The 121,896-nt window shown below is 53.2% G+C and overlaps 4 protein-coding genes across 9 annotated transcripts in view; 1 reads left to right on the top strand and 3 right to left on the bottom strand.

Annotated features, from left to right (window-relative positions):
• The first annotated feature begins 2,265 nt into the window (after positions 1-2,265).
• megf6b (multiple EGF-like-domains 6b) lies at positions 2,266-36,236 on the top strand. Its single transcript, XM_086149634.1, has 38 exons — positions 2,266-2,691; positions 3,048-3,182; positions 4,349-4,458; positions 10,950-11,054; positions 19,673-19,795; positions 22,680-22,802; positions 23,669-23,794; positions 23,913-24,035; positions 24,663-24,785; positions 24,860-24,997; positions 25,237-25,359; positions 25,458-25,580; positions 26,677-26,847; positions 27,037-27,168; positions 27,280-27,408; positions 27,500-27,628; positions 27,954-28,088; positions 28,171-28,305; positions 28,822-28,947; positions 29,030-29,161; positions 29,254-29,382; positions 29,455-29,586; positions 30,203-30,331; positions 30,453-30,581; positions 30,728-30,856; positions 30,925-31,053; positions 31,304-31,432; positions 31,515-31,643; positions 32,141-32,269; positions 32,372-32,503; positions 32,579-32,707; positions 32,777-32,905; positions 33,976-34,104; positions 34,189-34,317; positions 34,614-34,742; positions 34,826-34,954; positions 35,032-35,160; positions 35,525-36,236. The coding sequence occupies exons 1-38, from the start codon at positions 2,615-2,617 to the stop codon at positions 35,584-35,586; spliced, it is 4,779 nt and encodes a 1,592-aa protein (XP_086005760.1). The 5' UTR covers positions 2,266-2,614; the 3' UTR covers positions 35,587-36,236.
• On the bottom strand, positions 36,126-94,668 carry kcnab2a (potassium voltage-gated channel subfamily A regulatory beta subunit 2a). 6 transcript variants are annotated; one of them, XM_086149639.1, is made up of 17 exons: positions 94,577-94,668; positions 90,189-90,305; positions 72,339-72,504; positions 69,472-69,513; positions 50,961-51,004; positions 50,630-50,667; positions 50,437-50,516; positions 47,083-47,127; positions 45,648-45,692; positions 45,432-45,475; positions 45,195-45,281; positions 42,574-42,659; positions 42,371-42,491; positions 41,930-42,024; positions 40,933-41,053; positions 39,723-39,811; positions 36,126-38,115 (listed from the first exon to the last, which is right to left on the bottom strand). In XM_086149639.1, exons 3-17 carry the CDS (start codon positions 72,413-72,415, stop codon positions 38,026-38,028), a joined length of 1,104 nt encoding a protein of 367 aa, XP_086005765.1. In that variant the 5' UTR covers positions 72,416-72,504; positions 90,189-90,305; positions 94,577-94,668; the 3' UTR covers positions 36,126-38,025. The 6 variants fall into 6 exon arrangements, with proteins under 6 accessions (XP_086005765.1, XP_086005764.1, XP_086005762.1 ...); XM_086149638.1 differs by lacking the exon at positions 90,189-90,305 and having other exon boundaries at positions 72,339-72,506; positions 94,577-94,616; XM_086149636.1 differs by lacking the exons at positions 90,189-90,305; positions 94,577-94,668 and adding an exon at positions 66,156-66,442 and having other exon boundaries at positions 72,339-72,412.
• Positions 94,669-94,937: 269 nt separating this feature from the next.
• park7 (parkinson protein 7) lies at positions 94,938-100,377 on the bottom strand. Its single transcript, XM_086149624.1, has 6 exons — positions 100,197-100,377; positions 99,176-99,277; positions 99,006-99,065; positions 97,190-97,259; positions 95,696-95,782; positions 94,938-95,333 (listed from the first exon to the last, which is right to left on the bottom strand). Exons 1-6 carry the CDS (start codon positions 100,284-100,286, stop codon positions 95,173-95,175), a joined length of 570 nt encoding a protein of 189 aa, XP_086005750.1. The 5' UTR covers positions 100,287-100,377; the 3' UTR covers positions 94,938-95,172.
• Positions 100,378-119,597: 19,220 nt separating this feature from the next.
• Positions 119,598-121,896, bottom strand: part of pax7a (paired box 7a) — a 38,000-nt gene continuing 35,701 nt past the window's right edge. The window contains 5 exon segments of the mRNA XM_086149623.1: positions 119,598-119,794; positions 119,796-119,854; positions 120,914-120,989; positions 120,991-121,021; positions 121,023-121,165. Of these exon segments, the coding sequence (XP_086005749.1) occupies positions 119,738-119,794; positions 119,796-119,854; positions 120,914-120,989; positions 120,991-121,021; positions 121,023-121,165 (366 nt within the window). The 3' untranslated portion in view covers positions 119,598-119,737.

The raw sequence follows: 121,896 nt of genomic DNA, 5'->3' as shown, positions 1-121,896 counted from the left end.
CACCAAGTGTCCTTATCCACTATCCTTCCAGATGATATACCAAGTACTCTCCTACCTGTCTCCCTGATAATATCAGCCTGCAGTTGTCCAGTCATCTGGAAGCTCTCCCTGACCACCCAGAGCCTCTCACAACTCCTCCCTGAAAACCATACAACCCTCCTCCCATTTCAGCTTCCACCACTTTGTCCTCTGCTCTGCCTTTGTCCTCTTCATCTTCTTTGTCACCAGAGTCATCCTACAAACCGCCATCCTATGCTGTCTGGCTACACTCTCACTTACAACTACTTTGCAGTCGCTGATCTCTTTCAGGTCACCTCGTCTATACAAGATGTAGTCTACCTGCGGGCTCCTACCTCCGCTCTTAGAAGTTACCCTATGTTACTGTCTTTTCTGGAAAACAGTGTTCACCGCAGCCATTTCCATCCTTTTTGCAAAGTCTACCACCATCTGTTCCTCCGCATTCCTATCCTGTATACCAAATCTGTCCATCACTTCTTCATCCCCTCTATTGCCTTCACCAACATGTCCATTGAAGTCTGCACCAATTACCACTTTCACATCTCTGGGGATATTCTGCATCACTTCATCTAACTCATTCCAGAACTTCTCCTTATCCTCTAACTCACATCGCACCTGTGGGGCAAAGCCACTAACAACATTGAGCATCACACCCTCAATTTCCAGTTTCAGACTCATAAATCTATCTGACATTCTTTTTCACCTCCAGAACATTCCTGACAAACTCCTTCACGATAACTCCTACCCCGTCTTCCCCCTCTCCCTCTTCTTCTTCTATTTTTTTAAATTAAAAAAAATACAATCAAGCACAATTTTTTCGAACTTCACAATTTTGTGCCACCTTGCCTCTCAAATAAAATTCCAACAAAATATATTCATGTTTGTTGTTGTACTGTTGCAAAATGTGGAAAGGTTCTAGGAGTACTTTTGCAAAAAACTGTATGTCTGTATATGTATGTGTGTGCATGTGTGGTAATACTACTACTACTACTACTACTACTACTAATAATAATAATAATTTAATAATAATAATAAAAATAACAATAAATGTTGTTTAAGCACCTTAATTGACACTCAAGGACACTGTAGAGATTTTTACCAAAAACACTGATTTAAAAAAAAATGAAAATAAAAACTATAAAAGTGACAAAAAGACAAATATATAAATAAATACAAACTAAATCCATTAGTGCTATTTACGTGGGGATCTGTTAACTCAAATTTACTTATTCATTTATGTTTTTATATGAATGTGATGTTATTCATGCATAATAACGTCTGTGTCACGTGACGCGGAGCGGAACCACTGCCACCCACGCGCGGTCTGACGTTCGCGCGGACTTCCGGTCCATCCAGCGCCGCCCACGAGGGGGCGCTGACGTCACGGGCACGAGAGGAGCGAAGCTGCGACCCGGGACCCCGCAGGGTCACAGACGTGCATGTGCGCGGGGACGCGCACCATCAGCTGTTGGCCATCACACACCCAGACACACACACACACACACACACACACACACCCAGACACACACACACATTTAGACACACACGAAAACGCGTATTACCAAGTGAAAAGAGTGAAAGAATGCAGTCCGAGAGAAGAGGGGGAACTGAAAGAGAGAGAGGAAGGAAGTGAGAGAGAAAGAGAACACACACACACACACACACACACACACACACACACACACACACACACATACACACACACACACACATACACACACACACACACAGAAGCACACAAGCATAGGTATAGAGAGAAAATAAACAGAAACAGACACACATATAAATAGAAAAATAGACACACGGGTAGAGAGAGTGAGAAAACACACACGCACACAGGAAAACACACACAGACACACAAAACACACACTGGGGGAGAGAGAGTGAGAAAACACACAAACAGAAAAACACACACACAGAAAAAACACACACACGGGTAGAGAGAGTGAGAAAACACTGTAAGAAGACACACACAGGTAGAGGGAGAAAACACACACACACAGAGGCGGAGAGAGAGTTAGCCCTCCTCCCACACACACACACACACACACACACACACACACATACACACACACACACACAGAGGAGAGAGAGGGAAAACACACTAAGAGAAAAAACACACACAGGTAGAGAGAGAGAGAGAGAGAGAGAGCGAAAAAAACAGAGGTAGACACGCACACCCAAACACACACACGCACACACTCGCGCGCGTATAAAGAGAGAGAGACACACACGCACGCACACGCACGCGCAGAGGCGGGGAGCCGGCGTGTCGCTGCTGTCACGCAAAGTTCCGCTCGGTTCCTCCGGAGCTTCTTGAGGAACTTTAAGAAAGTTTGTACGCGTTCGACGCTCCGCCCGGTCAGCCGGACGGTCTGGGGGTTAGTTAGCGGGTTAGCGGGTTAGTTAGTTGGTTAGTGAGTTGATTTGCAAGTCTGACGCGATGCAAAGGCTCGCGCTGATGGTCGTCTGCGCGAGCCTTTCACGTGGTTAGTCTGAAGCTGAAGGAAGGAGGAGGGGGAGGAGAAGAAGAAGAGAAGAAGAGGAGGAGAAGAAGGACAAGAAGAGGAGGAGGCGGTGAAGAGGCGAGGAGGAGATGGCTGTCGCAGCTCTCTATCTTTTCTTCATGGCCATCCAGGTCTCTCAGGCTTCCAGCAGCCTGCAGCCTCACATGTGAGTCCACCTTCCGCCTTCTGCTCCGTCTCCATCGCTTTCTGAGTTTCCCCGTCCTCCTCCTGTCCGTCCTGCCGTCCGACAGGAGGACAAAAACCCCGGGTTCGACCCATTTAAACCCGCGGGGGGCGGAAATATTGACCTCCGTCACTCGCCCGCCTGTCTCCGTGCATAAAATTTGTAACTTCACGCAGGGTGAAGTGCAGGTAGTATCTTGCGCTGGTGTGTGGAATGAGCCCCGTTTCAACCCTCCCGACCCCCTGGCTCGCCCTGACAGGCTGTAAACATTCAAACTCACGCCACCTTTCTGGCGCCGGACCTCCTGCTTACGCTCTTCCTCCTGGTTTTCTCTGCAGGCCCAACGTTTGCGCGGAGCGTGAGGTTCTTCTGGTGGCCCGGAGGCAGCCGTGCGTGCAGGCCTTCACGCGCATGGTGAAGGTGTGGAAGCAGGGCTGCGCCGCGCAGCCGTGGTGCGTCGGGTACGAGCGCAGGTGAGTCGATGGGGGGGAAAACCGTAAAAAAACCCCCGCGCAGATGACCGGTTTCGCGATGCCACCCTGAGTCATGCGTATCGGAGATGTTTACCTCCACCCTCCGCCTCCCAGCTAATGACAGCCTTCAGCTTCCCCCGTTCAAACGCGAGGTGCAGCCCGGTTCACTGCCAGGTGTCTCTGCAGTCCACATTCCTGGGCAGGAAGGTCCTCCTCGGGCCTCCTCGGGCCTCCCGCACCTCGGTCAGAAGTGGTTCCCCGAGCCAACGGAAGGAATAAGGTGCTTCCGCGGCGCCTAATAACGCGGCGGCGAGGCAATGAGAGGGGTCCCAAAATACAGGGCCGGGCGCTTCCCTCTGATGTGGTCTTCAGAGTGCTGGGAAGGGTCGGTACGGTTCCTCCACCAGGACACACAGCTTCTAATCCACACGCAGCCACATCCAGTGTGTCTACACACACACACACACACACCCTGGCACCTCGTGACCTCTTGGTGTCATGAACAAGTAAACAGTGTTTAGTAGAAACGTCAGAATGATGAACTTCCAACCTTCTGGACTCATTTCAAACGTCAACGTTCTCGACCCGAGAGGTCAAACATCAGGTGTCTGACCGGACGCCGTCACCTCCAGTGGCTGCTCTACTGATCCATTGGGTTCTCGCTGTGCGTTCTTTCTATGTTCTCCTGACTGTATGGGTTCTCAATCTTCTCCTCCCTGGATCCATTTTCTCCACCTTCCTCCCACTGTCCAAAAATGTCAAGTCCACTAAATGGTCCTTAATTGTTCTAAATTGGCCCTGTGAATGACAGGTTACCTGTCCAAGTTAAAACCCGCCTCTCTCATCTCAGCTTACTAACACACACACACACACACACACACACACACACGCACAAACACGCACACACACACACACACACACACACACACACACACCATTATTAGTTGATCAGTGGAAACCATAAACAAGCTCAGGAGTTTGTTCACCATGACATCATAGAGTCATGGTTGTCTTCCAGCCATCACCATCAGATGTGCTGCTCCACCTTCTCCAACCTCACCTTCATCTCCTCCAACCTCACCTGTTCCCGTCCAAACATCTGCCGATCCCTCAGGTTTTGTCTTGAAGGTCCTAACTCGGCTCCTTTTCTTTCCCGCCCCCGACAGAACCGCGTACTACACGGCATACCGGCAGGTGTACAGGCAGGACTACCAGACGGTGCACAAGTGCTGCCCCGGATGGTCTCAGCTGAACGGAGAGGCCGGCTGTCTCTACCGTAAGTATCTCCACCTGCTTCCTGGTTGAACCCGTGAACCCCAGAGTCATGGGGAGGGAGTTTCGGACAGAGGTCAGTGGGGTCAAGGGCTTTTCTCTGGCCGTTTGGGAAGTGTTAGCAGATTTTATCAGCTGCCAAGCAGGATCGAGACAGGGTGAGGTCTGGGATGGGGGTTGCTCAAGTGTCGACACCCAAATTGGATTGCGGAAAACAGGCCCTTCATCCCAAGAGATGACCGGTCACCTTCTCCGTCTTACGGAGGCGCCTCGTCTGACAGGAAGGTCTTCCCCCGGGCATTCGCGTCGGCCAATCACAGCCTTTGCCGAAATAAAAGACGAACGAGGCGCACGGATTTGTGGGTCCATGTATGGAAGAGCGGTTGTGCTTCTCGCTTGGGGTTGGATGCGGAGGGTTCCGCCCGCCGCCAGTCTCCTTGTGGATCAGCTTAACTTCACGCCGTTGAAACCCCGGAGGCCTCCTTTGATGGGATTTTGCAGCCAGCGATCCAGATCGCATAGCCTGCATACCGTAGACGGGCCCTTGGCAAAGACCTCCCGTAAACACTCTGTCCCCGGCCTGTTGGGAAACATCCCGAGCTCCTCAAGCCTTGTCCTCACACCCCCTCCCGGGGCAGATGGGCTTTTGGGACGGTGGTCTTGGGGGGGGAGCAGAAGGCAGAAGGAGAAGATCTCCTGGACGTGCCTGTCGTCGGCGTCTTATTACGGCATCCCTTCAAAGAGCCCTTTGTTTCCGGGGGAGAAGGTCCCCGTATTAAATTATACAAGAATGTGTTTCTTGCTCTCTGGGTCTTCTTCCAGGAGAGCCGGGCTTGTTTTATACATAAAAAAAAAAAACAAAAAAAACAGCTAGACGTTGCGAGGAGGCATTCCTGAGGGCCGGACAGTGTCTCCCATCATCTCGGCGAATGAGGAAGGGGTGACGGTGGTGGGATGGGGGTTTGTTCCCCGCCTTTCTTCTACCGCGACAATGGCTGCTCTTTTCGACAAGAGCCAGGGCTTTTATCTATGTAACCAAAGACGTGACAGCACTTTGAGACGGGTCAAACTAATCACCCTTCTACTTTGAGCTGCTGAACCGGGATGAAAGCAAACTCACACCGCCGTCGCCCCCCCCACTCCCCGCGCACTCGGCTACAAGCTAGCCGCGCAGTAACTCACCGGGAGATGCTTTTCTTTTTTCTTTTTTTGTCCCAGCAGCAACTCTTGGATGGATCCTGCTTCAGATCAAGAAACCGGCAATTCAGCAATTCAATGTCTGCCCTTTTTCTATTGTTGTGTGTTTGTGTGTGTGTGTGTGTGTGTGTGTGTGCGCGCGCACCCTCATAAACCATTAGTGTGAGGTAATTAAGCAAATGATCCGTGGTCATTGTGAGCCGGCTTAGGGTCTAATCATGTTTCAGTTGACGCGCACAAAGGCCCGGGAAGTGACGACGGCGACCATCATTGGAGCCCTCGTAGCTCTGTCACCAGCCCCTTTCTCACTGCAAGAACCTTTTGGAGTTCCCTGAAGCTTTTCTGGAACTGGGCCTGTTTTTTGGTGCCTTGGGACAGCAGCGGGCCCAGGGACAGTGGACTTCCAGGATCGGTTTGGCTCTTATTCCGAGGACGGGTCGTTTACAGTTTCATTGGAACTCATAGCCTATTGGTGATTAGTGGAACTCATAAGCCACACCCACTACCAGGCATTCCTTGTAGACCGCGGTTAGCATCTGTAAAACTTATCCTGGTCACTGATCAGATATTTTCTTGGAACAAAATGGACAGAAGCGAGAAATAGAGTGACAAAGAGGTCCTTGCTCTTCTGGCCTGCTACGCCTCAGAGGGGTTTCCAAGCCTTGCAGAGGAACGTCTACATTTTGGAACAGAATTAGTGCAGAGTTAGCTAATGGCTAACGGTTTCTTGATACGGCGAAGCAGCGCAGGGAGAAGATAACAATATTCCAACCATCTGATAGTCCATGGTTATTATTCCATGAACACTGTGGCAACTCCACCTCCATGTTGTCCGTGTCGTCTTCTTCTTCTTCTGTGGTTTGTGTTGGTGCATGTTGCAGATACTCCCGTGGTCCCTTAGAGCCTGTAGGAACTCACAACTCAAAGTTTACCCATGAGGAGGCTACGTCCTGGAACCAAATTTGAGCAGGACACTTCTTAGAAGCGTGTTCTTAGAACGTTTCTGTCCCAAAGCAGCCATTTAGCAGAGGGCTGAATGAATCGTCTGCCCTATGAAAAGTCGAATGTCTTCACAGCTCAGGAAAACAGCTAATCTGGATGGAGGATTTGTTTGACATCTGCTCGGAGAGCTGAAGACAAACTCCATCCCCGGTCAGAATGTGCTCTGATTAATGGCAGCTGTTCCACAGGGGAGTCGCACCTTCCCGGGGCTTTTTACAAGCTGTCTGCGTTGTTGGTTGGAGGGAAGTTCTGTGGAGACGCAGTCTGGTGTCTGCGACCCAGGCGACTGTCTGCTCCGTTGAAAAGACGCCAATTGGCTCGGTGACTATCCGTCCCTCCCGAAGGTGAAGAGCTCTTGACTTTCTGAGGGTGACTTCCTCCGCTTAAAAAAGTTTGGAGGACCTTTTAGCTTCAGCCCGTGGCTGCTGGATGGGGATGGGGGTTGTGGTGTGGGTCGGGGTTGGGGTGGCCAGGGTCAGCCCTGAGTGGAAGCAAGCACTTAAATTGATTGACGGCAACAATGAGCTTTGTGACGGGGCCCGAAGGACGGGGACAATGGCTCCTCCGGCACGTTGTCCTGGTTTGGGCCTGAATGGGAGCTGGCGCCTCCTTTTGTGGCTGGAGGGAGCTGGCGGTGGTGGATCCATGTGAAACGGCCCGGCAGCTCGGATCGGGGAACCTGACCGGAGTCTGACCCTGGGTGGTCTTCATGCATGCGTGTGACGGGACGGACCGGCAGACCATGCACCTTGATCACCTGATCAGCAGAATCTTCTGGCGGGTTTCGCGCCACCTTCGCCGGCGTGCACCACCGACAGACTGGCAAACCAGAGCAATGAGACCAGTGAGACGTTCGCTGAAGGTGCAGCGGGTCGTATTCAACTAAATGGTATTGAATGTTTGTCCGCAAAGGCTCCGACGAAGGCAGGCTTGGTGACCGGAACTCAAGAAAGTGCGGTTCTGCAGCCTCACACTTCTCCGGGGCACCTGCCTCCCTTCAGGAAAGTGCAGAGCACTTGATGAAGAGCTGTTGTTTTTCCCAAATCTAAACTTGGAGAATCTCAAAGTCCAGAAAAGTCGCCAGCGTTCTTTGACTTAGCTTACATTCCTTGGCGGAGTCAGGTGTGTAATTTGGTTTGAAGTTCGACTTTCAAAACACCCCGGACTGGCTGAAACAGGAGAAGCAAAGGCTGAGCAGAGCAGGGGACAATTACCGCATTCTAGTAACAGGGTCTGTTGGTGCAGCGCCGCAGACGTACGGCGTGATGCATGTCAGGCCCAGAAAACGCTCGATATCCTAATTACAGGGTCTCGCACCCTTCTCGCTGAGCGCTAATGTGCCTGCCTCGGAACACCGAAACTCGTCTGCTGCCTAAACGGTATTTAGAGGCTTTCAAAGAGAGCTGTCAGAGGGGTCTTGATGTCTTGCGCCCTGTTTTTTTTTTTTGTTTTGCCGGAGGGAACCTTTGAAATGGCGCATTCCTTTGAGCGGCAAAACATGATTTGTTGCCTTAAAATACAGCGCTAAGCCGCGTGCTCCTATTATGGGACCAAGGCACCAAACAGAACCAAATGTAGTTTCCCCCCCCGGGGGTCAAGCAGCTCGACAGACATACACCGCGGCCACTCGTAAGGTTAGCGCCTCCTGGGTTCCCCGGCGTCCTCATTTGCTGGGAGCCGTTAATCTTCCCGTCCGTGTAACTTGGATGTGGACATGTAGCTCTGATGGACAAGAGCGAGTTTCAAGCCACGCTGCACGCCACATTAAGGAATGACTCCCGGGGGGCTCAGGATGTTGGGGGCGGTCAGAAGGAACCTCGAGTTGCCAAGAATTCTGCCCCCGCGCATCTTAGAAGAACGGAAGTTCATACCCCTTCTGAGCTGCTGACTTCATACTGTGCTGACCTGTTTCTGTGACCTCTGACCTTCGGGTTGAAGGTTCTCTGCAGCTTCTCACTTTAATTCAAGGAGGTCCCGTCGGTTTGGCGGTGTCATCACTGCGCTGAAGATGATGGTTCTGGTTCCTGCCGGGTTCTATCTGACCAATGTGCAGGATTTGTCTAGTGTCCAACGTGCACTGATGGCTGTTCATCTGATCATCTGGCTCCTTCGCTGCATTGGTGTCCCAGCCAGTGGACAATGTTGGCGTCGGTTACGGTTCCACGTCCAAACGTAGAAGCTCAGCGGTGCATCACCGAGACTCTGGGAATAAATGGTGATTATGAATCAGATTAGCGGTGGCGCGGTGGTCTCCCTGCAGGGGTCGGGTTTCGTTGACCTCACAAATCGTGCAAAAGGCTGGGAGATGACACAGATACGAGAGCGTGGACGAGAGCGTTTGACGGTGTGACTGTGTTCGGAAAACCTCTGTGAGAATCTACAACAATCTCAGATTCAGTTTGGCAACAGAAGTGGTTTTAATATCCCTCCGGGTGTGTGTGTGTGTGTGTGTGTGTCAGAGGTTGTCTGAGGATTGAATGGTGTGGAACGGCGGATATGAAGGCTAAGCTTTAGCTCTCAGAGGAGTTTCCTGAATGTGACTCCTCTGATTGCTGAAGATCTCTCACAGGTCACCCCCCTTTCCCCCGCTGGTTGCACGACGGTGCAGTTCAGATTACTGAAACACCGTGAAAAATTTGTACGAAATATAAAGTAAAAGCACAAAAAAATGCGGGAAGTGGAGTATTGGCTTAGCATTTGTCATTTTAGCCTTCTTTTAACACTTTCTCCAACCCCTGATGATTGTCAATCACCTAGCTAAAAATTGAGTCATGGATCTGTTTAGCCAATCCCAGCTGACCTTTGGACGAGAGGCGGAGCTTAATCCGCTCACCTGTCAATCACACGGAGACGTCCAACCCTCTCATTCACACCTGTGGACAATGTAGAGCCTTCAATGAACCTGCTGACTGGTTTTGGACCGTGGGAGGAAGATGGAGAACCTGGGTAGAAGAATGTTGAGGGAACCCAACCAGAAGAATCTTGAGAAATTCCAAGTAGGACTACATGGAGAGAACTCAGGCAGGAGAACCTGGAAAGAACCCTGGCCGTTTCCAGGAGAACACGAGGCTCTCTGTGAACCCAGATCCTCCAGCTCGGAGGCCAGAGTGCACCGCTGTGGTTGGACTGATTGCCAACAGATGAACGAGTTCTTCAGCCAGGTATTTGTTTTCAGCGTTGGATCTTCACCGCGTCTCCATCGGCGTGGGGTCAGCAGAGGCCACGCCGCAGCGCCATGATGTCATCATCACGACCATATATGGGCACGACGCCACGCCAGAGACAGCGGCGCCTGATGTGGTGATTGGTCACGCGGACTCTCGGCGGATGAGACACGCGGAAAAATGCTTGTCTGGCAGAAGATGCCAGGAGAGTCTGGCTGGCTCTGGGACAACTTCTTCTCCAGCATCCCAGGGAGGATCGGCGGTGGAATTCCAGCTAAGGTCTTTTTGCACGCTGATTGGTCGACCCTGGACGCCAGTTGTCATCATCTCCCTGTTCTTGGATTTTTGGACATGTGAGGGAACGTCAGGTGAAGAACGGCGGTGATTGACGTGCAGCGCCGGTGCCAGGAATGTGATGGTCCACCTCCAAGCTGGTAGCTCACGTAGCCTCCTCTCACCTCTAAGCTGCTTGACCGGCGGGGGATTTATGGATTGGGGGCGGGAGATGGATGAGCTGGAGTCACCTTGCAGCTTCCTGATGTCACCTTCTGCTATGTTCTTGCAGTTGTTTGTGACAAAATCATTCTCAGGTAAACAAGGGTTTCCTTGGTAGCTGCAGTGGTTAGCGCTTCCTCCTACCAGCCAGAAGGCTTGATACCAAAGGGACACACACACAACTTTTTGTGTGGAGTCTCCATGTTCTCCCCGTGTCTACGTGGGGTTCCTCAGGGTTCTCCAGGTTCCTCCCATAGTCCAAACACATGGAGGAGTTTCACTGGGGACCCTAAACTGTGCAGATGTGTCAATGAGAGGGTGAACGTTTGTCTCCAATTGTATGCTGAGATAGACTTTTGACTGAAAATGAGTGATTGAAGAAATTCACTAATTATTCATTATTATTATGAATCGTTCACTAATTGATAACAAAACTACATGTACTGCGAAGTCCAGGAACAACCTTCCCACCGGTGTGCAATTACACCGGTTCTTATTATCAGCCCTTCTGGTAAAAATTGACGCTATTGTTGCTACGACGTTGCTATGTATGTTGCTTTTACATCGATTGTTCAACCCCACTCACCTTCGCCGTCTCTGTCTCCCTTCCCAACGCACCTGATCCGTCGTTGAGCAGCGGTATGCAGCTACGGCGTGTGTTTCAACGGGGGCCGGTGCCGGGAGGGTTCGGCCCAGCTCTGCGAGTGTCCCGCCGGCTTCTCCGGGCCAAGCTGCCAGTACGGTGAGTAGAACATCAGGCGTTTGCGCGCTCATCCTGTCTTCTGGTGTTAGTCAGTGGATTCTGAAATGTCCCGGAAATGTCTCGCGCCCCCGTCCGTCTGTACCGCTCTCGTCAGCGTTCCTGCGCCCGCGGGGAGCCGGAGCATGTGTTCGCTCGACCCGCGAGTTCTAGCGCTCAAAGAGTTCACGCTCAAAGGTCAGAGACTCACGGCACGTATTCCTGGGCCGGAGGAGTCTCGCGCGGAGCTCCAGACCTCCTGGAGGACCGACATGAAGGTCGGCTTTGGGGTGACATCATGCAGAAGGAGCCGCATGCGGTATCAGCCAGGAACAGCATCCCCTCCGAGCCGTCACGTCTGGTAAAGACGACAAGCATGATGGAGCCTACCGAGTCATTCATTCATTCACCCTGGATCCATCACAACCCACACTGACATACAGCCATTCACCCTCTTATCGGCATGTCGTATAGAGACATACAACTCGTTCATTCATTCACATGCCATGGCAGTTTGAGGTCTCCTGTGAACCTCCATGCGTGTTTTTGGACTGTTTGTTACTCTAACAGCATGGAGTCTTCATGTTCTCCTGCCTGGCTTCTCCAGGTTCTCCGTCTTCACCATCTGAAACAGATTGAGCAGGTTCATGGAACAGGTGTGAATGAGAGGGTGAACGCTTGGATGTCTCCAAGACTGGGATTGACAGCCTCCTCTTCCAGGTGGAACTCTGGTTAGCCAGATTAGCTCTTGCTCTGGCCTCACCTGAGCACAAGCTTAGCATGCTAGCCAACGAATGAATGAATGAATCAATTGATTCATTAGTATTACAGATCGCATTCACCGTGTTGGAATGGCCGCTCTGTGAGGACTTGATGTTTCTCCCATGTCTCGTGTATGGTTTCCCGTCACTGTCCGCTGATGCAGTAAGCGCTTCTGACCTCTGACCTGACTGACCCCACCTCCACCTCCACCACTCGCACCCTGAACCAGCGTCTCTGACAGTATTATCAGCAGAGCCCATTGTCGAGCGGGAGCCGTTGCGGTGAAGCAGCGGAGGTTTGTTGTGCTTCTGATAACACCGCGCCGCAGGAAATTCCTCTCGTGTCAACGCTTCAGTAGAACTCCAGTACCCCGATTGCAGATCAGTCTGTCCGGGACCCTGCGGACCATTCTGCTGCTTGAATCAAGGTCAATCTGCGGTGGTTCCTCGCTCTGGATCTCTGCAGAGCCTTTTAGTTTCCTCGTGTTTAGCGTTATGTAAGAACCGAGCCCTTAGTGTGCTCATCAGTCACCCCGATCTGAGCTGCCCTCCCGCGAGGTGGCGTCAACCCCCCGGTCACCCTGCGGGTGTGTTGCGTAACACCCCCTGCCCTCCCGATGCCCCTACGAACCGATCGCGAGGAGGCGGGAAATATAAGAAATAGTGCTGCAGCTGAATTTCATCCTCACCAGTTTGCAGACGGCGCGCACCATCTTGGATGTTTGGGGGGGGTGCTGCTCATGCAAGGGTAGCTGGGGTGTGTGTGTGTGTGTGTGGGGGGGGGGATTCACCCCTTCATTCCCCTGATCAGAGGTGAAATGATTTAATCTCGCAGCTGCTCGAATTCTTATTTAAACAAATAGAATTTCATCCCCGAGATGAAATGATGAAAGCGGGACAATTCATTTAAGAGGAGGGGGGAGGAGGGGGGAGGAGGGGGTCGTGATCATCCGTTTTCACAGCTGCGGGTCAAATTACACGCCAAGCCCCCCCCTGTCCTCCCTCGTCCTTTGGAACAGCCCGGTGCTCCCCAATTACACTCCAGCGCAATTAAATGCATTCACTGGACTGGGATTCGAGCGTTCACTTCCAAACCCAACCATCAAATCAAAATATGATGGGCGGGTCTAGGAATAATCATAAATAATGGTATATTTCATGAATATTCATGCATTCATAAATGGTATTTCCACATCGCTTTAACCCCCAAAGCCCGACGGCTGCAACCATTGGACCTAATGGGGTTAATGAGTGGACTCATGGGGGAGTCCATCGTATAAACAGGGCGGGGGGGACCGGGGGGTTCCATTTGTTTGGGTGAGGCGGCAGCATCTTCCATTTTCTCCCAGAGGACATTTGTATGATCAAAAGCTCTGCCCCGGCGGTGGATGACCGCCATTTTGTCTAAATACATCCACCTTTCTGCCGGGGCGTGAAGGGACCCCACCTTCTGTCCCCCAGCCGCCACATTGGAATCTTCTGGCATTGTTCCACTGTGTGAATGACAGCTGTCATCATCGGTGTAAACATGCAGCCATGGGAGCCTCTGATTGGCTGCAGGTGGGGGAGGGGTGGCCGGGTTACAATTTTGGGGGGTTATTTGCAGGACGGGTGACGGAGCGATGCGCTCCCAGCTGTCGCGTTACCTCGGGTCCTGCTGGGGTCGAGGCCGGGTCGCTGCCCGGCCAGGAGGGCGAAGAGGCGACGGCGGACCGGCTCATTCCGGTGGGGGTGGTGGTCACTTCACTTCACTTCCTGGTTAGGATGGGGGTCTCTCTGCGGCAGTCTCGCTCATACCACTCCGCTGTAACCCTCACATTCTTGTGGCGATGAGTAACATCTGTGCCCCCCCCCTTCAGTCACATGGCATGGTCTGCAGGCCGTCAGCTCACTGCTCATGTTGTCGCTTGTTTACGTTCAGAGGAAGGATGTGGCCGACAGCGAGGAGGAACGCGCGATCGTAGATTCACTCGTCGTTTAATGGCTGACCCCCCCCCCCCCGCGTCTTTTCTCCCAGTTGCTTTTTGAAGTGGTTCATCCCTGTTTGTGTTCGCTGGTCGGTGCACACGTGTGTGCCGCTGCCGCCGCCGCCGCCGCCGCAACCGCTCCGGGGGCCAATTAGTCTGCCGTCAGCTGTTTGTCTTTTTAACGGCGCCCTTGTCTCCGAGGCCGCAGTAATTACAGCTTTGGAGGAAGACGCCACGCCCCCTCTGCCCCCGGACAAAACCACTTCACAAACACGGGGGAATGTTGGCCTGGTTTGCTTGGACTCAACAGGTGCAGAATGACAGAATGAACAAATGAACAGACACATGAATGAATGAATGCGTTCAATTGACGGAGATGAGGGGGGCACTTTGCTCGAACCTGATTGGTCCCTCCAAAAAGGATGTTGGGGGGTGGCTTAGAGGCGGAGTCTAACCTGGGACCACCTGTCAATCACGCCAGTTTAGTCTGGAAGAAGAAGGAGGACCCAGACAGGAGAACGCGGAGAACCTCAGAAGGTTCTCGGAAATGCAAAAGGTTCCTACAGTGTGAAAGAACTTGGCAAATGATCCCATAGATGGTGTTGAGATGGACCAGATGTTCTATTAACCCACGGCCAGGAAACTGGTGGGGGGCACGGAGGTCAAAGGTCAATCTCTGTGGTCCCGAGAGGCCTCAGAAACCGATGCGGAGACGATCCTGCACCGGATGGCGAGGTGATCCCAGGCACGCAGCTCACTGTGGACCTCCTGGTTCTCCTCAAACACGAGATCTGTGTTCCTCCTGCACGTCCAGGAGGAATGCAGTGGGCGGAGCTGGAACTGGAGGTGGAAGAGCTCCTTCTCCGCCGTCCCTGCTGTAAAAATAAACCCCTGAACTCCGAGAGCGAGCTGCTCTGGGAATGACATGCAGATGTTCATGAGAAGAAGGTGAGACGTAGAGGAGCTCCTGGCTGACGGGCAGGTGGAGGTCCAGCACCTTCAGCCTGCAGGCTCCAGTCGACGAGGAGCTACTCAGAGCAGGTCTGGGCTCCCAGCAGTCCTCCAGGAGGTGGAACCAGGTCCACTGTCCTGGAGAGAACTTTGTCTTTGTCTTCCTTGTCTCCTCAATTCCTCAGTTCGTCGGCTCCTCTGCTCCACATTTCCTCACCTCCTAGTTTCCTTGACTGCTTGTCTCCTCATTTCCTCGTTTTTCTCTTCTTCTCATTTCCCCGCCTCCTATTCACCTCGGCCCCTTGTCTCCTCGGTTCCTCGGCCCCTTTTGTCCATGGTTCCTTGTCTCCTCACCTCAGAAAAGGAGCTGATTGTTAAAGATCTTCCAAAGGTTATAATGGTTTCCCTCAGCCGGAGGAGGCTGACCCCTGTGGGGGGGGGGGGGGGGGGGGGGGGGGTGCTGCCACCGTGTCGTCTTCTTTTAGCATCCTAATCTCCTGTAATTGTGCTGAGTCACCCCTCCTGCCCCCCCCATCTCATTAGGCTTTTTACAGCATTCCTGATTAAAGGTCGCTGGCAGTCTCTCGTGGGGGTAAATGAGAAGTGACAAGAGTTAGGAAACTACAATTACAGCAATAATCCTGGTCCTGGTGGGAAAAGCTCTGGTTCCCATCCTTCAGGATGCAGAGGGACCTCTGGGCGGGGCCTCTCACCTGAGGCGCTCTTCACGCACGGGTAGTCGACGCTCTTCTGATACGAAGCCGAGCGGACGGGTCGGACGGGCCCGGTTTTCACGATCTGCTCGGCGTCGCGGCGTCCACGTGAGAAGGTCCGAGGAGGCCGTCCTGGACTCCAGGGGATCGCGGCGGTGAGGGGGGGTCCGGGTCACGTGGTACGAGGCGACCGCCGCTCTCTCTTCAAGGTCGACGTGACCAGAAGGAAGCCCAAAACACGCCGAAGAGCTGCGTTTCTGCTCGATCTGGAGGCCTTCATGTATCTGCCACCTTCTGCAGCATACCTAGGAAGCGCAGTTTGCATTCCTGCCACCGGGGGCGCTCTAAGGGCGGGGAGAAGAATCAAAACATCTTTGGATTCCTCCTGGCCGCCATGTGTCGGCCCCGCCACGGCGAATACCCGCAGGTTCGAACAGGACGGGTGCGGATAGAGCGCACGCACAGGGGTCGAGGGTCGTCCCCCCCCCCAGGGTCGGAGAGGTGCCCCCCCTCCCTTTTGTACATGGGTCGTAAAATGTTCCTCCAGCGACAAAGACACACAGCTGGGCATGTTTCTGGGCCTGTAACTTTGACTGACAGTAAAGATGAGTGATGGGACCCCCCCTCGCCACCAGCCCCCCCCAAACGATTTTTCAAACGATTACAGTCGGCGCTGCCGTGGGAGCGTCAAGGGATCTTACATTCCTTTTTCCATTTGAGCGATCTGATCGGAGGAGAGGAATAAAGGGGGCGACCTGGAGAAAAGCAGGGGGGGTGGAAGATTACGTGCACGAGGCGGCGGCGGCGGCGGCAGTGGCGGCGGCGGTCACCGAGCATGCTGGTTTTCCCAGTGCCTCCGATGTGTGCGTGTGGCGAGACGGGGTGATGCTGCAGCCGTTCCCCGCGTGGTCAAACATGGTGCCCAAGCGGCGTTTCCACGGGGGGGAGCAAAGGATCCATGTCAGGGTACCATTTAAGGGGGGTGTTTTACCCCCCCCCAAGCCATCCAGATGTAGGTCAAAGGTCAAAGGTTAAGATGCACTTCCTGCTCGGCAGCTCCTCGGTCCTAGCTAACCCGCAGCCCGGGAGTCAGCCTGTGACCCGGCTTCTGCTCACACGACCCACCTCCACCTCCACGTCCCGTCTCCACAGCACCTGGTAAATGAAAGCAGCTGTGCAGAGCGGACGCTCAGCTACCCCAGCAGGCTGTCAGATCAGCCCGCTAAAAGGAAACAGGTCAGGTTATCCGTACACCCCCCCGGCACCGACCCCTCCACCTCCCTCCTGATCCTTGATGAACGCTGCAATTTTCCAGCTCATGACCCTCTGAGATAATATCGGAGGCCTGTTGGTTTACGTTGGCCCCCGGCCCCGAGCTCCGAGCCGCTCTGTTGGGACCCGGGAGAGGTGGCGTTCTGTCCTTATCGCAGGAAGTCACACAATCCAGCATTGGAATGTAAATGGCGGCGTCCTCGCCGTCCAAGGCCTATCCCCCTGGGGGTCCTCGCCGTGGCCCCCCCTTCTCCGAGTTTCTCCCCAGGAAACTGTTTATCCGACGCCGCCAGCAACCCAGAACCCGATGGCATCAGGCAGACCAGAGCGCCGCTTTCCCACGTTAGCTTAAATCCATGAAGTCTCGAGAAAAACAGCAGCCAGAACGAAAATGATGATGAAAATAAGGGTGATGAAGATGATGATCATCCTCAATGAAGAGTCGTCAGTCACACCCCCGCCAGATCCAACACCTCTGTGACGCGCTAAACCGAGAAGCTAGGCTACTTTATGATGCAAAATAAAGCACCAATTAAAGAAAGATTAAGGTGTGCAGTGTCTGAGGGTGTGCACGTGACCCCCCCCCCCCCCCCCCCCCCATTGGCCGTGATGCAAAGCCCGTGGACTGGAATGACCCGGCAGCACCTGGACCTCTTGGGATTCACCCCGAGTTCGACCCTGAGCCTTGACCTTTGACCCCCGGCAGGCCTGAATAGATCTGCAGACGCTCTGGTGGCGGCATCTGGTGTCTCATTTTGGGAGTGGGGAGGGGGGGGGGGGGTCTGAGAACAGGCTCCTCTTTGACAGAGCTCCGGTTTCACTTCTTTTGACAGACGGGAGCTAAAGACCCTCGAACAGGAAGTCTCACCGTCGCCCCCTGGAGCCCGGAGGAAAAACTGCTTCCGTCCCCAGGGGGAGGAGGGGGGTCATCGGGTTCAAGGAGGCCCACCTGCAGCACCGAGCCAATCGGTGGCGGTAAAATCACACGCGCTCTGGAACGATCTGATCTGACGTAATGGATCGGGGTCTCCTCGCGGCGGCGGCGGTGTTTCTGCATGCCGGAGTGTGATGAGCGTGACAGTGACCCTGGACGGACCCCTGATTGGCCTGCGGCACGGGTGTATGTGGACGCCCTACAAACACAAACAGGGGAGGAATGTGCATGCAGGAACCCTCCAGGGGTCTCTGAGGTGACCATCACCTGTCTGGGAGTTTGAACCCTCTGACTCGTCTCACCAGGAAGTGCAAAAACGTGGAGAGAAAAAAAAAAAGGCGCCTGGGAGTCGCATTCTTGACCGCAGCGGTGTGATGACGAAGAAAGGGATGTTCGAGTTCGGACGGCTAGGGTTCCAGGTGTGAACATTTCCAGACGTTGTAAACACTGAGTGTGTTTGTGTGTGTGTGTGTGTGTGTGTGTGTTGGGGGTTGGGGGGTGTAACTGGCTGCTGGGATGGGGGAAAGCAATGGCATCAGTTAAGACGTTATTCTTTGCGATCACGCACTTCCTGTTGTAATCCCACTTTAGCTTTACGAGCTAATTAGCGCAGAGTGAAAGTAGCCTCCTAATTTCCTCCCCTGGCTTTTGAGGTTCGAGCGCAAGATTCCAGAACAGAGAGAGCAGAGATCTGCACGTAAAAAAAAAAAAAATCTCATCTTGGGTTTGGATCCACAGACTGTTGGCTAATTAGCTAGCTGCGAGGCTAAGCGGCGTTCTTCCGTCTGTTAATGTTTTTCCTTCCTCTCTCCGGGAACCGCTGGCCGCGGCCACAAAGCCGAGGCCTGTTTTCAGAAGTAATCTCATTTAAAGTGCTGGATTTCTTGCGGATCCTCACACGAGATCGCCGCGCTGGAACGGGGCTTTCTTTTTCTGGCGGAGGGATCCAAATTTAGCGACCGCACGTGCAGTGCCAGGTGACCCGCGGCTGGCACCGCCAGAAATCGTACCTCGACACTTATCGTGCATGTTTTGGAAATGTATCCTGGAGGCGCGGGGCTCTGCTGATTTGCATATGAGAGGGTTCGGGCTTTGGCAGAGGACGCGGGGCTCTCCTGTTGCACGTCTCTAACCTCGTCTCGTCACGCCGGGCGTTCTGCGGCTGAGATTATGGCTTGTTCTCGACCGACGGCGGCTGAATCTGACCCGGGTCATCATGTGTTGTCTGGGAGCTTGAGGGGAAGACTCTGTCTGGCATTCCAGACGACAGCTTTAATGAAAAAAAAATGGAAATGGAATTTGAGCTTGACTCCGACCTGCTGCTCGTGCTGCACGTCCAGGAAAAGTTAGGGGGTTGTAGATGTCAGGGGGGCGTTCAATGTCGGCGGGATGTTCAACGTGTGGGGCGCATTTTTAACGTAACCGGTATGTTCCACGCACCCGGGATATTCAGTCTCTCCGAGGCCTTAAATGTAATTCGGTTTTCAATGTCACCTGGTTGTTTAATGTCACCGGGATTTTAAACGTCACTGCACTGTTCAATGTCAGAGCGTTCAACGTCACCAGATGCTCAACATCGCTGGTGCATTCAGGGTTTTTTTCATGCCAACTGGTTATCGAATGTCACCGGGATTTTCAACGTCATCGGGATGTTCAATGTCAGCGGCGTGTTCAGTGGCCGCGTTATTCCTTCAGCTCCTCTCAACTCACCGCTGTGTTTTTCCATCCCATGCTGGCTCTCCGTGGTTGCAGCTGCTCCTTCTCCCCCTGGTCGGGCTGGAAGGAGGATCTCCCCGGCTTCCTGTCCTCCTCGCTCACTGCTTTTTTTCCGAACGTCCCGTTTTTCCACGACATCCGAACGACATTTGAAAGCGGCTCCGAACCCAAACGCTGATTTGGGTCCATGTGTGCGTTTTTGTGGTTGCTCACGAACACAACGGGGGCTTTGTTTCATCCCATCGCTGACTTGTCCTCCTCTTCCTCCCCTTCCTCCTCCGCTGCTTCTCCTCCTCCTCCTCGTCAGATGTCAACGAATGCGAGGAGACCAACGGCGGCTGCGAGGCCGTCTGCTGCAACACCATCGGCAGCTTCTACTGCCGCTGCCCCGCCGGACTGCAGCTCCGCGACGACGGCAGAACCTGCCAAGGTGAGCCCCTGCTAGCTGGTGTGGTTGCCATGGCGACATTATGAAAACAATGTCACAAGGACCTTCTGGTGCGCCGGTTCTCGCACCTCCGGGTTCTCAATATCATCCAGGAGTCTTCCTAGGGTGTCCTTGGGTGGGCGGAGTCAATCAAATCCGGGTCACCTGGTTTCACACTCACACACACACACACACACACACACTAACATACACACACACTCAGTAGGGTTTGCCATGAAGCTGAATAGCAGTGTCAACCCACCCTTTAATACGACATGCTAGTTTTTGTAGCATTCCGGGAACTGCGTACGGCGGTTCCACAAGGTTCTTCTGTAGAACCTCCAGCTGCAGATGTTCTGGCAGCAGAGGACTCCGGTGTCTTGCGGTAACCGTGGCAACAGAAAGTGCGCTTCTTCCCAGCCCAAACATCAAACCTCCTTCTCCGCTTTGCGGTGGATTGATGTTCCTGATTCTGAAATCTCAGGAAACGGTTGGTTTAATCAAAATAATGACTCCGTTGTGCTGACGCCAAGGGCCGGGGGGTTGGTGGTGGTGGTGGTGGTGGGGGGGGGTTTACCGCCGGCGGAGGAACTGGGGGAGGAACGGGGGATGAGGGGGGGGGATTGGACCAGAGCTGAGGAGCTGCTGGGAAAAGGCTTTCAGCTGAAGCGCAGAGGTTCCTGTTAGCCGTTACATGACTGACAGACTGTTAGGGAAGGAAAGGAGGAGAGGAAAGGTGGCGAGCAGAGGAAGGAGTAGAGGAGAGGAAAGGAGGGGAGGTTGTTTGCAGACATTCAAGAGGTTAATATTCTTAGGTTAACAGCTCAGCGCCCAACACTTAGTGTGGGGAACTTTGGAGAACCTTCAGTCACCTGCTGCTGCATGTTCACATGCAGGGGGAAGCAACCGGTCTGCATGCAACTGAAGGGGGAAGCAAGAAAGGCCAGTTTCAGTTGGATGTTCATACCTCCTCCATCAGCGCTGGGGGACCTACAGGACAGGAAGCGGTCGTGTTGATTTGCAAAATAAAACCTCACCAGAGGAGCTGGGGGTAAATAAGCCCCGCCCCCTTCCCCCTCCAACCGGGAGCATCTCCCTTTGGATTTATAGCACCTGGAAGAAGATCCCGGTACTTTGATGGCGGTACTGTGGTGCTGTGGAGACCATGAAGTACCGCAGATGCAGGCTGTGGGCCTGTAAAGGTGAATTATAGCCGCGCTCAATGAAAGGGACGCGCATGGCTGGGCTGCAGGCGCGGCGGGGGGGGAGATGGAGCCAGGAGGAGGAGGAGGAGGATGGAGCCAGGAGGAGGAGGAGGAAGAGAAGAAGAAGGAGGAGGATATCAGGCAGGCTGGATGAGAAGTAGTGACCGGCGCTTCCGTCAAGAGTGAACACAATCGTGAGAAGAAGACCAGGAGGACGAAGAGGCAGAGGAGGAGGAGGAGGAGGTCTGCGTTCCCGCCATGGTCCTGGGGGGGGTCTGGCTGCTGCTGGTCCTCCGAGGGACGCTCCTGGCGTCCGGGGCCAACTATCCACTGGGGTTCTACCGGAGGGGCTGCTTCAGGGCCCTCTGTTTCCATGGGAACGGGGGTCTCGGCACCGGGTTCCTGGCTGCAGGTAGGGGGGGGGGGTTCATGTTATTTATTTATGCATATATATATATTTATGTAGTATTTAGGTCTCACCATCCGAACCACTCTCCGTGAAAACCAACAGCTGCTGTAGCTTTGTCTCCGAGCGGCGTGTGTGTGTGTGTGCGTGTGTGTGTGTGTGTGTGTGTGTGTGTGCGCTTGCGGTCCACAAGACCGGATTCCCGTCCAGGGAAAGCGAAACAGGAGGAAACATGGAAAAATGAATGACGGGCTCCTGCCAGCTCCCCTGGATGGATGGAGGGGGGGGGCTGGTGGAGAAGGTCTGGCGCCCCCCCACTCCAGAGCATGCCGTGGGATTTTACGGGTGGGAGGCGTGGGGGGGGTCTGCTCTTCAACCTTCCCTGCCAAGTTCTTCTGGATCTGCATCCTGCATTCTTTCCTTCTTCTCTTCTTCCGCCTGCCCCCCCCCCCCCCCCCCGGTATAATGTCACAAAAGTGGGGGGGGGCGTTAAGACCTGATTCAGGGAGGTCACGTGGACCCACCGCCCCCGTCTGCTCCTCGGCCACCTGGGGTATGAGTCCATCCACGGTTTTATTATTGATATATCAGGTGGAGGGGCAGCATGTTTATAAAATCTCCAATTGGAAGAAATTTAATTTGCATTTCAGGATTTTTCATTTTTTTACAGCAGCTTTCCAGACGCTTATTGATGCTTTATTATAGCACTTTTAGATGAGGGAGTATTTCTTCGTCTCTGACCCATAAAATAATGTGTGTTGTAGGGGGGAGGGTTCCTCTGGAGGTGGTCGTGCTTCAGAAACCACTTCTTTTTATTTGTTTATAGTGTCCACACTTGGCCTGGAGTGTGTGTGTGTGTGTGTGTGTGTGTGTTTTGCACCCCCCCCCCCCGACCGCTTTAATTTTCCACATGTTGTCTTGGCCCAGGGGGACGCCAACCAGAAGCGGAGGAATTTAAATTTGGTTTTAAATGTTCAGTAGTTGTTACCACATGGGAGGATTGGTGTGTGTGTGTGTCGGTGTGTGTGTGTGTGTGTGTGTGTCGGGTTCTTGTGGGACTCTCTTCCTTGCACATCCATCATCTCATCTCCTCCTCCTGTGCACCTTTATCCCAAAGCCTGCAGCTTGGCAGCTCATCTGGGCTTTGCCGCCACCGCCATGTTTTTTTTCCTCTTCGTAATGAGAGGATTTATTCAAATAGCCGTAAGTTCCCCTCTTTCTCTCTCTCTCTCTCTCTCTCTCTCTCTTCATCCCTCCATCCGTCCTCCCCCCCCAGATATTGATGAATGCCAGGTCCATAATGGCGGCTGCCAGCACAGATGCATCAACACCAGAGGTTCCTTCTACTGTGAATGTCACCCGGGGTCTCGCCTGCACGTGGACGGACGCACCTGCCTCGGTAACATCTGCCCGTCTGTCCATCCATCTGATTGTCCATCTGTCCATCCATCTGATTGTCCATCTGTCCACCCGTCTCTCCATCAGCCCATCTGTCTGTTATATATCTGTCTGTCCATCCACTGGACCGTCTTGATGTTTCTCCCCAAACTCATACAGACTCCACCTCTGGAGTCCAGAGTCAAAGGTCACTCCTTCACCCCTCCTCCATCCCTCCGTCATTGGACCAAACAACCGGTTTGTTAAGGCTACGAGGGAGAAACCGCAGCATGGCGACATCGCCATGTTAGCTAAACTGCTAACGGCTAATGTGAGCCCACTCGTGGATCCATGCAAGGACCAGTAACTGGACCTACCCTGATATCCTATAATAATCCCTTCACCCAGGAGGTGAAGTGCAACGGAAAGCGACCTTTGCGTCCGGGATGACCACCAAAACCAACCGCCAAAGTCTAAGTTGGCAGAAGGTCACGAGTGATAATCGTGATCACGCCCTCATTTAAGCTGGAAGATGAAGCGGCGCCTCCTTTGACCCGGACGCTCTGGAACATCCGTCCAAGCCCGGGACGCCGTCCCATCAGCCCGCCCGGATGGCTCCGGCTTGGCTCGCCATGTTGCGTGTGATTCTCCAGTGGCGGTTGGCCATATCCCACACGCCGCGGCGGCCGCGGCAGAGAAATATTTTGCCTGGAACGTAGGTCTGGGGTTTGATGGATGTTCTGGACCGCTGCCCTCCAGGAGGAAAACACCGGGTGGCGGCGTGTGCTTTGTCCTCTTCCGCGGCCGGCAAACACCTGCGGAGGGTCTGACGTAGATGAACGTGTGATGGGAGTCCAATAACCCCTTCTTCTTCTTCTTTTCCTGCAGCTGTCCTCTCCTGCGCCGTGGGGAACGGCGGCTGCGAGCACCAGTGCCTGCAGCAGACCGTCGCCCACTTCAGCTGCCGCTGCCGGCCGGGCTTCCAACTGGCGGAGGACGGCAAGCACTGCACACGTGAGCAGATGGCGAGGACCAGAACTTCTTGGCGTCCTTTTTATCCCAGAATGTTTATCTTAAATGAAGGTCCTCCAGATGATGATTTCTAAAGCCGCCGCCTCTCTGTCCATTACAGTGCAGAACCCCTGCTCGCGCCGCAACGGTGGCTGCATGCATGAGTGCAGGTCCGACGGCGCCGGGGTGCACTGCGACTGCAGGCCCGGCTTCGTGCTGCTCGAGGACGGGCGGAGCTGCCAGGGTGAGATCGCCGCCGCTACCGTCGCCACTGCCGCCGCCAGGCCATCAGAACATCACCTGGCTATTCTGTTCTCCTGTGGTAGATCACATGATCAGCCCCGCAGGAGCTAATTAATATTAATGCTAGTTCCTGATTCCTGCTAGCTAGCTTACCCTGCTAGCCACCCCGATGCGGGGGTGTCAACAAAGACGAACAGCTATGGCAACACAGTTATTATTAACCCTTGTGTTGTCTTGCGGGTCAAAAGTGACCAACTACCATGTTTAGCTGTAGAAAAAACACCTTAACCTATTTTTTTCCAACTTGAAATTTTATGACTTTTCCTAAAGAGACCCCATAATTGGAAAAAGATATACTTCTTTTTTGTTTATGTGTCCACATGGGCTGTACACCACTAGGGAACAAAGATTGTCTTATGGGTCATTTTTGACCCGTAGGACAAGGGGAGTAAACACAATGTTAAGATTGCACGAGGGTTAATATTGATAGATTTTATTTTAACTCCATATTTGTTGTCTCTATTAGCTAATTCAATTTAAACCTAAATACCGTTGTGCTAATACACAGTTGTTTCAGGTTGTTCTCCCGCTCAAGTCTCCTTCAAACGTCTATTTTTTTTTGTCCCAGATGTTGATGAATGCAGCAGCGAGGCATCCCTCTGCGCCCACGGCTGCCGCAACACCCCGGGCTCCTTCGCCTGCGTCTGCGACGCCGCCTACGAGCTGGGATCCGACGGGAGGCAGTGTTACAGTGAGTTGCCGTCGGCCGAGCGGCGCGGCGGCGACGGCGTCCCCCTGGTTCTGACGTGGCCTTTCCCCCGGCAGGGATCGAGATGGAGATCGTCAACAGCTGCGAGAACAACAACGGAGGCTGCTCGCACCTGTGCCGGCATTCCACCGGAGGCCCCGTCTGCTCCTGTAACCATGGTTACACGCTGGATGACGACCTGAAGACCTGCGTCGGTAGGAGACCAGGCGAACCCGCATTCTTATTATTAATTCAAGCGGCCTCCCAGCCAGAAGATCCCTAGTTGGATTCCCGCAAGGTTCCTTCCTGTGCGGAGTCTCCATGTTTGTCTGTGTGGGTTCCTCAGGGTTCTCCGGTTCCTCCCAAGGTTCACTGGAGAGCCTATCTTTAGCCCTGTGGACATACAGGGAAGCCCTCGGTGTTGACATGTCGACGTCCTCCCTGTCTCCTGCAGACGTGGATGAGTGTGCAGAGCGGAGCTCCTGCTGCCAGCAGGACTGCGCCAACTACCCCGGGGGCTACGAGTGCTACTGCTCGGCGGGCTACAGGCTCAGCGCCGACGGTTGCAGCTGCGACGGTACGTCCCGGACGCAAAGGTTGCTTCCTGCTTACCTTCACCTGCTGGGAGAAGGTGTCCTGACTGCGGTGTCTCCGCTGCGCGTCGGCGGCGTTCAGACGTGGACGAGTGCCTGGCGGGGAACGGCGGCTGCGATCACACTTGTCAGAACAACGCCGGCTCCTTCCAGTGCTTCTGCAGGAGGGGCTTCCGCCTGGAGGAGGACCGGCTCTCCTGTGTCCGTGAGTACAAGGAACATCAGTAAGGAGCTCCGGGAGCAAATCCGAACCAGATTTACAGCGATCGGACTTCGAATAGCAGCAATAATAAACGGTCTAGTCCAGGGGTCGGCAACCCCCGGCGCCGGAGCCGCATGCGGCTCTTTCATCTTTACACTGCGGCTCCGAGCGGCTTGGGTAAATAAATTATAAATATTTAACCCTCATATTATGTTTAGGGTCAATGGGTGAAATGGGTCAAATTGACCCTAAACATAATATGAGGGTTAATTGAAGTGTGTTCATTCCTTTTTTTTTACTTTTAGTTCTAAGTTGCAAGATTATTGTGATCTTGAAATATGAAATAAAATTATATTTATTATTTTTCGCCGCTCAAAATAACGTCACACTCGCGGAAGCCGGTAGACCCGCCAGCCGGTAAAGTCCCGATCTGCAGATGCTGTGCGCAGAAGTTCAGGAGCAGAAGTCCCATAAACCAGGTAAAATAAATATCTATGAAGATATTTTGCAAATATTTATTTTTTTATTGTTTACTGACACAGCGATTTTTTTCCCGATTTATTCTTAAAATTCAGGTCAAGGCTCTGCTACACGCTCTGAAAGCCCAAAGCTCAAAATGAGTTCATTACATAAATAAAATTTAATTTTCTCCGTGTGAATGTCTGAAGCAACACAGTACACACTTGTTTATACAAAGTGTAAAGGTAATAAAAAGCAAGTTATACCGTGGCGCCTTTATTTTAGACGTCAAAAAGTAATTGGGGCCCCCGGTGTTTTCTTTTCCGAGGAACCCGGGTCCAAATGGCTCTTTGGGTGTTATGGGTTGCCGACCCCTGGTCCAGCCGCATAAATGGTTGGATGTCGCTATATGCGCACCTGCGATTGGTCCGTGGTGAACCCCGCTTCTCGCCCGTCAACAGCTGGGATCCCAGCACCCCTGCAACCCTGACTGCAGAATTAGCGATGTATAGAATGCATGAATGAATGATTCAAGCACTGATAAAGGACCGATTCTGAGCCCAGCAGTTAGTTTTTGGCTCACCGAAGTAGAAGGTAGCCCTCCTCCAGGGTGCCTTCCTCACCGCTCTCCTCCCCGCAGCCCTGGAAGACGCAGTGGAGGCTCTCACCAGCGGGGGCGCCGTTGAGCTGCCCCTCCCCCGCCCGCAACTCACCCTGCTGCAGGACTACAGCCAGCAGCTGGAGCGCTACGACGACTACGAGGACGACGAAGGCGAGCTGAGGGCCGAGAGCAACCTGGAGGAGAAGTTCGGTAGGTTCTCAGCTGATCGCCGGGCAGGAAGTGACCATAAATGGCAGGGGGCGTGCAGGGTCAGCAGCTGCAGGTTCACATATAACACAGTTATAACACTGTTAGTACCATATTATCATGATGCATTTGTTTTTTTTTGATGCTTTAAAGTCCTTTTATCCCCTGTTATTTCTCTTTTTCTGCCTCCAGTCTGTTTGGACGACACCTTTGGACACGATTGCAGTCTCAGCTGCGACGACTGCTCCAGCGGGGGCAAATGCAACCTCTGGAAGAGCGGCTGCGACTGTCCGGACGGATGGACGGGCCTCATCTGCAACCAGAGTGAGACCTGGCTACACGAACACACACACACACACACACACACACACATACAGACACACACACACACGTGCAGAGATCAGCAGTGACCCCCCCCTTCATTGTTTCCCACAGCTTGCCCTGCCGCATATTTCGGGAAGAACTGCTCCTTCCCCTGCAAGTGTAAGAACGGCGCCAGCTGCGACCCCGTCAGCGGTGGGTGCCGCTGCCCGCCCGGTGTCAGCGGGGAGTTGTGCCAGGACGGTGAGTCACCCCCCCCCCATCCCCATCCCCATCAGTGAGGGAACATTCTGACCCACACTCCTCGATTTTGTGTCACCCGTCCTTCCTCCAGGCTGCCCTAAGGGCTTCTACGGGAAACAGTGCAATAAGAAGTGCAATTGTGCCAACAACGGGCGCTGCCACCGCACGTACGGCGCCTGCCTGTGCGACCCCGGCCTCTACGGGCGCTTCTGCCACCTACGTAAGTACCCCTTCCAACCCTCCCATATGCCCCCCGCAACTTTCCCACCAGCCCATCACTTACTTCATCCAAGCATACAGCGCAAAAGAGCAGAGTACCAGAAGTTGGACCCACACAGAAAGTGCAATCTTTACTCATATGGTACATGGTTTTGGGTTGTGGTAGTTGGTGGCGGAGCCTAGCCATTGGTAGCATTATAATCCGACTGTCTGAGGTGGATAACGCACCTGATTTCTGGTCAGAACTCAGAGCATACCGGTTCAGGTGCTCTTTAAGTTTTGTAAGCACTCCGCGCGCAATCAAAATATATACCGTCCTTTCTCAGCCTGTCCAAAGTGGACCTTTGGGGCCGGTTGTTCCGAGGAGTGCCTGTGCGTCCAGAGGAACACCCTGGAGTGCCACCGTCGCCACGGCACCTGCGTCTGTAAGCCGGGTTACCAGGGCGACACCTGCAAGGAAGGTGAGCGCAACCTAGCGGCGGCCGGCTCGGCTCCTTCTTGCCACCGCTGGTCACTCACGCTTCCGTCCCGATCCGTCCCTAGAGTGCAGCCCGGGCTCCTTCGGGTCCGGCTGCGAGAGGACCTGTTCCTGTCCACCAGGGGTGTCATGTGACCACGTGACCGGCAAGTGCCAGAGGAAGTGCCCCGCCGGGCGCCACGGCGAGAACTGCGATCAGGGTAAGCGGCTGCATTTCCTCGATGTAACGAGTCCAGTCCGGTTGGCTTCACTCCCTCGTACCAGGCAGAAGGCTAGCTCGACGTGGGAGGCCTTCTGCCTCAACCAGAGAGAGAGAGGAGGATGTGGAGGCACGAATGACTATTAATACCGGTCCTGCTAACAGCTACATGCTAGTAGCTGAAATGATACAATTGCTTGAATATTTATGGAAGAAATAATCTGGAAAGACGGCGCAGTAGATCAATGAGAGTCCGAGGACTCGGGAGAAGATCGTCAGCTCGTGTGCTAATGAAGGGGCAGGAGTGCAGACGAGATAGGACGCAGAGAGGGCGCATCACTTCAGTAGCGTGAGCCTATCGCTGGACGCTAGGCTAATGCTAACGTAACTAAAGGAAAGTTTAAGGCCTTTTCTTAAGCATAGCATAGCATAAAAATGATAAATAGCACCGGCTTACAGGGGGTGCTGGCCGCTGTCGCTGATGAGGTAGTGTTCTGTCCTCCACTTTGTGCGTCAGACTGTCCTGAGGGGAGGTTCGGCCCAGGTTGCGTCCATCCTTGCAACTGCTCTGGAGCCCCGTGTGACATCGCAACAGGTCGTTGCACGTGTCCGGCCGGCACGGCGGGGAGGCACTGCGAGGACGGTGAGTGAGTCCTGCCGCTTCTGTCGCCGCCGCCGTCGACTCGACCTCCGACCCCAAACCCCTCCTCCTCCCTGTGACGCAGTGTGTCCGGAGGGGCTCTGGGGCACCAGCTGCACCAAGGCTTGTCCCCCCTGCCAGAACGGCGGCGTGTGCGACAAACACAACGGGTCGTGCAGCTGCACGCCGGGCTTCACGGGGCAGCTCTGCCAGAACCGTGAGTACCGGCGGCACCGCAGAATCAGGAAGTGCCGTCTTTTCCGATATCACAAGAAGTTTGTCTCTGAAACCCTGGTGTGGTCGCTCCAGCGTGCCCGGGCGGGCGCTTCGGCCAGGAATGCCGGATGAAGTGCGTGTGCGAGAACGGCGCCCGGTGCGACGCCGCCAGCGGCCGCTGCTCCTGCGCTCCGGGATGGACGGGGCCGGCCTGCGGGAAAGGTGAGGCCACACCGACCTGACCTCAGGTCCGCCTTCTTTCTCTACTGCATCTTCTTCTTCTCCTCGCCGCAGTGTGCGACAGCGGGCGCTGGGGTCCGGACTGCGCCCGGAGCTGCGACTGCCAGAACGGAGACGGCGGCTGCGACGCAGCGACGGGCCGCTGCAGCTGCGAGGCCGGTTCCACCGGAGAACGCTGCCACCACAGTACGTCCTCCCTCTGTTTATGAGTCGGAGAACCGCGGCGGAAATGAAACCGCGGTTGCGTTAACAAGCGGCGGTAAGGCGGAGCGGCTGCCATCAAAGGGAACCCCGGAGCCTTTCGGCGCGCGCGGAGTTTATTAAAAATGTCCCCCCGCCAAAACGGAGGCCATTAAATGAAAAGGATGTGTGTTTTAACCCTTTAGAGTCCGGGCACGATGGAAGCAGCTGGATTTAACCCTTTCAGACGACCAGAGGGTGAACGGTTGTAAAGGGTGTGTGAATGAGTGAGTGAATGGATGGACGTGACAATGAGTAACTGAATGGTTTTATATGATTGAATAAGTTGCGACTGAGAGGGTGAATACTTGCATATTTCTATGTGAGGTGTGAATGATTGAAGGGTTAGTGATATTTCATTTATATTGTGTATATTTCATGAATGAATGAATGAATGAATGAATGAACGGCTCCTCACCTGCTGGATGTGGCTCTGCGAGTTGCTAGCTGCTAACTGTTAGCATATGGGGACGCAACAGGGCAGCCTGGTCTGTCAAAATGAGTTAAGTTACCAGCAGTTGTGTGTGTTTGTGTGTGTGTGTTTGTCTGTGACCCACCTCAGAGTGTCCATCCGGTACGTTCGGCCTCGGCTGCCGCCGCCGCTGCCAGTGTGCCAACCAGGCCCTGTGCGACCACGTGAGCGGCGCCTGCACGTGCCAGGTCGGCTGGACGGGAACCTTCTGCGAGAAGCGTGAGGGACAAGTTCAGGTTCATCTCATTCATATTCTTGCCAGACGGTGTTGTAATGTATGTGTGTGTGTGTATGTGTGTGTGTGTGTGTGTGTGTGTGTGTGTGTGTGTGTGTGTGTCAGCCTGCCCACAGGGCTTCTACGGTCTGGACTGTCAGAAGAAGTGCTCGTGTGAAAATGGCGGGCGCTGTGACCCGGTGGGCGGGCTCTGTTCGTGCCCCGCCGGCTGGACCGGCCCGTCCTGCAACCTGAGTGAGTCGGGGGCGCCGCCGCCGCCCGTTACCGCGGTAACCGGCAGGCTCGGATAGATCAGAGAACGGTCCGGGACGTTCTCCGGACCTCCAGGTGAGGTCCGGGGTCGGCAGGAGGTGACCGCATTGTCCTCCCTCTCATGGCAGCGTGCCCGAACGGTTTCCATGGAGACGGCTGCAATCGGACCTGCGGCTGCCACAACGGCGCCGCTTGCCATCATGTCAGTGGGCTGTGCGCGTGCACGGCAGGCTGGACCGGACCCGCATGCACGGAGGGTAAGTGGACACGCGGCGGCCACGGCGGCTCGCCTCACCGATCACCTAATTGCCCCCCCAACCCCTAGAATGCCCCCCCGGGCTCCACGGGCCGGACTGCCGCCATCGCTGCCTGTGTCAGAACGGCGGCGTCTGCAACCGCACCGACGGGATGTGCACGTGTGCCAGCGGCTGGACGGGCGCCGCCTGCGAACTCGGTAGGAAACCCGGGGGACTCGCACGGTGTGTTGGGAAAGAATCTCAAATTGTCCCGCCGATCGGAACCTCTCATCCGCCCTATGGTTTCCATGGTTACGGCTGTCGCCTCGGCAACAAGCGACAACACGAGATGCCGGGAGGGAGGCGACGTGTGGGTTTGAACTTTTTTTAACAATTTTTAACTCCTACTCCCCCCTCCTCTTTGTCTCCCTCTTCTTCCTCTTCCTTTTCCTCTCCTCCTCTTCCCAGAGTGTGTTCCAGGTGTGTTTGGCTCCGGCTGCAATCAGAGTTGTGAATGTCAGAACGGAGGTCGGTGCGACAGACGGAGCGGCCGCTGCAGCTGCGGCGCCGGCTGGATCGGGGAGCTCTGCGAGAGAGGTGGGGGCTCCGGCCGGGCGCTCGGAGACGAGTCCGGACTAGCATCTCTGTGGAAGCTGACCCCCGCTTTCCCTCCATGCAGCCTGCGAGGCGGGCTGGTTCGGCGTGGGCTGCCGGGAGCGGTGCCGGTGCGCCCGGGGCGAGGGGTGCCACCACGTCAGCGGGGAGTGCCAGTGCCCCCCCGGCTGGAGGGGGAGGACCTGCGACAAAGGTAGGGTCGCAACGGCGCCGGGGGCGGGGCTTAGTTGCCGGGCGCCGCTTCCTAGTGCCCCCTGATAACTATTTCAAGGAAGAAGGAAAGTTGATTTTTAAAAAGTTGGTTCCTGGTCCAGGAACAGACCAGTTCTTCAGCGTGCTCCTCTTCCTCTTCCTCCTTTGTCCATCCCATTCTTTCTCCTGTCCTCCCTCTAACAGTGCAGAGGAGAAAACACAGAAAAATCACTTTCTGAGGCTTTGATTCGGGGTTCAGGGTGTTTGTGTGTGTTCGTCATTTGAAGTACGTGGTTGTGCACTTGTTAGAGTGTTTGTGCATGTGTGTGTTTGTGCACATGTGTCTAAGTGTGTGTGTGTGTGTGTATATACGGGGGGGATTTAGTCTCTTATGGAGATTGGGGCCTCTGTTGCTTGTTTGTGTTTGTGTTTTGGTGTACCTGCATCCAAACCTGTGTGTGTGTGTGTGTGTGTGTGTGTGTGTGTGTGTGTGTGCAGCGTGCCTGCCGGGCTCGTTCGGGGTTGGCTGCCTGCAGCGCTGCATTTGTCCCGAGGGCTCTTCCTGCCACCACGTCAGCGGGGAGTGCGTCTGCCCCCCCGGCCTCACCGGCAACGGCTGCGAGCAGAGTGAGCGACCGACGCCCAAACACACCCTTTCTGAAAACCCCGGTTATCTTCTGTCCCGCTCACTTTGAACACACACACACACACACACCCTCCCCCCCACAGCCTGTCTCCCGGGCACCTTCGGCCAGGACTGTAACCAGGTGTGCCAGTGTTCGGCCGCCAACCAACTCTGCCACCCGGTGTCCGGATCCTGCTACTGCGCCTCGGGTTTCCACGGGCCCGACTGCGACCAAGGTACCTGAAGGCACCACATCAAACCAATATTTAATATCCAAGTATGATTTCTTGACACACTCCCCGTCCCCACAGTGTGTGCGGAGGGTCTCTACGGTCCAGGCTGCCGGGAGGTTTGTGCCTGTGAGAACGGCGGCAGCTGTGACCCGGCCACCGGGGCTTGCGAGTGTCCGCCGGGATTCATGGGTGCTCGCTGCAACGTGGGTGAGTGTGTGTGTGTGTGTTCACGTGCATGTACATGCGCACAAACCCAAGTGTCCATCTCCATGGCAGCGTGTCCCGACGGACGATACGGCGTCCACTGCGCGGGGGTGGCCCGGTGTGGAGACGGCGGGCGCGGTGACCCGGTGAGCGGGCGCTGTGTTTGCGGACCTGGACGGCGTGGAGAAGACTGCTCGCATGGTGAGAACATCCATTAAAGATCCGGTTCCTTCCGATAAACTTCTTCTGCTTTGGGCTGCTGCCTTCAGAGCAGGAGATCCGACTCCCTCTCACCCTCCTCCCACCTCCGTTCATAAACCTCCTCTCTGGTCTTCCTCTAGATCAGGGGTCTCAGAGTCGCGGCCCTCGGAACAATATTTTGTGGACCCCAAATGTTTATGTCACATGCATCTGGGGGTTTTATACAGTGGGTTTAAAAAAAAAAAAAAAAAATGGGTAGGAAAAAATGGGAAAGTAACTTTGCAATGTATTTTCTGCTTCAAAATTTGAAAATGAAATGACTTTTTGATGAAAAAATGTCTGGTGAACGATCTTTTCTTTTCTTATTTCTATAAAAACCATAAAAATCAAAATTAAAAAGATTGATTTAATGACCAAAATAGCCATCATTAACCTTTCAAACATTATACCTTCTCTCATAGACGCTACCAATCAATTTTCTAATAAATTCTAGCTGCAAATTTTCCCACAGTGACAAGATTTTCTCTTTTAGCGCAAGAATATTTTTAGGGTGTAATTTGATTCTTTTTTAATATTCCTTTTTAATATGAATTTGTCATGTATTCTTTTATCGGAACACTTCTTACATATAAATTTTACAATTTACATGTTTACCTCCTTTACACTAAAACAAAGGAAAACTTTGGACTTCTAGGTAATGATTTTACTGTTCCGGACATCAGTTTTAAAAAAACTGATCAAATTAGGCCTCCTCCAACCTCAGCATTCTTCTACCCAGATCTTCTCCACACGTCCTCTATCCATGTCCAAACCATCTCAGTCCGACTTTATCTCCAAAACATCTAACATGCACTGTCCCTCTGATCCTCTGCATCTTCTGCTCGGTACCTCCAAAGCAGAAGCCATGGCCGCCCCCAACTCGGTCTCCTCCTCCTCCTCCTATCTTCTTGACCGTCACTGATCTCTGCCTGCGTTGTTTGAAACACGCCGTGGCGGCGTGGAGCCAGCGGGTTCTGGAGGGGCAAAGGTCAGTTTAATGTGTGTGTGTGTGTGTGTGTGTGTGTGTCCAGGCTGCCCTTCCGGCTGGTTCGGGCCCGGCTGTGTCGGCCGCTGCGCCTGCGGCGACGGCGGCGTGTGCGACCCGGCCTCCGGCAACTGCACCTGCGGCCTGGGCCGGACGGGCGAGCGCTGCGACAGAGGTGACGGCACGCCGCCTCTCACGGGCGTCCCTTTATGGTCGCCGTGACGACCCCCCCTCCCCACCAGCTTCTTTGTTTTCCCAGAATGCCCCGCGGGGAGATTCGGCGCCGACTGCCGGCTGAACTGCTCGTGTCTAAACAACAGCACCTGTGACGGGGCGACGGGGACGTGCGACTGCCGGCCGGGGTTCTTCGGGCATCTTTGCGAGCACGGTGAGGACGGCGGAGGCTGCAGTTCTGGGATCCGCCATCTGATGTCGCTTTTGGCTCCTGTAAAAAATCTTGAAACGGGCTTGTATTTCTTCACTCGAAGACATTTCCGCCCCTCATCCGAGAGGCTTCTTCAGCTCTGAACTGAAGAAGGGGGAAACGTCTTCTAAGTGAAGAAATTCAAGATTTCGACGAGCCCCGGATGACCGAGAAGCTCCGCAGACATGTAAAAATCAAACTTGTTTTGGCCGCAAACTGACCCATACGTGCACACTTTTACCCCCCGCCGGCCCTCCCAGCTTGCCCCGCCGGCTTCCACGGCCCGCGTTGCCAGCTGCGGTGCGACTGCGCCAATGCCGCCCCCTGCCACCCCTCCACCGGCAGCTGCATCTGCCCCCCGGGGTTCCACGGAGCTCGGTGCCACAGAGGTGAGTCCGACACTTGCGTCTTCACCGGACCCTCCTCGGACCGTCTGACCCCGCCCCCTTTGCCCCCCCCCCCCCCCCCCCAGTCTGCAAACAGGGCACTTTCGGTCAGGACTGTTCCAAGACCTGCGACTGCGAAGACGGCGCCCCCTGCGACCCCGAGACGGGACGTTGCTTCTGCCCCCCCGGGAGGACGGGACCCAGATGCGACACAGGTAACCTTCACGGTTTTTGGGGGCGGGGCTAAGGATGAGCTCCTCCCCTCACACCCGCATTATTTATCCGGTGTCAGACTGCAGGGGGGGCCGCTTCGGGCCCGACTGCCAGGGGAGCTGCGAGTGCCAGAACGGCGGGCGGTGCGACCAACGCAGCGGCCGCTGCATTTGCCGGCCCGGCTGGAGCGGACAAGTCTGCCACCACGGTAGAGCGGGGAAGAGGGGGGGGGGGGGGCGTGTTCGCTTATTTGTGTACATGTGGGACTTTGCGGGTACATGGATGCGATTGTGTTCATGCATGTATATCTGCATGTTTATATTTGTGCGCATGAATGCATGTGTGAACATGTGTTGTGTCTACCTGTATTAAGCGTGTGTGACATGACTTTATGTACATTTGCGTGTGCATGTTTTTGTGCACATTTGTGTGTGTATTCTCGTCCATGTGTTTACATGTTTCCTTATGAGTGCGTGCGTTTGTGAGCGCGTCCTTGCTTGCGTGCATGTATTTGTGGATGTTTGTGTCAGATGAGTGACGTACTGGAGGTAAATGTCCCATGCCCCCCCCAGGAACCCCCCCGGTCGATGCGGCCCCCAGTGCGCCCCCGCCGCCCCCGCAGGGCCTCCTGTAGCTCCGGGTCGGCCCTTCGCCTGAGCTGGAGTGACGCCGGAGCAGCGGCTGAAGATCTTCACGGGGAAACGGACTCTGGATGGGATCCGGGACTCGGGACTCGGGTGGGGCGGCGCTGACACTGGGCCCTCCTCCTTGTGGGATGGGGTGAGGTGCCTCAGCGGCAGGGGGCCGGGGAGCGCCTGCAAGCACTTCCAGAAACGTTCCGCACCCGGGAGAGGGAAAAGACGGCACCTCAAACTCTATAATCCCAGCATCACGAGATTATCCCCCGTATTTCATGTGTAATATTTTCTTATCTTTTCCAGAAGTACTCGGAGCGGGTACTTGTACATAAGTTATTCTGGTTTTGTACCGCGCTCGGTGGCAATGCTAGCTATGCTACGTCGCCGCTTGCCATATGAAGAATCGCAGGCGGGTCACCGTCGGGACGCCCGGTCGCTCCCCGCCAGCAGGGGGCGGCGGCGGCGAGCGCCCGACGCTGGAGGACGCGGCCTGTGGATGGAAATAAAAAGACAGGACGCCGGCTGTCGTGTTCGTCATTCGTAATATTTTATCATGATTTCATTTTGTCACGGAGGACTGAAGCTGTACATCCGCTCTACATCTCAGGTCAAGCACAGTGCAGATAGCAACGCCTGCGGGGGGAGGAAGGGGGGGGGTTGCAGCAGACCCTCCGCCGGGGGGGGGTGGGGGTCGGCCGGGGGGGGGCGGGGGTCTCGGCGACGAGAACCTACTTCTTCTGTCCCGAGCGGATCAAACGCAGATAGGAAAACTGCAGCATGATGGAGACTTAAATAAATAATAATTTTTTTTTTTAAAAAAAAAGGTCTGTTTCTCGTCGCCGATGCAAACGTAAAAATATATTCTCTCTGTGGAACCTCGGGGGCCGGAAGCTCTCACTCCGAGGGTCGGCTTCCGCCCGTCAGCGGGTTCTCGGCGCTTTCTGAAGGACGCAAACGCAAACTGATGGAGGACCGGACGACCTTTGCTCCTCGGAAACTAAACTGCACCGGCAAGCGTCGGTTCCCGCCGGGTCCAGTCGCTCCGGAGTAAAAGACACGGCAAAACCAACATACAGGGGGGGTCGACTGACACGACAGGCCAACACACACACACACACGCACACGCACACACAAAGGTCTTTGCTCTGTTAGCCGCTAACGTCCCCGAAGGGCCACAGCGACTCCACATGTGCGAGGACTTGCGCCCAACTCGACATTCGCGCTGGTTTTTCACAGTAATCCCAAGTTATCCGCGGGAATCAGAAGTAATCTGGAATAATCTGTACTCTTTACCAGGTTAAAATCATTTGTGTTATTGGCCCTGTTAGCAAAGACTGGTTATCTGCGCCTGCTGGCTAACCTTCATAGCGCGGCGCTGCTTTGGTTGCTGGTTGGAAACGGTGCGGCGTCTTCAAGCCCCCTCCCCCCACCAGACCCAGCCCCGAACACCCGTTCAGCTGGACACAAAGGACTAGTTAGTTAACTGGTACGAGGTGACGGGCGGATGAAGATACACGACGGGGGATCTAATCCGGGACCGGGAACCGGCGGGAGGGGGGGGGGGGGGGGGGGGTGCGTCATTGCGTCGATCTTTGGCTCGAGCCGCGTCACCGACCAGGAAGTACCGCCCCTCCACTTCCTGCCATGACCCCCCCCTTCCATCGACGGAAGCCGGCAAAATAAGGCAGAACACCAAGATCGGGGAGGAATTTCAGGACGCCAAGGGGCAGAAGCGGGAAACACAGTGATGAAGGGCGCAGCGACTCCGCCCCCCTCGGCTCGGCCCCGCCCCCTCGCCGGCGGGACGGGATTCTGTGTGAAGCATCGGAGGGCAAAAAGGGACTCTTGACAGGAGGCGATATGTTTCTCTAGTGCAACGGCTGTGAGCTAAGAATATGACCCTTCCACCCCGAAGCTACCCTCTGACACCGACAGTCCTAAAGTGCAGATTGTTAAAACCCAGCGGGGGGAGCGAGGACGCCGCCGCCGCCGCTCCCCCCTTCGGAGGGGGGGTCTTGGGGAGCAGATGCATGGGGGCGGGGGGTTCACAGGCCGACGCCTCCTTCTCTTGCAGTGTATTTTTTTTTTAAGAAAACAAAAACATGGAGGGAAATCCGGCTGCCAAAGCGAGCGTGTGCTTATTCTTAATATTTCTTCTTCTATGGTTTTGAAATAGAATCGTGAACGAGCCCCCCCCTCCCCCAACTCTTCTCGTCCCAGCGACTCCGGGCGACCCCCCCTCCCCCTCCCCCTCCCCCACGTCGGCCTCGGTGCGGCCGAACTCATGCGTCGGGGTGTTGCTCGGTAAAAGCTCAAGCAAACGGAGGATCAGGCAAAGGTTTGGGGCCGCGGCCCCTGCCGGGGGAGGGGGTCGGTAGTGGGGAGGGGAGGGGTGGCGGATGGGGAGGCGGGGCTTGGCGTGGTGGCGCCGCGCGTTAGGAGCGGTAGTCCTTTTTACTGTACGGCTTGTTCCCCAGGATGCTGTCCACCTCGTGTGTGATCGACGACGACAGCTTGGGCAGGACCTGCGGCAGAGGAGAGGCAAACGTCAGCGCGGCATCAGAAACCTCCAGGAAACAGGAAGCGGGCGTGTTTACGGTGAATACCGAACTTCCTGTCCACACGCAGCTACTCACACCGTCAGACTGGAGCACTCAGAGCGTCAAAATACTTTTAACATCCGCAGCCGTCGCTCTGACGGAGCAGCCGGTTTCCCCGGGATGGTCCCGACACTTCGGAGAACTTCCAAGTAGTAACTGCTTCATCTCGACGCGGTGATATCATAATAATAGACTTATTTGTGTGGTGCCGGTGGGTTCCAGAGCCACCGACGGCTCCCAATACCATAATACCAAGGCGGGTAGAGGCCACAACAAGTGACTGGTGGATGAAGATCCATGTAGATGCCTATGGAGGAAACTACAGGTGAGGAGCTGGATCTTGAAGGGAATCCCAGCCGAAGAACTCTGGAGGAACTGGGGTTTGTGGATACGAGATAGAATGGAGCTGTAGTGATGATGGAGACGTATCTAGGAGGTAGTAAAGCCAGGAAGGGGGGGAGCCTATTTATGCCAGAGCTAGAAATAGGACCAGGAGGTGAGATGGGACTGGAGATGACAACCAGACTCTTCACCCGGCTGCAGGGAAGGATGGTGGAGGCCGTACAGACAAGAACATCAGTTTGCTGCTGCTAAGTTTGAAGAAGTTGGAGGACCATGATGTGATCTCAGGGAGGAAGGTGAAGCTGGAGAGCGGGGCGTCATCCGCATAGCGACAGAAGTTGATGTTGTCCATGGAATATTTGGCTGAGAGGGAACGAGGCGTTCCACCCTTCGTCTCCACGCCGACCAAGGGACGGAGGAGGACTCTCGACTCGGAGGTCACCTCCATCCAGAGTCTCTGACCTTTCCTTGTCCACAATAAAATACAAGTCATCCTCTGAGCCCACACTTTAGATCCTGCCTGGTTTTCAATGAAAACGTCTGGAGGTCCTTCAAAAGGTCCCGGGGTGGAAACTCTTCACACGTGCGTGAACAAAAGAGGCCTCGGGAAGCCTCAGGACACCCAGCGTCAAATAAACCGCAACGCCGGCCTGCATTCCGGCCGCGGCTCCCATCCAGAGGAGCATTCCTGTGGGGGCCCTCGGGAAATATGAGCTTAGCATTTGGAAATGGAAATATCAAACGTAGAGAGGGAGAGTACGGAGACACACACACACACACACACACACACACACACACAAACACAGAATAAGAAGTTGGAATATCTATCTTTGACTGCAGGCCAAACATAATGAAGGGAGGACATGCCCCCCCATTTCAAAAACCCATTAAAAGAATGCATCTTATCGGGGGTGGTGGTGGTGGAGGAGGGTGTGTGTGTGTGTGTGTGTGTGGGGGGGGGGCTGGTGCTGCCTCCAATCCCCGTGGCAACTGATACTCCGCTGACCTTATTAACTGCTACAGTAAAGCAGCCAAGCATGCAGCGGAAAAAGTGCCCGAGAGGCCGAGCTGCTCTCAGGAGAGGAAGCTGCAGAAGTGGACCGCCATCCCCACCGCCCCCCGAGCCCGGAGGACACGGGTCGGTCCTGTCGTGCCTTCAGAACCGGGCCGGGCTCTCCGGGCCGTCTCACCTGGATGGCTCCGATGTTCTCCATCAGCTGGTTGGTGTTGGACGCCCCGAGCAGGACGGAGCTCACCCCCTCGTTCCGTAGGCACCAGGCTGCAGGAGACCAGCACACAGCAGTGACACCTCCGCCACATGTAACACACGCACACACACGCACACACACACCTAACCTCCCACCCTGCAGCGTCCCTCAGACCATGCTTCCTGCTCTGCCCTGACATCCTTGTAAAGTAGTACGAGAGGCACCACGTTTACTTTGACGGATTACCGAGTACTACTTCCTGTTAAACAGTGAAATACAGACGTAGATAAACTTCTACATGAGCTACATGGTACACACACACACTCACACACACACACACACACACACACATTCACCCTTGCTGTCACTGTGCACTATAATGATGAAGGTGTGTGGACTGGAGCTGGGTCTCCGTGTGATGGGACGTTGAGGCGTGCAGCGCTGCCTCCCAGAACTGGCGTGGAACCCGTGGAACCAGGGAGAACCTGCATCTGCACTGTTCAACACACAGCTTGAGGAACCAAGGATGATAGGCAGAAGGTGCTGGGGTGAGGGGTATAGGAAGGGGGCAACTCCCAACATCCAGGGGTTTTAAGAAGACATACTTGCAGCAGAGCCGTCTACGGCGCCCGTGACTTCCCCCTTGTAGATGCTCCTCTTATTAGCCGGGCGCCGACACTCAGAACCTGCGATCTATCTGGACGGATCGCCTGCCCCTTTGGCAGGCGGCTTATATCTTGTACTGGGGTGTGGACGGCTACACGAGGATTTATGGTCGTCGAGCGAGATGAGGCTGAGCTCTAATGGGCCGTGAAAGCTAATCTATGGCGCCGCGGCGCGGGAGAGTCCGCCGTGATCTATGGCGAGACGGAGCTCCCCGTACATGACGCTTTTACAGCCTCGGCAGGAAGGGGCGGAGCTCGGGCGTTTCCATTTTTCCAAACAATCAATATGGCCGCCGAACGGATTTACGGTCGGGGCCTCCACGGGAAAACCGCCTATCTCAGCGCACCCTGCCGACGGTGTCCCTCCAGAAGCTCCAGCAGCTCAAACACAGACACACAGGGGACAACACAACATGGCGACAGTCGGGGCGGACGGCCGTGGGGTGGTGTTGACCTCCGCCTGTCTGAGGCAGAGGGGACGGACAGACAGACAGAAAGAGAGAGAGCGGCAGAATGTATCTGCGTACCGATGGCGAGTTGGGGCAGCGTGCAGCCCAGCCGCTCCGCGATCGCCTGCAGCTCTTTCAACTTCGCCTGCTGACGCCGGCCCTCCTCGCTCAAGATCTTGTCCTTCAACCACTGGTAACCCTGTCGAAAACACGGCACACACCTGCTCAAAAACCGCCCCCCCCCCCCCTCCTCTCCGGGGCCCGTTTTCGAACACGTGCAGGCGACCGACTGCGTTCGGGACCGCGTCGCTCGGCGCCGTCCCACGGGAGAACTGCACATTCGATGCGAAGAGTCAACGAATCCAGGGTTCCCACGACTTTAAGTAAAGTGAAGAGCTGAGAGGACGCCTGGCCGCTGATCGCACGAAAACACACTTTTTGCATTAATTTGAAGCCTCGGACCCGTGGGAACCCTGAGGGAGTCTGACTCGCTCAGTCAGAGAGCCACGGCAACAGACAACACGATGGAAGGGTTTCACACAGGAGGTCACAAGGTGCGGCACAACACGGAGGAAGTTCTCAGGTGGACGGGCAACACGCCGTGACCTGCGGTCAGGTGACGCGGAGATTCAGAGTCGCCTGAATGCTATTTAGAAATAACGGAAAATCTGCTTCTCCCACTCGGGATCTTCAGTGCAGGAACCACCGTTCCCTCGGAGCGGCCTGGAACGGAACTCTGACACGGGCCTCCCGGTTTCATTTGGGTCTGACGGCCTCTGAAATCTACAGCGTTTATTCAAAGAGCAGACAAACAGCAGATTGGTTAACAAACTCGACGGGTGCTAGCGGTCACGTCGCGGCTGCGCGGTCCAGATTGGCGGGCGCCAGCTGGCAAACATCAAAAGACGGCGGCTGGTTGCGAGGCGGCTTGGAAAACATGGCGCTGAAAACAAAGCGGGACATGTTGTGTACACAGAGAGACATAAACACACACTGTGACGGCCGGGAAACCGGCGGGGGGAGCAGATGGTCGCAGACGGGAACCACGGAAAACAGCAGGCGGGGACTGGGCTACCTTCAGAGACGCCCGGGAGTAGGGCGGCACCCTGCCGTCGTATTTCCCTGAGATGATCCCACAGGCCAGCGGCGACCACGTCATGGCGCCCACACCTGGACAACACAGGCAGGTGAGAGGCAGCTCAGCAGGCAGACAGGCATCCGCACCAAACGTCTCCAGAAAACACAGTTGAGGCCGGACGCCATCTTGGACGGGTCTGAAGATCCAGTCCCTCGCGCAGCTTTTGCGTTCACGATTTGATTTTGCCCCCGCAGTTCCACTTTGCTCCACAAGGGGGCGCTGTGAATCAGGGCGGTGCAACTACACCCACCCGACCGCCTGCCCGCCCGCCCGCAGGTGCAGGAAATTTGGCGGTTCCACAGCAGCTTGTTTCCACGGCGGCGAGCTCACCTTTGCGCTAATTACAGAGAAGGTTGCAGCAGTGACGAGAGCGCTCACCTATCTTATGGAAGAGCTCAGGGAGCTGCACCTCCACCTTCTCCCTCTGAAACATGTGATACTCGGCCTGCTCGCAGATGGGAGGAATCTGATTGAACTGGCGGGCTACGGAGTAGGCCTCCTGGAGACGCAGGAGAAACACCGTGAGAACCAAAGCGCGGACGGTTTCTCGTACCTTCCTAAGCGTCACCGGGTGGCCTCACCATGATTTCCATGGGACTCCAGCGGGACGTTCCCCAGTACATGGCCATGCCCTGGTTGATCACGTGAGTCATCGCTCGCACCGTCTCTGTGGGAAAACGGCACGGGAACCGGCGTCAGGACCGGAGTTCACAACGTTAGATCCCGAGGCGGCTTCCCCGGCGACACGAGGAGCCGAATAAGCCGAGAGGGGTGTTTGTGGACCACCGGAGACTTCGCTCGTTTCCTGATTTTGAGGAGCCAAGTTTATATAAAAAAAAAAAAAAAAAAAGACAATCCCCACTTTGCCGGAGACGCCGAAGGGGGCGGAGCATGGAAGCGTAGGCAGACGGATGAACCCTGACCAGCTCCGCCTCGGAGGGGAACTCTGACCCGGGAGCAGATGGACGCGGTGTGACCAGCTGAGCCCCGCGCCGCTCGCACTCTGCCATTTAAAGGTCTCCGGCATTGGCATCCACCTCCCCACTGTGGAGGTGGAGGCACCGAGACAACATTTAAAAATAGACGTTTCATTTACGAGGGCCCCCGTGCGCATCCGAGTCTCTGCGCCGCAGTAGCCATAGAAACAGAAACGGGCTTTTTTTTTCCGCGCTTAAAAAAAAAAACACGGGGCGTCGAACGCCCAGCTCGACGTCCACCCGGGAAACCGGGTCACGGAGACGGCGGCGGCGGCCCAGGAGGGGGCGCGTCCACCGCTCCTGGTCAGAGCTCCTTGTCAGGATGAAGCCCCAGATGATATTCGGTGAGTAAAACGACGTGACCCCTACCCGTTGCACATTTTCCCTTCGGACAGAGCAGCGCTCCTCCCCAGGCCCGGGGGAAGATGACTGCTATCCCGGGCGGAGGCCTGAATCATGGAGCGCAGCAGGATGTTTTGGTTTGTTGCACTATCGCTAACAGGATTATCTCCAAATCAACAGGGTCTTTAAGTCTTGTTTGTGCGGCGTCACATTAACTAGGCTTCACCGATGGCGGGGCTCTCATTGGTCCGGGGATTGAACGTTTATATTCACACCAACACCACGCTTGTGTCTCTCCAACGTGCAGTTGGAATTTTACACAAACACACACACGCACACACACACACACACACACACACTGCCCCACAGCAGGAAGGTCCCTCGTCCGATTATCATAGGAACATGGAGACTGTTGGGCGTCTCCATGTTCTCCTCTGTGCCTGCAGCTCAAAGAACACCAAGTGAATAAGTGAGTAAATGTATGTCTTTAAGCAGGGGTCGGGAACCTTTTTGACTGGGAGAGCCATAAAAGCCAAATATTTCTAAATAGATTTCATCGAGAGCCATATAGTATTTTTAACACCTAATCAATTAAATATGTCTTACTTTTAATGCGACCTCTGGTACTGCATGGATTTGTTCATTTTTTATCATAACATATAAGACATACCGCAGATCCAAATGCAAATTTCTCTGTCCACGTAGCCTGGAATGCACAATAATCATTGCCTTTTTTTTCCTTTTCGCCATCTTTTCCGTTCCGAGGGTTGACGCGCATAAACTATTTGGCTATCTGATAAAATTAATTTCTTCAGCTTTACAATGACCCGGACGTGCTCGGAAGCCAATGGTTCCCGACCCGGCCGACGGGTGAACCGTGAAATTTATCCTCAAGACTAATTTCTGTTTACTTTAAAATGACACAGTATTATGAAGAAATATCACAAGTATTTTAAAATCAGTTACAAACTGATTTTTACTTTTTCAATCCAAAATTGTCTGGGGGCCATATGCCTTCACCGGAAGAGCCGTATATGGCTCGCGAGCCATAGGTTCCCTCCCGCTGTCTTTAATTGACCTGTGAATACTTGTATGTCTCTGAATAAAGTGTGAATGAGAGAGCAAGTACCGTCATTTCCGGACGATAAGCCGCGACCTTTTTCACGTAAACAACGATGCGGCTAATATATGGATTTTTTGGGTGGGGGTGGGGGCGCTAAACATTTATCCTCGTCACATCGCACCGATGAAATGACTGGGAAATTCTGAGTCTGTTCAACTCCGAGACCGAAGACGACGACTTGGACGGTTCTAGTGTGCAGGAGGAAGACTGAGATAGCGATCGGCTAGCCGGTGCGGCTCAATAGTCCGGAAAATTACGGTAATGGTATAACTATATGATGTGAATGAGAGGGTGAATTGTATGTATGACTAGTTGAACACCTATCAGAAGCGTGAATGCTCGTATGTCTCCGTGTGACATGTGAATGAGAAGGTGAAGAGTCTATATATGGCATGTGACTGAAATGTGAAGATTCACTTAGGACAAGTGAATGGGTGGGTGAATGATTGTACGCCTCTTCATGGTTCCAGGGCGAACCCTTCAATGTAAGCTGGGCGACCCTGAAAATGGATGAAAATACACAAATGGCGCAGTGTTCATCACACAGCAAGACCAGAGAGAAAACAGGAAACGGTTTTTGCTGCCGAGATGAAAAGAGCACGGGTTCTAAGAATGAGAGGGTGATCGTTGAGGACAAACATACATCGGCAGCGCTCCTCATCGGTCTCCTACGCAGACGGGAATAGGCGAACATTTGTTTCGTGCAACGAAACCTAAGGTAAACAGTTAGCATTAGCAGTGAAGACGGCAAACGGCTCACCTTCCATGGGTGTGTTCGGGTCCGGCCTGTTCGCGAAAACCACGTCCACATAGTCTAACTGCAATCTTTCTAAGGAGGCTTTTAAACCTGGTGAGCACAGAATCGCATTTGAGTCTCCGGCAGCAGCGCCGTGTGAAGATGACAAGTGCAAGCACCGTGACAATGCAGGACCTCACAGCTCCGCTCTCCGCCCACAGCTCGCCTCGCGCCTCGGCTGCTGGCAGGACCGGTTCTTACCTTCTATAATGTGTTTTCGAGATAAACCTCTCTCGGTCTCCGCTCTGCAAAGAACAGCCAAAGTGACGATGGTTATTGAGCTGGACCCGCTGCTTCGGGGAAATAAGGTCCGATCGATTCATCAAAGTACGGGTCCGGGTGAGACGTTAGCATGTTAGCCGTAGCATCAGACATTAGTAATAACACCAACCGGGAGTGAGCCGGACAGAAACTCACTTTCCACCCCAGAAGATCTTTGTCGTGATCACCAGGCTCGAGCGTCTGTAAGCGGAAAAGGACAGCGCATCGGTTACCGCGCCTGCAGCCGGGATGAAGGTCTCCGTTCACGTTACCCCCTCCACCCCCAGCGGCCTTCGCACCCCAGGAAGCCTAGAGCGCAGTCACTTATTTCTATCTCCACTTCTTGCTCCTCACATTTAGATTAGTGTGTAAACATCAGGACCAGAGTAGGTTCAAGCTGGCTCTGGTGGATGAAGAGCAGCGAGACGGTGAGCTCAGTTTGGTCTGAATGCCCGAAGGAGCAACGGAGACAGAGAACGTGGAGTTCCATGGAGAACCTTTTCAGGAACTGGACTGCTCCTTCATACTTTTGGACAGCAGGGGAACCACGGACTTCAGTTCCTCGCACCATATTTAGACAGGGAAGTTTGAAGAACTCAGTTCTAGAACTTTCAATGGCTTAGTGGCCTCCTCCGGGGGGAACTTATTAATTTTGCGATGGACCACGCGAGGGATCGGTGTGACCCAACGTCTGCAATGAGCACCTGAAGCTCCGCACTGTAAAACAGGGTTGAAGTGTAATTATCTTCCCTCTGCACTGAACAACTCCGTTTGCCGTTTGCTAACTCTGCACTTATTCCTGTCTAAACATAGATGTTTCTCTGCCAGTCCTGGAACCCTCTCTGAGCTTTAGCAGGCCAGAGGAGCGTGGACCTCTTCAACGCTCGATTTCAGTATCTACTAATAGGGCGTGGCTTATGAGTTCGACCAATCACCTCAAACCTGAGCTTTTATGGCGCTGTAAAAACACCCTGCCTCGGAGTTGGAGCTCAGACGGTTCTAGGAGCTGAGGTCCCTGGACCCTGGATCCTCTGCTGTCCCATTGCACCGAGAAACTAATTCCTGAAAAGGTTCTAGGACTGCAGAAGGTTCCTTATCAGTTACTTCAGGAGATCTGACCAGTGCACCAGCACAACTCCAGCTTCTTCTTCTCGGTTGAGCCTTCGGGCCAGAAACGGCCTACTTGCTGCAAAGGTTTCAGGAACTGTAAAAAGTTCCTGCAGTGGCAGACCTGCATCATAATCAAACAGCAACATTTCTTCCATCCTGACCTCCTGCCATGCACATACACCGTCCATGTTCATCCACCTGGACCTGCAGCAGACCAGGCAATCCAAACGTGGGTCTGTAGCCCTTCATCTATTATTCAGTATCTTTTTGGACACAGGAGCGTGGCGTTGCTGCGGCAACCGCATCCGACTCCGCCCCCCCCCCCCCCCCCCAACCTCCCCGTTCCAGCTCGCGGTGCAGGGCCTCCCGTTATGAGCATGGGAGATGGCAGATTAGCAATCCTGCTGGGACGGAAATTAAAAAAAAAAAAAAAAAAAAAAAAAAAAGAAACGCTCCCAAACTTAATTAAAGTGTGCCGTACCTCCATCCTTTCTTCTTGATGATGTTGCCGAGCACCACCTCGGCCCTGTGGAGCACACCGGGAGAGGACGTTATTGGATGGGGGTTCTACGCCAGCCGCTCTGCAGCGTGATATCAGATGACACACCCGAGCCAAGCGACAGACACACACATACTGATAGCACACTTGATATAGCACCTACCCATCATTTTGTCTGTGTGTGTGTGTGTGTGTGTGTGTGTGTGTGTGTGTGTGTGTGAGCTGGCGGGTTGAGTGCCCAGTCCCCGGTGGTACCGTGGAGCCTCTACCATGTCATTCTTAGGTAGCTACACAGGCGCTGCTGATGAGTGACATGTTCAACATGGGACTCATTATGGGATGTTCTCCCTCCTGGGCTCTCTCCATTATCTCCAGCCAGTGTTCTCTATGTGTTCTCTCCACATGTTCTCCCGCTTGGCTTCTCTCCAGATTCCCCGTCTTCTTCAAACAGTCCAAAACGCAGTGTGCCGGTTCATCGAAGGCTCCAAACCCTATCGGTGTGTATGAGAAGGTGAGCGGTTGGATGATTGACAGCCGACAAAACGAAGACTGTCACTTTTAACATTTGCAGACCCCTCCAGCGTTCCTCCTGGGCCAAACTCTGTCTGGTGGTCCTGTAGAAGCGAATCCTCGGGATGGAATGGTCCCATCACCATTCGTCTCCTCGCCTCCCATTGATTTTCCGGCGGAGGCAGATTTGATTTTCACTAACCACTTGCCGCGGGCCGACACATTAGGCCCCGGATCTAATGTCATTTGGCTGATTCTCCGGCCGCGGTACCGCCCGGATCAATGGCTGCCTTCGCCCGGAAGCCTCCATCTTGTCGCGGCGCCAGACGCAATCAGTCAAGTTAGGCGGGCGAAATATACCAGAAACATCACCGTGCGTTTGCTCGATTGGAGTGACCAGAACCTGAATTTAATAGTTCCAAGGTCAGGGACGGACGGGAGTTTGGGGCGCCGCTCGCCGAGACGAAACCAAAGGATGGCCGGAGATGACGGGGGTTACCTGAGGTCCCGCCTACACCGGCTTCTGATACGCCCGCTTTGTTTCTATGCAAAGGCGGCGCTTTAACACGGCTCTGGAGATTATTCCAGGAAGTAGTCGGCGGTAATCCAGCTGGCGTGGCAGACACTAATGTATTCCTTCTTTACCTCCTTCTTCTCCCGGCTCTGACATTCTGTACTTCCTGCTCATTTTGAGATTATTTCTTGCTGACTTTCAGGATTTTCTTTTTTTTTTTTTTTTGACAGGATTATCATTCTGACGGGCACGGCGATTGGTGCTTCCTCCTCACAGCTAGAAGGTCGGTTGGATTCCCACAGGGGGCCTTCCTGTGTGGATTCTCATGTTCTCCCCGCGGCTGTGTGGGGTTCCTCAGTGTTCTCCGGGTTCCTCCCGCCCATGTGGAGACCCCGCATTGTCCAGATGAGAAGGTGAACGGTTGCATGTCTCTATAAGAGGCCCTGTGATTGGTCCAGGGTGAACCCCACCTCTCGCCCAATCACAGCTGGGATAGGCTCCCCGTGATCCTGACGGTGGGATAAGCAGTGGAGATGAATGAAGCATTTTCATTTGCTGTTTTGCCAGTTTCTAGCAGCTTCTTTGCTCATCTCTTATGAGCATTTTTTAAAAGACGGGGCTTGTTTCTTGTGATCTGGCGGTTTCCTACGAGCTTAATCTTGGTAAATGTTTTGCAGCACACCGGAACCCTGTGAGAACCTCCCACGTAATTCTGTGTGTGAGTGTCTGTGTGTTAAGTGTGTGTGTGTGTGTGTGTGTGTGTGATCTAATCAGATGATCTGAGGCGCGCTGCGAGGACCGTAGGCCCTGTTCCACTGCCGGCTGCTGTGAATTCGCCAGCTGGACCGACACCATTTCAAACAACGAGCCCACCAGCATTCTGCCAGAGCCACACGCTCTGTGTGTGTGTGTGTGTGTGCGTGTGTGTGTGTTCCCTCCGTGAGTAATCAGGAAGCCCCGACAGAAGGTACGAGGAGCCCGGAGCAGGTCCACTGTCTCCACCCGTGCATCAAACCTGGCCTCGGTGGATTGGTTCACGTTAGGCGTTTTCCAGATCAGAAGTGCGTGACCAACGCGGCGTTTGCTTTCATGCCATTAGCACGCATCTGGAGCAGAACGTCTGGGCCCGGGAGAGACGAGGAACCGGGACGGGGGGAGGGAGGGGTGGCCCCGGCTGGAGGGCGAGAAGTTTTTGACACTCAGGGTCGTTATCCACACCTCAGAGAAGACGTCGGGTTCGAGGCAAGATTGGTTTCACTGCATCTTCTGCAGCCCGGCTGCCGAGGAGAGGGGAAGGGGGAGGAACCTGCGTGTCGGGAGCCCCCCGCCGTGAGGCCGGCTCGGCGCCGCTAAGCCACAGCGCACAGATTTCACATGAAAGCCTTTTCAACCCCCCCCTCCTCTGTTCTGATGTGCAAAGTGTATGATTTGTTCTACCCATGTGGAGATATACAGTATGCTTGTGTGTGTGTGTGTGTGTGTGTAACATAAGCCCCTCTCTCTGACGCTTTGCAAAGCAAGCCGTCAGGATTAACACCTGTGCAGCGTCGCACGCTGAGCTTTGTGGCAAGCCGCCTCAAACACGTGCACGTGACTGACGGCCCTTTGTGTCAAATGGGGGAAGTTCTCAGACGCCCATTTCCAGGACCAAACAAGGAGAAGTCTCCGACGGCCGATGTGACACCGAGGGGAGAACATCCAGACCACCTGTCTCCTCTCCTTCTGACCCCCCCGCCCCAAACACAATGGTCACACTGGAGGGGATATTAAGGGGGGAAAAAAAGGGGGAGATACTCATTGTAAAGGATAATCCCGTAGATTATTTCAAAGCACCCAAGTCACTATAAATCCAGATTAATCCATGCTGGGATTCAAACCGTCACCACGCTCCGGCGAGGAGGCGAGACAGAGACGCTTACCGAGGTTGGAGAAAGTAATCTTCGCTTTTATGTAAAATTGGACCAGGATTTGTGCAGATCCAAGCCTTCCCTAATATCACATTGTGCCTCGAAAAACAAAAAAAAACAAAAAAAAAAAAAAAAAAAAAAAGATACCCGGCGAGGATTTACAAACACTTCCAAACGGTCGCCAAACCACTCTTATCTGCCATCTCTCCGCTTCCGCTGCAGATGAGAGATGGGTTTATCATGAAGAGCCGGCTCTTCGCCACCAAACATCTCCTCATTGGGAGCGGAGATCAGAACAAAATAAAAACAATCACACCTGGGCCCCAGGGGGCCCCGACCCCTGGCGATTAGCCCGTCAGCGCCGACTGCTAATCCATCACACGACAAGACGGCGGCACTACTCACTTCCCAGCAGCATAGACCTCCGCCGTGTCAAACAGATTGATGCCGTTTTCATAGGCCAGAGTCATCAGCTGCTCCGCCATCTGTCAGGAGGAAGCAAACGGGGGGCCGCTGTTACGAAGCGAGGTGTTTTATTAACTTTGTGAACTTGCTCCGCTGCACCAAACACCTTCATGCGACTTCACCCCGCCCTTACCTCGTCCGTTATCTGGCCGCCGAAGGTCACCCATGTTCCTGCAGGGGGAGGACAGAGCGGGCTTTGAACAAGGTGGACCAGACAGAGTCTTGAGAGGCGCTGATTCAATTTGGGTTGATTTGCCTGATTTCTGCCCGGAAGGTGGGACTGAATCTCAACGCGAGACTCACTACGCCGCAGGAGGAGAACCGGAAGGTTCCTAAAGAGTCCTCCTGATACGGCTCTAACCGGCTACCGACCTCCTCCGTCACCTGAAAGGACTCCGTCGTCGCCTCTCCTCATGCATCTTTTAAAAGCTGGAGGAAAAAAAAATGTAAAAGCGGCAGCTTACCTAGTCCCAGACAGGACACGCGCAGGCCTGACTTCCCAAGGTTTCTGTCAAAACACAACAACAGAAACATTAATGAGGCCTGGAGGCGGCAGGTTCAGCCCTGAGAGCCCCAACTAGAGCCCTTAACTCCATCACTCCTGGAATTTAAACGACGGCCGTGAATATGTGATGGACGAGGTGGCTTTGCCCGCAAAGCTCACGGCCATGGATGTGGAGCTCTGACACATGCAGGATGGATGAACTTGAACACTCCAGCCAACAATGATATGTGTGTGTGTGTGTGTGTGTGAGAAAGGACCTGGCGGGGGGAGGGAGGTCTTAAGCAGACCCACCATGATGTCCACTGAAAATTCAAACAGCGCATTGAGGATCTTCTGAATCCCTCCGCCTCGGTCTGACTGAAATCCCCCCGCAGCGATGTGGAGGCTTTATGACGGGCAGAGCCGGAGTGTGTGAGTCTATCACGGCACCCACACACACACACGCACGACAATCACCTACTCGGTTGGGTCTTACACTCGTCCCTGACAGCACTGAGTCTTCATCCAAAAGGGGCTTCTTCGTATCAGCGCTTCGGCTTGTATTTGAAAATAAAAGCTGCGTGATGTGGAATTCTGACGTGATTCTGGGGGTTGCAAAGCAAACGCACCTCACACGACAACGACGGCGTGAGGCGTTCAGGAACCAAAGTGAGCGAATGGGAGATTTATCTACTCCCGTCTTCATAAGACTTTCCATGAGGAGACGGTGGAGCTGGAAAGGATAGTGGGGGAGGGGTGGTGGTGGTGGGTTGGGGGGGGGTGGGTTGAAGTGTAAGTGCGTGCACGTGCAGCGAGCTTCGTGCTGCACGGCCGCGCTTGTGGCTCCGTGCGTGGGTGTGTTCTCGTGCCGAACGTCCGCGGCGATGAGCTCGCTCCTCCTCTGACGTACGAGAAGTGACTGCGCTCCTCCGTCAAGCAGGAGAATAAAACGATTTTAAAAACAAACAAACAAACAAAAAAAAAAGGAAACAGAAGCATAACATTCTCGTTTCTTGCGTGTTTGCTAGAATCAAACACCGGAGCAACACGGATCTTGTGTGTTTACATGCGCTTGTTTTTTTTTTTTTTTTTTAAAAAACTCATTAAAGCGTTTTCAAAAACACCCCGGAGTCAGAAATCATCCGGTTTGCCCCCCCCCCCCCCTCCTCGCCGTCATGCCGCCGCGGCGAGGCGAGGGAGCGGGGGGACAAAGAGCGGAGTCTGTGGATTATCTAATAAAGTATTGAGGTCAAAGTTCTGCTCGGCAAAAGGACCCTCATTAAAAAGATCTGGACTGCTCGCTGAGGTCTGTAATCCGTAGCCCTACCACATCTCCTGGAGGAGCCTTCAAACTTACATGGGGGAGGGTGGGGGGTCCGTGGGGACCTCCACCCCCTCCACCTCCTTACGGTGGATTGTGACAAGGTTAACATCCCCTCTGGCAGGCTACGGCTAATCTATAATTAGCTGCCTTTTATTTGTACGAGTGCCCCCCGGGGTTTGACGTGGGGTGAGATAACCGAAGCCGACGAACGGTCTCCTGATCCGACGCCAGTCGCAGCTGTCTTGACGGCGTCAACGGCAAAGACCCCGACCCCCCCGGTCCGGACGCTTCCCAGATATCGTCTGCTGATGTGATTAAAGCAAACTGCGCCGGCCGATGTGTTGACGCGTGTTGATGAAATGGGAGCGGAGTAAACCCCCCCCCCACCCCCCCTTTTAATTAGATAAACACCGAGCCGGCATGTCGACAGGCTTCTCCAGTTGCACTGCGGGGGCTTAGCGTTAGCGTGCAAGTGTTGCGGAAGAACGCTTCGGCGGCGGGAAACGCACACACGGCGCGTTAGGCTCGTCCTCATCTTAACTCCACACTTGTCTTTACGAGGACACGCCTTTTATTTAGCGCCGTGGGCACTCGATATTTTGCGTTGGTCCTGAACGCCTCCGACAGAGACAGAGGGTCGGGAGGAACAGGCACCAATGATCTGCTTCTGCTAATATCAGTAGCGCTAACAGCTACGCGCTAGTAGCAAACATGACAGAACAATAATGCCATTATTGCAGAAATCTCCCGGTTAATCACCCAACTGGTTGGACCAGCTAGGACTGCGGGTTAAGTAATTCAGTTCTGGAGGACTTCCCAGTCTTCTGTCCCCCCAAAAGAGCGAGAATCACACCGGAAACCCCTGTTTTCATCCTGGACTTCAATGACTGACAACATGGAATCAGCTTGGACGCCACCCGACGCTTGTTTACAGGTTCTTCTGATAAGGAAACGAGACGAAAACATGTGGGAGGTGCGAGGCAGCGTGAGAGCCAGGTGTCAAGTGTTGGACGTTTCTGCTGAACGCAGAGGAGCCGAGAAGCTGCCCTCAACCCTTTACAATCTGTCAGCGTTTTAGTGCCGGTTATGACTGCCACTTCCTAAAGAAGCGCTGGGGCGGTGAAATTGAACCCGGCAGGCCGGAGGATGTAGAATCAGCCTGAAATGGGCGTCCAGAGGGAGTCGGCTCCATGAATGAGAGAAGAAGGTCACCTCAGGGAGGTGTTGAGAGCTTCTCTGGCAGAGTCAGACTATTAATACAAGCTCGGCCCTCGGCCGCGGCTCAAAGACATGCTGGGAATGCCTTCCCGCTCGCGCCGGCCGCAGGTGGCTTCCCCTCCTCGGCCGACTTTATGTAACCGTTGCCCCGCCGAGGAGAGCTACGGCCAACTTAAACCGAGAAGTAAGAAGGCCCGGCAAAACCCACTTTGGATACAACTCGGATCGGATTAGCGGTGACCGCAGGGAGGCTGCGTGGCCAAAGATCGGCGCCAAACTGCAGACCCTCCTCTTCCTCACGTTTGAATAAACATGACGGCGGAGCAGAGAGGGAGAGACCCCTCCTCCCCGAGGGCTCCCAGCGATGACCGGATTAATTAACGCAGACGAATAATGAAAATAATTCGGGAGGAAGGCTCTGGCGAGACAATTATTCTTATTTGCACGGACGGCGGCGAGAGGATGTCAGGAGTGATTGGGCTGAAGGCGGCGACTCGCTTACATAACAGGGCCACCAACGCCGCCGCCGAGCCACGGGGCTCTCGGGCTCCTGAGCCAGCGGTTTGTTTTTGGCCTTACAGAGATGTTTCCCCTCCGAGGGGTCTTCTCTGGGACGGTGCAATGGAGGAGCGAAAAGGGGGGGGGCATGGTGAACCCGGAGTGTACCAACAATCCTGCTGATGGGGTGACGCAGGGCGCCGTATCGGTACAACAAAAATTCGGCGCCATCTGGCTGATGAGAAAACTGCTGAGGTTAAATATTCATGATTCACATGACTAAGCATGATTCCGGGGGGGGGGGGGGGGGGGGCTCAGTCAGCGAAACACAAACCCCCCCCCCTCCACACACACACACACACACACACACACACACACACACACACACACACACAAAAACTTCAAAACCTCATTTCGTGGAAACCAGCCTGATGATTCAGGGTTCGTCTGCAGGCCGGAGCTCATCTCTTCACTCCGGAGCACAGACGGGCGCTTGTGGGAATAAAACACTATTCATTTAGTCACTGGGGGCGAGAGCGGCGAAAGTACACGCCAGTACTGGCGAGTACACGCGAGTACAGGCGAGTACTCGCCAGTACTCCCCAGTACTTGAAGTAGCAGAGAGTAAAACAGAATCCCTCTCCTCCGCGCCGGAAGCTAATCCTTATCTGGGCTACTTTTACAGTGTTTATGAAAACAGCATTCAGAGACGTGAGCTGGGATGACACACAGACACACACAAACACACACACACACACACACACACACACACACACACACACGCAGACATACACACAAACACACACACTGAGCTCTAATTAAACTATCAGTGAGGCAAAGAAAGAACAGCTGTCTTTATTTTCTTCAGCAACATATCCCATCTTAGCTTCTCCCATGTGGTTGCTCCTATAGGACACACACACACACACACACCTCGTGCTTCCATACACCAATGTAGACCAAACCGTGAAGCGGGCTGTACGTCAATAAATGGACCGTCGGGGGCGGACAGATGGTGCGTGTCGAGTGCACGTGGACGCCGTTGCCAAAGTGGCCGCCGCCTGGAATGTGCACCGAGGGGGGGTGTGGGGGTGTGGGGGGGGGTGGCAGCGAGGGCTGGCAGCGCAGCTGATCCCGCGCTGCAGTCGTGATTCATATTTCCGTGGAAGGCTGCCTCCCTGATAAAAAGCCCTGACAATCCCCGGCTCGCACCCACACTCGCGGCGCCCCAAATCGCACACCCACAGCTTTTGTCGCCCCGGCCCCGAGCGCACAAACACAGGACGGATTCCTCCAGGAGGATAAACGCACTCCGACACACACAGGAGGGAATTCAACCTCCGCCCGCTTTCCGGGTTCACCTTATCCTTCTCACCGCAGAACAAACCTCGCATTGTCGACCGATACCGTATTTAAAGACCCCAAGAGCACTGGGGAGGTGGGGGTGCCCTCCTCCGGCTGGAGGATTTACACCGCCAGGGAAGAGGAAGAGCCAGCTCAGCTTCACGCCGGCAGAGCCGTAAAAATGACGCCGGTCGTGCTCCGCAATCGATACGGCGCTTTGAGAAAAGACAAACGTCCTCCTCGCAAACACGCTGCGGTAAATCTGCCGGCAGGCCCATCCGCGGGGCCGGAGGTCAGACCCCTTTATTTCCTTCCAGCAGGCCTTCAAATGACCCCTTTTAGACCAACCGAGACCTCGAGAGCCTCCTGCCCGATCTGAGATCTTCTGCTTTACATAAACACCGGGCCTGTTCTGCCCTCCGTTAATCCCGAGCCGTCTGGAGCATCTAATCCTCCTCTAGAGGCGGTGCAGGTTCCTCTGCCGAGGCCTGACGGCGGCACCTCACATTTGAGGTGAGGACGACCCCTTCGCCGTCTCCGTCCTGCCTGGAGACGGCGTCTAACAGCCCTTCAGGCTCAAGGACGCAGAACGGCCCTCATGCAAATGAGGATGATCTGAATTTCACGGCTCGGTCGTCGGCGCGGAAATCGGGGGGACGTTATCCTTGTCGCCGAGGAGAGGTTTTGCCCGATGAGAAATGATGGGATGTAAAAAGGGGCCGACGGAAGCTTCGTCGGCGAGGAGCGGTGGACGAAACGCTCGCTGCTGCAGCGTCAGCACTCCTCCGTCCTCCACACTCACTCACGGCTCAGATCCGCCAACACCTCGTCGTGCACGTTGTGCACGCCGCGCACCCCCACGCTTTGGATTTGCACTGCGGATGCGAGGAACACAAACAGCCGCCGTCGCCGCCGCCGCCCCCCCCGGAGCTGAGGATGATTTTCCTCATTCAAAATGATTAGCTTCAATAATGACAGAGTGGCTGCGTGAGCAGAGGACCGGAACGTTCCCGGGGCCCGGCAAGTCGGAGCGATGGCGCGGGACCCGAGGGACGTCGAAAGGCCCCGTGAAGAATCGAAAAAAAAAAAAAGAAGGTAAAGCGTCGCTGTCGGCCATTAATCTCCATGGTGACGGGCCAAACCGAACAAACGGCCTCAGGCCAAACCTTGGGGTGGAAATATAAAGCCCCCGCCGCAGAAACGGCGAGAGGAGGCTCCAGACGGGATTAGGAGACGTCCTACCAGCCCCGCAGATCCACGGGTGGAATTCAGGATCTGGATGTGGGTTCATGTGGAGGAAACAAGAGGAGGAGGAGAACGAGGAAGAAGGTCTGAGGTTTCACATTCAAGAAGAAGAAGCAGCAGCAGCAGCAGCAGCAGCAGCCTATATAGGGGGATTGTGTGGGATCTTCTGTTTTTCTCATTTCAGCGTTAATCCCCGATGAACGCGCTGTTAAAACCCAAAACCGTGTTCATCTGCCGATGCTTTGCTCCTTAACCCCCGCTCCCCTGGCCCAGGACAAACAACATACTGGAGTCCACGTCATAGAACTGAGGCGTATGAATACGCAAACCAACGTTTCCGATTCACGTTTAAATCATTAACCGATACTAAAGTCGGGTCCCTCGACCGAGACCTTCTGCTCCGAGCTGCTCGGCGGGTCCGCCCTCCTCCGCGCGTTCCTACCTATACTTCATCCCGGTCTTCATGCTCTGCTCGCTGGACGAGGGCACGCTCTGGACGGACAGCTGCCCCAGACTGCGGGCCACCATGGCCACCGCTCTGAACTTGCTGCGGGTGCCGGTGCCGGGGCTGTTGGCGTTCTGCCGATTGAGCCGGTCCTCGGTGTTACGGCTGACGCCGCCGCGGTGGTCGGTGCAGACCAGGGACACCTGCATGCCGGCGGTCCTCGCTCAGAGGCTGGAACAGGTGGAGGAACTCCCGGAGGTGTCGGCGGTGAGGGTCGGGCTTCAGAGGGACACGGTGGCGAGACTCATCCTGGGTATGTGCGGGATCAGACCCGTCTCACGGGTCAGAGCGGGACCGGCAGTCAGAATCACTAAAAAGGAAAATCGAGTGTGCGGCTCCTCCTCGGCGCCGCGCTTCAAGAGCGGAAACGAAAGGATCCGGAGCCCGAGACGGGGAGGCTGAAACGCCAGGCGCCGCTCATCGCCCGACCCCCGTGTGCCGGGGCACTTCCTGTCCGGCTGGGGATCCCGGCCACCGCCGCTGCTGCATGCCGGCGACGCCGCTGCCTCCGTTTTCGCTCCTCTCCTCTGACCGCCCGCCGCCTGGATTAAAACTTACATCTGTGAGCAGAGCGGCGCGATGCACACAGACAGGAGATGGGAGGAGGGAGTGCGAGAGAGAGAGAGAGAGAGAGGGAATGTGGTGGGAGGGCTGCGAAGAGGAGCTGCCGAGGAGGGATATTCAGGGAGCAAATGGCAGCAGGGGAGAGCAAGTGAGTGGCGTTCACAGGGAGAAGAAAGGGAAAGCCACTTTTTGTTGACCCCCTTTGTGCTGCAGAGGTTCACTCTGTTCGAAGAGAAGAGGGAGGACAAAAAAAAAAAAAAAAAAAAAAAAAAAAAAATGCCGTGCACTTTTCTGGACGCCGCCACCGCCCGCGGCCCCCGAAGGAACGGGACTCTCATGTGGGCCCGTCCACCCGTCCGTCCGTCCGTCCGTCCGTCCGTCCGTGAAATATTCATTATGTAACGTTAGCTGTTTGTGGTGCGCGGCGAGCGCGGGAGAGTCCCGGGCCCGGAGGAGCCCCTGCGCGGAGGTGAAAGAGAAGCGGCCCACGTGACTGACGCGCTCGGGTCGGCTGGACGGCGGCCATCACAACCCGATCCGCTAGATGAACCCCAAACAGCGAGCGGGGGCCGTGATAATGAGCGTGAACTGAAAGTAAACACCATCGCCAGCGGAGCGGACCTCGCTAGGGTTCTCCACGCATTGAAGGTGGACAATGGCTGAGGCACGCGCTCGCGGTAACACGAGCCGGGCCGTGAAAGGGAGATGATTAAAAAAAAAAAAAAAAGAGACGCCATCGGCGGGCGGCACATGAAGGGAAGGCGCTCGCAGGAACATCCGCCATGGAGCAGCTAACAAACGGGCCTATTCTAGGACCTGACCTTCTGGTGGACCGGAAATAAATAGAAGCCCGGGGTGGGCTGGGGAAGGTGGGTCGCTTCAGTTTGGTGCTTCTTTGGAAATATCGAAAGAGACGTCTTCCTAAACAGTCAAAATACATCGACATCGATTGACACGAGCTCTCCTTCTGAGGCCCTCCCTCCTTCAAACGCACATTCCAACCAATCACTTTGGTTCCTTTTCAATATTTCTGGTGCGTTTATTGGAATTTAAAGTGATTTCATTCTTCGCTAAGGTTTATTTGTGGTTCCTTCAATGCTACATAATCCTGTTATTCATGAAAAAGCTTGATTGGTGTTTTTTTTTTTTTTTTTTCCATATGGCTCTTATTTCACCCCCCCCCTCCCCAGGTTGCGAGCAGCCTGGAAGGAAGGTTTTGGCGGGGGTTCGACAGGGTCCTGACTCTCCGCCGGCGCCCATCACTACTTGGAGGATGAATCTCCATCCCTTTACGGCTCGCGTGACGCCCCGGGAGCCGTCACATTGGGAAGTTACTGCGTGGGCGAAAGGGCGGCAGCAGCGCTTGGCCTGTGACTCACGCCGGGGCCCGACATAAAACCCCCACGGTCTCGGGCCGTGCGTCACGGCGAGGTGCTGGAATCAAATCAAACGCCACGGGACTGATTTCTTGTCACGGCGAGCGTCTCTCTGATTTATCTCCGTCCGAGAGCGCCGAAGCGGCGCCGATCGATACGGAGCGGCGATCCGTCGGCCGAGCTAATCAAAAGAAACGACGGATTTTAACGCGGCCCGGATGGATTTCCCTTTTTTTTTTTCTCCCCCCGCCAACAGACAGGCTTACGGAAGCGCTGGGTTAGCAACAAATAAATGGCAGCGACGCGGACAAAACTGTAGTAATGGGGGAGGTGGTGGTGGTGGAGGGGTGAAACCCTGCCTGTCACTTCTGGGCCGTTAAATAATTCAAAACACAAACATCTGCCAATGCTCGGCTGACTGACAGCCCGCATTGAAATGGATAAACAGAGGAGACGATGATGACGGATGACTGACATCTACCCGCTGCCCCCACGCACCCCCTCCACCAATAATTAGCCAGACCTTCATGCCACTTCTGCTGCAACCCTGCAACGTACCCGGCCTCCTCGGTGCACGCTCACAGGCTGGCATACTTTACGCACCAGGACAGAGTAAGAAAAACAAAGTATTCCAAGCAGTCGACGGCGTGGAAACTTGAGAGCACACAGTGTGTATGTGTGTGTGTGTGTGTGTGTATATGAGTGTGTGATAAGTCTGTAAACTGATCACCCTCCTTACAAATCCAGACACAGGATCTCCAGCATGGTGGAGTACTGGCTGCTGTCTCAAGAGGGACATTGGTGTGTGTGTGTGTGTGTGTGTGTGTGTGTGTGTGTGTGTGTGTGTGTGTGTGTGTGTGTGTGTGTGTGAGAGAGAGAGAGAAAGAAACAGAGAGAGTAGGGTTGGTAAGACAGCAATGCAGAGCAGGTCACAATTAAAGCTATGGATCGTGAGGTTGCGAAATGGATCAGAAAAGGAGATGCCAGATCCATCGATTGGTGGATGGGTCGATAGACTGTCGCCTCCTGGAGATGAACGTCTTTCAGCTTCATGTCTGGTTCACTGGTCTTTACGCAAATAAACCTTCTCTTCTTATGGGCTGCTCCTCCATCTCTCCATATAACCATCTCCTCTCACGCAAACTCACTTCCAGCCCTCTTTCCCTCCTTCCTTTCCCTCTGGTCTACCTCCAGCCTCAGCATCCTTCTACCCAGATCTTCACCAATTGTCCTCTGACTGTGTCCAAACCATCTCAGTCTGACTTAATCTTCTGCACCCTCTCGATTACTCTGGGCTGTTGACCATCAATACTCAAAACCCACCACCTTCTCTGGAAGTTCCTCACCTGTTTCCTGCTCCCATGACAGATCACGATGTCATCTGCAACATCATTGTCCGTGGTCCTGTGGAGAACCTCCAGACATCATGGTCCATGGAGATTCCCGTCTGACCTCATCAGTCAGCCTGTCCATCACCAATGCAAACAGGAAGGTGTTCATAGCTGACCCCTGATGTATTCCCACTACCACCCTGAACTTTTCTGTCACAGCTACAGCACACCTGACCACCACCTCAAAGCTAGCATACATGTCTTGCACCTGTCTGCACAGTACTGTAGTTCCTTTCTCTGCACCCTGTTGTATCCTTTTTCCCAGGTCAGCAAAGGCAGAACATAGCTCCTTCTGACCTTCTCTGTACTTCTGTATCAGCATTCTTAAAGCAAATACTGCATCTGCAGTACTGTTTCTGGACATGAAGCCATTGTGACAATCACAAATGTTGATTTTATCCTCCCAATCTGGTTACCACTACACTTTTCCCATAACTTCATTATTTGGCTCATCAACTTTATTCCTCTATACCACATCTCCCTCTGAAAATAGGTTACCATCACACTTCTCCATTCCTCAGGCATATTCCCACGCTCTAAGATTCAGAGGGATAATCTAAACAGGAACTCAACTGCTGCGTCTATTGATTAATAACTATTAGGACATATCAAGGATCTAAGAGGCGAGGACCGCCGTGGATCCTGAGCGGATCGCTTTCGCAACGTTCCTTTTATTCACCAGTATTGGAGAACACGTGTCGCCCTCGGTGCTCGCCGCACATCGTCCAAAACAAATCGCAGAATATCTGGAACGACAAGTGAGTCGGCCATCTTGGACAACGAGTGCCGAGGAACAGGGGGACCCGGTCCTTACGTAACGCTTTGGCGCCCCGGTATTGGAGGGGCTGTGACTCAGCACCTCCGGGCGGGTCTGAGCAGACATCAATATAATGATACCGTCGTCCTCGCTCTGCTCGTCCCTGCGGCCCTGAGCTGCACGCCGTCGCTGAGACCTCGCCGCGATGAAGCGGCGGGGGGGGACGGCGAGCGGGAGCCATTACTCAGACGGCTGACCTCTCCCAAACTCCAGCCCACGCACCGAGGCGGCGAGAAAAAGGAAGGGCGGGGGGGGGACTTTATGCCAGATCAACAGCACGTTCGAAACCGCGACTGCAGGGGCCTGACAGGAGCGGGGATCCTTTGGCGCCGCCGCCGTGGCGTTATCTCTAAAATTAGAAGCCGTCAGACACCCTGAGCCCCGGTGGGGTGCAGGAGGGTCCAAGGCATCTTAATGGCGACAGAAATCTGATGCTCGTCACTCCGGTCGGTGTCCCGGAGGGTCCCGTCACCCGAATCCAGGTACGACTCAACATGCATTGGGAAACACCAAAGACCGCTGGAGGTTTAAGTTAAACTCGTTTCGAAACTCGTTTAACTTAAGAGTTTAATTGCCACGATCTCCGGAACCAAGAATCCCTGGAGGGGGCCGGGAGGGGGCGGGGCTTAAGAGAGGCCAGGCAGATTGACACCATTGATGGACAGATGTGCTAATGCTTATCGAGGAAAAGCTTAACGCGACCTCAGGCCACGTCTGCAACCACAGCGTCGCTCACAAATTCGACGGAGGCTTAATTAACTGAAGCGCGTGCGCGCACACACACACACACACAAAAATGGAATGACTTATGAAGACCCGGCTGATGGTGTGTGTGTGTGTGTGTGTGTGCTGGCTCTCTGAGCGATTCTGGGAATTCCTGAGGACGGAGGTCTCATCTGTGAGCCACCGCTGTGCCGCTTAATTCTCCAACGAGCGTGACAGATTCCCCGTAGACAGCGGGGCTCAGGAGGAGCCGCCGCTCCTGCTGACGCGTCCGACACGGCGGCGGGAGCTGAGACGGCGAGAAAATAAAATGCGTTTTCGACACAAAAAAAAAAAAAAAAAAAAAAGAGGGAACCCCTGCTCTTATGTAAGGACGTTATGTAATCCCTGCTCTTATCTGCCCGTTGGGGTTTTATCCCATTAAATAACAACAGACACATTTCAGCCGAAGGACCGGCGTGACTGGAGCCACTCGTCACGAGTCACCGCCAGCCAGCAAAGTCCTCCAATCTGGCGAGGGGAATAACACCGACTCTGCTGTGGCGGCTGCAGGGGGGGATCCTGGGGAACATGGGAGGTTAGTGGACTTCCTCCTTTACTGCAGGTATGTTCACTGAACCAGGGGAATTGCAGGTTATGGCTGAAGGTCCTACAGGCAAACATGCGCGGTTTAAAGTTCAGCTGGAGTTCAGAGAAGATGGGGAGGTAAAAAAAAAAAAAAAACTCCAGAAAAAATGTCAAAGCCCGAGGACGCTGTCAGTGCCCAGACAGGAAAAAACCGGGGGGGGGCAAAAAGATCGCAGCGAGCTCCGGTGTCTCCGGAGACGGCAGGTGAGGCAGGCCGCTCTGAATGGCAGCAAAGCACACGGACAGCCGGTGACCACAGCACCCCCTACAGGCTCCCTCCCGGCCACCATCTTGAATCGTCTGTCGACTCAGGGCTTGTTTCAACTTTTGATAAGAGGAAAAACACTGGGAGGAAAACGGATGCGAATAATTTTACAGCTCGGGTTGGAGGCAAGTTGCAGAGCCGGCTGTTGGACAGGCGGGCGAGGCCACCCAGGCCCCGCTCCCACCGCCAGGACATTTCAACAAAAACCTGACAGTTATGAAGATCCATGGTGAACGTTGTTGGGTAACAGTTTGTTACACGAAGTGAAATGCCAGTGAAGCAATTCCGTGGGCTGCGTGTCTCAAAGGCTGCTGTCACTAGTGGGGATTCACAGAGTATGGAACACACCCCCACAGCGTATACACACACACACACACACACACACACGCACGTACAAAAAATGTTTCTGCGGAAGGCTGTAAGCTCACAGTGAAGGAGACCTGACGTGACGATTCCGTGCTCTGGTGCGAGCAGGAGGGTCGCGTCACGTTCACTCAGGAGGAACGGACGGAAATGAACACACGCCCTTGGCCTCGCAGGTCAACGGCTGTTACGTTGATTCCCGCGGCCGTTCAGGTGAAGAGCATGGTCAAAGAGCATGGAGGGGCAACTCATTCAGATGTTTGACCCAGTGGTCACGGGGACTGCTGTGTGGAGCGATTCCTCAGAAGGTCAGGTTGATGCAGGCTCAGCTTCTTCAGAATCAACCCGCAGTGTAGGTCACATCTGGCCCGAAGACCAACCTTTCTTGGGTGCAAAGTACAGCTGAGCTGATACCTGATACTAGTCTGCACCACGCCAGGTATTAAAACAGCCCAGCCCTCAGCTGTGTGACAGAGGAGAATGCGGCTGTTGAGTTAATGCGCGCGCACACACACACACACACACACACACACACACACACACACACACACACACAAATCTCATACTCGCCAAATACAGAGATGAAGACGTGGAGGTTTCTCCTTGGGAGTGAGGAGGATGGAGAGGATCAGGACAGAGTCCATCCTGCTGTCCAGAGGGTCAGCAGGATGTGTCAGATGTTGCAGAGATGAAGTCACACTGAGATGGAGATCTTGGTAGAAGGATGCCAAGGTTGGAGGAGGTCTCCAGGAGGACCAGAGAGGGGGGTTATGGATGGAGGTGAGTTGGTGTGAGGAGGGGATGCAGAGGAGAGGGCTGGATGGAGGAGGCCGATTCTCTGAAGGGAGCAGCCGATAGATGAAGAAGGTGTGTGCGATCGATAATTTTTACAAATATAATTTGTGAAGCATCTACTACAAAACTACACCTGCATCACGTAGAACATAAGTAGATGTTTACATTGATGCAACGAGACAGGCGGCCCAGGTCACTGCAGTGGGACATTTGCACCATCTAGTGGTAGCAACAAAGAACTGCCCTGTGTTTACACAGGTTTACCCTGAATTTAATAAATTAACACTAAACTGGATGGAATGAAGATGTGTCCTGCCGGACGGAGACGGTCTAACCAGTATTCATGTGTTTTGTCCGGAAGACCCTTGAAGAAAAAGATGACTGGAGATTTCAGAGCCCATCTCTGTCAAAGTCAGCTTAGAACATCATAAATGAGAACCTCTACCTTCTAAAGCTCCGACATTGGCTTCGACATGATGTGACACACAGGAGGGAACAACAAGAAACCAGGTGTGGGGTCTTCATCTGCTCTGCTGCTTTGAATGGCCTGCAGTTCCATGGGGTGCTTTACAGACACACAGCTTGAGCTTCAGGTTCTTGGCCTTGGACACTTCGGCCAGCAGACAGAAAGAGAATCGAACCGCCGACCTTCACAATGAACGAGCGCCGGCTCGAGAACCTGAAGCACAGATACCCCAATGCAACGCCTGCCCTCTAGTGGTAGATCAATGTACTCACACCATACCCCTATCAAACATGTCCACACACACACGTTTGATACACACGTCCTGTGTGTGAGAGAGTGTATGGGGGGGGGGGGATAAACCACCTCCATTAGTACTGAGTAGTTTTACAAATCCATACTCCTTAGAGCTTGGGGAGACTCTCCGCCGCCTGTCTGGACTCCTCAGCAGCCGCCCGGCTGGCCCGGCTGGCCCGGCCCGGGCCGAGGGGCACCAGGAGGGGGGGTCCGTTTATCGACCACAGCTCGGATTCAAGCGAAGACACAAATCGCTTCCTTATTTCCTAACGCCGTCCTGCTGCCCGCCAAATATCTCCATCTAAACCTCTCAGGGCATGCTTTGACTTTCCCTGTTCGTGCAACGGCCGAGGAACACGAGGTTAAAGGGGACCGAGACAATAAACCCTGAGTAGGGCCCCTGACCCCCCGACCTCCTGAACCTGCACCTGAAATAGTAATGAGCCTGTCAGATGCTGCTCGTGCACGTGGGCCCCCTCGCCACAGCAGTAATTACAGAATGTCCAAGTGTTCATGACACAAGACGCAGTAGGTCACGTCACGGTTCCTCTTTGTCAGCTGAGCCGGAGGGGCGGCGGTAAACCAACACCACGCGCACGCGCACGCGCACACGCACGCGCACACACACACGCACACACACACGCACACACACACACACACACACACACACACACACACACACACACCTGAAATGAGACAACCGCAGAGAAGTTGGGATGAAAGCAGTTTCAGCAGCTCCTGGAGGATCTCCTGATCCAGATCCAGAACCAAGAGAGACCCCCCAAACCTGCCGCACACTGCTGAGTGATCTTGTGTGTGAACACACACACACACACAAACACAAAGACACACACACACACACAGTGACAGCAGTCAACCAGAGCGGTATCTTCATCAAGCTTCAGCCGCGTCTGAGGATAAAGGACATCTCCCCTGGACCTCCCCGGTCCAGGCGAGAAGCTACAGACCAGTAATGTCCTCTCAAAACAAAAGCTTCCAGCAGGATCGGCGTCGTGTTGTTCTCACACCCCGGAGGAGGCCGTCTGACCGTCTCCCCGGCGAACGACCGATAGGGAGCGTTCCCAAAGCAGGGGGAGAAAAGCTGAGCGTCGGAGAGCTTACGGGGCCAAATGACTCCTGGCGGAGCAGCGTGTCCTTGCCCGGGAACCGACCTAGATGATGAAAATAAAACCGGAGCCCCGGCACCTGAGTGCGGCAGGACGGAAGACGGACACGGGCTTCAGCAGACGTCGAGAAGTTTAAGTCTAAATACGAGTCGCCGGGTCCTCCCCGACCGCCATCCTCCGCCGGACCCCTGTCCGTCCTTCCGCGCTGGTTCTCCGACGCGCCTCCCTCTTACCTGTACTTCATCCCTGTCTGATAGGACACGCACTCCTCCAGGGCCAGGCCGTTCATCTTCAGGAAGTCCTCCATGTTCTTAATCTGAGCGGCCACCCTCTGCTCCCGGAGCCTCTGCAGCTCGGCCTGGTCCGCGGGCCGGGCCGGGGGCTGGTTCAGCCCCTGGTCCGAGTGGTAGCGGTTGATGCCGCTGCGGATGCTCTCGCTGTACGACATAGACAGCATCTTGCCGCTGCCGCTGCTGCTGCTCTTCCGAACGCCGCCGCCTGGCGCTGCCGGTTTGGGGATCTGCAGGTGTTCAGGAGGACAGTAACTACTGGACTGCCTGCCGGGAACCCCCTGGGGACCCCCAGCGTACCCCCCCGCAAACATGCCGTCCCCCCGCCCCCCACCCCGGCTCCTGCTTGCGTCGCGAAGGCAGAGAAGAGGCAGAATGCGGCGGGGACGGGGACGGACGGAGCCGACGGGGCGCAGCCTCCTCAAATAGCACCTGCTCCCATTAAAAACGAGCTCTCCCGCTCGGGGCCATGCGTCTTGTAATCAGAGTCGACGACCCCCCCCCCCCCCCCCGACAGGTACACAATGCCTGGGTTGCACCGGTGGGGATCCTGAGGAGGGTGCATGCTGTCTAGGGGGAGGGGGAGGGGGGGGGGGGCAGGCATTCAAACATGCACCGAGCAACAGGAGCTTTCACCTCCAGCCGGACCTGGACGACAACAACGGGGAGATGAAGGTTCCTTCTGGGGCACAAGGGACGAGCGGGTTCTGACAGACTACATGTAGTCGCTCCCCCTCTGGACTCAATTTCCTCAATGGGTTTTTTGATTTTGAAAAGATCTCGCATCTGAAATCCACTTTCCTGCGGTCCCCTCTCTGCGCACCGTGTCTCGCTCGTTAGCATGAATAAATACATAGAAATATCGATAAAATAATGAGATTAATACCTTTAGTACCTCCGTTGGTGATTCAAAGGATCGCCGGCGTCTGACCCAGAGCCAAACTTCCCCTGCATTAATATCCAGAGCGAGGCATTCGTGCAGCACGGCAGCAACCCCGCCAACATAAAATTTCCAGGCTGGAACTCCTCGATGATTACACGATAAAAAAGATAAATAAATAGATAGATAAATAAAAATGGCGGTCCCGAATGGTCTTGACTGAACTCGGGGCCAGGAACATTCTGGGGGGCGGTCAAGCCTGGTGTCCCGGTGCAGAGCCGGAGGAGGAAGCAGCATGCACCCATGCTTGCCCGCTCCCTCTCACACACACACACACACACACACACACACACACACACACACACACACACACACACACACACACACACACACACACACACACACACACACACACACACTGACCCTCCGGCGAGGCCGTCCCTCAAACTCACCCGGTTTCTGGGGGGTCGGCTCATGAGCAAGGTGGCAGGGCGGCAGCTGGCTCTTATACACACGTGCGCACGCGCGCACACTCACACACACACACTGCAGTGCAGGCGGCGGCGGCGTGGTGGGTCCACCCAAACTGGGAGTGTCCTACTAGGAAACGTTTAAATCAATTAGTAAATAAGAGAGCGCATCCCTTCCCTGGCCTGGCCGCCCAGACCATAATCTATCACCACAACCGGCACCCCCCCTCCCGGGGAGATCTTTCGGACAGATCCATTTGAGGCGTTTAGGGGCCGGCCTTGTTTTCTGCAAACCACAGCACACGGTATCAACGCTGAATTATTCACCAAAAGCTTTTTGCACTAAAAGCCTCTGATTGTTGTTCCACAGGAAACGGCGCTGAGAGCCGGGGTGGTAATGAACGCGCCCGACGAGCAGCGCGGAGCCAAACCGGTCCGGCACGCCGGCGGGGGAGGGAAGGGGGCAAATAAAAAATGATCGGGTGTAGGATGACAGCGGCAGCGGTGGAGAAACACACCAACGCACCGAGCGCATTTCAAATATCACCTTCACAGGGATCCATGGTTCGGGTGTGTGTGTGTGTGTGTGTGTGTTTGGTATATATTCTCCAAAAACTACTTGGGGGGTGAGAGGTTGAGAGAGGGAGCGAAAGAGAGTGAGGAAGAGAGAGAAAGAACCAGGAAAATTCAGACCCCTGAAAAGGCGCTACCGTGTTGTGGTCGTCGCCCTGTACCGCTTCGAAAACGAACACCGTGGCTCCCCACATCCCTCTCCATCCGACCAATCGCCGCCTCATTGGTGTGGCAGTGAAAGGCCTTGCTGGTCCGCCTGAAGAGCAGGTGGGGAACAGATACGGCGCCACGCTAGAAGTCAAAGTGAGCTCATCGTGGCGGGGGTGGGGGTTGCAGGGTTTACTGAATCAGCAGAGCGAGGCCTCACAGGACCGTAAGTATGATCCTCCACCGCAGAGGACGGAGGAAAACAGTGCGACTGCCGTCCCACGGAGGGGGCGTGAGAGAACAGTATCTCAGAAGGTTCCCGATAAGTCCTTGTTTTTTAAAGACGAAACCCCAGGTTCGCCCCAATCATGGCATTCAAGCATATTCTGTCCATGCGAGGTGAACACGTAGCTAGTTAACCTGAACTACTCCGGGAACAAAATCAAACCATTCACAGGGCCTGCTGTGACAGAGTGGTTCCTCTGCTGGTTATCTGAGGAGGCTTTTCCTAGTTACTGCAAGTCTGCCAGTCTTTACATTGACACAAAACAATCAACAAGCAACGGATGAACTCGGAAACAGGAAACAATCTCCAGAGCGCTATCGGCAACAGAGACGGTATTTGTTGGCAGTCCGGATGAACGGGAGCAGAGAAGGACGTCCTGATCAGCGTGGAGCGGATGGTGGAGCTGTGGGCTGAACAGCCTGGCTCGGACCGTGCCAACTCTCTGACGTATCACCGCCGGGTGGAGAAGGAAAAGCAACGGAGTGAAATAGCAGAGGCTTTGCAGATACAGGGGGGAAAACATTGCACGGTGGGGGAAAAAAACTGCTGAAAGAAGCTACTTGTCGTTTTGTAAATAGCAACCTTGGAAGTTCACAGTTTGTAAAATCTCAGTCTGAGACTGAAAACTCTAAAAACATGTGAGCAGGTGTAAGACGATGCTTTCCATGACACTTCCAAATCTTCTGATGTATGGGTATATTAAGCTACAGAAACAGATTCTAGTCTGCGCCGCTTCAGGTGTGAAGCCAGCCCAGCCCTCAGCCAGATGATGGTGTGTTAATAAGCGTCGCAGCAGGGGATAGGCCAGGCAACCACACACACACACACACACATATGAGGGGAAAGGTGATGTGTGCCTGGATGTGCTGTGTTTGAAGGAGCAGAGAGAGCGAGAGGAAGTACCTGTAGAACTGCAGCTGCCGTTTGGGGCTCCCATAACGAGCGCTGGAGACATGGAGGGGGAGAGAAGAGCTTCAGTTAACGAACGGGGAGAAGGCAGAAAAGTTAGTGACAGCGACAAACGGTGAGCCTGCGGGTGGAAGGAGGTCCGAGGAGGACCTGCTGACAGCAGCACACGGCAGATGCTGACTTCAGCGGCCCCTCCGGATAATCGGCCATCGGACGACGGGCTTCGTCGCAACGCAACGACAGCACGTGAAATAAGGAAATAATGACGACAGGACAAATGGATTCCAGCTATCTGGATGCTCTGCAGACTGAAATGCTACGCTGACATCGTGAACCTCTCCTCCTCCTCCTATTGGCTGCTGCCTCTCACACCCGCTAACTTTCTGTTCTCTTCCCCTCCATCCATGAAGCTCCTCCCTGGTCATCATCTAGACCTCCTGCCTGGCAGCTCCAACCTCAGCATCCTTCTACCCAGATCTTCTCCATCCCTCCTCGGTCCATGTCCAAACTATCTCAGTACGAGTCCCTCTGACGAACTCTTTCCTGATCCTCTCCATCCTACTTACTCCCGAAGAGGAACCTCCACATCTTCGTCGGTGCCTCCTGTATTCTCCACATTTCCCTTCTCTCTGATGCTCTTTCTAATCATGCCGCCGTCGTGAACCTGCAGCTCGGAGGACTCTCCATGAAGGTTTGGACGGCGGCCTGACGGAGCGTTCTGCGGCCCGGTTCGGATTCTCAAACCATCCACCGATCCGCGGTAAACCAATCAGGCGCCTTCACTGCGCTCCCTGGATCCCACGTGACTTCCCGTTTCCAGAGCGACGACCCTCGCGACCGCAGGTGGATCCGAAGTGCTGACCTCGGGGGGCCGGAGGGAGGGAGAACTCCGCTCTCGGGGTAAAAGCTTAGATTGCGCCCGAGCCTCCTCATTCCTGCCGCCGTCATCAGAAAGCGGAGATGGATCGGCTTCCGGAAACACGATACCGTCCGGCTAAGTCCGATAAGTTCGTCCGCGGGAACGGAACGCAGAGACCGCTCGGGATGATGTTATGGCAGACGTCGGGCCGCAGTGCCCCGTCTGTCCAGGAGGGGGCGGACACACCCGCCTGACAGACCGGGGTCTGGTGCCACCTGCTGCCGAGAAACTGGGATTGCAGGGCCGGACAGAGAGACACTTTATTGACCCCAGAGGGGGAAATTGCTCTTCATTGAAGCAGAAACTCCTCAAAGATTACAGGTGAAAATATTAGCGTAAATAGGGGGGAAAAAAAGAAAATGTAAAATTAAAATAAAGTATCTAAAATATATACGCTATAACTGCATGCCAACTGGAGGGAGGGCTGAGCTCAACCTCCAGGTCCCTTTGAGGTGATAAGGTACTAAACTAAATAAAAGTGTGTGAATTTGAGTGATTGACAGCATCAATCTCATGACACGCAGTCTAGTTTGAACAGACTGAAAGCGTCCTCCGCAACCAAGTTTAGATTAACGTCCTTTATTAAAGTATTGCCAAGGTACGACCTGGGAAAGCGCAGTGATCGGCACCTCAGCAACCCACAGCCAGAAGGTCCGTGCTTCCATTCCGCAGGTTCCTCACACAGTCCAAACACATGCAGGAGGTTCACAGGACACCCAGTTGTTCAGGTAGTGAATGAATGAAAGGGTGAGTGGTTTTGTCTCTATAGGATGCGAGAATGAGACAGTTATTGGTTATGGCTGTATGATGTGTGAGTGGAGGTTAAACGGTGTACGTCTCTCTACGAGCTGTGAATGAGAGGGTGAAGGGTTAGATGTGTCTATATCAGAGTTTCCCAACCTTTTTTGAGCCACGGCACATAATTTACATTAGAAAAGTCACACGGCACACCACCAAATAAATATGTCAAAAACATTTTTTAACGAATTAGAATGAAACTGTAGTCTCAATTTGCTTGGTGTGAAATCTAATATCTGTAGATTCGTCAAGTTGCAATGCAAATTTCCCACTAATGTGCAACTTTTCCTGAACACTTTTTTCAATGTCTGAAGACATGTCATCAATATGTCTGAAAATTGTATTATTTGAGAGAACTCTGGCTATTTCTTTATCAACGCCAGAGCCTAGCATTTCTTCTACAATGATTTTGCCGGCCGGTAGTATTAATGTTTTGCTACGCTGTGTGGCTGTTTGGATTTAGAGATGAGTTCAGCAACTTTGGAGCAGCTTTCACTGCTTTCTTGGTAGTTTTCAACAACGCTGCCTGTTCGTTTACGCAGATTTTAACAATGTATCACTGCAAAGCGTCACTAATCACTCTGATACACAGATGCACAGGTTCATTCACTACCCGTTGCCATGGAATGGGCGCGCTGCCCTCACAGACATAGGAAAACACATTATTTGCGTTGGATAAATAATTTTCGGACCAATCAGGTGAAAGTGGGCATTTTTCCACGGCACACCTGATGATCTCTCACGGCACACTAATGTGCCGCGGCACAGTGGTTGGGAAACACTGGTCTATATGAGGTGTGAAAGGTTGGATGTCTTTCTGACATGTGAGTGAGAGGGTGAATGGCTGTATGTCTCTAAGAATATGGGAATGACAGAGCTGTACGTCGCTATGTGTGGCCCAGCGAGCAACTGGTCCACTGACAGCTGGATAGGATCCAGCCCCTACCCAGCAGGGTAGCGGTATAGATATGAATGATTCACTGAATGAATTCGTCACCCCGACCCCTGACAAGCCAATATTTGTTTAGTGGAATCGGACATGAACACGCGCTCAGCAAATGGGTGAACAGCATCGGGTCAAAAAAAAAAAAAAAAGACAGGATGACTGAGGACTGAGGATGTCCGCGCACCCATGTGGACTCACCTGTAGATCATGCCCGGGGAGCCGGTCTGTCGGAGGGAGAGGCGAGCGGGGGAGTCCGTGGTGGATTCAGGATACATGGAGGCGGGAGGGAGGGGGCGCGGCCAGCCTGCCAGAGGGGGTGCTCTTTCACTGCGACCGCAGGGTAAAGCCCGTCACCAGCCTGGGCCTCTGGAGGAAACACACACACACACACACACACACACTCTCTAAGTTTGGACTTCTACAAATACAGATTTCAGTGTTGTGAAAAAGTCTGATCGCACTTCAGTCCCATTTTGAAAATGTCCCGTTCTCACACCCGCCTGTGTGAAGACCCAATTAATGATAACCGGAAGTCAAGTTCGGGCTGTTGTCATGGAAGCAGACGCAGACTTCGTGAACGGCGGAGACACATCTTCGCCATTAGATGGCGGTGTGTCCCCATGCTTGGGTCTGCTGGGTTTGAACGAGGGTCTCACAAACAGCGAGGAAGGACATTTTCACCTGAGAAGGCTGGGGATGCTTCGGATGTCGATTTCTCGTTGGGCTTGTCACATGACAAAGGAGCGACACATGCACACACACACACACACACACACACACACACACAAGAGACATTGCATCTACACACCACGGCCCCGCCATTCCTTCATAAATATTTCAAACTGTCGTCCCACCAAGCGGACTAGGACGGCAGGGCGCTGTTGAGGGATGGGACTGGATGTGTGTGTGTGTGTGTACGTATGTGTGTGCGCAGGGCCAGACACAGTTTAAGGTCAAAGGCCGGGCTGAGGTGCCGGTTTGTTCCCGGCCGTCGCAGTGGGCAGCGATGAAGCCGGTGCCACCCGGACCCTCAGTTGCCCGGTTCCACGGCAGCAACGCTCACGTGAGTCACAGCTCATAAGGAGCAGCTCAAGGCTAGCTTGAAGGGGACTCTCCACCCCTATCAATTTCAAAAACAGGGAATAAAAGTGCTTCCCCCTTCCCAAAGACTCATTTCAATGCCCCCTTTCCATTCATTTCCCTGGTGTCATACGTGGGGGGGCCCCCGACACCCGCCGATGATTCACTGTGGTCCCACCTGAGTGACCTGGACCGGCAGGATGGCTCCCAACCACCAATTGGAACCTGGGAAGGTTCTGGTCCGTGTGACTCAGCGGGAACCCAACGGGCCCGAGAACCCAAAGAACCATTTGTTGGATGACCGCGAACGGAATGGCAGGACCACTGACCCACTGAGTACACCTGTGTGGGCGGAGCTACAGCTGGGATGAATGCGAGCAGAACCACAGGAACGCCAACGTTGACCCCGGTGCAGGAACGAGGACGTTCCCCAGAACCTGGATGAAGGACGCACCGACTCCCGATTCCGGAGGGAGAGGATCGAAGAGGTACCGTCAGGTACCGACCGTCACCGGACGCGTGGCCCCTGCCGCTGATGCTGCACGGAGCGCTCCGTGCTCAATGGTGCCCGCTGGGGTTGTCGAGCCAGGCGCCGGGTTCTCAGACGCCAGCTGGGAGCTGCAGTCAGACGGATGCTGCTGCTGCTGCTGCTGCTGCTGCTGACTGCGGCACTGCGGTAAGACTCCGGACCCAGGCGGGCTCCGGTTAGAGGGCTCAGATTTACCGCACTAATGGGCCAAGGTGCACTTTAGAGATTAAATCTGCAGTTAGAGCACCGGAGACGGAGAGCGGGGGAGAAAACGGGAGACGGGATTGATGCCGGGGCGCAGCTGCCCTAATTCTTTTCCCCATCCGGCCATTTTGAAGTTTTAAGTGGAGCGTGGCGGATTTATTGGCCTCTAATAGATAAACTGGTATCAGCAAATGTCATCGCTGCCCAGCGCAAACCATCAACGTTCATATCAAAGGGAATACAGGGTAGGAAGCGGGGGGTCTTGTCACAGCCGTGGAGGACAGGCGCACCACTGGACAGTAACATCTTCACATTCACTCCCCCGAGTGCTTTCATAGCTGGTTGTCTATAGGAACGCCATGAGGATGCAGCATGTGTGTGTGTGTGTGTGTGTGTGTGTGTGTGTGTGTGGGTGGGGTGGAGGGTCAGTGCTGCCCTGGGATCCATTCATTCATTATCTACAATGCCTATCCTGCACTCAGGGTTGGGGTTTCTCAGCCGTCATCGGCAGAGAGGCGGGACTCACCCTGGACCGGTTGCCAGTCAATCACACGGGCGCATAAAATCACAAGGGGCATAAAATCATTCACACGTCTCCAGTGAACCTCCTGAATTCGTTTGGACTGTGTGAGGAACCCGGAGAACCCTGAGGAACCCCACGCAAACATGGGGAGAACATGGAGACTCCATACAAAAAGGCCCCCTGTGGGAATCCGACCAGGGACCTTTTGGCTAGGAAACGGAAGTGCTAATGATTGCCGCCACTGTGCCGCCCTGTGATTGACAGGTTAAACCCCACCTCTCGCCCCTATGATGGCCGATAGGCTCTGCCTTGCAACATCTTTGATTATTTCTACTTCACGGAAGGTGAATCTGAGTAACCTTCTTTGTGGAGAGCTCAGTCACCCGACCAGGCTTCAGATGGCCTGGTCGGGTTCCTCTTCTTCTCTCGACTACCCTGTAGCAAGTAACAGCACGCCCACACCAGCAAAGCTCCTCGTGTTTTTTTTTTCTCCCTTCTCCTTGTTGTTGTTTTTGCGTTGCCGTCGCTGATCTGAGCGCAGCTCGAGTCATCTGCCTCCATCATTGTCTTCTGGAAGGCTGCCTCTCCACATCCGGAGAGCAGGCTACGAATGTCAGAGGGGGGTGGAAGTGGACTGGCCCGCACCCTCTGAGGGATTGCCGTGTTTGTCCTTTTACATTTATTTAATATATTTCAACTGTAACGCCGGAACCCACGTTCAGATATAATCTAACAATAGCAAACAGCATGGTTGACATTTTTAAAGAGGATGAAGGGGTGATGGAGATGTGGCGAAGCTAGAAGACACCGGATCCACAGGAAACATGCGTCTCTGTGAAGCTCATCTCATCTCATTCGCCCCTCCCGTCTGCCTCCCTCTCCTCAAACAAAATGCAAAAAAAAAAAAAAGAAAAATAATTGAGTCACAAAAGGCTGCTCTTCATGCTTACCATCCCCAAATCCACCTACACCCAGCCTGAGTGAATTCCCTCTTGAGACAGGGCTTACGTGAGCGAGGCGGGCGGCGCTGGCCTGAAAAGCTCTGCTCGGCGCTGAGCGGCGTGCTGGCAGCTGCGGAAAACACACGCCGTACCCGAGCAGATGGCTGCGGAAGAGGGAGGCAGGCCGACAGACGACAACTGCCGGGGATCTCCTGCACGGGGAGTTTCGGCCGGGCCGCGGAGAAGATCCGCAGAACCCCCGTTCGCTCCGCGTTCTCTCTCCGGGCTGGAAAGGGCCTTCGATAACCGGAACAGTGCGGGTCACTGCTCGCACACACAAGTCAGAATCGCCAGTCGGTGTCGTCAGAAAACTGCAGCTACTTCGCGAGGGCCCCCCCTGCCCGTTCAGGATCAGACCTGCAGCCTCGGCCCAGGACGCCCGGCTCCTTTTTTTTTTTTTTTTTTTTTATAGAAACAATCACAGTTATGCTGCAGCCGCAGAAACCCAACCCGGCCGGCCGTTGAAAAAAAAAAAGGAACATAACAAGAAAATGCAGGTTTAAGGCATTTCCGCATTGGCCTATATCAGATCGGGCAGTGCCGTCTATTCCACTTACGGCAGCACTGCGAAATCCCTGCATGGACCCGCGTCGCCCTCGCCTATGTGCACGTCAATCGCCCCAACTCACTTCTGCGAGAAGATGCTGAGCAAAGCCTGCTGACGTTACAGATTCGGGGAAGTGTAAGCCCTTTCCTCGCGGGCAGGAGTGCACCGGAGGAGGATGCCGAGAGCGTGAACGCAGGGTGAGGCCTGCCGTCTCTCTGCGACTAGAAACGGGGCTCATTTACTTTTGGGGTGGACGGAGGGTAACTCATGAGGGGTTAAGTCGGGGTGCTAAAGTCTTTCTGTGGTGGTGCAGAGCAGGCCAGGACTATCCCCGCTAGGTCGAGTAAACCTCTTGCAGGGAGGAGGACGTGGGGCGCACACGGTCCCAGGTTGCCCGTATCGCTGACAGCACCGAGATGAATCAGCACTCTGCGTGTCCTTGCTTGACATTTCTCCGCCGCGCAGTCATCACCGACCCCTAACGTTGCAACCCGGTGCTCCCGGAGCGCCGACCCACAACACGGCACAACACAACACAACACAACACAACACAACACAACCCCCCTCACCCCCCCGGGCAGGTGCGTCGGGTTCAACGGGCGGAAATACAAAAAAAAAAAAAGCTGTCGAGCAGAAGGTTCCGGGTGACTCCGCGAAGGAGTGCCTGGCTAATGCGGAGCCGAGGAGGAGCGTTAGCTGGCGCTGCAGGGAGGAGAGAGAACGCTGCAGTGGACCAGGAGTATAGACCAGGACACTGCAGCAGAAATATGAAACCATCTCTCCCCTTCCTCCTCTGCAAAGCGGAGACAAATGGGAGGCTGAAAGGAGGCCGGCGTCGATGAATGTGATTTTAGGAGGCTTCATGTTAAATCCAAGGCGACAGGACACAGACAAAGGGGTTTTGAGTGAGCCTGTGCGGCGGCGGACCTTCTTACCATCCTCTTATTCTCTCAGAGAAGGTGGGATTTCGGACAAAAACATTAGAACATCAGTGTCCTCATCTACCTAGCGGCTCCTCACGCTTGTTTATACCACTGTTGTAACTAAGTGCATATTAAAACACAAAGGCCCCTCCAATACTCAAGGGCATCTGAGAGTACTTCAGGTACTGAGGCCGGGCATATTGACACTCCATTAGTCACGGAGCTCATAACACCGCTCTGGCAGAAAAGTGGGAATCGGATCGCGCTGGGATTCATGCTGTCAGAGACATGATATTATGAGGGAGTGAGGGAGGCGGAGTCTGCATTTCTTCTTTTTTGTGTGGTCTCGTCAAAACGATTCCAGGTTCTCTATCGCCCGCTAACAGAAACCCAAAATGAGGCACAGAAACTAAGTCCGGCTGAATATAGGGCACGTGCTGACCCTCGGGAAAGGCCAATAAAACCAGACGCCTGGTTTTTATTCATCCGCATCACACACAGTCCACCGGGATAACAATCATCACAACGGAAAACTCCGAGCAGCTATAGCATCTCGTATTTCCACTGCCAGTAACCGGCAGAAAACAGCTCATCCGGGTCATCGAGTGTGTGTGTCTGTGTGTGTGTGAGTGATTGAATGAGTGCGTGAATAAAGCCATGGCTCATTGTTTCCTTATTGGCCTTATTTGGCAGATACAAAGGGTGTCGTCATGTGTACTTCAACCATGGTCGTTGCCGAGGCAGCGTCATGGTAGAACCGGTACCCGGTGCAGTGCTTTCCCGTGAACTATGAGATTGTCTAGCATTGCCAGTAAAGAGGGATGAATAATAAAGTGCTTCCAGGCTAACCCGTGGTGCTAGAGGAGAACCATGATGGTTCTGTAATGACAGCGTGCAGCAGGGAGTGGAGTGAGAGTACGATTACCGACCCTCTGTGAGGGACGGATGCTCCTCAGATCACTGGATTGCTGAGCTGCATTCCACCTGGGCTAAAGTACCACTGCAAAACTACTGCTGGTCACATTTTAGAATATTATTTTGAAAACAAAGGTGCTGGCCTCTACGTCCTCCACAAGAGGCAAGAACTTTTGTTCTGTCTCTTGGGGCTGCGACAACCGCAACACTGTTCTTTCCAGCCATGACAGTTCATAGTTCTCGAGAAAATAAGGTGCAGAACTCCCACGGAAGTCCTCAGAGCCCCCCCCGATGGTACGTCGCACCCGCTAAGCATCATGGGAATCGGACAGAAACAACAGTAGAGACAGCCAGCGGTCGTTTCACGGCGGTCGATGTGAGCCTGGAGCCACTGCAGCGAGGTGGACAGTGCTGAGATCCACTTCCTCCTGCTGCTCTTCTTCAGCTCTACACACTACATGTTTGGCCTTGGCCGATTGGTCTGGGAGGTCTGGACGTCTTTTGCAACAGACGCCCTCCTCTGTGTACAACATTTAGGTTCGTCCTTCCAAGAATTACTGACCGCCTGCGTGTTTTTACACGCCTCACTAGACGTGTTACATAGAGTTTCATACTTCAACGCCCCGGCCAGCAGGTCCTCAAGACTATCCATCACCGTACAACCTATCGCACCAGCTGAAAAACAAGAATGAAGACACTTCTGACTTCCAACATAAACCGCAACTATTTCAGAGTTTTGATCAATCAAAATATTCTCAGAAAATCTGCGAGAAAAAAAAAAAAAAGTTTTGTCCAGACGATGTGTCGAGGACAGAAATACAACGTTTTTTCTGAAAAACCTGGGAGCCTGAGTGTTTCTGATGAAGGATGCACAGGCCTTCCACTGGGCTTTTAATACAGTGCGTTTGCAAAATAAACCAGCTGACATCTGGCAACCACTTCATGCACCTTGACTCGTTTCAAACATCAGTCTTTTCATGCAAAGGACATGATCCTCCACGCTGCGCCTGTTTGAAAATGAAACCGGTTTGTCCAAAGACTTTGCTGCCCATCTCAACCATACGGTCAATATAAGGGGCTGGGTCTCCAAACAGATCAATTGGTGATACAAGAGGACTATGCAAACATCTGGATCTACTGAACTTAAGTGAAGAATCTACAGGGTGACAGTGTTCAAACCTCAGAACGCCAGAGAAACTTGCCAGGATGCCAGGGACATTGATACTTATAGTTCTGCAAAGGTGAGCAGAAAGGATTAAGTTTGTACAAAAATAATAGTTGCCCGGGAGGCAGTGGTAATCAATATTTCTAAAACAAGGGTGTGATAGAGGGGATCAAATGGAGGAGCTGCAGATTAGCACTTCTACTCACATCTGTTGAAGTCTCCAACTACAGCATGAATAAATATTAAACAAGATTCATAATTTGTGAGCTTATGGGACAAATTCTACTTACTGGTGTCCACTGCTGGAATACTTGATAGTTAAAAAAAAAAAAAAAAAAAAAGATAAGCCTCTGACGGAAGCTAATTGGTCAGCTTGGCGCTAAGCAGTATTCTCCACTGACACCCCAGCGGGTAGCTGGTGACTTCCACCAACAATCCAGCGAGCGAAATTATCATGGCGTCTACAGTTTGTTCTCGGTGTTGTGACCCCTGTCGGACATCAGTAAACCCGGGCATTGACTGTCTTGACTGCTGCCATATTTAAGCTGCCGTGCCACCGGTGCATTGTAATAAATACCCCGATGATCTGCAACGAAGGCGAAGCACTTCATCTCTGCCTCTTCCTCTTACTGACACATGAGTCAATTTGATAAGTAGCGCTCCAGGTGCTATTTGTGACAACAAAACAAAGGTGGATCTGTTGCGGGGATGATGGGGAAGCTTGAAGCTCAAGATCTTCAACGTTCCACATCTTCTGAGTAGCACGGTGAGGGAGGAACATTCGACTGGAATGAAACCGGGTCACTGATGTTTAATGAACACGCTCCTGCTGATGGACTGCCTGCTCAGATAGAGTAAAACATTAAATGTCAACCAGACGCATTATCTCTGTCTGCTGTTTCGGCCCAGGAACAGGGAGCAGCTCCAGGAACGCCTGTCCACCATGTGTCCCCATCCATGGGCACTCACGCAACGCAAAGGGCTTTCCTGAGAACGCTACTATTTTAGTCTCTTTACCTTGAAATTGAGGCCTGCGCATGAAAGTGGCTTTAACTCCTACGAAGTGGATTTAAGGTGAACGTTGTCACATCTTCATTGCCTGGTTTTAAATTAGTAAGTTCTCTGATGTATCAGTGGCCACGGCTGGATAAGACTACGGGGACTACATTTAGCCTCATGGCTGCTGAGGGCCCATTGAATGCCTTCTTGTAAAACTCATGTTTTAAGGCGCTTCTTTTTGGTGATTTATGCAAACGTCTCTTGTGACATTGTCAACATTCCTCAGATACATTGCTCGTAAGGAACTTCTGATGCAGCTGAAGACACTGTACTCTCCGTTTGAGACCCCAGCTATCTCATTCTCCTCCCAATTTTCGGCCAGGGATGGAAGACTGGATGATCGGTAGGTACCATCTGCGGCAGTTCTGCTTGGAAGTGCTGGATAAAACTCATTTCAATCCAACAGATCATGGTGTAATAATAACCACAAACTACACAAGAGGTAAAAATGGGCAACAAATGAAATGTGTCGCAGATGGGACAACCCATATCGGATGCCCTCCTCAGCGGAGTACCAAAAAAAAAAAAAAAAAAAAACCAACACAAAATGCAGATATGTCACAGCTGCTACCTGAGCTCACCTTTCCACACCCAGCCAATAAACTGTGACTTCCACCGGAACACACCAACAGCCTCCTGCTCCGTCTACCAGTGTGTCACTGTACCCAAAGTATTAACAGGCAAATTACACACACGCACGCAAACACACGCACACACACACACACCCTATAACCACCCACTCACACTCCTCACTCACAGTCCAAGCTACTTTGCCTACTCAATGTGGCAATTTTGACAGGACTGACCAACACACTCACTTACACACACATACACACACACACACACTTGAAGCGAAGAGCCTGGACTACTAATGCCCGGAAGTGAAATATTTTCTGTGCGGGTCGGAACCAGCTTTGGACTCAGTACTGGTGTTGGAAATATTTAACGCGACACAAGCCTCTCCAAGAATGCAACGCGAGAATTCTTTCTGTGATAAGTTGTTCTAAACAGGAAATGAAAGGAAAGCAAAGGCCGTCAGTTTCTAGGCTCTCCCCTTCTTCTCGGAGCACTCGGACGCTGAAGATTTGTTGAGTACGGACACATCGGCTTAAGCGTGGAAGGGAAGGTCACAGCCTCCGGTGAAGTCAGCAGCTTCAGGATGGCGATGTTCTGCAACGTCGTCCGTCAGCTATTATGAGCTGATCTTATCACGTCGGCTCAGCGATCTTAATCCAAAGTCGGGCTCAGATCAGATCCGTCCGGAGGCATAAGTCGCATGTTCCATCTCTGTGGACACGCATGTGGCCGGACCTGAGGCGCTTGTGATGTCTGACAAGTATGTTTCACAAATGGGAGTTATCTAAGAGGAGAAATCTACTGGTTCCAAGTCCACACACCTCTGACTCTCACAGCCCTTTCAGCCTTTTTATCTTATCTTCTACAGACAGTCTGGCCCAGGGTAGGCTTGTTAGGAAATAATAAATAATCCCTAAGCTTGTTTTGTAGGGAACCAACCGACTCAAAGTGTTATAATAAAGACGTCGTTCAATTGGAAAGTTGAAACTTTTCGAGCACTGCCGTTAGCAAAAAATGCACAAGGCTCACGAGTCCCGATTATTGTTTGGTATTAGAATAAGCACATTTATATAATATTACGGTTGTCAGTGTAACACCTACACTGAGCACACCTGGTTATGTCTGAGCTTAGATGTTAGCGGCGGATGCTAAGTCGGGCATCATCTCTCTGACCTTCACACTAATTCTGCTGCGGTTTCTCCAAGCCTACCCTTCTCCTTCTGATGGCCTAATGGTGTAAACATTGCTCCCAACGTCATCTTTGTGACGCTGCCTTTGGCTCCGGAGGGCAGTGCCGCTAATTGCTAAATAAAGTAGCCCTACGTGGAATATTAGCGTATGGACAACATTAACCGGCCGTCTCTATCCCGCACAGCCAGTGACTGCTTGTATTTTCGTGTTATGGAAGTGGAAAATATGGCCTCAAAGCGAACCGGGGAGCCGACGAGGCAGCTGCAGTGCAGCAGGCGCATAATAAACACCGAGCCGTCCGTGGGTTGCGGGACAAACTTAATGGCCACATGAAAGTGCCCACACAATGGCGTGGTAGTGTATGAATCCATTTAAGCATGCTGTAGCATCCACGTGGTTGAAGATTCTATAGGATGATAGTAGGAAGATAGACGCTCATTGTCTGACGCCTTGCATTTTCCTGTGCAAACAAACACACCCACATTGCATCGGAGTACCTACACAACCCCTTAGTGCTTGTGCAGTTAAGCATAAGAATGGTGCCAGGTTTCCTGAGGCATAAAGGGTTAACTTCACCCTGTTTATTCATGACCACATATATATATATATATATATATATATATATATATATATATGTATTTGTGTTTGTGCCGTCGGCCTGCCCATAGTCTACGTCAGAAACAATCATCGTGCAAATTCAAGCGTTTGTTTACGGATTTCTGTGTCCCCGAGGCAGCAGCAGTTACACTCGGCAAAGACGGGGAGGTGGGGGGGGGGGGCTTCTGCGTGGATCAGGTTCACGCCACTTACTTGGATCCTGTGAGTCAGGGCCACGTGTCCAGGTGTTAGCATGAATCAGTCAGCCATCTGCACTATTACATTAACCTGGGTAAACTGTGAAACTCAAATCAGGACACCTATCGGGCTGTGTTGGTGTGAAATGCCTCGGGGGGGGGGGGTATTACTATTCACCAGCACGTTTTTTTTTTTTTTTTGTAGTATGATTTCACAAAATATCAGGCAGCAGATGTCCAGCTGCACTAAAAGAAACCATTAAAAGTAGCTGGGAGTTTAGAGCAATGACAGTTCATGATGTGACAGAACTTAATGATGCCACGGTGACACTGACCTACATGCCGACATCCACTCACTTCATCCATTCAGACATTAAGGTGGAGCACCATGGAATGACTAACCTCCACTGGCCCAAAACACGCTGTGCAAAAGTCACAATGACGTTCACCTTCAACCAGCCCACAGGTTCTCGGATGTCACGTTCGGAGGAGGGTGGGGGGACTCGGGGGCGGTGCGGACGAAGAGCCGACGGGAAACATAACGAGGGTGTCCCCGGCTGTCAGCGCCACAGGAATGCAAACACATCACCAGCTGGCGGTCTGACAGGGACGCTGACTTGGTGACACAGGACTGGATCCGTCCAGGAGCTTAATGGCCGAACATGAGATTCAGGCTTTGCTCAAGTGTGAGGCAAGACGCCGACTCTAATTACCTATATGTACCGAGGCCTCGCCCTCTCACTGGTGACCAGGGATCAGAAACTTTTCCTCTTTTCGCCACCATTTGTCCCCCGGAGTCCTTTGGGATCCACTAGCCTACCAGGCGTTGGTAGCGGAACAAAGACTTGAAACTTTAAGGACGTAATTTCCGGATGATAAGCCGCAATTTTTTTCACGTAAACAACGATGCGGCTAATATATGGACTTTTTTGGGTGGGGGACGCTAACGAGCTCCACGCCGCTAAAATGTTTATCCTCGTCACATCAGACCGATGAAATGACCGGGAAATTCTGAGTCCGTTCAACTCCGACACCGAAGGAGACGACTGACGGTTTTAGTGCGCAGGAGGAAGCCCGAGATAGCGATCGGCTCGCCGGAGTGGCTTATATTGAGGTGCGCTCAATAGTCCGGAAATTACGGTAATTATTTTAGAAACCCTCTACGCCACACTGCAGTCAGACCTGCTTTTGATAGGCGGGTCACGTGAAAAAGACAAAACTGAACATTTCGCGTTCAGGACAAAGATGACTGGAGTTAAAAGGGTATTTTGAGAACTCCAGGAACCACGAAGGTCAAAGATTTAAACCAATCCATCACTGGTGCAACACGGAGATAAAACAGCTCAGATGGCGACAAAGTGTGGCTTCTGTGTTGACCATTCCGGCTCTAATTCTGTGATTTCAGAGAAAATGACACATCTCGGAAACTCCTGGAAAATCCCGTCTGGAGTTTCCAGGACGTGTGTGAGAAATGTTGTCAGCGGTACGTTCGTCTTCTGCCTTACTTTCGCCAAGGCTGCTGGAGACGACAGGAATATATTCCCGTCAAAAACAGAAGTGGATCTTTGATACTGAAAATTGTCAAGATAGCGAGGTATCTCCACCGGCAACAAGCTGAGCCAGGCATAGGCTGTAGGCCAGAGATATTACTGACCCTCCAGCTGCAAACAGCTGCAAAACTCTGGAGGTTCCAGCTTCAAAAAAAAGCAATAAAACCAAAATTGACAGATACTTGATCCGACAGATACTTGATCTTTGCCGTGATGATAAATGTTAATACTACAAATCATCACGATATGGACTTAAAAGCTCTTTGTCCAGGTTTGAGCATTCTTCAAACCGTTTGCCAGGACAAGACACCTCAGAAGAAGATCTGAACGGAGTGTGATATCCATCAGCTTCTTGGTTGACACAAGGAGAACGACAGCCTGTGACATCAGGGACATCTGCTCTCTTAACATCTATGACCAGACCTCACACGCACACACACATGCACACACAAATCTCACCATATCCTTTAAATCAACATGTCAGCCACAGCAGTGAGCGCTAAGTTCTTATTTCACACCGGTTGGGAGTTGAAATACGAAATATTTAAAAAAAAAAGATGTTAACATGAATCATTGGAGCATAAATAATGTTGATATAAACAGCGACATCCTCAGATTAGAAATAGCTTTGGTTCTTCAGGTGGGGAGGAACCACTGGGCTGGACGAGGACTCTGGAGAAGTTTCAACACCTGTGAAAGAGCGTTGCGGAAAACTCCTTTCAGGAATGTGTAGGTGTGAATGACAGTTATTAAAATACACTTGAACTCGATCCGTTTTCAGCATGAGTAATTAATGATGCCCGGGACATACTGAGCAAACCCTTCATTCAGTCATTCGTTCATTATCTACACCACTTACACTGCACTCAGGGTCATGGGACTGTGTATCTCAGCTGTGATTGGCCGAATGGCGGGGTTCACCCTAGATCACAGGGTCACATATAGGTATACAACCTTTCACCCTGTCATTCCCACTTCATATCAGAGCACACAAGCGTTCACCTTCTCTTTCACACACCTGGACAATTCAGGGTCTGTAATGAACCTCCTCCATGTGTTTGGACAGTGGGAAGAAGCCCTTGCAGACACAGGGAGAACATGGTGACTCCACACAGAAAGGCCCCCGGTGGGAATCCAACCAGGGCCCTTCTGGCTGTGAGGGGGAGATTCTAGCCTCTGTAGCAGCGTGCCGCCTGAGACGCCTCTTCCACAGCAGTAAACACATTCACACTAAAGCAGGAAGTTGCATTCACGCACACATTTTCTGGTCCCCCGATTGGTTTTTCACCTGTACCCCTTGCGTTCCCAGACAGTGGAACCAGTTGATCTCACTGGCGAGAAAGAGAAAAAAAAAACTGTCGAGCCACAGAGGAAAAAATTAGATAAAAATCTATTCGCCATATTGGCTCAGGAGGTTAACAGAAAGTGGTACATTCAGCAGACTGTAATTCCACCTGACAGTTAAAACTTTTTTTTTATATGAATGTTAAGAACTATTAAGGTGGAGACGTTCAGCGTTCCTTGTATCAGCAGTAACTAATCACATAATATAACAGAACACACTCGAGAATATAAAGTGATATCGTTAGTGTAAACTGATGTCTCAGTAAATCTGATATCCAAATTAAAACAAAAAAAAAAAAAATAATGGCGGTCCAGTCAAAGTATGTGACTACGCTCCGCTTGGAAAAGGAGAAGGAAATACTTGATGGACATTAAAACCCATTCAACATTTACCTTGGAATATTAGACATCTGCAGCTCAAAATACGATACCTCTGTGACGCTAATTCCCTCAAATACAGACGGGTCATCCCCTGTTCGGGGCCGTACGACACCGGGACTACCAGCGCGTTCAAAAATGCCTTCCATTCAGAGATTAAATACAGATATTTGTGGAATAGAGATCCCCTCAGCTGGTAAACAGACATGTGATAATTTTAGTAGCTGTGTGCCAGCCCACTATGCTAGTGAGTGAGAGTCTGACGCAGCTCGGGAACTCAAAACCAGGCTAATGAAGCTCGAGTGACAGCTAAGTCTTAACCGCAGAATGATTACCAAGCTCAGTTTAGCAACCATCCCAACCCCCCCCCCAGCCAGAGCACCCGACCGCCAGAGTCAAAACGTTAAAACGATACCGGTGGCCAGTGTTAGCACGTCAGCCGGTGATTGCAGAGCTTAAGCATCCGCATTGGTATTTCAGTTACGCTTGTCACTCACCCATCCGACAGAGCCTCAACAACTTCTCTTCGCCTCTGCGTGGTATTTAAAAACGCCCGTTTCACTTCGAACTTTGGCCAAAGCGCAAAAAGTGCTACAGTCCCGCAATCATACCCGAACAAGAAAAAAAAAAAAAAAATGAATATGCTGTTTCCTGGAGATGTATAAGATCAATCTCCTGTAAAAGTAAGACGTACAAGAGAATGACAAACTGCTGCAGCCCACACCGCTTCAGTCTATCTTGATATGACATGGCAAAGTTTCATTTGGCATCAGACGCCTTCCGTTGGTGTTACTTTCAGATGGTGCATCTACTCAGCATTCATCACCTCATTTGCTTGTTTCGAAATGAGAACATCCCCCATCGCTAGACTAACACTCCCACCACCACCACCACCACCACCACCACCTTCAACTGTCTCCTTCATTTTCTTGATTTTCAAGCGTGGCGTCGGTTTTGGACGCTGAAGTTTAAAACCCAATCCAGAACGCCACCATCACATCTCAAAGTTCCCCGTCAGTGTCTGCTTCTGGCCTCTCCCAGTGCAGCTTTCGCAGAGCCACAACAAAACACAGCACGGTGAGGGTAAGGAAGATGCTTGAAAGTGAAACAAGGCAAATCTGTGGGCGCAGCAACAGTCAAGAAGGCTATTTCAAGAAAGGGGGCTTTCCGAGGGATGGGAAAACGCTCACCTCAACAAAGCTTTCCACATGCAATGACAGCATGTTCTCAATTCTAGGGGAAACAGGTCTGCAGCTGTGACCCATACATGAACACTTGGTTCCCTGAACAAAGAGTCAACTTAACTTATTTTATTAAGAGAAAACTTTTAAAAAAGAAAAACAAATGTCATCATTATAACTGGAAGCCTTAAAATGGGCAATTTAGGAACAAAGACCCAGCGGTCCACTGTGGTCAGCACAAAGGGGTTTATATGCCATTGGGAGATCAGGAGGGGTCACAGTGGATCCAACCTGGGCAAAAGCAACACCACTTTCCATGCACACCGACATTTCCACTCCCTGTTTCACCAGGATCCACTGCTGTATGTCAGCTGCAGTCCGGGGGGTAACCACTCGTCCTAGACAAACCAATCACCTTTGTTTTTGAAATGATCCACCGTGGCTTGTCGCCACAAAGTGAAAGGACAGGCAGGGAGTTCTACTATGAACTCCACGCAGGTGGCCAGGCAGGGAAGCCCAAGTTATATTGCTTATTTTGACCCTGCCCAGTGGTAGTGTGCGTTTCCACTGTGAACCCTGTCTTTATTAGAAAATCCACCGGCCTTCCTACTGTGTGTGTTTGTCTGACAACAAGGTGTGTTTACGCAGATGAGCGGTGTAATGCTGGTTCGTACGGCCTATTTTAGACTGGAGCGCTACCAATTAGGTCCCTGCCAGAGCCGGTCAAAACATACCAAGAAGATGTAATTCGCAGCCATGACATATGTGACCTATATAAAAATGATATCACACAAGGGGATTGGATTGGGCCACATCTCCACACCACTGGAAGGCACTCCACTTCCGTGAGAGACAGAGACTCACAGCAGCTATTTTAAATCCAGTGTAAATGTTGAAGCATCAGTTGCCAGTGTCCTTTGGTCAAGGGTCGCAGTTCATTACTTTTCAAACTTCTAAAGTAGGCTAACTTATCATTTCCAACAATTTGAGAGTGAGGGCCATCTGTTTGTTGAAGTCGTGGCCACGTTTTTCAAGCCCAATGTGGGAGGTAGTGGGCTCTGGGGACCCTAACGAAGAAAACCACTACTTGTGCATCTGAGTGTGTATAAAAGCATTGATTCAGCATGATTCAGATCAAATTTCCATTAGTTTTCATTCATTTATTCATTATCTGTGCCACATATCCTGCACTAAGGGTTGTCTGCGTCCATCCCAGCAGTCGTGAGGCTGGGTTCACCCTGGACCTGTCCATCACAGGGCCACACATAGACACAAGCAAGCATTCTCCCTCTCACTCACACGTCATATAGAAACACTCTGGATAAATTCAGGTTCTCCGATGAACCTTCTGCATGTTTTTGAACTGCGGGAGGAACCCGCAGAAGATGGAGGAAATCCATGCAGGCACGAGGAAGGACATGGGAGAGTCCGCACAGAAAAGACCCACCCTGTGGGAATCCGACAGGGGACGTTCTTGCACTGAGGTAACCTCTGCACCAACACGCTAGCCTTCTATTAGCTTTGTCATATGAAAAATATATATGGCAGAAAAGTGTGGCTATTTTTTCCTGACCCTCAAAGTTTATTTCAGGAACAAAAAAAAAACATCCCTCACAGAACAGAGATGTAAAAATAATTAAATAACTGCAAAACTTTGGAAGTCAAAAAGTACAGAGTCATCAGAAAACAAGAGCCGCCTTTGTTTCCAGCAGAACAATTATCAGAGGTGACACTCGACAAGAGGCCTTTTTATGAAGTGAATTCCAGGTTGGGCTTCACCCTGAGCGTCCCCGCGGTGCTCCTCTGAAGATGGGGATTTGAAGCTGATGAAGCACTTGTGAGATAATCTGTTGATGCTGCACATCTATGAATAAAAACCTCATCGAAGCAACCGAGGCCACGACGGGAGATCCCCTTGTTTTCATTGTTTTCTGACCGAGGACATTTGGACATGAGGATATTTGCTGCGCCGCACCGGCGTCTCCATGAATTGACAAGGAAACCTATTCCAGCACCGTGAAGCCCATCTTCTAAAACCCCAAGTTCTGAAAAAGGAGAAATCCAAGTCCGAGCGGAGCGCAGAGACGCGGCAGGGCTGAGCCTGCGTCTCGCTACGGAGCATTCAACAGCTTACTGCACCAAACCGAACCCCTGCAGCCTGCCGCTCTCGTGCCTCCTCTCTGGACCGGAGCCCACAGGCAGGCAGAGTGGAGGCGCGGCGTCGCCCAGAGACGTCGGCCCACGACAGCCGCCCTCGGCGCCGTTGCCCCGCACGCAAACACGCGTGAACGACATGCTAGTACCATTCCGGGCGACTGTCACTGCCTCTTGGCATCACACACACACTCACACACACACACACACACACAGTGCAGCACGAGGAGTACAGTTGGAGCCTGGCTCCGGGGTGTTGCTGGCTGAGGCAACAGCAACAGATAGAGCTGCAGCCGCAGCAGGGCAGCTGAGGTGAGAGGAAACAGAAGCTCCTCTGCAGAGGCACATATGCAAGTGTGTGTCAACCAGTGACGGCGCACGCCTTTGTCTTTCTTTTTGGAATTTTTTTTTTTTTTTTTGCAGCGCTTTACAAATCTTACTGCACCGCCAAGTCTCTGGCAGGAATTTAAAAGGGCAGAACATGCATAAATCATGACGGGCATTCAGACAGCAGAGAGTAATGGCGTAAAGAGGGACAAAAGGGAGTGAAGTAAATAATAAGGTATGCAAAGACAGTTTTCAATGCAGCAGCGGCGGCGGCGGCGGCTCCATCGAGCGCACGGAGCACTGAGGAGAACCAGAGAGGTCTGGGGAGGTAGATAAAAACGCAACCATGCTAGCACGCCGGCTGACAGCGGCACAGAGATGCCGCATACGGATAGCTGGGGATTTGCCTCCCCTCGGTGCGAACAGACGAGCGTGATCGTTCCGACTCACATGCAGGGACCAAAGTGAGAAGAGCAGCGGCAGCAGAGAGAGAGGTGTGTGTGAGAGAGAGAGAGAGAGGGAAAAGAGAGAGAGAAAGAGAGAGAGAGCGAGAGAGGCCAGCGACATGTAGCCTCAGACCTAGCAATGATGCTTTTAAAACACCCACCTCAGTCTGCAGCCGATTCCTGACGCAGTGAGCAGGATCACGGGAGTAAATGTAAAAACACAGTTGCCGTGATGGAGGTGCACCCGCCGCAAAATTCCAAATTTCCTGAGAGGATGACTGTTGAGGGATGGGGGGGAGAGGGAAAAAAAAGAAGGGGGGGTGGAATGACACAACTCTAGTGAATATATGATGCTGTGCGAGAGGGATTATCAGCCTGAGTGACACACGCATGTGTGTCCGACATGAGAAAGACAAAAACGCAGAGCACGGAGGGGAGCGGGGGGTAGGGGGCGGAAGAAGAAGTGATGAGAAACGAAACAAGCAGAGAGACGGGAGCAGAAAAGAAAAAGACAAGAGAGGAGAGACAGAACAAATGTGTGAGCTTGAATGGAGAGCCAGTGAGGAGAGGAGATGCATTAAAGGAAACGCCCCTCCCTCTTTACACACACACACACACACACACACACCTCCCTTTGCGCACTCAGCATCAGAGTAAACATGATGAATTTGTAGAATTAAGGCAAAGTCTAAATGATTGAAGTGGTGAGGGGGCTGGGGAGGGCGTGTGTTTCCTTTTGCATTCAATGACAGGGCACTTTCTATTTCAGCCGCACATTAAAGAGTTCGTCCCCGAGTCGTCCGGTTCGTAAAAGGCAAATCGAACCGCCCAGCCATTTCCTGGAACTGTCCATCCTGCAGCCAGAGCCTGGATCTGATCAAACTTTTAGGGAATCTAAGCCCCACACTGCTCCCTCACGGTGATGGATAACTGAATGGTTGGGGAGGTTGTGGTCAGAGCTCTTGCTGTAATGTAGTACTTAAAGAACGCTGCTTAAGCCGACCACACAGCTACAACGGGCTGAAAGCAGGGGAAGGGTTAATAGATTGACGATATGAACGGACAGAGAAAATGCTCTTTTTTTAGATTCTATCAAACCAAAAACGCATATCTGTATGTCAGTGATACAAGTGGGAGGAAGCCAGTGTGGCTGATATGCACTTTGCTGGTAGACCAGGTAGGTGGACAGGTGGTCGAAGGCAGGTCGCTGGGCCTCCAGCTCCGGGCTGGAACTCAGCCCGTGTTCCACCGGTGGGGGTTTCTTGGTCTCTAAGACCTGCAGGAAATATCAGCGGAACCACGAAATGTGTTTCCGCAGCTTAGCGGATGCGATATAAGCCTTGGCCCTTTTGGCACGTATCAGGTCCTTGGACCAGTGTTGGCCGGGAATGGAAAACAGACGGAAAATATATACGTATACACATATATTTATCTCATATGGGGCTGGTAATTCAGTTTGAGACTGCTTATTGATCCGCTCTCTCTGTGCGATCATTGTTTTGTTGAGGTTATTGTTAAAGCTGTCTTGTAATTTCTCCTGGTCCAGACAAAGCCCTTGAGACAGAACACTGGTGTGCAGTGAAATATAAGTTGTAACAATACAGACCCTCCCCACACACACACATGGCCAAATATTCAAAGCATACAATGTGAAATGATCTGATTGCTCTGTTTCCTTATGTGAATTAAACAAGGTTGGTTTTTTTTTCCCAGGCGCCATTTCAAAACAGTAATAAAATAAGACACATAAACTCATAGTGGGGTGGCCTGGTTGTGCGGGACATCTGATGCAGGCAGAGATGATTTGTTGAGCTTTGGGATCGCGGGGCGCCTGAAGAAAATACACTCGCGGACACGATAACATCGGCCCCCACCTAAGAGCACAGATTGAACCCTGCAGTCAAACAAACACTTTCAGAAAACCCTGGAGGAAAGAGCTCAACGTCTCAACCTCATCAGCCACTCATCCACTCACTGGGCCGGTGTTCGTCTGCAGTCGGGGAGGAAATGCAGCGTCCTGGTTCACGTCACTGTGCGGCGCAAGGCTTTGAGGCGACGAGTAGAAGCAGCCCGATCACCTGCCTGATGATCGATACTGACAACTTTAATACTTCGATTCTTCTGTAACTGTGTAATCTAACTTTGCAGTGTTCTTTAAACCGAACAGCTGATTTCTGACATTTTGTGTATCATCTAACACGGGCAGTGTAGGGGGACCCATCCGGAGAAAACTGATTTCCTGATCTGATGGCACTCGACTGACAATCTAATCTCCAAACATGACTATCTGTAATGTAATCTTTAAAAAGGAAATCCTGCAAGGGGAGAGTTCTGACTCAGCCTTCATCCAGAGGACATACGCACCACTGTTACTCATATTTTTAGAATTAATCATTTTAAATGGTCAAACGGGGTTGCGTCACAAAAAAAGGTCATCTACAGTGAGCTGCATGTTACAAGACGGAATAAAGACAGTTCTCCCGGTCCAGTTGCAGCCATGTGTGGGCATTCTTCCACAACCGTCTGAAAGACGCAGCACCACTTCCGCATCTTTACAGCGAAAGTACATGTAATCACTACTGAATACTTCAATGGTAAATAAATAACCAACTCTGATGCGTCCTCGCATCCAGGATGTAAATATTGCATCAATACCCTCACCTGCTCCACAGCAGGCTTCATGTTGCAGGACAAGCGTCCCGCTGAGACAAGAGACACCCCCCTTTGAGATGGAGACAACCCTGGGGTGACCCCGGAGTTACCTCGCCAAACTGGCTCATCCTCCACCGGTTTCCTTGAAATGAACGCGTGGGTGTTTTGAACAGAATGACACGTCACGTCATCGTCTCCTCGTGCGCAAAAAACAGATGCCGATCAGAGCCATCAAACCACAACGTGCAACTGGAAAAGTTACAACTGGCGGAGGTTACGACTTCACACTCAGCCCGTACGTGTATGTTCAACCGCACGATGTCTTGGAAACCCCCCCCCTCCCAAAAGATCAGAAGATTCTCATTATGTCCATTGCATTTTACACTGTATTTGCTAACGGGGCAAGCAAACCCAGCCTTCTGCGTTTTCTTCCGGACCAACAAGGGTGGGTGTGGGGCAGGGGGTGGGGGTCTAATCAGAGGATGCTTAAGTGTAGCAGTCTAATTGCATCATTAGCTAAACCAATGACTCAGTCAAAGCGACTTCTGCTCCCCATCCCCCACCCCTCCGCTCGCTGCCCCATCCAGAAATAGGGAGTCAGGCCTGGAGCTCTTTACTGTACAGCTGCTCAGGCAGAATAATTCTAACATGCTATGTGCAACAGCGCAAAATGTTAGCGTTCCAGAAATATCCGACTGAATATCATAGCATTAATGAGAAGGAGCAACGCAACTGTCATCTCGACACTATGGGGCAATCATGCTCCGACTGCCCGGCGGAGGGCGACTCAAACATTTTGCTCTTTGTTTCTGCAGAAGCACAAAACAGCGGGTAGCTCCGAAAGGGTATTTCGGCGGAGCGCCCTCGGGATGGAGATCTAGTGGGGTTTTCAAAGTAAACAAAGCTTACTGCAATGACGGGGGTCTTTGGTTGGTCTGTGTGTGTGTGTGTGCCACTTTTGTTGGTTGCACAACAGTGATTTAAAAAAAAAAAATCCACTCGAGTTGCCCTCCTCTCCGGGTGACCCCTGACTGTTATGGTTCTGCATGCTTTGCTAAAAATAAGTGGTTTCCCAGCATCTCCGGAGATCAGTACCTTTCAACGCAACATGAACGTCCACCGCGCTTCCTGTAGTGTTCAAAAGGGAAAAATGTTCAAATGTCAGCTGTGAGAGCCGCAGTGTCAGTGAGCATCCATCCATCCATGACAACACTGGCTGCCTCCTGACATGACCACGATCTGATGGACAGGAGGAGGATTGGTGAGAAGAAGCCTCTCGGAATCAGTCAGCCGCACCACCGGTATGACCTCCACCCTGGAGACCATGACATCTCCTCTGCTTGGAGGGGGGAGGCTGATGACGGGGACCCGGTCGACGACCACCCGGACCGGGCTTGGGGGTTGAGGGTGGGTAACCTGGCCTCTTATTGATAATGTTGTGCATGGAGAGGACATCCGCAAAACGCAGCACGGCCCCCCTCGCCTCGGGAAAGGTGTACGTGAACGTTGCACCTGCGTACGTGAACGCCACACCGAGCTAGCGTCTTCGCGGTGAACCCGGCCCCAAAATTCGGAACGTCGGCGCGTTACGCCGTGAACGGGGCGAACTTAAAACCGCTCCAGGGACTTGGAGGGAGGAGGAGGGGGGTGGGTTAACCACGACCACCCCCCCAAACCCCCACCCCGGTTCCCGTCGGGCAGCTAGCTTACTCCCCCCCCCACCCCGGTTCGGTACCGTTACTAGCTGGTTAACGCTGCGTGAACTGCCCTCGCCGGCGCGGAGCTATCCGGATGTCGGGGCAGCTTCGGCGGGTAGCGGGGGAGGGGGGCACGACACAGACCGCCGTCGATAGAACCGTAAGCGGCGGTGGGTCACCGGAAGCCGGAAGCCCCTTACCTTCGGCGGGATCCTCCTGTCTTCCTCCCTGCTCGAGGACCGTCTGGGAGGTTTTTGTGTTGCTCTTGACACAAACTACCACGCGCCGCGGCTAAGCCCCGCCCCTTGAGCTGCGGGCGGCTCACCATTGGTCCGCCGGAGTACAACTGCAGCCGGAACGCGGGCTCTCATTGGACGAGCGCCCGCGTCAGTCAATTCGGATTCCGCTTCCCGCGTTCTTTGCGGCGCTCCATTGTGCTGCCTATATTTAGGCGTGAACACACTGCGGCTCCTGAACCCGAGTCACTGTGACCTGCGGAGCCGTGTGGACCACGGAACCACAAAAGAACCACTGAAACCTTAAGTAACACTCAAGAAGCGATTTGTGGTAAACTATAATGACACTTTTATTGCAGCTCATGTTTACATTAACAATCCGTTCCCTCTTTTTTGGGTTTGGGACAGAAAAGCAAAGGTGCTTGAGATCGGGGTCAGAGCATAGGCTGTGGGAGAAGAGGATGCTTTGTTTCTCCGGTGAATGGGTTACAGCTCTCTCATAAGTGCTAGACTTGTGTTAGGAGACCGCCGGCGCCAGGTGCGAGCGAACGCCGCTCTGCTCAGTCCTTCATAATCAGAGGAGCCTTGACTTGAGCCGCAACCTCAGCCCCCATAAGTTCCTCCACAATCGTCAGGGCAAACTCGAAGCTGGTTCCTGGCCCACGGCTGGTGATGTAATGTCCGTCCTTCTGCACTCGGGCCTCAGAATATTTATAGTGGTCTAAAAAAAGACAAAGAGCAATACCGTGAGGATAATCCCGAACCGGGGTGTCCGGCTGCTGAGAGCCAACAGATCCTGCCATATTTGCAAATCGGCAATCTATCGGCGCCGTGACAAACCCCCCGTTCTGGTATGTTCTGTCACATTTCTGCATCCACTCTCACCTCTGAGTGGTGTGCTCTCACTCTGCTGCATAGTAGAATGATCCTCTACAGGCAATAAAGAGCAATGACAGCACCATCTGCTGCCCTTTATAAATTATTACAGATCTCAAGCACTACTGTTCCAAAACCTTGGGAGCTCCTATCCTAGCAGTGCATTTCAGCTATTGCTTGGCACGCTTGGTGATGTTTTTTTTTTACCTCCAGCCATCATCTTCTCCTTCATTGCAGGATGTGTGGTGATGGTGCTACCGAAGCCAATACCGTGGGCCAGGAGAGCGGTGGGACCTGCGGAGCAGAGAAAGTCAGTTGGGGTTGACAGGACACCTGGAAAAGAAAGATTTGTGCCGAAAATGTGACGCGACTAATTCTCAGGTTCACAAGTGCATGATAAATACGAGCAGCGGATTCAGCCGGGGACTAAACGAATCTCATCTAAAACATTTCCTAAAGGTGTTCTTTATGTTTCTTTCCAAAATCAAACATTCAGTTTCAGATTGCAGGAGGACGGGACAGGCCGAGGCAGCGGTTGCATTAACTGAAGCAAAGGACCTCTTACTGCAGTGAACGCATCCAAAACCTGTTAATAAATAGAAAGTTATCGATTATGCTCCTTGGCTGCGTTCCCTGTGCCGTCTACAGATTACAACCCCCACCCCCAGCGCAGCAGCAGACGGACGGTTAACAGCCAAGCTACTCCTGTTACAGCTCAACCCCACCCAGAGGACGAAAGGCCAGGAGAGGAAAAGAGCCTCTGACAGCCAGTCAGGACACCGGAGACCCGGCCAAAGACCGGCATCTATCATCTGACGGATGATATCAGGCTCGTCGGCGTTTGGTGGACGTCGGTCGACGAGCGTCTGTGATTGCCGAGATTCCCCATGACCCCACACGCGTGGCATTTTCACGCGAGGGCAGAAAGACCGGCCCCTCTCGCTTGGCAGGTTAATGAAATCCTATTCCTGCGAGTGTTTCCAGTCATTTTCTAGGACACCCTTCAATCCACTTTGCCGTTTTGGTCCCTCGTCCCGATTCCAAATGTCCTTCCAGTGTCCTCTCACTGCACACCGCCGTGCTCGAATAAAACGCTGAATGGTGATTTATCAACTGTTCACCCTCTTATTCCAAACACCAAAAGGGGTTCACAAGTGAATATAATGCCACGGCTCACAAGGAGCATGGCACGGCCGTCTCGCGGTGCGTTTTTCAGGACATCCGGTTCTGGAAATACCCGAGAAAAAAGAAGGCCTCGTGCATCTGAAATGTTGCGTTTCTCAGTCCGAGACGTTTGCGGACTCAAATCACATTACGCACGGCATTTCCTTGCCATTTTAAATAGGGGTGTCATGCCTTCTTGTTTACCAGCGATAGAGATGCTTGCGAGTCACATGTGGGCACAGTGCATTAACTGGTTTCGGTGAACTGTTAAACTGATTGGATACAAAAACGGAAGCAGAGCGGGAGTCGATTGATTCACTTTGCAACTGACATTAGAAGATGCCGCTCCGGATTCCCCGCAGCAGAACACACTAGTTTACCGACTGGATGCTGAGCCAGCATTTGTTTCAAAAGGACACGTCGCTGGTCGAATCCCAGGTCAGACTGAGGCCTGAGCCCGTTACAAGACATCAGTGCAACAAAAAAAAAAAAAATCTGGCGTATTCACGGAAATGCTCCGATCTTAGCAAACCCCACCTGCACAGATGGCCGCGATGAGACCCTTCCTGCCATCTTGGTCCTTCAGCACATCCTTCACAGCGGGAGACTGCGAGGAAACAGAAACAGATGCTCAGTGAGTCACTCTCAGGCCACGCAAGCGACCGGCGAACACGCTGCCTGCGCTGAGTCATTAACAAATGGAAGAGATTCACAACATTTCACACATGCTAACAGGAACGCAGACACGAGCTAGCTTTGTCCATGCTCAATCTCAGAGGTTTCCGTTCATAGAGTCTTAATCTTGGGGTGACAAGTAAATGGAGGCTCTTCAGTTAAATAAAACTAATAACATATCAAAACATGCCACTTTTTTTTTTCTATTTTGCACCACTGCTTCCTTGAGAAAACCATCATGCTGTTATTACACCATATTCCATTATGGTACTACCTACTGACCTTTGCATTACACCAAAAACCACTGCTGCTACTCTTTCATGTCATGAAATATCAGTCTGTATCTGCGTGCACTTTATACTTCACAATTCATAGTTTAATGTAACAGTTCACTTTACTGCTAATTTGCATGTGATTATTATCATTACTATATTGTTAATCTAATGACACTGGAATTGTGAGAAACGTCTTCTCGATCCCTCTGTATGTCCAGTGCATGCGGAGAAATAGACAATGAAGCAGCCTTTTAACTTCGAGATGAGGAGTCAAGTATCAGAAAATAAGCAGAACTTCTAGAGGACATGTCTCAGATATTGTTACATAACATGACAGGTTGTGACAGTAACTGTCTCTCTTACACACACGCATACACACACACAAGCTTCCACCTGAAGCTCCCTGCCATCAGCACTTTCATCACTGAGGCTCCACTCTGCCACCTAGCGGCTCCAAAGATTGTCTCTAGAGGGAGACCCCGTGCACTCTGAGAAGTGCACAGTGAGGAGTACACTCATTTTAGGGAATATCTACCCTTTTCAGACACAGGTTTTGGGTGTGTGTAGCCCCCTACAGGCCAGGCTCTATTAAAACTTCCTTGTCCTGATCTATGATCAATGACAGCTGAATAGTGGTTCATTAATAACAGCAGATCCTCTGTTTATACTGCAGGCTATGTAACATATCAACATAAAGTCCAAAGGCCTTTAAGATGTGAACATTCCTTGAAAGTGGTTCATTCGACTTTTGTCAACAAAATTCAGAGTTCAAAGAGAATCAAAGTTGATATGCCTGTTGTTATTATGAATTGATTGCCAACTTGACAACATGTGAATAAAAACATATTGATTAGTTCATCAACTAGTCCTGAACCAGTCAGCTGTCACTCACAGGGCCACATTTGTGTAGCTTTGTCGGATGCTTGTTGTTACACGAAGCAAAAGAAGAGGCGAGACGCAGCAGCAAACATGCTAACATGTAGCATGTTTGATTCACATGTCCAGCGCCGCGTTTGCCGACAACATTGTCGGAGCCAATCAGTGACCGGCAGCCTGCTGACGTTCTGATACCATCTCTGCTCGGCTCGGCTTGCTTGGAACCTCACCAGAGCAGGTGCTGAAGAAGTTCCAGCTACCATTCACCCTCTCATTCTACTATGAGACTTCCTACTGATGATTCAGAGCCAACAGTAAACCCGCTGACTTGTTTTGCAGAGGAAGATGGAGAACCTGCACTTATTCCTTCAGGATTATGGGTTTTGAGAAAAGTTCAGTTCACAAGATGGTGGGGGAGATCATTGAGACGCCATCGCTTCGCGACAGCTAGATCTGCATGAGGAGAGCCGTGTTGAAGAAAGAGAAGAAAAACAAAGAGAGGGACAGTGGGTGTGTGAATTTCTCACCTCGGCCAGATTTTGGGCTCCTGGCATCCCTCCTGGGAGAACGACAGCATCAAAGGGGCCCTGAGAGCAGAAGTGACAAAAATGAAATGCTCACAAGAACAGTGCTTAATTAATATTAACAACAAAAGGCGTTTACAGAAGGGACTTTTAAACATGGTGGGGGGCCCCACCTGTTTGCTGGCCTCCTCCAGGCTGAAGTCTGGGACGATCATCACGTTCCTGCTGCACTGGACGGGCTCTTTACCAGTCAGCCCTGCAACCGTCACGGCGATCTGAGGGACAACAAAGAAGTTAAACACACACCTCATATCTTCTCACCAGCTTCCCGGGGGGTGTGGCTTGATCCACTGCAGCTTCTCTATTGGTGTCCACCACTGATATTATTGATGGATATTAATTACTGGTAATTTATTTCAGCTATTAGTATGTTACTGCTAGCATTACTGGTATTAATAATATGAGCTCATCTGTGCCTGTCCCTTCCAACCCTCATACGGTCAGCCTGCTGCAGCCATGACGTGCAGCCATGAAAAAAGCGTTTTGTACCGGCAATGGTTCAATCCAGTGCACGTGACTGTTGACGACTGGACTACTTATTTGGTGTTCGAACCATGGCGATAAGTCGGCACGCGTGCCAGATCTTCCATCTCACTCATTGTACCCCGACCGGTGGAGGCAGAAGGCCGCCATTGAGCTGAGATCTGTACAAGGTTCCTGCCTGATGAAAAAAAGGTAATGTGTTTCCGCAGCTGTCTCCAAATGTTTGCTGGAAGAAGGTTGAGTTCCTACAAACCATCTTCAAGAGTGTGTCCAGACCTGCCCTCCGTGTAAAGTGTCTCACACACACACACACACACTGCTGCAGTCGCAGCTTTTATTTAGAAGTCCCAAACACGGTCGTGACGTCACGTCGGACCCTGACATTTTCATTTGACCCCTACGCGCGTGCTTTCGAAAGGTCAGCGACTCATCCCGAGCCGTCCTCGCGCAGGTGTCGCCGAACATCCGGGTCTTTCTCGAGCTGACCGGAAGCTGCCAACCCGTGCGGTCGTAAGCAGTCACGCGCGCCGGACTGAACCATTGCAACCGTTTTGGCTAGACCTCCGAGGGCGCGTGCCCCCAGTCTTCGTTAGCCTGCTAGCCGCTAACACGCAGCGTCGAAACAAAACACAAGGCTGCCGCTGAACGAACCCCGGCTCTTCGCATGATGTCCACGGGAATAACCGTCTCCATTTCCTCTGCCCCCTTGGACAGGATCACCAGGGCCCGTTTCCCTGCCATTTCCAGCCGGTGGTCGAGCGGAGACGCGGCGTTGACTTGCTCGGTGTGCGGTTTCCGGTCCGCGTCTGGCGTAGCAAGTGTAGCAAGCTAGCGAAGTCAGAGCGGGTTGCCAGGTTGTGCCCACCCTTATCCCCCTTTTGGGGCGGCAAATCGCGCACAGGTTTCAGACAAACAAATGAACAAACACCCAATACGAGTTTGGATCCTAGAAATAGAAGTTACTAAATAAATACCGGCGAACTCAGCCTAATTTCTCTCTGCGTGGATTGATTTCACCTCCGAGGGTCAGGATGCGGCTCCCGGGCGCCAGTTCTGATAAATCGTTCACATCGTCTGTGAAAACCGTTTGCATTTATAGTACAGTGTCACCCGTGATTTCACGCACGGACTGGGGGGTTACACTTAAATGCACCCTGGCTCTGCTGCAGGAACCTCAATGAAATCTGCACTCAGACCGCCAGCTAATGAACAGTTATAATAATAATATTAATGAATAAATGCAACAACTCGGGAGGTGTTATTTTCAATTATCTCGGGTTATCGGTCATTTGCGCTGAATTCCGAGACCGAGTGCAGACGGGAAATGACCTGCGACAACAGCGTGTGAAACGACGAGAGCAGGAATAACAAGGCATGACATTTTCATTTCTCCAACATGCTTTAGAGGAGGTGACCCCCCCCACACACACACACACCCACCCACCCACCATCGATTTATCCCAGATAGATAACACGATTAACGCCGGCGGTTTGCAGGAACGAATGTATCATGGCTGTCATAGTAACGCCTCTGTACGTCCGTGCACTAACTATTCATAACTTTTTTAAAGCCCACTGTTACATCATAATGTTTAAAATAAACAGTGTGAGGATACGAGCGAGTAAATATATCACTCCGCGTTGTTAAACTGTTTTAAGAAGCAGTTAAAGAGAATTTAATGCCCTCTTTGCAGGTGTGTGACGGACCTGCAGTACCACATTTTGTCCGATAGATGTCGCCGTTTACCAAAGATTCAGTCGGACGGTTCCGAGCCGCGGTGAGTTCACGGACCGTGTGAACGCCAGAAGACGGCAAACACCGTCGTGAATTCGAATCGATTCTCCCCGAGAGGAAACGAACAGATGTCCTCATCCCTCCTCCTCCTCCAGTCCATCTCATGCCGATAGTTCTCGTTGTGAGGTCGAAGACGATCGGTTCGAATTTTTTTTTTTTTTTTTTTTGTTGAACGTCCACGCTGCAGAGACGCGTCTCCACTCGGGGAATCCCGCAAGCACACGCCGGACCCGCCGTGCCACACCGGCTCATTTCCATACATTAATTCACTAATGCACATTTACTAATTCCACCCGCGGCGTGAAATCACAAAGCTCCCGATCACACCGAGGAGATGTTTGCAAAGTGACTGCTGACACACTAGTTAGAAGCGCACAACCCCGCGTCTGACGCGCCGGGAACACACACACACACAAAAAAAAAACAGGGAAATGGAAGTTGCCGGCTTGCGTGGGTTGTGCGGGGTCGTGGACGTGGAGTGACATCGGGAGACGCACGGAGATAAAACGGAGATTGCCAGGATCCGTTTACGTCACGAAACCGGAGAAAGGCCTAAATCTAGCCCATGGAGTTCAATGGGTCACCGAGAATTATTGTCCGCGGCGTGGAAACATCTCGATTGTTTGACTCCACCGGCACGTCTCAAATGGAAATGTTGTACTTCCTCTCTGGGATGACCTTTCACCTTTCACCTCTATAGGAGCAATAAACTACACGACTTGATGAATGAATAAATACAAACAAGTAAACGACTGGATAAATAGATGAAAATGAACGATTGAATACATAAATAAAAAAGAACAGCGAATGAATAAAAAACTGAAAACAAAACAATGAATATATACAAATGAATACGTTGATGAATAAATAAAGATGAATGACTGACTACAGAAATAAAATGAAGGAATGAATAAAACGAAAAATGAATAAATAAATACAAACACATAAATGGATGAAAAGATAGATAGATAGATAGATAGATAGATAGATAGATAGATAGATAGATAGATAGATAGATAGATAGATAGATAGATAGATAGATAGATAGATAGATAAAAATGAATGAACAAATAAATACAAATGCATAAATACATACTACAAATGAATGAATGGATACATAAGCACTCGCAAATAAATATATGTACAAATACAAAAATGGCCAACAAAATACGAAATTGCTGAATATAAACAAATAAATGAATGAATGACAAAAGGGAAAGGAAACTAAATAAATAACATAAATACAGGGTAAAACAGGGCGAGGTCTTTTTCCACGAACGAGCGTGTTTTTGAGAGGAAAGCCGGTTCTGATGGTCTCCTCTTTAGAAACACCTCCGCAGCAGACAGGAGTGAAGTACTTCAACCCGTTACTTTACAGCAAATACTTTTACCTCTCGTACTTCTGAGTACTTTGTGCACGCCAGGCTCTGGGCGCGGGGGCCTGGAATCATCCCGGAGTACCTTGGATGCGGTACTACGTTCTCCTACTGCAGCTGAAATCTAAATATTCAATCCGCCGGCGGTGAAAACATGCAGCGTGCTGCCTGCGGATCGAGGGTTTTGTCCCCTTCTGGAAAGATCTCCCCACCACAGGTGAGGAGGTGCATTTGACTGGTACCCCGGCTGCAGACGGCGGCGGCCCGGGAAGGAAATAAAGGGCTCATTGGTTGTTCGGACGGATTCTTTGCTTTCCCTCCCGCGTCGCTGCCGTCTTATCTGAGGTTCTCTGCACCACCTGAAGCCCCCCGAACCAAACCTGGATCTTGTACACACAATACTTTTATTTCTTTAAATATAAGGCCGGCGACGGAAGAAGAAGAAGAAGAAGAAAGAAAATCCTCCGACTGAAATGAGGGAATTCCACAAATTACCGTTTGTCACCAAGTAATCCTTTTACTATTGCAAAGAATTTGAAACGGTGTAAACATGGAAATAAACTGCTAATGTGGATGTAGCTCGCAAGCGGAGGCTCTGCCGGGCGGAGATACAGCCGCAGACCCTCCCCCGCCCCCCCCGTCTCACGTCCTCGGCCCCGGAAGAGAGCTGCAAAATTCAAAGTGGATCCCGAGAATTTCGCCTCTACAGGAGGAGATTAAAAATGTTTCCAGACGGCGTTTTTCTTTATTTATTAATTGCCCACATTTTGGGCTCGTCTGGGCCCGGGCCCTTTTGTGGCGCTGCAGCCCCCCCCCCCCACCTCACACCCCCCCTCCCGGTGATTTAACGGCAACGTTCGGGATTTTCTCTGCAGCAGCCAGAGAGCTGATGAGCATCTGGGAGTGTTTTATCTTCCTATCTGGGCGCCGGCTTATCTGCTGTCTGTTTCACACATTGTAAGCCGGGCGGTGCACCGAGTGAGTGACAAGCATATAATCTGGATTACATCTTGATGCTAATGCCTGGCGCTGCCAAACGATCAGGTGACAGTTGCGGGAGGGTGGGGGGGAAGGTGACATTGAATTTCACGCACCTGTGCTCGGGAACCGCCGGCGCCATCTTGGATGCGGGTGAAGGCCAGCTGTGGGGCGCCACCTCCACCAGCAACATCTCTAAGTGTTGAAATAGATAAATAAACCCCCCCGCCAGCCTTCTCAGTCGGTGGGGCAACAACGGAGGCGGTTGTATTTCTTCTTTTTTTTTTTTTTTTTTTTTTTTTTGCCGCGCCATGAAAAGTTTCCCGGTTTGCTCGACGAACTCGTCAGATAAACCCGAACAAAGACGCGTTTTAGTCTCAACATTCATTAAACAATTTGTGCTAAACGCTCTCGGAATAATCCAAAATGAGATTCTCGCAAATCCAACGCATGACAAATTATTTCCAACCACAGAGGCAATATTACAAATTACGGCGACGCGTTAATGCGTTGTTTGGATGGCGGCGTGCACGGGAACAACACACGCCGGATTTGCCTCGCAGTCATTTCTGGGTGCACTAATCTGCCCGTCCTCAAATGATGCCCCCACCCAAACCTCCATCCTCACCGAGACACCCGGCCTCTGTGAGCCGCCTCCATTAGATGCCCTAATGTACTACAGCGTGGCCTATCTTCAAACAGGAATGCTGATGCCGGGCCTGCGGCGCCCCCCCCCCCCCCACACACACACACATACACACACCCGCCCCCCGCCCGCCCACCCCTCCCGCGCCACCTCCGCCCCCCCTCCGGTCCCAGCCCCGGCCTGCTCCTCAACACAGAGGGCAATAAAGACACAAGGAGGATTAGTGTTGTGTTCCTAACAAAGTGGTTGCCAGAGAGTGAGAGGGCCGTGCCCACGGGCTCCGCCGCTACCCTCCAGCTCCGCTCCGCGAGTATGTCGAGGTACCCCCTCTGTACCCCCCCCCCCTTCCATCCCCGCCCCACGCCCCCCCCCACCCACACGGGTTTCCCTGAGGTCCGCTCTCTCCCGGGGAGCTCTGTGGATGTGTGATAGACTCTGAGTGGGTGAATTGGTGTTGATGCTGAGGAGGCAGAGGACGCAGACAGATAATCCCTGGCTTAAGCGGCTGCTGTAGTAACTTTCCCCCTTAAACAAGGGAACATGTGTGAAGACAGTTAAATATAATTCAATCACATACTTGTGCGGCTTTTTTTTTTTTTTTTTTTTTTTCTTCACCGGCAGTTTCCTTATAGAAAAGCAAAGTTTGTGCTCTTCACCGGCTGCGTCTGCTGCTGCTCTTTAAACCTGTTAAATACATTTTGAGAGAACGATGGGGGCTGCAAAGGACAGGTGAGCCGAGCAGCTGCTCAACCTCCATTTTCCCCGGCCGTGACGGATGGCGGCGGTGGTGGGGGGGGACTAGCCACGCCGCGCACGCCTATCTTTGTGGGAAATTCTCAGAATCTGCAGACGCACGGCGGCCATCGGTGGCCGTCAGCGGCGGGCGTCCCACCTGTCCGAGGCTTCTCCTCCGCCAGGAACGCCCGGTCTGATCGCGCTCGGCGAGAAGGTTCTAGAGGAAAGGGGACGGTAGATTGCAAACACGGTGAGATGAACGCGGAGGCCGATAAAGCCTCCTCAAAAAGAAAAGAAAAACGGAGACAAAACAGTTAAGTGTTCCCTCCGCGGGTCCTGCAGGCTCGTCCTCCCCGCAGCCTCGCCCGCAACAGATGGAGGAACGTCCCGGGCGACGGAGAAGGATGCTCCGCGGCTTCCCTGTGCAAAGCATTATGGAGGTAAAGAGGCATGCAGGTGTCGTCTATTTTTACCTGCGTAAGCCTTTAGAGATTAATACAGTTTACCAGTCCCCGCTCGGCTTTTGGCTTACACTATCCTAACTCCAAAATTAACCGGATTGCGCTCACTTAATCCCCTACTTTTTATATCGGCGCATACTGCATTAGCTGACTTAACGTCTGCCACGTTTCCCCGCGGTTCCCCTTCAAGAATCCCTCGGCGTGCCGTGGAAGCGTTCCCGTGGAAACGGCGGGCTCTTTATTGTTGCCGTGGCGCACGTCTCGCGGTTTGGATTGTAATTTTTTTCTCTTTTTCTGATTCCCGCATCAAAAAAAATCCTATGCAATCTCAATTATGCATGTTTTTTTTTCATTATTATTATTATTAATATTATTTTTATTACGATCGCCCCCCCCCACCCCCCCACCCCCACCCCTCCCCACCCCGGCCACCCCCACCCTTCTGATTTCCAATTAAAAAGGGAGAGTGATTTATCCCCGTGATTGGAAATGTTCAATGCACTGGTGGAAGTGGGTGCACTGTCCTGTGCAGATAACGTTGCAAAAAATGTGAGATCTGTCTCCCTCTGAAATGGAGCCCCCCCGCTGCCGCCGCCGCCGCCACGACAAACGCCGCTGTCTCTCCCCGGGCGCGGCAGGAGCGGGCGCGCTCAGACGGAAGCCTTTGAGAACGGCCCTTTTAATATTGGTGCCGCTGTAACATCAGTGAGGTGACATTTCGGCACCGCCATCAAGATCCAACGGTGGCCATGCTGCTCCGACAATCAATTATCTATGCATAACATCCCGGCACTGTGTGTGACATGAATCAGTCCGAGAGCAGGCCTCTCCTCCGCCTTGATTCCCCGAGAAAAGAGGGGACCTTTCATTCGACCCTTAAGAAAGACAGAGTGGCTCTGCGGGCTGATAAGGCGGCGGGGGCGGGGGTGGGGACGGGGTTACGGGGGGGTGGGGGGGGGAAATAAAACAGGCAAATTACGGTCGATATTTATTTTGTTTATCTCGAAAGGAGCGGGAGTGGGCCGCGCTCCAGAGGAGGGGAGTTGTGATGCGTGGGGGGTGGCGGGGGAGGTAACCAAGATGGCGCCGGCGATGCTGGCGGGCGGCGAGTACTCCCCGCATCATATTATTGGGTGTTTTCAGGCGAGGACGAGGCGGCGGCGGCGGCGGCGATTGAGACCGATTGATCTCCTTCCAGTCGGGCGAGGGGTGCATCGGCTTTCGCCGCCTCGGCGACTCGCATTCGACGGCTGCGTCGGGCCCGAGATTCGGGGCCTTCTCTGGTTCGGCGGCGAAGCCTGCGCGGTGAACTCAGGAGCCGCTCCCCTCTTCTTCCTCCTCCTCCTCCTCCTCTTCCTCCCCCCTCCAAGTGTTTGACAAACCCCCCCCCCCCACCCTCAACTCTCCCTTCATTTCCATCTGTATGCTATCACTTGGCTGTCAGCGGCCGGATTGGCCTGTAGTTTGCAGAATGAAAGGGAGGGAGATCCTGTTGAGTGAATAATCTCGCCGGGTTTACAGAGCAGAGTGGATGTCAACTTGACAGACTGCGAGGAGCACAAAGATCGGGGGGATTCACGGGCGAGCCCATAGTCCCCCCGAGTCCAGACGTGTGAATGTGAAATCAATAGTACACCCGTACAACGGTGTGTTTGCTGGCCTGTGGGAGGCTTTGTTATGAAAATAGGAGTCGTGGATCTCCACCCCGCGGATTGAGGACACAGAGAAGGGGACCGTAAACACGGGATTTCAGCATGAAAATCCTAATCTCTCTCCCTCTCTTTTTTTTTTTTTTTTTTTGCTTTATTACTGTAAATCTAAGCATTCAGACGTGTTTGTATATCCTTTTCGGAGGGGGGGGGGGGGGGGGGGGGGAGGAAAGATGCACCGTCGGCCGTGTGTGTGTGTGTGTGTGTGTGTGTGTGCAGCCTCACCTGTGAAGAAGGAAGCCCTGGAAAACGGGGCCACCTTCGCACGTGCACGCCAGTTGCATGCACGCAAACACCGGCGTCTGCTTTGGCAGCGCCATCACGCTCTCGCTGTTTATTTGATATGCAAAGGAGCGGAGCGGCTCCATGCCCCCCCCACCCCACCCCCCCGCTAAAGTACTTTACTCCTCACATAACCCGAAGTGGCAGCGGCAGCATCAGGATGAGCTCCAGGAGCGAGGCCCCCTCCTCCCCCCAACCTACCCACCCCTCCGCCATCTATAATGCACTTAACTCCTCCACCCTGTTGATTGTCTGCGTTGGCCGGAATCAAAACGATGCAAAACAAATAAAAAAGATGCCACTTCTCATTCCCGGTTTAACACCGGCGGAGACAAAAGTCTTTCATTGCGCTCCCGCTTGTTCGCACGCCGGGGCCCGGCGCAGCGACGGAGCGGGGATTACGGCGGCGGTGGCGGCGAAGGGAACCCGCTTCCTTTTTCCACAAAGGAAAACAACATCAAAGAGGCCAAAGCCGAGAGAAAAGGAAGAGCTGCCGGTTGAAAGCCGGCGCGGCAGGTTCAAGGCGCCCCGCTTTCTGAGAAGGTCCAAAAACATCGACGTGCATCACGAAGCCACGCCCCCTCCCCCAAGGGGGCGGAGTCTCCCGGGCGGTTTCCCGGCGTGCAGCGCCACGGCCCCCGGGCCGGAGGCGGATGCCGTTATTAAAGCGCCGTGTGGAGGGGCCTGCAGGTAGCTCCCAGGATCAGACGTGGGGGGGGGCTGTTTGGCTTAAGTGTTTTTTATTAGGATAGACGCAGACTTAAGCTCCATGGCAGAGCTCCGGCCCTCGCTCCCAGACGGGGGCCCGCTTTCCTTTCCAGGTCCGTATCAAAACACCGGCCCCTTTGCAGAAAATGGCGCCTGACGGAATTCAACAATTTCCTCCGTCGTCGATAGCGACCGGCGACGACAGAAACGCGACGCGGCGGCGTTTATTTACTGCTGCTGTCAGTGGAGACAGGAGTCGGGGGGGGGGGGGGGGGGGACCGGCTCCGCCCCTCCCGATATATTCTTCACACATATTGGCTCCAGCTGGCCTGATGACATAAGCTCTTCCTCCGGTTGCGGTGACGGGAACATGTGTAAGCCTGCCCGCCGCACTATTTCACTCACCATCAGGACGGCCAACATCTGCTGGGAGCGAGGGGAGCCCCCCCCCCCCCCCCCTCGCTGCCGCCCCCTCCCCCCAGAAAGTGATCCCAGGACCAGTTGCTGCCGTTTGGCGGAAGATCCCCGGTGCGGGTTTGATGTCAGAGTTCGCCCACGGTGTCGAAGGAACGCCGCGCTGGACGGCCTCCGGTCGGGACGAACAGTAGATTGACTTCACTTTCGCCCTTCCGTGTCGGGGGAATGTTCCCATCAGGCTCGCCGTCCGCTCCTCCACACGTGGGAACGGCGGCGGCCGGGCAGCGGGGAGGGGGCAGAGGTGTGGGAGAGCAGCGGGCCGGTCGGCCGGCTCCGCGGACGCCAGTTGAAAGATCCAGCTGTCGGGCCGTCGGAACCCTGGGAAAGTCCGCGGGCGTTCTCGGACGTATGATCACCTCGCCAGCACATCGGGCCGACTTATGAAGCCTCCCCCAGGAATGCGGGGGAACAGGTGGACGGCGGCGGCGAGGGCGGCGAGGGGCAGCGAGGGGGGGGGCGGGGGGTGGCTTTGGCGAGGACTGGAGAAGGCTGCGTGCCAGGCCAGCTCCCCCTGCCAACGCTATATGTCTGCTTTTAACCCCCCTTTTGTTTAAAAAAGTCCGAGGCAGAGCTCCAGGTCTGGAGGACGTATGGAACCAGGAGGTGGGGAGAAGGAAACTTCAAGGAGAAGACGAGCGATGTGTGTGTGTGTGTGTGTGTGTGTGTGTGAGTGTGTGTGTGTGGACTCCTCTGCCTCTGTAATGTGTCATTGAATAAAACAAACACCCGGCTCCTCCATCCAGTTTCATCCATAACCTCTGAAATGAGACTTTATGTTTCATACAAACGGCATCTCGGTTACATCAATAATCCCGCAAATGAAATCGATTTCCCCTCCCGCTCCTGCAATTCTGATCACAGCTGGGTTCCCCATATGGAGCGTTAATGGGGTGGAGCACCCCGAGCCTGATCTAAAGCCGGAGAATTCCGGGCACACCGCAACATCAAATCCCACTGTAATTACCTTCATGCAAACACGGGGGCCCTCAGCGCCACAATGCGGGCTGCAGAAATGGGATTTGCGCTCATTGTTTTTGATGCCCGGGATTGATCTCCAACATTGTTTGGTGCAATTTACCCAGATGCGGTGAAAAAAGGAAAAAAAAAAAAAAAAAGAAGGAAGAGGTGCCCGCGCGTCACACAAGCCGCTTGTTGTTGTTGCGGACACAATGAAGCGGCTCCGGGCGGCTTATCTGCATTTTCGTCGGCGGTGACTCTCGCCGCCCGCCATTTTCAACAGCTCGCCGGGGCGCCTTCGTCACGTAAAGTCGCGCCGCGCGAGGGAGATCATGGATCTCGACACCCGTGACACACGTTCATCACGTCGCTTAACGAGGAATTCCGCTAAATCGGAGATGAAACCAATTTTTACAGACGCGGACGGCTAAACGGCGGCTTCCTCTCAATTAGCTTACACGTGTATTTGAGGGCCCCGGCCTTTTCTTTTTTTTTTTTTTTTTTTTTTTTTTGGCGCCGCCGCTACAAAAAAAAAAACACGACAAAAAAAACTGCATTTTGCAACAGATTACGCTATCTGACACCAGGCTATTGTCTTAATTCCCTCAGGCTGCGGCGGCGGAGAGAAATCACCAAACACACAGAGGGCCAGGCTATATCCTGCCTCGCAGATATCCCTATCCCATCATGCACACCCGGGCCTTGCTTCCCCAGCAGGTGGGGGCGGTCATGCACCACGCGGCGCGGTTATGGGTTTAAGTCTGAAAATCTACATACTGAAATGACTTGGGCTCTCTTGCACAATGACAAAACTTGCTGAAAGTCTGATGAGTTTATTTCATCAATTCCAGAAATGCTGCAGAGAGAGGGAGGAGGAGGGAGGAGGAGGGGTGGATGATCCAGAGGTGGACAGAGATGAGAAAGTCTATTTCTACATACAATACTTTGTGTCCATCAATCCTCAGTGTGTGTGTGTGTGTGTGTGTGCGCACCTGTGCCCGGAAGTTAGTTTGATGTGAATCCTCTCTATGCTGAAGGGGGGCGAGAGGGGGTTGGGGGGGGGTCCATCCATCTGCTCCGGGGGTCTCAGGTGTTTTATCTCCGGCCGTGCCCCCGGGGGCCCCGGGGCCGCGGTGCCAGTCAGCCCGAGCGCCGCCGCTCTTGTAAATGACTCGCTAAACAGCCCTGCCCCGGATTCTGCATTTGGGGAAAAATCAATTATCCCACCCCCCACACAACCACCCCCGCCCCCCCTTTTTACATTTTACAGTCCATTTTCGGCATGCTGGGGCCAATTACAGCCAATAGAAAGACCACTCTTTATGCGGCTCCCGCGATGACCTCCATCTTGCCGCTGCACCCGGCGCACCGCTAATGCGGCGACCACGAGCACTTGTGCCACGGCGGAGCGTGCTAATGCACCGCTTACCCGCGCGTTAGCCGCACAGCCGGCGTACAAATAAAAGCGGGCCGGGAAGGTGGCGCGCGATCCGACCGCGGCGCCCCTCCGCAAGGGTGGAGGGGGCGGGCGGAGGAAAGGGGGGGGGGAGGCGAGCCGCAGCATGTCCGGGCACGCGGTGTGCACGGCGCTGACGGCTTGACAGCCCTAATGAAAGCTGATTACCAGGAGGCATCTATTAATTTGTCCTTAATCACGACAAAGGGAGGCTGTGGCTAACAGCTGTGAAATGGCAGCCGCCGCGCGGAAATGAGGCTGAGGGACGAGGGGTTAGGGCCCCGCGCCGTCATTAACCACCCGCCATTGTGTGCGCCCGCTCGCAGCTTAGCCACAGGTAACTCAATAAGATAAGACTGAGCGCGCTCAGACCGGCTCTTTGTCCGCCGCCAATCCCGGGCGGCTGGACGAAGAATGGGGGGGGATATTGGTTTGCATGCTCCGTCCGCGGCGCTTATGATCCAGGTGAGAAGCTGACAGTAACAGGTTTAAGCCGCTCCGCACCTTCATCTGCCGGAGGGGTGTGAGGTGGAGGTGGGGTGGGGGGGTGGGGGGTCGATCGCAGAGCGGCGGCTCAATAAGCACCCGAGGTGGCTTTCCGGAAGAGTCGGTCTCATCTCTCGGAGCCAAAGGACCAGTGAGTTCCTGTTTGTTTATAGAGAAAAAAAGCCAAAGTCTCTCCCGCAGAGGGTCCAGCAACACCCCCTCCAAATAACAGCGCTTGGCCGCAGTGCTTAATGTGCTTTATGGGCCCCTCGGGAGGCATTGGGAGCGGAGGGGGGAGACTTAATGATCTTTGAATTGCCGCTCTGCCGGAGAGAGCAGCCACGCAAACAGGTGTTTTTCCAGGGTCGACAGGAGCCGCAGATTATTTTACGGGTCCGAATCCTAATCGGCGCCATCGGTCATTCGCCGCTCCCCCGACCTCAGAGCCTCTGCAACAGCGGATCCAAGGACATGTTTAAATTTTGCCGGTAACCCCGGATGGAGGCTCTTTGTGGCGATTCTTCCGCGCCTGGAATATTTATCACATTATATAATAATCCTAACGATGCGAGGGCTCCGGAACGCTCGGATGATTGACCGCTGAGCTGTCCGGGTTAAGCCCCGCCTCTCGCCGTGATTGGCTCCCGCCTCAAATAATGACACTTTTGTTGTTTGCATCATTTAAAAATGATTATAAATCAGAGGTTTGTCTTAGATAGAGAAACTAGGAAGTGCTGCCTCCTGTTAAGGTCACTTTAGAATCCAGCTGTTTTGTTGGTGCTCCTCACCGGCGGGGAGGAGGGAGGGGGGTCGGGGCTCTTCATCCCCCCCGCTAAGTTTCTGCAGAGTCCAATTTTCGGCTAATGCGGGGGTCGCAGCAGCCGGCGCCGAGGGCGTCGTAGGACATAATGGCTATGGGATTGTAAATATTGGTTTTTAGGGAGACACAATTGGAGGGCAAACGGGGGGAAATTTCCATAGAGTGTGTGCGAGCGCCATCGGAGGCCCCGGCGCCGCCGAATAGATTTTCCATTCTAGTGTGTCACATTAGATTTTCGGAGGTGCTCAGTGGCAGGTACATGTCATTAGTAACACTTTAGCGCAGTAATGAACCTTTTTATTTATCCGGCGCCGCTCTCATGAATGAATAAAGAGCCGCTCCCCAACTGTGCCCAGCCGTGAGGAGCAGACAGAGCAGGCGGGGAGCGAGGGAGGAGGTGGAGGTGGAGGTGGAGGAGGCGGAGGGGGAGCCTGGAGCACCGCAGAGTCAAAGGAGGAGGGGGGGGGGGGCGCGGCCCTGGGGACTGCTGAGGAGGGTTAAATGATCATTATTGTGACACGCACATGCACACATGCACACCCGGGGAAAAGTGCATGCACGTGCGCGCCCGCGCGTGCACACTCCCCACCTCCGCTCCCCCGGGTCCTGATCTGACACTCTATTTACACACACATTTACACAGTCGACTCCCTCCTTTATGCGGCTGACAGGTACTTAAGCGCTGCATTTACTCCCGGGGCGGCGCCGGAGCCGGGCGGGCCGGCGGGCGCCAGGTGGGCCGGTAAGGCGGCGAGGCGGCAGGGTGCTGGAGCTCCGCGCCGCCGCACGCGACACGTTTTTCTGCTCGCGCGGGGATAGAAATATAGAAAAATACAAGATGGCTCCGCTCAGATGCTTTGACCACTGTCACACAGGTGGTGCCTCCTCCTCCTCCTCCTCCTCCTCCTCCTCCTGGAGGAGGCAGTGGCTGGTCAGGGCCCCCCCGTGTCACCCCACCCCACCCCACCAGCATCCACAGTGTTCATTTCCCTTTCATCTTGAGTGTGAAATCGCTGCCGGTGCAGCTCTGACCTCAGCATTAAGAGGTCAACTATTGAAATCTGATGTGCTCCTCTCTGGCTGAGGGACCTCAACAGATGGGGGGAGAGAAAGGCAGCGGAGGTAGGAGGCCAAAGGAGGAGGAGGAGGCGTGTTCGCCGACCGTCGGAAAAAAAACACTCCCCGGGATTGAAGACCTGGATCTCCTCTGACTCCCTGTAACCAGAGATCCGGATCTCCTCTGACTTTGACTGATTTGTGGAGGAAACCCGCGGGTGATCTTCACTGGATCCATGAATCTGCCACAGCCAATCAGTGCATCTGAAAACGGAGGAGGGTCGGGAAAACCGGACCGGGGTTCTGCCGAAGACCTGAGTCCTGCCCTCCTACCCTTCCTACCCTCTCCGTGCCCCTTCATTCTGTGCGCGATGGCAACCCCATATCGTCTCGTGGGCCAGGTTCCCAGGGGGGCGTGGATTCATCTACTGCGGCGTCTGCTATTTCTATTTATTTTATTAAAGCTATTATTGTTGCATTTCAGTGGTTGGCATCAGCGGTACTGCTTTTGGTTGCTATAGATCAGGGATGGGCAATTATTTTGGCTGGCGGGCCACATTTCATATTTAATTTTTATGGGCGGGCTAACTAGGTATCATGTAACTTGAACGAAATGAAAATTGCAATTTAAATATTTGAATTTTTTGGCATTTTATTTCAACTTCATGAATGATCATATAAATGTGCCGAGATGATTTTCGAAATATAATCATCCATACGAAATAAAACAAAGGGAAAAATAAGGAGTTCCTAAATTCAATGTTGATTGAAAACACTCGTTAAAAATATTCAAAGAAAATTGTTTGGCGGGCTGGATAAAAAAGCGAAATGGGCCGGATGCGGCCCGCGGGCCGTAAAATACCCAGATCTGCTATAAATCATTTATCCTTTCCAGCCGTGGTCGAGGCAGAAGGCCGCCCACGCTGATCTGGGATCTGTTTTCTCCCGACGCTCACTTTGGACCTTCTCAAAGCGTGTGGTCCAGACCTTGCCCACATGGAAAGTGCCCTCAGGTGGCTCTACTGAAGCTTCAGAAATGAAACTTGACTTGACACTCCGACCCACAACTTCTCCCTTTTCTTCTTCTTTTAGCCCAAAAAAAAAAAAAGCGCCCGGCAGAACTTTAGGCGTCCACGTGCCTCAAACACAAGGTTCTGCATTTGGAGTCGATTCGACACCTCGCCGCGGTGAGGATCCGCTCCCAAAACGGCGGCGATACGAGGCGTCGGGAGAAGTTTCGAGGTCTTGTCTCATATTTCCCATCGGCTACACTTTCATCCCCCTCTCTCTCTCTCTCTCTCTCGGCAGCGGACCACCCCCAGCAACCCAAATAAGGTGCTCCACCTCCCCCACCTCCTCCTCCTCTGAAGAATCCGAGGAGTTCAGAACCCGACAAAAACTTTGGATCTCAAACGCAAACATCTCCCCTCATTCAAAGAGCCTCTGTAATCACAAATAAATAGCATTTCTGCCGATGAACAGAAGGAGGGAGGGACGGAGGGGAGAGGAGAGAGGAGTCTATCTCAGGAGAAGATAACCAGCAGATATGATGCCTTAGATAAGGAGCAGTAATTTGGCTTTTAGAGATAGCTCCGGGGGCCGCTGTGCAGCCGCGCTCCGCCGATTTTCTGTGTATGGGAGGTTGTTTTTTTTTTTTCCTCCCCCCCCCCTCCACATTTTTTATCTCTCCTGTTGAAGAGCCTTTTTCATCTCTCTCTCTTTTTTTCTTTTTTTTTTTTTTTTTTTTTTTTTTTTTATGTGTTTCCCCCCAGAAGGTGAGATCACAAACCGACAGAAGGCGAGAGTGGCATGTTTTTTTAAAAGGAGACGGACAAAATACAAATATTTGAAAATGTATTTCACGGCAATTATGTCAGGTTTCATGGCGCCGGCTCGGCGCCGCGGCGCCGCCTGGACGCCTTAATTTGTATAGAAATTGTAATCATTTGTTCATTTCAAGGTGAAAATTGCATTTTTTAATTTAAATTGTATCCTGCGCGATAGGCTATTATCTAGAAAAATTGTCTGTGCGCGCGGCGGCCTGTGCCCCGCCGTCACGCCTGTTCGAGGCCCACTTCTCCTGAGAGAGGGGGAACCTCCTGACTGAGCGCGCCCGGCTTGTTCTTCACTCGGGGGCCGCCGCCGCCGCCGCCGCCATTTCCCATCCCCGTTATTAATATTAATTAGCCGGAGAGCGGCGCTCAGACTTTAAATGTAAATCCGTCCGGGCTTCGCAGCGATTCTTATCTTGCTCTGATTTCGTTCTTAGATTTTGCAACTTTACCCGGACTTTCTCCCCCCCCATCTCTCCCCCCCGCCCTTCCTGTTCAAGATGGCCTCCCGCGATCAGGCCGACCCCGCGACCGGGACGCTCTTGATGCTAAGTTAGCTCTCCCCCTCCTTTTTCTTTTCCGCCGGTGCTGCCAGATTATCTGAGAGGGCTCACCTTAAAAAAAAAAAAAAGAAAAAAAATTCAAAGCACCTCAAATATTCCTGAAATAAGCCCGGGACGCGCGTCTGCCGGATCCCGGAGGTGACGGGCACAAAGCCGCGGCTCAGGTACGTGGCATACGCCGGAATAATTACGGGATTTGGGGGGGATTATTTTACTGTAAGAGCTTCCGTGGCGACAGCTGGGAGCTTTCTTACTCCCTGTGACACGTAATCTGGGAGAATAAAACCGAGACCCCCGGAGCATCTCTTAATCATTTCTTAGCATACCTGCACACGGCGCCGCGCCGCACACAGCTTTATCAAATTAGAATATAATTATCAAATCCGGCAAATCATTGTGGAGTCATGTTTTCAAACACAAGCACACGTGTGTGCGCCGGCGCTTACGTTTTGTTTTCTTCTCAAAAAGCCGAGACCTTCGCCGCCGCTCGCCGTCTTCCCCGGTCCTCCCCTGACGACTTATCGCGGCGGGCCCGGGTTCGCCCTGAGCCGCGGCCCGGGACCAGATCGAAATCAGAGCCTGTATTCCATGCGTGCTTTTGAAAGCGTGGGCCTCCGCCCTGCCGCTCGCCGCCCGCCGCCCGCCGAGCGATACGGCCTCCCGGGCGCTCCGGCGAGGCTCAGGAGTTTCCATTTCCATCCCTGTGATCTAAACAAACCCATTACCGCCAGCCATCGACGCGGCGAGCCCCGGGCCCGGGGACACGGCCCACGGCTAAGCCACCGTGGCGCCGAGGCACCTTCGGCGGGCCGGCGAGGAGGGACCGAGATTTGAGGCCCCTGCGCTTTATCTAAACGGCAGCAGAGGGGAAGAGGCGAGAGGAAGCCGCTCCGCCGCTTCCTGTTTATCCGCCGCCCCTGTAGTCAATCAATTAGGGGATCAAACGGGGAGATGAGGGGAGGTGTCACAAAGCACTGCCATGCACACACACACACACACACACACACACACACATACACTCTCACACACACATATGCATGGCGCTGTCCAGCCTGAGTGACAGGCGGGCCGGGAAGCATCAGAAGGGACAAACGCCGCGGGCTAATCTGCTCAACCAAAACAGAAAAGGGGGAAAGCGGAGAAGGTTCTGGGCAGGAGACCCGCTGAACCCTTTACTCGTTCCCTGCCAAGTCCTGGAGACGAGACAGACCTTCCAGGTCCTCCTTCACGTCGGCAGGACTGGACCGAGCTCCACTTTCTGTTTACATCCAAATCATAATCAAAACAGTAGCGGTGAAGCCGCGGCCTCAGAGAGGAACCACGCAGAAACGCTCTGGATGGTCCTTCAGATGAGGCTGAGTGGACTTCTTGGATTCTGCAGATAGTGACCCCCTAAAACACACACACACACACACACACACACACACACAGATACACAGACACACACAGGAAGCTTGATGTCTTCGCTAATTTACTGGAAATAATTTATAGCGACGGTGGCGGCAGCCATGTTGTCATAGCCCACATGTCTGGAATGACTCTCTAGACATGCGGGCTACCCCGTGCCTCACATGCCGGCCGAGGCGACGACGGCGGAGGTTGAATGAGCCCGACTGTGGGGACGTGTAGTAATGTGCGGCCTCGTCGCCACGCCGCTTAGCAGACCCCTCCTCCCCCGCATTCACGCCATGCCGCCGAGATTAGCGGTGGCTGAGCGGAGGGTCGTCCCGCCGGTCGGTGGGCGCGATGAATGATTTCCTGCAGCCGCAACTTCGCACACACACACACAGAGTCTTGTAATTAGAGGGGAAAAAAAGGCCTTTCGGAGTTTATTCGTGAAATGAAAAACCACATTCATTTTTTGAACCCAAGCGGCGAGAGGAAGAAGACTGCGAACGCTGGTTCCACGCCGGAGAAGAAGGAGGCGAAGGGTTGAGTGAGTTTTGGATCTTTAATTGATAACAGTTACGCCAGTGTTACAGTAAACACACCCACAGGCTGAAGGTAGTAAATACCAATACAAGTTTCCCACTACTCTAATACTTCATACAGCAGAATAAATTATACCGTGATAATATACACACATGCCGAACGCAAAGAGGAGGAAAAGCAAAGCACAGATGTCAGAAAGCAACTAAACAGGTTAGGGGTCGAACAGACGGCGGGTCGGGGGGTCGGGGGGTCAAGGGGGGGGGGGTGCCTTAAATATCCAAATGTTTATTGACGCAAGTGTTAGAAATGGGTTCCATACACTAAAGACGATTCTAAAATTCTTCCTTTTTAAAATATACACAAGTGAGCGGCGGCAGAGCGGCAGTCGCCGGGGATCGGGGGACGGGGCTTCCTTCCGGCGCCCCGAATGGCGCCCTTCTCCGAGGGGAGGGGAGGGGAGGGGAGGCGAGGCGGCGGTCCTGGGGCCGAGCCCGTGATCGCGAGGTCAGGCGGGTCGGAGACGCCGCCTCCGCCCCCCCCGGTCCTGAGATCTAGGTTCTGGACCCGCCTCCCGAGGGTGGACGCCGGAACCCGGCCTCCGGAACACGTAACCCGGAGCAGTCAGACTGGACGGAACCGACATGAGAAGGAGCCGGCGGAGGGAACGCGTTCTTCCGGAACCCTCCGAAACGGACACAAATAAAAGCAGAGCTGGTCCCGGGCCGGGCGGGGGTCAAAGGTCAAACACGGAGAACGCTGCACTCATCAAGTCCAACGTCCTCGCTCTTCTTCTTTTTTCTTCTTTTTATACATTTCAGTCAGTATGTCAAGGTGGGGGTGGGTGGGTGGGGGGGGGGGGGTTAGAGCTGGGGGGGCACAGGGTGGGGCTACCTGCCCCCCCCCCCCCCCCCCCCCCCCCCCCCCACGACCGCTACTGACGGGTGCAGCCGGAATGTGGGCGGAGCTTTGGGAATGTTCTCAAAAGGAATGCCTGCAACTGAAAGGTGCATTTACAGAATGTGCTCATTGCTGGAAAAAAATAAAATGTAGCGTTCAGGGGGGGCATCGGAAGGGGACGGGAGGAGGGGGGGGGGGGGGGGGTCACTGTGAATTAGCTCTGACATTATTTTTGTGCGATTTAATCTGCTTTACAGTGTTGGAGTCACACAGGATCCCCTGCCAGATGGGATTTGGAGGCGGCGGCGTGATGGTGGGGGTCAGCCCAACCCTCCGTATTTCTAAACAAAAACACATTAATATCTCCAATCCTGTTTCCACAAACAATGTCCCCCCCCACACCCCCCTTCCCCGTGGACCGCGGCTAAAACAGACGGGATGAGGGTTGGATTCCCTGCAGAGTCGCCGCAGCCAGACTTCCCACGGAGCGACCGCCTTCTTACCGGAATGTCAGGACGAATGTGAGAGCGAGAAGGTCAAACCGCTCAAGGGGGGAAGGGGGGGGACGGAGGAACAGCAGCTTGGAAAACAATCATCCCCTCTGCACCGACACGCAGCGGACTCCAACCCCGCCCCCCCCTTCCTGACGCGTGTCAGTCACGTCTTGCGGAAATAAAAAAAAAAGGGGAAACAACATAAATCACAGGAACGAGAATCAAAGAACAGCGACGAGAATCCCGACAATATCAAAAAAAGGAGGGAGGAGGAAGGGGAGGAGGAAGAGGAGCGGCGCCCAAGGCGGCCCGGATGTGCACCGGACCGCGGCCGTGGTCGCCCGTCCGGCAGAGCGAGGCGGCGGGGAAGGGGGGAGGAAGTTTGAGAAGAGAGAGAGAGAGAGAGAGAGAGAGAGAGATAGAGGGGCGGAGGGGCGACCCGTCCCGCCGACGCCTCGTCAGAAACCTCGTCCTCCGACGCCACGGAGTGCTGACCAGCAGAGGAGGAGGGCGGGCGGCGGGGCGGCGGCGCTCAGTAGGCCTGCCCCGTCTCCACCTGCAGCAGCCCCAGCACGGCCGAGTGGTCCCCCGAGTTTCATCCTCCGCTGGGTGGACAAGCTCACGTTCTTCGCCAGATAGTCGACAGCAGCTGCGGAGAAAGAGAGAACCGAACGAAATTAAAAAATCGGGATCGGACGGCGCGGACAGAGTTCCCGCTCCCGGAGCCGACGGAGCCGAACCGGGAACAATCGACTGAGAGTGAAAGATAAAGCCCCCCCGCCCCTCCGCCGCCGCCCCCCCGCCGTCTGGGGTTTGGCGCGCTGCTGGCACTGAGCGCGTGCATCCTGGTACGGGCGGCGCGCTGTCACTCACACGGGTCCCCGTGTGTGTTCTACGTGCCAGTCTTCATTACACGTGGCATCTCCGATTTCATGCCCTCCACGCTCGGAGCCGCCCGTCATCTGCAGCCCCCCGACAGACGCTCCCTCCATTCATTACCCGTCCACGGCGCTCAATCACCGTCTTAATTAACCTCACATCAGCTCGCATCCGCACCGCCATCAGTTCCCGAGCCGCAGACAGAACACACACACACACACACACACACACACACACACACACGTGCAAGCGTGATGGATTGGCAAGCTCGACAGCGGGTGGGGCCGTAAACACAAACACTCTGATAGAATTAGATTTTTAAGCAAACCCGGGCAGATGCACCGTGGACCAGGCCTCGACACCAGAACCTGCCAACACACACACACACACACACACACACACACGGGGGGGGGGGGGGCTTTGCTTTACCTTTATGAAAGGCTGCGACAGCATCAGTCAATTATGCTAATCTAATAAAGTAAACTCTTTCCTGCCCCGAGGGAGACGAGCATGTGTGTGTGTGTGTGTGTGTGTGTGTGCGTGCGTGTGTGCGTGTGTGTGAGATCTGGACGGAAAAAAGAGGGAGCGAAGGAGGTGGGCGAGAGGACACTGTGGCCCCTGAGGGCGCGCTGCTCTTTGAAGTGGCCCTCTCCTCGCTCCCATCCAAGTGGAGAGGGGTGTGACTAAGGCGAGAGGATGGCGGTCGCCGGTGTTGGTGGGGGTTGTTTTGCGGGTGGGTGTGTGTGTGTGGAGGGGGGGTCCTTTATCAAGAGCATGTGTCCGCCTCCGCCGACGAGAAAGGCGAGGTCACGAAGAAGGCCGCACTTACTCTGCCCGTACTGGCTGTACTGGTAGCCGGCGGCGACGGGGTCCACGCTGTAGCTGGTGGCGCTGTAGGTTGGGGGGGCAGTAGGACTGGGTGGAGGCCAGGCTGTCCCACGCTCTTGATGGTGTCGGAGCGCTGGCTGCAGCTGGCCGAGATGGGGTTGGAGCTCTCCAGGCTGCTGTGCAGCGGCGAGATGGAGAAGTCGTGCTGCGGCTGGGAGGGCACGGCGCTGGGGTTGCTCAGGATGCTCATCACCTGCGGAGGGGCGGAAGGGGGTGGACGGGGGGGTGGAAGGGGAGGGGGAGGAAATTTGGAGAATTGAGGATCAAAGCGCTGACAGAGTTGAGGGAAAGTACTTTTTTTTTTTCTCCCCGAGAATATACTTCTATCCCAGCTCTTCACGGTGGAGACGCCAATATAAATACACCATTTCAACTCTGAAATGGGAAAAACTTGACCGTCTTTTTTTAAGGGAGAGAGTGAGGGCGGGAGGGGGGGGGGGGGTGAAAGAGTGTGTGTGTGTGTGTGGGGGGGGGGGGGGGTGAAGAATACAAGAAGGACGAGGGGGTTAAATAAAGGAGAAAGGGGAACAAGAGAGACTGTTTCCATTAGCTGGCGCTGTCAGGAAGTGTTCTGCTGCGGGACAGAAGGGTCCCCAGGGCGATAATAGACCCGCCGTCGGTGCCAGACAGCCCCTGTCCCGGAGCCCGGGGCCCGGGGCCCGAGCCCCCGGCCCGCAGCACAACAAGCACCAAGGGAGTCCCTAATCCCTTGCCCCGAGCCTGCCCGTCTCATGAATAGTAATGAGGCTGGAGCTGGTAAATGATCCCCTCAGATCCCGGCACTGAGCGGGCTCCGAGAGCCTCGCTGAGAGGCCGCTGATACCGCGGGCCGGGGCTCGGCGCCGTATCGCAGCGCTCTATATTATTCATAGGGCGTAAAGCTTCCAATTCGAGGGGAATGGAGACGACGGTAACGTGGGGGGG

This window comes from Fistularia commersonii, chromosome 7 (genome assembly GCF_037954325.1).
Source record: "Fistularia commersonii isolate RoL2024-O1a breed Wild chromosome 7, RoL_Fcom_v1.0, whole genome shotgun sequence".
Classification (NCBI taxonomy): domain Eukaryota; kingdom Metazoa; phylum Chordata; class Actinopteri; order Syngnathiformes; family Fistulariidae; genus Fistularia; species Fistularia commersonii.
Note: the sequence above shows the minus strand (reverse complement) of the source record. Positions and strands in the feature narration are given on the sequence as shown.

Coding starts and splice junctions, on each gene's coding strand:
- kcnab2a (XM_086149635.1), bottom strand. CDS start 66,526: ATGTTTGCGGGGGGGTACGCTGGGGGTCCCCAGGGGGTTCCCGGCAGG. Junction 50,668..50,960: donor CGTGTCCTGTCTGGGACTAG/GTAAGCTGCCGC, acceptor CTCCCCCTGCAG/GAACATGGGTGACCTTCGGC. Junction 45,282..45,431: donor TCGAAAACACATTATAGAAG/GTAAGAACCGGT, acceptor TGTGCTCACCAG/GTTTAAAAGCCTCCTTAGAA.
- park7 (XM_086149624.1), bottom strand. CDS start 100,286: ATGGCAGGGAAACGGGCCCTGGTGATCCTGTCCAAGGGGGCAGAGGAA. Junction 99,278..100,196: donor ACATCATGCGAAGAGCCGGG/GTTCGTTCAGCG, acceptor GTTGTCCCTCAG/ATCGCCGTGACGGTTGCAGG. Junction 99,066..99,175: donor TGGAGGAGGCCAGCAAACAG/GTGGGGCCCCCC, acceptor TTCTGCTCTCAG/GGCCCCTTTGATGCTGTCGT.
- megf6b (XM_086149634.1), top strand. CDS start 2,615: ATGGCTGTCGCAGCTCTCTATCTTTTCTTCATGGCCATCCAGGTCTCT. Junction 29,383..29,454: donor GGGGCCGGCCTGCGGGAAAG/GTGAGGCCACAC, acceptor TCCTCGCCGCAG/TGTGCGACAGCGGGCGCTGG. Junction 30,857..30,924: donor CGGACCCGCATGCACGGAGG/GTAAGTGGACAC, acceptor CCCAACCCCTAG/AATGCCCCCCCGGGCTCCAC.